Source organism: Palaemon carinicauda, chromosome 35 (assembly GCF_036898095.1).
Source record: "Palaemon carinicauda isolate YSFRI2023 chromosome 35, ASM3689809v2, whole genome shotgun sequence".
In the NCBI taxonomy this organism is placed as follows: domain Eukaryota; kingdom Metazoa; phylum Arthropoda; class Malacostraca; order Decapoda; family Palaemonidae; genus Palaemon; species Palaemon carinicauda.
Genome location: NC_090759.1, coordinates 56,739,704 through 56,854,703, shown reverse-complemented (window position 1 = coordinate 56,854,703; position 115,000 = coordinate 56,739,704). Strand labels below are relative to the sequence as shown.

Below are 115,000 nucleotides of genomic sequence, written 5' to 3'. Positions count from 1 at the left end.
TCACAGGAAAACGTTGTCCTGTTAGACTGGCCTTTAATAACAACGGGGATTAGGAAAACATTACTGTGCTCACCAGGGCTCGAACCTGGGACCTTCTGTGTGTTAGACAGATGTGATGACCACTACACCATGAGCACTTGAAGTGACTAACAGGAAAACGTTGTCCTGTTAGACTAGCCTGTAATAACACTGGTGATTAGGAAAACATTACTGTGCTCACCAGGGCTCGAACCTGGGACCTTCTGTGTGTTAGACAGATGTGATAACCACTACACCATGAGCACTTGAAATGACTAACAGGAAAACGTTGTCCTGTTAGACTAGCCTTTAATAACAACGGGGATTAGGAAAACGTTACTGTGCTCACCAGGGCTCGAACCTGGGACCTTCTGTGTGTTAGACAGATGTGATAACCACTACACCATGAGCACTTGAAAGGACTCACAGGAAAACGTTGTCCTGTTAGACTGGCCTTTAATAACAACGGGGATTAGGAAAACATTACTGTGCTCACCAGGGCTCGAACCTGGGACCTTCTGTGTGTTAGACAGATGTGATAACCACTACACCATGAGCACTTGAAAGGACTAACAGGAAAACGTTGTCCTGTTAGACTGGCCTTTAATAACAACGGGGATTTGGAAAACGTTACTGTGCTCACCAGGGCTCGAACCTGGGACCTTCTGTGTGTTAGACAGATGTGATAACCACTACACCATGAGCACTTGAAGTGACTAACAGGAAAACGTTGTCCTGTTAGACTAGCCTGTAATAACACTGGTGATTAGGAAAACATTACTGTGCTCACCAGGGCTCGAACCTGGGACCTTCTGTGTGTTAGACAGATGTGATAACCACTACACCATGAGCACTTGAAGTGACTAACAGGAAAACGTTGTCCTGTTAGACTAGCCTGTAATAACACTGGTGATTAGGAAAACATTACTGTGCTCACCAGGGCTCGAACCTGGGACCTTCTGTGTGTTAGACAGATGTGATAACCACTACACCATGAGCACTTGAAATGACTCACAGGAAAACGTTGTCCTGTTAGACTGGCCTTTAATAACAACGGGGATTAGGAAAACGTTACTGTGCTCACCAGGGCTCGAACCTGGGACCTTCTGTGTGTTAGACAGATGTGATAACCACTACACCATGAGCACTTGAAAGGACTCACAGGAAAACGTTGTCCTGTCAGACTGGCCTTTAATAACAACGGGGATTAGGAAAACATTACTGTGCTCACCAGGGCTCGAACCTGGGACCTTCTGTGTGTTAGACAGATGTGATAACCACTACACCATGAGCACTTGAAAGGACTAACAGGAAAACGTTGTCCTGTTAGACTGGCCTTTAATAACAACGGGGATTAGGAAAACGTTACTGTGCTCACCAGGGCTCGAACCTGGGACCTTCTGTGTGTTAGACAGATGTGATAACCACTACACCATGAGCACTTGAAAGGACTAACAGGAAAACGTTGTCCTGTTAGACTGGCCTTTAATAACAACGGGGATTAGGAAAACGTTACTGTGCTCACCAGGGCTCGAACCTGGGACCTTCTGTGTGTTAGACAGATGTGATAACCACTACACCATGAGCACTTGAAAGGACTAACAGGAAAACGTTGTCCTGTTAGACTGGCCTGTAATAACAACGGGGATTAGAAAAACGTTACTGTGCTCACCAGGGCTCGAACCTGGGACCTTCTGTGTGTTAGACAGATGTGATAACCACTACACCATGAGCACTTGAAAGGACTAACAGGAAAACGTTGTCCTGTTAGACTGGCCTTTAATAACAACGGGGATTAGGAAAACGTTACTGTGCTCACCAGGGCTCGAACCTGGGACCTTCTGTGTGTTAGACAGATGTGATAACCACCACACCATGAGCACTTGGAAGGACTAACAGGAAAACGTTTTCCTGTCAGACTAGCCTGTAATAACAACGGGGATTAGGAAAACATTACTGTGCTCACCAGGGCTCGAACCTGGGACCTTCTGTGTGTTAGACAGATGTGATAACCACTACACCATGAGCACTTGGAAGGACTAACAGGAAAACGTTTTCCTCTCAGACTAGCCTGTAATAACAACGGGGATTAGGAAAACATTACTGTGCTCACCAGGGCTCGAACCTGGGACCTTCTGTGTGTTAGACAGATGTGATAACCACTACACCATGAGCACTTGAAAGGACTAACAGGAAAACGTTTTCCTGTCAGACTAGCCTGTAATAACAACGGGGATTAGGAAAACATTACTGTGCTCACCAGGGCTCGAACCTGGGACCTTCTGTGTGTTAGACAGATGTGATAACCACTACACCATGAGCACTTGGAAGAACTAACAGGAAAACGTTTTCCTCTCAGACTAGCCTGTAATAACAACGGGGATTAGGAAAACATTACTGTGCTCACCAGGGCTCTAACCTGGGACCTTCTGTGTGTTAGACAGATGTGATAACCACTACACCATGAGCACTTGGAAGGACTAACAGGAAAACGTTTTCCTGTCAGACTAGCCTGTAATAACAACGGGGATTAGGAAAACATTACTGTGCTCACCAGGGCTCGAACCTGGGACCTTCTGTGTGTTAGACAGATGTGATAACCACTACACCATGAGCACTTGGAAGGACTAACAGGAAAACGTTTTCCTGTCAGACTAGCCTGTAATAACAACGGGGATTAGGAAAACATTACTGTGCTCACCAGGGCTCGAACCTGGGACCTTCTGTGTGTTAGACAGATGTGATAACCACTACACCATGAGCACATGAAATGATTGATAGGAAAACATTGTCCTGTTAGACTAGCCTGTAATAACACCTGCGGTTAGGAAAACGTTACTGTGCTCACCAGGGCTCGAACCTGGGACCTTCTGTGTGTTAGACAGATGTGATAACCACTACACCATGAGCACTTGAAATGTCTAATAGGAAAACGTTGTCCTGATAGACTAACTTGTAATAACACTGGTGATTAGGAAAACGTTACTGTGCTCACCAGGGCTCGAACCTGGGACCTTCTGTGTGTTAGACAGATGTGATAACCACTACACCATGAGCACTTGATATGACTAGCAGGAAAACATTGTCCTCTTAGCCTAGCCTGTAATAACACCTGCGGTTAGGAAAACGTTACTGTGCTCACCAGGGCTCGAACCTGGGACCTTCTGTGTTAGACAGATGTGATAACCACTACACCATGAGAACTTGAAATGTCTAATAGGAAAACGTTGTCCTGTTAGACTAGCCTGTAATAACACTGGTGATTAGGAAAACGTTACTGTGCTCACCAGGGCTCGAACCTGGGACCTTCTGTGTGTTAGACAGATGTGATAACCACTACACCATGAGCACTTGAAATGTCTAATAGGAAAACGTTGTCCTGATAGACTAACCTGTAATAACACTGGTGATTAGGAAAACGTTACTGTGCTCACCAGGGCTCGAACCTGGGACCTTCTGTGTGTTAGACAGATGTGATAACCACTACACCATGAGCACTTGAATGGACTAGCAGGAAAACGTTGTCCTGCTAGACTAGCCTGTAATAACAACGGGGATTAGGAAAACGTTACTGTGCTCACCAGGGCTCGAACCTGGGACCTTCTGTGTGTTAGACAGATGTGATAACCACTACACCATGAGCACTTGAATGGACTAACAGGAAAACGTTGTCCTGCTAGACTAGCCTGTAATAACAGTGGGGATTAGGAAAACGTTACTGTGCTCACCAGGGCTCGAACCTGGGACCTTCTGTGTGTTAGACAGATGTGATAACCACTACACCATGAGCACGTGGAATGGCTGACAGGAAAACGTTGTCCTGCTAGACTAGCCTGTAATAACAATGGGGATTAGGAAAACGTTACTGTGCTCACCAGGGCTCGAACCTGGGACCTTCTGTGTGTTAGACAGATGTGATAACCACTACACCATGAGCACTTGAATGGACTAACAGGAAAACGTTGTCCTGCTAGACTAGCCTGTAATAACACTGGTGATTAGGAAAACGTTACTGTGCTCACCAGGGCTCGAACCTGGGACCTTCTGTGTGTTAGACAGATGTGATAACCACTACACCATGAGCACTTGAAATGACTAACAGGAAAACGTTGTCCTGTTAGACTAGCCTGTAATAACACTGGTGAGTAGGAAAACGTTACTGTGCTCACCAGGGCTCGAACCTGGGACCTTCTGTGTGTTAGACAGATGTGATAACCACTACACCATGAGCACTTGAAAGGACTGACAGGAAAACGTTGTCCTGTTAGACTAGCCTGTAATAACACTGGTGAGTAGGAAAACGTTACTGTGCTCACCAGGGCTCGAACCTGGGACCTTCTGTGTGTTAGACAGATGTGATAACCACTACACCATGAGCACTTGAAAGGCCTAATAGGAAAACATTGTCCTGTTAGACTAGCCTGTAATAACACTGGTGATTAGGAAAACGTTACTGTGCTCACCAGGGCTCGAACCTGGGACCTTCTGTGTGTTAGACAGATGTGATAACCACTACACCATGAGCACTTGTAGTGGCTAACAGGAAAACGTTGTCCTGTTAGACTAGCCTGTAATAACAACGGGGATTAGGAAAACATTACTGTGCTCACCAGGGCTCGAACCTGGGACCTTCTGTGTGTTAGACAGATGTGATAACCACTACACCATGAGCACTTGAAAGGACTGACAGGAAAACGTTGTCCTGTTAGACTAGCCTGTAATAACACTGGTGAGTAGGAAAACGTTACTGTGCTCACCAGGGCTCGAACCTGGGACCTTCTGTGTGTTAGACAGATGTGATAACCACTACACCATGAGCACTTGAAGTGGCTAACAGGAAAACGTTGTCCTGTTAGACTAGCCTGTAATAACAACGGGGATTAGGAAAACATTACTGTGCTCACCAGGGCTCGAACCTGGGACCTTCTGTGTGTTAGACAGATGTGATAACCACTACACCATGAGCACTTGAAGTGACTAACAGGAAAACGTTGTCCTGTTAGACTAGCCTGTAATAACAACGGGGATTAGGAAAACATTACTGTGCTCACCAGGGCTCGAACCTGGGACCTTCTGTGTGTTAGACAGATGTGATAACCACTACACCATGAGCACTTGGAGTGACTTCCAGGAAAGCAGTGTCTCGCTTGACTATCTTGTAATAACATTTGTGTACATGAACGCATAAAATGACATAGTGTTCATAGAGTAACCTGTTTCAACACCACTGCACTCAGAAAATTCCTATGCTCACAAAGGCTGGGACTTCAGACCTGGGTCTTTCTGTGTGTTAAATGTAATAATCAAAACACAATGGGCGCATATTGATTATAACAATTTTCATTTAGTTTTACCTCCTTACGACAGCATTATATTTCTAGAAATGTCTTATTATCTGCTGTAATAGCTATGGTATTTTATCAAAAACAAAATTACGTAGTAGTTTAATGATGAAATTTTCTTGTGGTATTTAAAATTGACCTCTGCCACTACTACTATGATTATTACTGCTGTTATTTCAATTTAGTATCATGATTAAGTTTATCATTATTATTGTTAGTGATGATATTGTTGGTATTTGCATCATCAATAATATTAAGACTCAACAAATATGCTGTGGTATATGCCATGAAATTTATCTCACTTCTTCAATATAACACCCATGCACAGTACATGATATTTACGTACACACACACACACACACATATATATATATATATATATATATATATATATATATATATATATATATATATATATATATATATATATATATATGTATATATATATATATATATATATATATACTGTATATATAAACATATATTCTTACAAATGTAATTATCAGGTGGTTAGATGTGAAAAATAAATCATGTAGGGAGTGTTATGTTATAATAATAATAATAATAATAATAATAATAATAATAATAATAATAATAATAATAATAATAATAACTACTACTACTATTATTATTATTATTATTATTATTATTATCATTATTATTATTATTATTATTATTATTATTATTAGCTAAGCTACAATCCCAGTTAAAAAAGCGAGATGCTATAAGCCCCAAGGCTCCAACAGGAAAAATAGCCCAGTGAGGAAAGGAAATAAAGAAACTAGAAGAGAAGTAAAGAATATAGATACAATATTTCTAAAACAGTAACAACATTAGAATAAATATTTTCTATATAAACTATTAAAACTTTAACAAAACAAGAGGAAGAGAGATAAGATAGAATAGTGTCTCCGAGCGTACCCTCAAGCAAGAGAACTCTTACACAAGACAGTGGAAGACCATGGTACAGAGGTTATGGCACTACCCAAGACTAGAGAACAATGGTTTGATTTTGAAGTGTCCTAGAAGAGCTGCTTACCATAGCTAAAGTCTCCTCTACCCTTACCAAGAGGAAAGTGGCCACTGAACAATTACAGTGCTGCAACCCCTTAGGGGAAGAAGAATTGTTTGATAAACTGTGTTGTCAGGTGTATGAGGACAGATGAGAATATGTAAGAATATGCCAGACTATTCGGTATGTGTGTAGGCAAAAGGTAAAAATGAACCGTAACCAGAGAGAAGGATCCAACGTAGTACTATCTGGCTAGTTAAAGAACCCCGTAACTCTCTAGGTTCCTTGGTTTTCATTTTGTGCTTTTGCAAGTTCGTATTTGTGTGTGTCGTTGTTCTCGTTATTCTCAGCATTGTTGATTGGTTAATTTGAAGTTTTTTGGCATCTTAACATCTAAGGTCATTGACGCCGATATGTATTGTTGAGAAACCAATTAAAGTTTGTTATTGATTGTGACTTGTGTTTTCTTTTTTGGCTGTTTTAATCATGAGACATTTGTTTTGAAATTTTGATAAATAGATTAGTTTTATTTCGGAATTTATAACTCACAGATTGCATATATATATATATATATATATATATATATATATATATATATATATATATATATATATATATATATATATATATATATATATATATATATATATATATATATATATATATATATGAGTACAATATATACTACAACAATATACTATGTGATGCTTCCCAAAACATGACCTTTTACTTCTATATCATTATTATTATTATTATTATTATTATTATTATTATTATTATTATTATTATTATTATTATTATTATTATTATTATTATTATTTTTATTATTACTAGCTAATCTACAACCCTAGTTGAAAAAGCAGGATGCCATAAGCCCAAGGGCTCCAACAGGTAAAAAAAAAAATAGCTCAGTGAGGAAATGAAATAAGGAAATAAATAAACTGCAAGAGAAGTAATGAACAATAAAAATAAATTATTTTAAGAACAGTAACATCATTAAAACAGATCTTTCATATATAAACTGTGAAAGATTTATGTCAGCCTTTTCAACATAAAAACATTTACTGCGAGTTTGAACTTTTGAAGTTTTTTAAGGTTTATGAATATATAAGATCTACCGTTGCTAAAATAGCACTCGCATGGGATCAACTTTGAATTCAACATGAACATTGAACATGCATTAATGCCATAATCATTTTCATAATACTGATTGCAATCAACAAAGATTACGAGCTACACAGACTACCGAAGAACCCAGTAGGGCCAAGTATAGTTGCTGCTATTCAATCAATGACGTCACTGTAAAGGCCTGCTATGAAAAAAAAATATTTCGTGTTAAGAGATAAAATTTAAATTTATATAAATTTAGTTTATATGAAATTATACGTTAAGGATATTTATATTATCCTTTTAAATGTATTTTCTACGACAATAATAGATTAGTAGAGATGTTGGTTCTTGTTTCATCTCGCATTTTGTTAGAATATATAAATGAAATTTATAGGAATTTAGTCTATATAAAATTAAATTTATATAATATTTATAATATCTGTTTTTAAAATTTATTTTCGACGAAAATAACAAATTTCAAAAAATGTTGGTTCTTGTTTCCACTCGGCCATTGGCGCAAGTCAGGGTTGCCATTCGTACGATAATTATCGTACATGTACATTATTTTAGGTCCAGGACGATGTACGATACATACCTTAGGTATATACAATGTATGTGTGTGTGTTTGATTAAGCCATTATACTAAAATACCTTGAAATAAGTTATATATGTTACTCCTTAATAATTTTGTTCAAAGTGTGTACGATAATTTAGGTTGACAAAACGATAATTTTAAGGTTCATGTATGATAATCCAGTGGAAATTATCTGGTAACCCTAATTGGCGCAAACTCATTCTACGATCTTTCACGTGGCGGACATCTGTGAGGGTGAACGTCACTCTCTCGTGTTAAGTTTAATTACTCTAGTGAACCATGGTGCAGAAAAAAGTAAGTATACTGAAATGTTTCTCAGCTTTACTACACATAAACCAAATATACAAATGGCCTTAATTTACCATTTATTTGAGTTATTAGAAATGATTTCTGTTATCACCGTCGTGTCATGCTGTACTACCGGGGCAAACATGTTCGAAATCGATGAATTCTCGAATTAATTTAGAAATTTGATGTTTCCTAATTAACGTTTGTTATTAAGGATGTCTTCTAAACGTTTTTAGTCATATAGACTGCATATTGAAATATACATACTTAGAATTATCGAAGCCTATTGTATTGTATATAGGAGCTAGAAGTCACGTGTTTACCGGATATTTAGGTTTTCTTGTTTGTTTAGGGTAATCTTATAATAATCTAGGTTATTATACATAAGATAATTCAGGTTATGGTGAAATGAGGCTTTAACTGTATGGCCAGATACTTTCCGATCGTGTAGTTTCGTGAATATTCACTTGTGCACCGGCAATACTTGGCACGTTCGGTAGTAACCTCATGTCCCTCCCTAGGAGGCTGTTTAGTCCATTAGAACAATGAAAAGGCATGTTTTATACGAACCTTAGGAGCCGTGGTTAAATTGTACTTATGGACGGAACCCCATTATTGGAGGATGTAGATGTATATATATTTCTGAAACTATTAATTTGTGATGAGAACGAGTGTCATTTTCGAAGAGAGCGTAATTTTTTCTATAAGAAACTGTAGTTTTTTTCCTTTGTTACATTATGTGATTCACTACAATGGAACCAAATTTTTCCCTCTAAAAAATGCTTTCACTTAATTTTTACCTTAATTTCAACAGCAAAAAAATGTAGGGGTGTTTGTATGAGTGTTCACCTGTATGTATTGTTTAACTTAAAATAATTCTGTGTAAGGGGGTCGCAAGGTGGCAGTTAGCCCCCCCCCCCCCTTACATGTAATAAGTTAGGTTAGGGAGGAAAGTTTAGCGTAGTTGATGTCCATTTTGATGAACTCGTGAGGAACTGGCCGCTGATATACAAAGGCTTCTAAACCTATAACCTGTTGGAGTATCTAAGAACTGGGATAATTAGAAATCTAGTGGTTTTGTTCTGCCATGTGCTCGCTTCCCTTGAGGTGAATGACGGCAAGCTCCCATGTATGTACTGGCAAGTATATGCTGAGCTTCACACCCTAACCCCATTAATTGTCTCTTGGATAACAGAATTTTAGTAGGTGTGTATAATAGCGGCTACCTATATGTATGATAATGGGTGACTAAGAATATGGTAGTGTAAGGGTGTCCTTACCTACCTAGTAGGTAAGGATGCATGTTGTAGCTCGAGTTAGTGTGTGTCTGTATTGTATTTTATGCTTGCTTGCTGGAGGAACTGGTTGCCGATATACAAAGCCTTCAAAAGTGTTTGTCGTCATATTCGAAGTTTTCTGTAGGAACTTTTTTTAGTAGTAAAGCTTTTTACTTTTTATTTTTCTTAATTGATGATAATATTGGTTGTATTATTGCCCAAAGAGCTCTGCTCCACATGGGCTTGGACTGAGTCTTTGTTAACATTTTGTATGTAAAAATAAAAAAAATTTCCAATAAACATTTAACTAAAACCCTACGTTCATCCCTCCCCTAAAACCAACCTAGGCTGTAACCTCTCCACTTTCCGGAACTAAGCTACCTTAAGACATGCCCCTCACATTAAATTTATTTAAACTGCATGAGAATATACTTAATTATGGACTTATATCAAAACAGTACAATTGAGTGGTTAGAAGAAATGGTTTCATGGTGGTTTGAATGGGTTTGAGGAGCCTTTGTATATCAGCGGCCAGTTCCTCACGTGTTTATTAAAAATGGACATCAACTTGCCTAAACTTCCCCCCCCCCAAACCTAACCTACAAGCCATGTCCTTGCCTACTTTCCCTATTCTAAGTCGAACGTAATAATACACACACGTGGTCGCTATCATACACCCTGGTTTTCAAATTTATTAGTGGTTGAAATCCAAGTCTTACAACTCCTAAAAGGTTCTTGACCGGCAACAAAATTGGTCATCAGTAATGTTTAAATTTTAAAATAGTGTACCTGGTTGTTTGCTTGTTTCTGCCAGTCATTGTATAGTGCCAGTAGTAGTGAAACGCTACAGTATTGGAACCACCAATTGTTTGAATGGTCTTGTGTATACATGAATAAGGATATGGAGTCTGTATGTCAGTGGTCAGTTCCTCCCATGTGGATTGAAGCTGGACATCAGCTGACCTAAACTTTCCTCCTAACCTAACCAATAAGCCGTGACCTTACTTGGTTGGAGGGTCTAGCGACCCCCCTTACACTGCCATATTTCAAGTTAGCCGTTACAGGATTATTAAAATAATAATCCTTTATTGAAAGCAATTAACAGGCTTAGAATATAAATCAGGTCCTTTAATTTTTTTTTAGAAAATAACCAGCGACTGAATCCCCAACTATCATTAATATGTAAAGCAAATGAAAACCTTCATTACTTGATTTGTAATATTTTTTCCCCACAGATGAAAGGAAAGGGGAAGAAAGTAACCCCAAAGGGGAAGAAGATCGCAGCAGCTCCCCTTGTCACTAAGAAGCCTCCCCCACCAAAGAAGGTAGTTAATCCCCTCTTTGAGAAGCGCCCCAGGAACTTCGGCATTGGTGAGCATCCTCAATAATTAACCACATAAATCTCATTTATATGTATGTGTGTATATGTATGCATATGTATATACTTGTGTTTATGTATGTGTACATTTAGTTTATCTATATCAATATTTACTTTTTATAAATTTTTTTAATTGATATTTTATTTGTATTATTGCCCGAAGAGCTCTGCTCCACATGGGCTTGGACCAAGTCTTTTTTTTTTTCTTTTTTTTGTAAATATTTTTTATGTAAATGTTTTTGTCCAATAAACATTATTATTATTATATGAGATTTTGAGCTAGAATCGTAAATACAAAATTTTTTGGAATTCTCTTGATGCTCATTTGCTCTCATTGCAGGCGGTGATATCCAGCCCAAGCGCGATTTGAGCAGGTTCCTGAGATGGCCCAAGTACGTCCGCCTCCAGCGTCAGAAGGCCGTGTTGCAGCAGCGCCTCAAGGTTCCTCCTCCAATTCACCAGTTCAAGCAGGCTCTTCAGCGTCAGCAAGGTATCCCTATTTGAAATCTGGCTCTGCAGAGCTAGTAAAAATTTTCTCAAGCGTAAGTCGCCCATAGACCTCCATCAAGTGGAGGTGGTGCTGGGTGCTGCTATTTGTAAGTCGCCCATAGACCTCTACCAAGTCGAGGTGGTGCTGGGTGCAATTTCATGGAGGTAGCATGAATTTCAGTGTTTTGTCTACAGTTTCAACATATGGAAAATGTTATCCACAATTCAGAATATGTAAGCTATTCAAACTTAAGCTTGCTTAATATAAGTGGATTTCTGCAATTATCTTTGCTATACCATTTGTGGAATTCTTAAATATATCCTTTTTATTCCAGCCACTGAATTGATCAGGCTCATGGACAAGTACCGTCCCGAGAGCAAGGCTGCCAAGAAGATCAGGCTGCACAGGCGTGCCGTTGCCCGCGCAAAGGGAAAGCCTGACAAGCCCACAAAGCGCAGGATCACCGTCCGTATGGGTATCAACTCCATCACCACTTTGGTGGAACAGAAGAAGGCAAAGCTGGTAGCCATTGCCAGTGATGTCGATCCTCTTGAGGTATGTTGGTTTTCCAATACAAACTTCATATTTTATTTTGAATTTATTGCTGATTTAAATTTTTTTTTTTTTTAACTACATGTAGGAACCCATCCAAGTAACATTTATTTTAGTGTGAAATTATTGCTATTTTAGACAATTTTTAGAATCCTGTAGCATTACATGTACTGTATTTTCACATCCAAATGTCATTTATTTTAGTGTAATTCATTGCCATTGTAAAATATTTTATGATCCTATAATATTACATGTAGATTCCCATACAAGCTTAGAAGCAAATTTAGTATTTAAAATAATTTTGTGCTTCCTTTCCAAATTTAATTTGATTTACCTGGGAATTTATTGGTATTTTGAAATTATTTTAGATGTCTAACCCATTAAAATTGTAGCTACCCATCTAAACTTTTGCAAAATATTGGTAAGCAAATTTGGAATTTAAATTGTTTAAATGCCTCCTTTCCTATCTTAATTTGATTTCCCTGTGAATTTTTTGGTATTTTGAAAATATTTTAGATCGCCTAACCCATTACAATTGTAGCTTCCCATCTAGACTTTTGCAAAATATTGGTAATTTAATATTTTTTAAGACCTATACCATTACGTGATGATACCAGAATCTCTTCACCTGATTAGAGCTGAAGTTAACATACATATACTGAGAAAAAAAAATATCCTTTTGCGTACGATCCTGTTATTGTTTCATAATCTAACAAGCCCAATTTCTCCGCAGATTGTACTGTTCCTCCCCGCTCTTTGCCGTAAGATGGGCGTCCCATACTGTATCATCAAGAACAAGGCTAGGCTGGGAAGAGTAGTCAGGAGAAAGACTGCCACAGCACTTGCCATCACTGATGTAAGTTTGGTTATATTTGTTTGAGCAAATTGTCTTGTTCAATTTATACAATGTAAAAACTATACATTTTTGTTTTTTGCATGTATGTGTTCCTAATGGTTTTAATTCATTTTCTTGTGAGAAAAGTCTTAAATTTATATTATGTAGAGGTTTTAATTTTTATTTGAGTGAAAAGTGAATTCATGTAATGAATATTGTATAAAGATTTGTTTTTAATGTATTGCAAGTTTCCATATGATGTATATTTTCCTAATGGTTTTAATGCAATTTCAGGTAGAGTCCCAGGACCGTGGTGCCCTGAACAAGATTATCGAATCTATCAAGACAAATTACAATGACCGCTACGAAGAAATCCGTAAGAACTGGGGTGGCGGTGTCCTAGGATCCAAGTCCTCTGCCAGGATTGCCAAGCTAGAGCGTGCTAAGGCAAGAGAAAGCTCTAAGATTTAAATAAAACCCTATTGAGTACATGATTTTTGTTTTTGCCTTAACATAGGTAAGGTTTAATTTTCTATTGTAGGCATTTAGTGAGTATTCAAGTTTAGAAGGGTGTTTAACCCATCTGGTAGAGTTTGAAAATTCAGTTTTTACCAAACATAAATTTTAAACGTACAACAATTACTGTGCAGATCCAGTTTTAAGGTTGTGTGTGCACTGGCCAATTTTTTGTCAAGTCCTGCGTAATAATGGACTTCCAAGGTGTAAATTTTATTGTCTATGGGCATAAATGCAAAAGTTGAATGGTAGTGCAGTCCTATCAAATGTATTTTCAGTGTACAAGAGTACTCAAGGGAGTGTGTTGTCACATATGTTCATAGTCATGGATTTTGTAAGGCATAGGACAGGTGGGGATGTTCAAGGAATGGATTGGTAACAGGAAATTAGCTTACCTTGAATGCTGCTGATGCTGTCCATATTTGCAAAACATCGCACGACTTTCGAAGCGTGCTTGCCAGTATGCATGAAATATCATGAGGTTAGGTTTGAGGTCAATAGAAGTCTGATGATATGCAATTGAAGATGAAATATTGGAAGGCCAAAGGAGTAATGAGGTTAAATCCTTTGAATATTTAGGAACTATGGTCTCCAATACAGGATATTCAGTGTTACTTCATTGAAAAAAGCAAATCAGACAATGGATAGGTAAAGTAAATTTTCAGAAACCAAATTACTTGTAAAGAGCTTATATATCAGTTTATTGATTGGGGTTTCTGTCTAGACATGAGTCGTGGTGTGACAATGAAACTAACCAACAGATTTTGGAGATTTGAGAGATATTGGGAGTTGAATGGCAGGATACGATTAGAGATGAGATAGCTTGGCCATGCTCTCGCCACTCCCCTAGAGACTGTTTCATCAAACTTTTAACGGAACTCCACAAGGCACTAAAGGAGTTAGAAAACCCAGGCCTACATGGCTAAGAACTATAAAGCGTGAAGTAAATGAATGGACTACTGATTGATTACTGACAAAATCTAGCCGAGCCCCTTTGTTTTATTAAGTGGTGATTAAGTACTACTGTATAAAGGTGCACCACGCTAAGGATTTAAAATATTTTTGGTTGATGCTGCAAGAAGTGTCCATGGTGCCAATAAGAGTCTCTTTCAGCTAATGGTTTACATTCGAAGGTCATGTGGTATGTCATTGATGGTGAAATTAATTTGGCTCAAGATGCCTTCTGACATATCTTCTGCTACATGTTGAATTTGTCACTTAATGGAATTAAAAGTTTGTTAGGCATGTGGAAAATTTTTACCTTTAGATAGTAGTCGTTAACGGAAGTGATTGGGTGTGGCACTGCCTGTCTTGGTTAAGGAGCACTGCTGTCTACGCTGGCACTGGGTTAGGGCAAAGGCAAGACAGTAGTGGCCTGCATAACAAATTGTAGGAGGGAGTTTCTACACGAAATGCCATTGGGCAGTATTGTGACACTTGCACTACCGTAGTTCCTTGTAAAACTTTCACTGGTTATTTCCATGTAGTTGAACTCCATGGCAATCTTGGTTATGATTGGTAGTTCTTCTACTGACGTCTGAGGTGAAGCCGAAATAAAATTCTAACTATATTGCTGGTTACCACAGATCAAAGAAGTAAAGAGTTGTCGGAATCTGTAGTTCCGTTGTTGGTGTAATCAGTCTTCTGTTACCTAAGCCTGTCTATAGTTGACCCCCTAGCAGGGGTTAATTACAGGTTGTACAATGTTAAAAATAAAGCTAGCTGCTCATGTTAGATTTGGAAAATGTTGCTATCGGATTAAATGTTTATTACCCATCCTACAGTTATGACCAAAGGGTTGTGGAGGGATTTAGGTGATGTATATTATCACCTTGACATAATGTTCTGGCTCACCATAGGGAGTGGTTAAGTTCTATCTCTCCTACCGATCGCCATGGCTTAAAAGCTTTAGACTTAGCCTCTGAATCAGACTGTGAGCAAATCATCAAGCTACTCACAGGTCTGGTAGTTGCTTGAACCTCTTATACACTAATTCCCCCTGGCGTTATAACGAGTAAGGTTGGTTCTCCAGTCGGGACATCTGATCATGCCTTGATTTCATTAGTAGTGAAGACTGAGCAGTACTCTTGTAAAATTTATTTGAAATCGCAAGCAGACTGGAATGGGATTTTGCATGATCTTTTGTGCTTGAATTTGTCACAATTATATAGTAGTGTAGATCCTGTTGTCCCTTTGAATTAGAATATAGTCAACATAATTGATAGGCATATCCCTTCTCGTGTGCTAAGGTACCGAGTGAAGGACAAACCGTGGTTCAATGATGATTGTAGACATGCTTATTTGGAGAAGCAGGAGGCGTATCATCTTTGGAAGGGTAACAGATCAGATTTGACCTGGAATAACTACTCGGCTTCGAGCTTTTGCTCGGTGTTTATGCCCCAACTGAAAAGGAGTACAATTTGACCATAAAAGAAACCCTTTCTGGTATAACTCAGGATCATAAATGGTGGTCTACGCTTAAATCTGCACTCTTTGGTGTAGATGCAACAGTTCCTCCTTTACTTAAACCAGATGGCTCAGTCACTCACTGTCCGAAGGAAAAGGCAACCCTTTTGGCTGATGTTTTTGACTAAACAGTAATGGAAAACTTGAACTTCCTCATTCATGTTTTCCTGAGGCTAAACTAACTAGTTTAGCTTTTCAATCGTGAAATCAAAGCTCTGTTGATGGACCTTGATGCTTATGGAGGTGTAGACCCAAATGGTATTTTTCCATTGTTTTTTTTATAAAGACAGCAGATTTCTTAGCTCATAAGTTATGTTATTTTGCGCAAGTTAGCAAGAAGAGGAGCTTTTAGCACTTGGAGTATTGGTAATGTTACTCCATCATGTAAATGTGTTAGTGGTAGCTCAAGTCCCACTGATTACCGCCCAATTTCCATAACTCCCATATTATCTAGTTTTTGAACGTCTTCTGGCAAAACGTCTTAATTGGGTTGCTGAAGGTAGTCATCTATTCCCTAGTTTGCAATTTGGTTTTTGTAAAGGACTTGGAGCATGTGATGCCCTTCTTACAATCTCCAATGTTCTACAGAAATCCCTTGATTGTGGTCAGGAAGTTGGTATGATTGGCCTTGATTTTAGTGCTACCTTTGACAGTGTTAATCATGAGGCCCTTGTTTTCAAACTGAAACAGTTGGCAGTGGGTGGGTCGTTTCTTAGCATTATTATTGGTTTTTTGAGTAATAGATCTCAAAGAGTTGTTGATGGGCACCGTAGTGAGTATAGGAATGTGATGTCCGGTGTTCCACGGTAGTGTTCTTGGGCCATTACTTTTCATACTATATACACTTGACATGTGGTTTGGCCTAGAAAACAAGCTTGTTGCATATGCAGATGATGGTACTCTCTCTGCATCAATTCCATCCCCTGAATGTAGATCTGGGGTTGGTGAATCCCTTAATAGAGGTTTAGCTAAAATTAGTGCGTGGTGCAAATTATGGGGTATGAAGTCAAATCCTAACAAAAGTATGATTGTAAGTAGGTCAAGGACGGTGGCTCTTCAACATCCAGATCTCCGTATTGATAATGTTTCTTTAAATTTGTAAGACTTGAAATTTTAGAGGTGGTTCTCGACAGCAAATTTAGTTTTAAGAAACACAGTAGGTCTGTGTCCTCTTCAATTGCACAAAAAATTGGCTTATTGTGAAAGTCTTACAAGATTTTAGTGATCATCTATTCTGAAGAAGTGTTTTAATTCTTTCATTCTACCTTGTTTTGAATATTGTTCTCCTGTCTGGTCTTCAACTGCTGATTCTCATCTTAATTTGTTGAACAGAAACTTACGGTCTATTAAATTTCTTATTCCTGATCTAGATAATAATCTTTGGCACCGTCGTTCAATTAGTTCATTATGCATGTTGCATAAGATTTTTCATAACTCTGACCATCCTTTACATTCAGATCTCCCTGGACAATTCTATCCTGTTCATAATACTAAGCAGGCAGTTAATTCTAATAGCCAAGCCTTCTCCATCATAAGGCTCAATACTACACAGTACTCTTAGAAGTTTTATTCCAGCTGTGACCAAGTTGTGGAATGATCTTCCTAATCGGGTAGTTGAATCAGTAGAACTTCAAAAGTTCTAAGTTGGAGCAAATGTTTTTATGTTGACCAGGCTGTCATGAGGCTTTTTTTTTTACGTTAATTGTTTATATAGGACATATCTGTTTTGACGCTATTACATGTTTTAGTGATATATTGTTGATTTATTCTCATCATTTATTTATTTCTTTATTTCCTAGTCACTGGGCTATTTTTTCCCTGTTGGAGCCCTTGGGCTTATAGCATCTTGCTTTTCCAACTAGGGTTGTAGCTTGGCTAGTAATAGTAATATTTATGCTGTAAGAAGCGTCCAATGGTGCCAATAAGCGTCGCTTTCAGCTAATGGTTTAAATTCAGTCATATATGGTATGACATTGATAGTGAAATTAATTTGGCTCAAGATGCCTTCTGACATATTTTCCGCTACATGCTGAATTTGTCAATGCAATCTAAAGTTTATTAGGCATGTGGAAAATTTTTACTTTTGATAGTAGTCTGTAACGGAAGTGATTGGGTGTGGCACTGCCTGTCTTGGCTTTCCCAATTCTCTATAATCAAGAGAGCACTGCTGTCTACGCTAGCATTGGATAAGGGCAAAGGCAAGATGTGATTAACCTGCATAACAAATAGTAGCAGGGAGTTTTCTTCACGAAATGCCATTGGGCAGTATTGTGAAACTTGCACTACTGTAGTTCCTTGTAAAACTTTGCACTGGTTATTTCCACCTTGTAGCCAAACTCCATGGCAATCCTTGATTATACTGACGTCCTGAGTTAAAGTCGAAATCAAAATTTTCCTTTATTGCTGGTTATATAGGTTGTAAGTATGCATGCATACCATAGATCAAAGAAGTAATGAGTTGTTGGGATCTATAGTTCCATTGTTGTGTAATCGGTCTTCTGTTACCTAAACTTATTTATAGCTGACCCTAGCAGGGGTTAATTACAGGTTGTACAATGTTAAAAATAAAGCTAGCTGCTCATGCTAGATTTGGAAACATTTTGTGTTGCTATTGGATTAAATGTTTATTACCCATTCTACAGTTATGACCAAAGGGTTGTGAAGGGCATTAGGTGATGTATATTATCACATCATCAGTGGTATTGGTCACCTGGTAGATATTTTGCCTTTGCGGCTTGACCGAGGGCTTTGGAAAGCATTCCCCCTTTTGTGGTAACTAAGTTGGTGTGTGCTAAGTAGTCTACAGTGATGAACCTTCCCTCTTAAGTTGAAGTCAAGCTGTAAATGCTATAAAAACTTTAAATTTCCTACCCGTTATCGTACTCTAGAGCTTCCAAAGGAACCTGTTTCCCGAGAAGCAAGAATTATTCTAAAGCAGTGTTATTTCACTTAAATTTAGCCTGTTGTTGAGGAGGACGGGTACATCCTTGACTTTAATTTGTCAAGTCCCGAAGAAAGTTGTACAGTATTATAATTGCCATGGTTATGGTGTGTAAATGTGACAAGAATTTAACATTGTACTTGGGTCTCAGTGTCCTAATTTTATTTGCTACAGGTAGTCTAGGATTTAAAGTTTATTTCCTCGTCTTTTATAGAATAGTAAACCACCCATCCTCCCCACTTTTGAAGGTGATGGCATTAGCAAGCAAGACCTTGAAACTATAATTAGATTCAGAGGTGAGAAGGTATGAGCTAATGTTATTCTTAATACAGTGTCCTGTATATCCGCTTACTATGTTTGTGTTGATCACTAAATTTGACATTTTCAATATTAAACTTACCCGATAATCATGTAGCTGTCAACTCCGTTGCCCGACAGAATTCTATGGAGGGATACGCCAGCTATCACAATACTAGAAGGGGGTGTATTTACCAGCGCCACCTGTGGCCAGGTACTCAAGTACTTCTTGTTGACACCTCCTCAATTATTCCTCTGTCGTGCTTCCGGCAAGACGTTCTGGGATACGCTTATGTTCTTGGAGTATTTTCACGACTTTGGTGAAGTATTTCTCTTTGATTTCGGCTGTCGCTTTACTGGAAACTTCTATATTAGCTTAGTTAGCTTTTGGAATTAATTTGATTAATTATGGTGACGAGAGAGTATGAACTCTCGTTCACCTTTCAATGGCCGACCCTTCCCTTAGCGGAAGTGTTGGTGTCTAAGAGAGTATAGACTCTCTTTCTTAATTTTGCTTAACAAAAGTTATAGATTTATTTTATATCTCTCCGCCTCTTATAGGCCTCTTCGATTAACTTCCTTTTATTATAAACTCATTAAAATTAATTTTTATATTTGTTTATATTCGACCTTCCTAATAGTAGGCGGTCTTTTACCGAAGTTAATAAACTTTGAGCCCGTCATTTCGGTTTTACCTGTTAACATATTATGCTATTTCCGCCACAGAGTTTGAAAGATTTTCTTTGACAGTCTCGTACTGTTTTCAAAGTTGAACTAACGTTTTGTTTTGTCTCTGCAGTTGTTGACGTTCAGAACGTTCAACTTGCACTCTATCGTTACGATAGAGAAAGAATGTTCACGGTTTCACGTTGCAGTAAGAGTAACCGTGTCTAGCGTTTTGTTCATTCTTTCTTAACTTAATGGTTTTGATCCTAATAAAGGAACTTTTCAGTTTTTTTCCTTTAACAATAATATGTTTTAACGATATATATGATTGGGCTCTTCTCTCAGGTTCTAAGTCAAGAGAGAGAGAGAGAGATAGAGAGAGAGATAGAGACGGAGGGAGAAAGAGGATAAACGTTTCATTCAAGCCTGCCAGGCGTACGAGTAACGTCGTTATCGTTTGCTCTTCTCCCTAGTCTCTTTAGGGGAAGAAACTAAACGTTTCTAGAGTGATCTAGTGTTTAGTCTCTTTCCAACCACTGAATTATCTTTCATTAGATTTTTCTGTTACATTGTAATTCTGTTTTCGCAATTACTAACTTTGAGAAAGGATAGAATTGCGTATTTCAGGTACAAACCACTTAAAGTTTCGAGTTCAGTGAAATAAGTGCAAACAGAAATCAAAGTGATAAGTGATTAGTGCGTGAGGGTACTTTTGTGCGCGCCAGTCGTCCTCCCAGTCCGGGACCTCTTGCAAGCTCCCAAGCCCAGGGGAGAAGCAATGTCGAAGGGCATAAGGGTTCAGCAGGCCTTGATCGGCGCACAGAAGTATTCTCGGTGGTTGTGGGCGTGTCTTACCTAGACCGTCACTCCCACCCGCAGACGATTGAGCCCTTATTTTGCTCGTCTGCAGAAGAGATTAGGGGAGATAATAAAGGCAGAGTAACGCTGGTCTCAGGTCTCAAGACCTCTTTAACGTTAAGTCCAGACCTATGCCAGACGTACGAAGTTAAAGTTCACAACCCGAATGCAGTCATTGGGTTAGCTCTGACTCTCCTCAGTCATCAGTTGATTACACTACGCCTAAGAGGAGTAAGGTTCTGCCACAACAGATCTCTGCTGTTAAGGCTTTACCTCAGCAGAACTTAGTGTCTGCCGACCCCAAGTTAACTCTACTGCAGTCCATACAGTCACAACTTTCGGTCTTGATGCGTGAGTGTCGGGCTGAGAGTGTTGCACCTCCGCCTCCGCCTACACTCCCCCCCCGCCTATGATCGCTCCGCCTGATCACAGTACCACCTGCCAGGCGTACGATGTTGTGAACTCTCCTACAGTCCATGCAAGCACAGCTTTCGGACTTGATGCGTGAGTGTCGGGCTGAGAGTGTTGCTCCTCCGCCTCCGCCTACACTCCCTCCACCTACACTCGCTCCGCCTGATCACAGTACCATCTGCCAGGCGTACGATGTTGTGGACTCTACTACAGTCCATGCAAGCACAGCTTTCGGACTTGATGCGTGAGTGTCGGGCTGAGAGTGTTGCACCTCCTCCTCCGCCTACACTCCCTCCGCCTGTTCTCGCTCCGCCTGTGCTCGCCCAGCCTGCACCTGCTCCGCCTGGTCGCAGCACCATCTGCCAGGCGTACGATGTTGAGCCACTTTCGGAGTTCGCTGTTCCCAGTGTTGTTCAGCCTCAGCCTTCTTTAAGGCAACCCTTGCTTTGGGATCAGGAGAGTTTTTTCCACTCTTCCTCCGCCTCCCCTTGCTGCTCCACCAGTGGTGCAACTCTCGGTTGGGGTACAACAACCTCTCCCCTCCGTGAGTCTGTCTGCTCAACCATCGCTGCAGCGAGCTCAACCCTCCTCAAGGCAAGCTCCTCTACACCCTGGACTTGCGCCTCAGGAGCCTCAGCTTGCGAGAACTTTACCTTGTTCTGCGCAGCCTCTTCCTCATCGCGCTCCGCTCACACCACAGGTACTGGAACTTGCTACTCCGCTTCCACCAACCGCTCAGCAAGCGCAACCCTTGGGTTCAACCACTCATGCTAGGAGTCAGCCTCCTCCACCCATGCGCCTTCCTTCTGCTTGTCTTTTATTCAGCCTTTGCAGACTGAGCCTCAGGTGTTCCCTCATCGGAGTCTTGAAGAAGAAACCACAACTATTGTTGTTCCAGCTCGTTCTGACTCTGCTGTTCAGCATACCTTACCTCCATTTTCATACCATGGTTTAAACCCCATGCAAGCATGCATAAAGCACTCTAGCACTGGTCATGGAATTTCTGAGAAATGTTAAACGCCATGCACACGCTCTGCTTTCCTTACAGCAGGCTCTGCTTACTACATGCTCAGCATTCAGCATGCTCTGCATTCAGCATGCTCTGCATACAACATGCTCTGCATACAGCATGCTCTGCATTCAGCATGCTCTGCATACAACATGCTCTACATACAGCATGCTCTGCATACAGCATACTCTGCATACATCATGCTCTGCATACCTTACCGCATGCTTCTCAACACATCTTGGGTTGTTGCCAACTCACTAGACTGTCAAGCAGTTTCATAACGTTGCCTTCTAGTCTGCTGCTTTTGCACCAGTGAACCCTCACTCAGAGAACTTAGCTTTTCTAGGATAAGGTCCCTGTAGATGAGAAAGTTCTTTTCTCCCTCCTTCTGATATTCCCTTGAGGACTCTGTCATTTGGAGGGAGCCTTTAGCTGCATAACCTCTTATGGACTTTTATTTAAGCATAACATGCTTTCAGGGAAGGTAATGGTTCCACTTCAGCCGCTAATCCCGTCTGTTACCACACCTGCTCCCATAGACCTTGAGCTGTGTTGCATGACATGCAGCCAAGCTTAGTCCTTGTTAGAGGATTTTTTGTTTACGGAGTCAATGTGTCACGGGGAAGACGTTCAACAACCAACAGGGACTTGTTGTGACGCAGTGCGGCAACCTCAGCAACCCGTTAAGGAGTTGTCTGTACGACCCAGACAGTCTAGACAGATTCGGGTTGTCACTGTACTTCCTCGCTTGCCCATGATTGACAGTTTACAGACTGTGCAGCAGTATCATGATCTTGTGTCCGGCTCCGTCAGACGACTGGCTTTTAAGAGCTCCCACAAGTCGTCGCTGTCTGGAGATTTTCAAATGGACTATGGATCTGACCAAGGAACTGGGCCTCCTGGTCAATTTTGAGGAGTCTCAGCTCGTTCCATCCCAGACCATTGTCTCCTTGGGTATGGATCTTCAGAGTCGAGCTTTTCGGACTTGTCCGTCGGCCCCAAGGATCTTCCAAGCCCTAGAATGCATCCAGAGCATGCTGAGAAGGAACCGATGCTTAGTCAGGCAGTGGATGAGTCTAACAGGACACTTTCATCGCTGGCCCTGTTCATCGAGTTAGGGAGACTCCTCCTCCGCCCCCTTCAGTATCATCTAGCTGCTCACTGGATAAAGGACATGACGCTAGAGACGGGCTCAGTTCCTGTTTCCGAAGAGATGAGGTCTTCTCTAACGTGGTGGAAGAACAGCATTCTTCTCAAGGAAGGTCTACCATTGGCTGTTCAGACCCCTGACCACCGTCTCTTCTCGGACGCATCGGACACGGGCTGGGGTGCGACACTGGACGGACAGGAATGCTCGGGAACATGGAATCAGGAGCAAAGGACACTTCACATCTATTGCAAGGAGTTGTTGGCAGTTCATCCGGCCTTGATAAACTTCAAGTCCCTCCAGCTTAACAAGGTGGTGGAGGTGAACTCCGACTACACCACAGCCTTGGCTTACATCTCCAAGCAGGGAGGGACTCATTCGAGGAAGTTGTTCGAGATCGCAAGGGACCTCCTCATTTGGTCAAAAGATCGAAAGCTCACGCTGGTAACGAGGCTCATTCAGGGCGATATGAATGTCATGGCAGATCGCCTCAGCCGGAAGGGTCAGGTCTTCCCCACAGAGTGGACCCTTCACAAGAATGTTTGCAGCAGACTTTGGGCCCTGTGGGGTCAGCCAACCATAGATCTATTCGCTACCTCGATGACCAAGAGGCTCCTCTTGTATTGTTCTCCGATTCCAGACCCAGCAGCAGTTCGCGTGGATGCCTTTCTGCTGGATTGGTCCCATCTCAACCTGTATGCATTCCCGCCGTTCAAGATTGTCAACAGGGTACTTCAGAAGTTCGCCTCTCACAAAGGGACACGGCTGACGTTGGTTGCTCCCCTCTGGCCCGCGAGAGAATGGTTCACCGAGGTACTGCAATGGCTGGTCGACGTTCCCAGGACTCTTCCTCCTAGAGTGGACCTTCTGCGTCAACCTCACATAAAGAAGGTACACCCAAACCTCCACGCTCTTCGTCTGACTGCCTTCAGACTATCGAAAGACTCTCAAGAGCTAGAGGCTTTTCGAAGGAGGCAGCCAGAGCGATTGCCAGAGCAAGGACGACATCCACTCTCAGAGTCTATCAGTCTTAATGGGAAGTCTTCCGAAGCTGGTGCAAGGCCAATGCAGTTTCCTCAACCAGTTCCACTGTAACCCAGATTGCTGACTTCCTGTTACATCTAAGGAACGTAAGATCCCTATCAGCTCCTACGATCAAGGGTTACAGAAGTATGTTGGCAGCGGTTTTCCGCCACAGAGGCTTGGATCTTTCCTCCAACAAAGATCTACAGGACCTCCTTAGGTCTTTTGAGACCTCAAAGGAACGTTGGTTGTCCACTCCAGGCTGGAATCTAGACGTGGTCCTAAGGTTCCTAATGTCATCAGGATTTGAACCGCTCCAATCAGCCTCTTTTAAGGACCTCACATTAAAAACTCTTTTCCTCGTGTGCTTAGCAACAGGTAAAAGAGTAAGTGAGATCCACGCCTTCAGCAGGAACATAGGTTTCACATCTGAAACGGCTACATGTTCCTTGCAGCTCGGTTTTTTGGCTAAAAACGAGCTTCCTTCCCGTCCTTGGCCTAAGTCGTTCGAGATCCCAAGCCTGTCCAACATGGTGGGGAACGAACTGGAGAGAGTACTTTGCCCAGTTAGAGCTCTTAAGTACTATCTAAGAAGGTCAAAACCATTACGAGGACAATCAGAAGCCTTATGGTGTGCTATCAAGAAGCCTTCTCTACCAATGTCTAAGAACTCAGTTTCTTACTACATCAGGCTTCTGATTAGAGAAGCAAATTCTCATCTGAAGGAAGAAGACCTTGCTTTGCTGAAGGTAAGGACACATGAAGTGAGAGCTGTGGCTACTTCAGTGGCCTTCAAACAGAACCGTTCTCTGCAGAGTGTTATGGATGCAACCTATTGGAGAAACAAGTCAGTGTTCGCATCATTCTATCTCAAAGATGTCCAGTCTCTTTACGAGTACTGCTACACCCTGGGTCCATTCGTAGCAACGAATGCAGTAGTAGGCGAGGGCTCAGCCACTACATTCCCATAATCCCATAACTTTTTAACCTTTCTCTTGAATACTTTTTATGGGTTGTACGGTCGGCTAAGAAGCCTTCCACATCCTTGTTGATTTGGCGGGTGGTCAATTCTTTCTTGAGAAGCGCCAAGGTTAAAGGTTGTGATGAGGTCCTTTAGTATGGGTTGCAGCCCTGTATACTTTAGCACCTTTGAGTTGATTCAGCCTCCCAAGAGGAACGCTGCGCTCAGTAAGGAAGACGATCTTATTAAAGGCAGAGTAACGGTTCAAGTCGACTTCCTTACCAGGTGCTTATTATTTCATTGTTATTGTGGATAACTGATTATATGAAATACGGGATACTTAGCTATCCTTTAGTCTTGTACACTGGTTTTTCACCCACCCCCCTGGGTGTGAATCAGCTACATGATTATCGGGTAAGTTTAATATTGAAAAATGTTATTTTTATTAATAAAATAAATTTTTGAATATACTTACCCGATAATCATGATTTAATCGACCCTCCCTTCCTCCCCATAGAGAACCAGTGGACCGAGGAATAATTGAGGAGGTGTCAACAAGAAGTACTTGAGTACCTGGCCACAGGTGGCGCTGGTAAATACACCCCCTTCTAGTATTGTGATAGCTGGCGTATCCCTCCATAGAATTCTGTCGGGCAACGGAGTTGACAGCTACATGATTATCGGGTAAGTATATTCAAAAATTTATTTTATTAATAAAAATAACATATTGTCTCATGGTCAGAACAATGAAGTTCCTTATTGATGTGGTTAATTTCTACAATTCTCCCTTCAACTAGGTCTTGCTGGTGGTGCTAGATTAGGAGTCAACATAATAGTATTTTGATACATTGTACAGCAAGGCTTTTGTTTAAATTTTTTTGTCTAAATGAGCACCGTTTGCTTGTTTTGAACATTCGCTGTCCCATTACGTTCGCCCATCCATTTTGTAGGTAGTGGGTGAAGACTGCATTGGTTGTATCAAGGTGCAAACACTAGTTCTAGTCCATGGCAATGTATGATTGGTGAATTGTAGAAATAAATACCTTATGGTTGGATAAGAAAATCATGTATAACTATGTTAATGATGGGTATTGGTAAGGTGATATATGAAACCTATTGAAGATCAGAGAGTAAGAATGAAAGTACGGTAATGTGTAAAGGGAAGAAAGAGCATGTTAAGAATAAATGGATACTTTCTGGAGTTGAAAACATTTTGCGATGTAAATTACCTGGAAGAATTTTGTAGTGCCAGTTGCAGTTCATTGGTGGCAGTATGAAATGCCAAATATACGTAGATTAGAAAGTCCATAGGTTTTGAAAGAATGCAATTTTAGGTAGGCAATAAAGGACATGATCTTGGCTGGTGGTGTGTCATCAGATATTGAATGTCTTTTAAATGGTGTACCAACTGTCGATTTATGGATCGGAGTTGTGGGGAATGAAAGTGACGGAGAGACAGAAATTGAATGTGTGAGATAAAGTGTGTAAGTAGTATGGCTGTTGTATCTCGAGTAGATAGGGTTAGGAACGAAGTAGCGAGGACGAGAACGGTTGTAAGAAATGAATTAGCATGTGTTGAGGTGGTTTGGTCATGTTGAGAGAATGAATAATGGCTGTTTGCTAAAGAAGGTGATGAATGCAAAAGTTGATGGGAGAAGGGCTAGAGGAAGGCTAAGGTTTGGGTGGATGGATGGAGTGAAGAAAGCTCTGGGTGATAGGACGATAGATGTGAGAGAGTCAAAAGAGCGTGCTAGAAATAGGAATGAATGGCGGGCGATTGTGACGCAGTTCCGGTAGGCCCTGCTGGTACCTCCGGTGCCTTGGATGACTGCGGAGGTAGCAGCAGTAGGGGATTCGGCGCTATGAAGCTTCATCTGTGGTGGATAACGGGGATGAGTGGGCTGTGGCACCCTAGCAGTACCAGCCGAACGTGGTTCGGTCCCTTGTCAGGCTGGGAGGAACGTAGAGAGGAGAGGTCCCCTTTTTTGTTTTATTTGTTTGATGTCGGCAATTCCCCCAAGATTAGGGGAAGTTCCTTAATATATGTATGTATGACCGGAACAGTATTGATTTGGAAAAGGGACCTACTGTATAGGGTTTAGATATCAAAGTAAAACACTAGGTCTGTCGGGTGAAAGCTGTAATGCTGATGGTACTTTGTACACGGGTAATGGTTTACAGATCAGTGGCATTAAAGGTAACAGGATTGAGTTCCTAAGAATTTAGTTTGACCTTGGGGAGCCGTTCTGTTTTTGACGAGTTTTTTCTTAATTTCCAATTTGCACAGATTCTGTTCAAGAAAGGTTGTGTGGTTTGCCTTTGAAATGGGTACTAGCAAATTTGAACTTGAACAAACCCTACCAGTGTTTAGCTGGCTGAAGTCTGATCACAGCGTAATAGACTGTTGTAGAATAATGGTAGGCGAGCAGTGGGAATACATGAGGAAAATTTGTTGAGGAATTCGTTTGAAGGTATGCTTCTAATTCATACCCTCGGGAAAAAACAAAGCAGCTGCACTAACCACGATAGAGAAGGCTTGGTGAGTGCAGCTCTCTAATTTTAAAGAACTTTGTGGTAGTTTGTTGGTGACCCTTTAGTTTATGAACGTAGAATCCAGTAGGAAAACAGATTAAAGTTATGAATAGTTCAACTTCAAAATATCAGTGCAGTTCTTGTAATTGGGTAAGGGTTTACCATACAGTATAAGCTCAAAATTGACATGTAAGAGGTAGGTAGCTGAATGAATTGTTGGAACTAAAGGCTTCTCTGGTCTAGCGTGCTCATCCTCCAAACTCCTCACGCCTCCATTCGACCAGCAGAGGAGGTACTACGAAGTAATGGACAAGCCCGTTCCTGGTTTGCCACTGGATTCATCCGTGGAGGCTCTCTCCAGGGGAGTCACATTTGAGAGGTTTTCTGGGCTCTGTCTCCTTTTGTTGTCTGAGATCGCAAACATGGAGGTCACGAACTACTGTATACTATGCAAGCTACCTCGTGGCTAGGGTCAGTGGGTCACCTTGTTCCAATTGAAAATTGGTCCAAGGATTCTACAAAGGAATTCTATGGAGACCTTTCTCTTGTCTGGCACTCGCACCGTAGAATTCCTTGATATGATAAACATGTGAACTATTGAATTCTTAGGAGACGAGATGCCGTGGTTGAAAGGTTCCCAGGGCTGAGATCATGAAGCTCGGGAACTCCACCCTTGACAGTTCGGCTTTGTTTAAACCGGAAGAGGTCAAAAGAGTGGCTGAGTGATGGAGGAAGTCCAACCAGGACCCCCTTCTCCACAGGGCCTATGGTAGGGCACCACCACCTACCAGGAGTCACCTGCAGACCACTAAACCCTCAAAGAGTAGGACAGCAGTGTCCTCTAAGAAGTTGTCGAAGCAGCCCTTTCCTGCCAATGATCTAAATGGCTTCAAACTTTTCAAAGGTGGTAAGGGAGGGCAATCCTCTCACCTGACCACCTTTGGGGGAGGTTACCTTGAACGCCGTTGGGATAGGTGGCTGCTTTTAGGGGCCAGTCTTTGGATAATCTCCGTGAACCATTTGGAGTATTATATCACGTTTGCTCAATCTCTCCCTCCACTAAATCAGGAGCTGGCCCCCCCAGCTGAAGTCCAGACCATGTTGGAGAAGGGCAGCCTCCAAGAGGTCCTTGGCGCCTCTCTAGGCTTCTTCATTCTACTTTCTCGTGAAAAGGGTGCCTGGAGGCTGGAAACCGCGTTAGATCTCAAAATCGCATTCTCCAGATCCTCGTCCATCCGTCTTCAAGGAAATATATCCATATGCACACAACAGGCAATACCAGTTCAAGGTGCTGTGCTTAGGTCTTCACGAGGGTGTTCGCCCACGTATCATCTTGGACTCACAAGATTACCATTTGTTTCCTAAGGTACCTCAATAATTGGCTGATCCTAGCAAGTTTGGTGGCGGCCCTTTTTCAGCACCGATATGGACTCTTCGAGTTTCGTCAGGATCTGGGGATCGGGATAAAGCTCTAAGTCATCCCTGCTTCCCTTAGAGACTGGTATACCTGGGTATGGTAATAGGCATCAATCTTCAAAAAGTATTTCCATCAGACAACAGAGTACACTTGCTGAGGGAGGTAGCAAGCCCTTCCTCAGATGAGAAGAGCTTCCAGCCCAACAGTGGTTGCGTCTCCTAGGTTACCTAGTATCCCTGGTCTGTTCAGTACCACAGGGTCGCCTCAGGATTCAATCCCTCAAGTGGCAGCTGATATCCAGGTGGAGTCAGCAATCCAGTTCTCCCGATACGTTAGTCCCCATGGGGCTAGAGCAACTACTGGATCTACAGTGGTAGGTACCAGAAGAGAACCTCCACAGAGGGACAGATCTTCTCGTCCCTCTTCCCGAAATTAATGCTCTACACATGCATCAAAAGAATTAGGGGCCCCACATGCTGCACCACATGGCTTCATGGCGATGTCCCGAGTCCGAAAGGTACATACATACATACATATACCAAGGCATTTCCCCCAGTTTTGGGGGATAGCTGACATCAAACAAAAGAAACAAAAGTGCGGGGAGCAGTCACTCTCCCCCATGCTCCATCTCTCTGATGGTACCAGCACATAAATCTCTTGGAGATGAGGGCAGCCTTTCTAATCCTCCCCACCAGTTCCTGGCAGGTCGCTCTGTTGTACTGGCAAGTGACAACAGCACAGTGGTGGCTTGCGTAAAAAGAACAAGGCAGTCCTTTTTCACAGCCCCTATGCCATCTATTAGTAAAGATGTTGAGATGGACAGAAGACAATTTGGTGTCTGATCAGCTTGCTTCATTCCAGGCAAGAGGAATGTGATTGTGGACAATCTGAGCAGAGCGACTCAGATAGTGGGCTCCGAATAGTCTGAATCATTTGATAGCCAACAAAGTCCTAACTTTGAGGGGTTACCCGATTGTGGATCTGTTTGCAACATCCCTAAACTTCAGGTTCTCTGGCAAGATGCATTCCAACATCGATGTGTACGCCTTTCCGCCGTTGTGTCTGATGCGAAGGATGCTCAACAAGACGAGAGCATCCAACAACCTAATCGTAATACTCAAAGCTCCGATATGTCATCATGCAGTGGTTCCCTGGCCTGCAGCTCCTGTACAGCTTCCAAGGGAACTTCTTCCACAAGAAGATCTACTCAGACAACCACATGCAAACATCTACTTCAAGGCAGTAGCTTCTCTTCGTTTTCACACCTGGATACTATCCAGCATCTCCTCTCAGAGAGCCTTTTCACAACAGGTTGCAAATATGATGTCTGGATGCCTACAAAGATCTTCGGCTTCAGTCTGCCAGGTCAAGTGGACTGTCTTCTGTGGTTGGTGTCGTGGAAAGGGTGTCTCCACTCGATGCCACTATTTCAGTAATATTGGAGTTCTTGTATAGATTCGGGAGGAATGGCTCCTTTCGGTCTGGGCAGTGAAAGGCTATCGCTCAGCCTTAACCTTTGCCTTTAAGCTGGCCGTACACGCAGAGGACTTGCCGTATGGTTTGACCTGCTGGACTGGAGCGGTGCTCCTCTCCTGAACATAAATCAATGAAATCCGACTTAAAATAATAGGAAGGAATATAGTAGGCACTCCCTATCGTTATTATAGCATAAAGAAATATACTTACTTCTCTTGAAGTCATGACAGGACTACTTTTTTCTGTTTTATCCCTCTTAATCCGAGAGTTCAAATGTCTCCTGAGAGACGAGTGGTCCTTCATGTTGTTTCCAGTCGGAAAGTTCCTTGTCAGTCAGTTTCAGTGCTAAGTACAGAATGTAGGGGTTGAATTGTTCATACATCTTGTACAATATATTTTTGTGTGCTTCAGGAAAGACTAAGCACTTACCAGCCAACATTCTGAGAGAAAGCTTCGGCATTCTGCCCTTCGTGATGCTTAAAGGAAGTTTGTTCCGACACAATATACTCACCGAGAACTACTTTCCTTAGGAGTCACTTGGTGACCTCTCAATCTCGACCAAGATTTTCCCGCCGTTATCCCCCTATCCCGCTCTATATAGTTTCTACCCCCGCCGCCAGGATGTCCCCTGAGGGCAGGATCAGGGCAGGTCACTGCCTCTCCGGGTCAGCATCGCCATTAAGTTCTTGGTCGTGAGATGTGAAACATCTCACTCTCTCGATCCTTTGGCGCGTTTGTGATTCCACGTGTTTCCAGTGTGGGGACTTGTGTTTTTTCTGCGATAGTGCGTTATTCGCAAGTGTTTCAGTACGTCCCCCTTGCGTATATCCCAGTGTGCTTGTAACTCGATAGTGTTGGCCCCTCGTGTGCGAACGATGGAGCATGTGCGTCGTTGCCCTGGTCCTAGAGCCGGAAAGTCGTGTGGGGCTTTCCTCTCTAAGCCAGAAGTGGACCCTCATTCCCTTTGTTCCACGTGCAGGGGTAAAGTTTGCTCCTCCTCGGACACGTGTCCGGAGTGCGTAAGTTGGGACGGCATACAGTGGGTACGGTACAGTACCAAGAAGAAGAAGTCGTCTAAGCGTTCCCCCAAGAAAGTGAGTGGCGTGTCTTCTTTACCGTCGGTCAGTGATCGGTCCGACGAAGCCTCGGCTTCTCCGTCTCCTTCGCAGAGGAGTGGGCTCCAAGCCCCCAGTGTTGTAGTTAGCCATAGCGTTCTTCCCGGTGAACCCAGTGTGAGGGAAGAACCAAGGGCAGGCCCCTCTGGAGAGAACGGAAGGTCCGGTAGTGCTTCAGGTGAATCGGGCCACGTGGCAGGGGATCACGCGTCCTCGGAAGACCCCGTATGGGGCAGTGTTGTTATATCGGAGTCCCCACCGCCCTCGTGGGCCGGTGACGGGCTCTCCCCCGCCAGAGGACAACCACGCTAGAGTTCGCCGCCCGAGTAGCGATGCTTTCGGGTGGAAGTTGCCGAAAACTCCGGGGAGGTCACCGCTAAGGATGGACGTGTCCCTGGGCCCCTGGCCTCCTAGCAGGGATGGAGTAGACTCAGTGCCCTCGATCTCCACAGCAGTTCCCGAAGACTTCCTCCAACATCCTGTCTCGGACGCCCGACGGCGAAAAGCTTCCCCCGCGCATCACGCGAGCAGCCGTTACGCGAGGAACGTGGCGCCCTCAGACTCTTCAGAGGTGGATTCATCCTCCGGGGGAGAACTCAGGGAGAAACGACACCGGAAGAGAGAGCGGGCCGAAAGCGATCGTTCCCGCTCCAGGTCAAGGTCGCGACACAGCAGGAAGCGCCCCCGCTCTCACTCCCGTAAGTATAGGAGGGATGCCTCTCCCGGCGGCAAATGGGTCTACGTCCCTTCAGGAGAGTCCAGAAGGCTCCACTCTCCAGACTCTCGGTCCAGTGAACGAGCCTCTAGGCTGTCGCTCCCTACGCACAGCCTAGAACCGCTCGACCTGCCACGCAGGAAGGACCTCGCTCTTAAGCATAAGTCCTCGAGGCCTCCGGTTCACCCCGCCCAGCGGGGGGAAACGCGCTTCCGAGAAGGCAGCCTGACCGAACCAGCCCAGCTGGTGCGGTCATCGAGCAGGAAGGACCGGTTCCCGTTGTCGGGTCATCCCACCGGGACCGTGTCCTCCGCTTCCAGAGCCTTGGGGCAGCCGAGGGTCCTCCCTGAGCCGGTGGCACCCGCCTTACGGCGAGATCCACCCTCGTACGGAGCGCCCTACGGTTACGGGTCGACCTCCCTGGAACCAAGAGGAGAACGCCCTGTCTACCGTCCAAGCAACCCGGCTCCCCCACGCCAGGCCGAGGCCTCGGCCGACGGAGGCGAGGCTTCCCCGTCGGAGGACTCCGCTTACAGAAGGGTGGTAGGTCTCATCAGGAGGCTCCATGGGATTGCAGAACCCTCGGCGCCTAAGGTGAATTCCTGGAGGTCGAGCCTCCTGAGATTCACTCACCACGACGCCCTGCCGAAGTCCTCCCTGGCCCTTCCTCTCGCCCCAGACCTAGTACTGGGACAAGAGTACATAGATAACTTGGTGGCCAGCAGTGCGGAGGCCCCCAAGTCCCAGAGTGCCTCCAAACTACTCCAAGGTCTCAAGTCACAGGGCAAGGTGTATATTCCTGAGGGACGGCGCCCAGGTCCCTGTAGGGTGGACCCAGCCTTGGACATCCTGGGACAAGGCGGCTCGGACGAAAGGGCCTCTTCAGCCCCTGTTTCCTTCTCACCCACGGAAGCCGCCATGATGGAGGAGATGTCAAGGGACCTGGTGAACGTCTCCTCATGGCTGGACTGGTGGGCCTCCACGTTGGTGAACGTACGAGCCTCCACAGACCCCGAAGATCCTGAGCAACAGGGTCTCCTGACGGACCTTCTCACCTCCGTGGGGAAAGCCCTCAAGTTTCTGGCTTACCAAGCACTTTCCTTGACGGCCAACTGGGTGCTTAGAAAACGGGACACAGTGCTCTCTAAGTTGTCAAGGAAAATCCCGGACAGGGAGGCCCGAGTTGTGCGTAGCCTACCCCTAGGGGGTGAGTCGCTGTTCCCTCTGAAGGATCTAGAAGTGCTAATGGAGAAGGTGTCCAAGAGGAGAGAGACCAACGTCCCCAGACAAACATCTTCCAGAAGGCCGCCATACAGGAGATCAGTCTCGGATAGTGCCGTGACTCCTCAGGCCGCCCCCAGCTCTTCGAGGAGGGACGCCCCTTCCTCCTCCTGGACAACAACTCCGCAGCCCTCCCGCAGGGGAGCACCAGCTTCTGCCAGCTCCTTCAGGTCGGGTTACTCCTCCTCGAAGAGAGGCAGATCAGGCCGCCCCTCTAGGAGAAGGTAGAGGGAGAGGCCCCCTACTCCCGCCCAAGCCTCGGGTTGGGGGATGCCTCAGACCTCATTGGCAAGCATGGAAAACACAAGGGGCGGATGCTTGGACGGTGTCCGTCCTGAAAGAAGGCTACAGGCTCCCCTTCATAGCAGATCCACCCCCTCTTATTCCAGCTACCCAGACAGAATGGTTGGCGCCCAGGGACCCGTTGAAAAGGACCACCCTTCAAAAAGAAGTTTCCTCCATGTTAGAGAAGGGAGCCATGGAAGAAGTCCTTCTCCCAGGGCCAGGCTTCTACAGCCGCCTGTTCCTGGTGGAGAAAGCAACGGGGGGTTGGAGACCAGTGATAGACCTGTCGGCCCTCAACAAGTTCGTCAAGAAGACGAGCTTCAAGATGGACACCCCGAAATCCGTCCTGATGTCCTTGAGGGAGAAGGATTACATGATGACGGTCGACCTCAAGGACGCGTATTTCCAGATCCCTGTCCACCCGTCGAGTCGGAAGTTCCTCCGGGTGAAATGGGGCTCCCAGATCCTGCAGTTCAGGACCCTTTGCTTCGGCCTGTCGACGGCCCCTCAAGTGTTCATGAGGGTCTTCGCGATGGTCTCAGTATGGGCTCACGAACGGGGTATCCGTCTCATCAGATACCTGGACGACTGGTTGCTCCTTTCCAGCTCAAAGGCCCTCTTGGAAGAGCAAGGGAGGGACCTCCTCCAGTTCTGCAGGAATCTGGGAATCATTATCAACCTGGAAAAATCGAACCTAACTCCATCCAACAGAATGGGGTACTTGGGTATGACGTTGGACACCGTGCAGGGGAAGGCCTTCCCCTCGGAAGACAGGATACGGAACCTCAATCAAATCATTCAGCCGTTCCTGTCGGAGCATTCCAGGAGGACGAAAGACTGGCAGAGACTAATAGGTCACCTGGTCTCATTAGAGAAACTGGTTCCCCAAGGGAAGATGCGGCTCAGACCCGTGCAATGGAACCTCAAGGGCCTATGGTCCCAGACAGGCGCTCAGAAGGCGTTGATTCCGGTCCTTCCGGACACGAGAGCAGCCTTAGAATGGTGGCGCTGCCAGTCGAACTCCCTCAAGGGGATGCCCCTCGGGTCCTGTCCCCCCGAGTTCCTCCTGTTCACAGACGCCTCCAGCCTAGGGTGGGGAGCCCACCTTCGGGAGGAGACAGGAAGCGGTACCTGGTCGGAGACCGAAAGACATCTCCACATCAACGTCCTGGAGCTAAAAGCAGTACAGAAGGCATGTCTGCACTTTGCAAGTCGGTTGAGGGGAAACACCGTGGCCTTAATGTGCGACAACGCCACGGTGGTAGCCTACATAAAGAAGCAAGGCGGCATGAGATCGAAAGAACTGTGCGACCTCACCATAAACATCCTGCATTGGGCGGACGAGCAACAGGTGGTACTGCTAGCGAGATTCATCCCCGGGAAAAGAAACGTGCTAGCCGACGGCCTCAGCAGAATGGGTCAGATAGTAGGGACGGAGTGGTCCCTACACCCAGAAGTAGCCAGACTCATCGTTCAACGCTGGGGCTCCCCGGTGATGGACCTCTTCGCAACAAAGCTCAACGCCAAGCTACCGGTCTATTGCTCCCCGGTGCCAGACCAAAGAGCAGCCCTAGAAGACGCCTTCCAGCACAAGTGGGACAACCTGGACGTATATGCCTTTCCCCCCTTCACGCTGTTAAGGCAGGTGCTCAACAGAGTAAGAGCCTCCCAAAACCTAAGGATGACTTTGGTAGCGCCCTGGTGGCCGGAGAGGGAGTGGTTCGCAGATCTAAAAGACCTGGCAAGCCAACCGCCTTGGCCTCTGCCCCCCAGGTCAGATCTGCTGCGTCAACCTCACTTCCTCAAGTTCCACGACAACCCTCTCTCTCTCCGCCTTCACGCCTGGAGACTATCGAGCGGCTCCTGAAGAAGGAGGGGTACTCCTCCTCCACAGCTAAGAGGATGTCCCTATACCTAAGAAAATCCTCTACCGTGGTATACCAGGCGAAGTGGGCCGCCTTTACGAAGTGGTGCTCGGAGAAACACATAAGACCTCTTAAAGCTTCGGTCCCTGACATAGCTGACTTTCTCGTGTACCTTAGGGATGAAATAGGGATGTCAATCCCAGCTATTAAAGGAGTACGGGCAGCCTTAGGCCAAGTCTTTCTCCTAAAAGGCATCGACCTGGAGACCTCGAGACACATAGCGATGCTGATTAGAAGTTTCGAGCAGTCCTGCCCTCCTCAAGCCAGGAGAGTGCCCAGACGGGACCTGGCCAAGGTCCTGAAAATGCTAAGTCGTCCTCCCTTTGAACCCCTCAAAGATATCGGAGACAAAGACCTCACCCTCAAGACCGTCTTCTTGCTAGCCTTGGCTTCAGCTAAGAGAGTAGGTGAGATCCATGGTCTGTCTTACGACGTTGCACACTCCAAAGGGTGGAGGGAGGTATCCTTCAAGTTCGTACCCTCCTTTGTAGCGAAGACTCAGAACCCAGCAGTCTGGGACCCGAAGTTTGAAGGTTTCTCAATTCCGGCCATTCCCAAGACAGGCAATACGGAAGACCTGAAGTTATGCCCAGTAAGGACGCTCAGGAAGTACCTGGAAAGGACGGCTCATCTCCGACCAGGTGCCAAGAACCTCTTCGTCTCCACAGGTGTTAATAAAAAGCAAGTCTCCAAGAACACTATTTCCTTCTGGCTGAGACAAGTCATCGCTAGAACTTATGAAGAAGACAAGATGGCAGTGCCAGGCACTCCCAGCCCCCATGACATCAGGGGCCTGAGCACTTCCTTGGCCTTTGAGAGAAACCTGGCGGTGGGACAGATCCTACAGGCTGGCACTTGGTCGCACCAGTCGACCTTCACTGCCCACTATCTCAAGGACTATTCAAGAAAGTCTTTGGATGGATTCTCCATTGGGACAGTCATCGCCGCCCTCCAATCTGTGTAGCGGTAGGCTAGAAGACGTCCCCAACGGAGAATAGACTCGTCCCTACTTCATCAGGAGAAAATTCAGTAGAGAAGATGTTAAGAGGTGAGTCTTAAATAATAAGCGTAAGGTTCCGCAGTTACCCTCTATCCGCTCTCTGATAGGCCCCGCATTCCTTAGCCCTCCAGGCACTATGTGCCGGACCAAGTGGCAGAATGGCTCTCCCGCCTCCTAAGGTATAAGTCTCCTAAGGAAAGTAGTTCTCGGTGAGTATATTGTGTCGGAACAAATCAAAAATTTTAAACAATTTTTATTTTTCCTAACATACTCACCGAGAACTACTTTCCGGGTAATGGCCCTCCCGTCCGTCCCCGAGTGCCATCCTTCCATTGCCGAGTTGGGCTAAACGTCGAACTTAATGGCGATGCTGACCCGGAGAGGCAGTGACCTGCCCTGATCCTGCCCTCAGGGCACATCCTGGCGGCGGGGGTAGAAACTATATAGAGCGGGATAGGGGGATAACGGCGGGAAAATCTTGGTCGAGATTGAGAGGTCACCAAGTGACTCCTAAGGAAAGTAGTTCTCGGTGAGTATGTTAGGAAAAATAAAAATTGTTTAAAATTTTTGATTTTGCTTCACAGTACTTGCTAACCTGGGTGGTTGGTATCCATATCTGCATATTCTTTTTAGGACTTCAGCCCTGTCTGATCATTTCTCACATGTATCATTTAAGTGTGTAGCAGCTGGTCACCAATATAGGACCAGTGAAGAACAGAAAATTTTAAATTTTTCAACAGGAAAAGACGAATCGTACAATGCTCCTATTACTGGGAGAGAATTTGATTCTGCACTTGGTACTTGTAATGATATAGCCCCTTGACCCAATGGAATTCCATATGCAATGATTGAACATGTACCTGTTAATACCAAGTTATTTATTTTAAGCATTATTAATAGAATATGGCATGATCATAACTAGCCATTATTTTAGCCTTTTTAAAACCTGTTAAGGTTTAATTTATAGCTACGAACTATCGACCAGTTGCATTGTCATCTGTTTATTTAAGATCATGGAGAAGATGGTCAGTGCAAGACTGATTTGGTACCCCGGAAAAGAACGGTATTTTATCACCTATCCAGTAGGGATTTATGAAAATGCAAACGACAACTGATGTGTCGATACGACTGGAATCCTCTAATTGTGCAGCCTTTGGTTCCAAACAGCACCATGTAAGTCTCTTTTTTTAACCTTGAAAAGGCATATGATACTGCATGGAGAAATGCTGAAAACCATTGATGAATTAATTTGGAGGGTTTTGGGGGAGCCCATAGGTCTATCTGCCGAGTCATCAGCAGCCATTGCCTGGCCCTCTTTGTTCCTACCTTGGGTGAAGAGGGGACTTGGGCCTTATCACATATGTATATGATCAGTCTCTAGGGCATTGTCCAGCTTGATATGGCAATGTCGCTGTCCTTTGCCCCTGCTATTCATGAGCGGCCTTTAAACCTTTAAGAGGAAAATACTCTAACCCCAGTATGGAAACAAAGATAGAAGTAAGGAAGGCCATAAGATCAATGAGGATGAAAACATAAGATTGACTTTATACAGAGATGAGAGTAAATGAAATTCACAGTGGAATATATCTATTTTGTATAAAAACAGGAACTTTTATATTTATTTTTTTCTGGTTACCTTTGCCAAATTCATTGCAAAGGTTATGTTTTGATAGGCATGTGCTTGTGATTCACATAACTCAAAAACTATTTGACTGGATCTCATGAAATTTGGTGGGATGATTGGCAGTGATCTAAAGACATTATTAGATTTTGGGAGTGATTTGGGTCAAAAGTCAAGGCCAAGGTCACAAATAACTATAAACTAATCTTGCAAAACTTGAAAAGTATTTGACCGAATCGCATGTAATTTTTTAGTTGGATGGTTGGCCATGGTCCAAGGATAATTATATTAGATTTTGGGAGTAATTGCTTCAAAGGTCAAGGTCAAACAACTGTAGAAAAGGTCTTTTTGCTTCATCGTCATAAATTTTTTATCTGATTTGCGTGAAACTGCCAAAATATGCATAATTCATTTTCTTATCTTATTATATATGACATGATATAGGCTAAGGTATGCTCTCTACCGAGTGCCCATTCTAGTCAACGTTTCTGCATTTGTTAAAATAATCTTATAGATACCATAATAGAATCTATGCTAACACGATGTCTAATCATTCATTAACATTTCAGAATGTTTGTCATTCTTTAAAGTGAAATCTATTTATTGTTGCACTATTCATTGGAAAAATACAAAGGGATTTCACGCTCCAGAAAGCACCAATGGGCACTTTCACTGCAGCCTCTGGGAATTGGAAACTTAATTTATTCAGACATGATCTGGCAATTTCGTCACAGTCAATAACTTCGTCGCCATGATGAAAAATATATTAGCAAATTTCTCTTTATATATTCCGTGTTTTGGGGAAATTCTTGCCCTAAACGCCAATGAACAGGTTTCAATCTTGACATTTTCATAGATTGTCAACTAATTTAAAAGTGTTGGGTAACTGAATAATGACACGTTTGGTAGAAATTAATTAAACGAAATATCGACGAAATATAAACTATTGTAAAGTTAAAAATTGAAATATAACCATGTGTTATCTTCATACGAGATCTAGTTATAATGTATTTAGAAAATACCAGATTTCAATTGGTATTTCATTGATTGCTTACCTGTGAATAGAAAGTGGTAGTTAAGTAAATAATATGTTTATTAGAAATTATATTAAATAAAATATCAATCATTTTTAAAGATAAGTAAAATTCTAATGATCGTCATACGTGATCTAATTGTATTGTATCGAGAAAAATGCCGGATTTCAATTGGTATTTCATAGATTGCTTACCTGTAAATAGAAAGTGTTCGTTAAATGAATAATGATAAGTTTAATAGAAATTATATTAAAGGAATCGTCGACAAAATATCAACTATTTTTTAGAGAGATAATGAAATTACAACGTTGACGTAATCTAGTTGTAATGTATTGAGAAAAAATTGCCAGATTTCAATTGGTAATTCATAGATTTTTCCCTTGTACTTAGAAAGTCTTAGTTAAATGAACAAATATGTGTTTATTAGAAATTATATTAAAGGAATTATCGAAAATATTAACCATTTTGAAGCTAAAGATTGAAATTTTAACAATGTTCATACGTGATCTAGTTGTATTGAGAAAAAATACCAGACTTCAATTGGTATTTCATAGATTGCTCACCTATAATGAGAAAGTGTTTGTTGAATAAATAATTTGTTTGTTTTAGATTATATAAAAGGAATGATTGACAGAATATCAGCCATATTTTTTGTGAATTTATAATGATTATACGTGATCTAGTTGTAATATATTGAGTAAAAAATACCAGACTTCAATTAGTATTTCATAGATTGCTCACCTGTAAGTAGAAAGTGTTAGTTAAGTGAACAATTATCCTTTTAATAGAAATTATATTAAAGGAATTATTGACAGAATATCAATAATTATCAAAGATAAAAATAAAAATTCTAAATATACGTGATCTAGTTGTAATATATTGAGTCAAAAATACCAGACTTCAACTGGTATTTTATAGATTACTCACCTGTAATTAGAAAGTGTTAGTTAAGTGAACAATTATCCTTTTAATAGAAATTATATTAAAGGAATTATTGACAATATCAACAATTATTAAAGATAAAAATAAAAATTCTAAATATTCGTGATCTAATTGTATTGTATCGAGAAAAATGCCGGATTTCAATTGGTATTTCATAGATTGCTTACCTGTAAATAGAAAGTGTTCGTTAAATGAATAATGATAAGTTTATTAGAAATTATATTAAAGGAATTATCGACAGAATATCAACTATTTCTTAGAGAAATAATGAAATTATAACGACGTAATCTAGTCGTAATGTATTGAGAAAAAATGCCAGATTTCAATTGGTATTTCATAATTTTTCGCTTGTACTTAGAAAGTCTTAGTTAAATGAACAAATATGTGTTTATTAGAAATTACATTAAAGGAATTATGGACAATATTAACCATTTTGAAGCTAAAAATTGAAATTTTAACAATGTTCATACGTGATCTAGATGTATTGAGAAAAAATACCAGACTTCAATTGGTATTTCATAGATTGCTTACCTGTAATTAGAAACTGTTAGTTAAGTGAATAATGATACGTTTATTAGAAATTATATTAAAGATTTTATCGACATAATTTCGCCCATTTTTAAAGATTAAAATTGAAAATATAACGATGTCAAGCGTGATCTAGTTGTAATATATTGAGTAAAAAACACCAGACTTCAACTGGTATTTCATAGAGTACTCACTTGTAAGTAGAAAGTGTTAGTTAAGTGAAAAATTATCCTTTTAATAGAAAGTATATTAAAGGAATTATCGATAGAATATAAACAATTATTAAAAATAAAAATAAAAATTCTAAATATACGTGATCTAGTTGTAATGTATTGAGTCAAAAATAACAGATCAGTGTCGCCTGTCGTCCAGTCAGGGTTGCCATTCGTACGATAATTATCGTACATGTACGATTATTTTGGGTCCGGTACGATGTACGATACATACCTTAGGTATATACATATATGTGTTTGTGTGTGTTTAATTAAACAATTATACTAAATTATATTGAAATAAGTCAATCATATAACACCCTAATAATTATATTGAAACTGTGTACGATAATTTTGGTTGAAAAACGACAATTTTAAGGCTCATGTACGATAATCCAGTCGAAATAATCTGGCAACCCTGAGTCCAGTCCAGTGAGTCCACTTCCCGGCAACAACACGCTGTCGAGCTCTTGACAGATCGGGATTATTTTAGTATATTTTCGTGTCGTCTGCATTTTTGATCAAGTAAGTAATAATTAAGAGAAAATGTGCTGGGGAGTTGATAGAAAACCAATTTATTTAATATTAATTGAATGATTTACCTGTTTTGCTGTACCATCTGTGAAGGAATGTCACCTGCAAAGGCTGATGAAATATCCGTGAGAGATGTCGTACCATATTAAGTTTATTTTATTATTCAAATTACATTATTTGGGCGTAGCTTGACAATTTATGTATTGGGGAAGAGTAAATCTATTGTAAATTCAATACACAAGGCAAAGAAATATACTCAAATATACATATTGTAGTGGGCTTAGGGTAACCCGGTTAAGTTGACGTATTGTGGGCTTGCTTCATTTGCATATGAATACAATAATGTTAACAACGCAAAGAAGGTTAAATCCTGGTGTAATTATTGTTATTTTAAAAATTTCTGATGTTTGCTGGAAATCCATGTTTTTTTTTTTAATTCAAGTTGTTTGCAATACAAGAAATGAACTGAATAAAAAAACATATTTTAAAATGAGTAACAAACTAACCTAACTTAGGATTTATATTCTTACCAACTTGTACGCTGGTAAGGAATTTAATCCTGTGTTGACTTCTTGGTCGTCTTCCTTCTTAAAACTTTTGGTAAAATTATAGTTACGGACAGATCAACCTTTTGGACCGAAAAATGTGAGCCTTTGTATATCAGCGGCCAGTTCCTCACTTTGATTAAAAATGGACGTCAATTAACCTAAACTTTACCCCCTAACCTTTAAGCTGTGTCCTTACCTACTTACCTAGCTGGGGGCTAACCCCCCTTACACTGCCGTATACTAAGATAGACATCATAATACATACAGGTGGCCGCTATCATACGTACACACCTAACCTAACTTTAGATGTCTATTCTCACCTACTTGGGGTCTGTAAAATTCCCGAGGGCTTTGTCGAGGACTGTGGCCTAACCTTACCCCAAAGAATTTGGGAGCCTTTGTACATTAGCGGCCAGTTCTTCCAGCGTGCTTAAAAATTGGACACCGACTAACCTAAACTTGGCCCCCTCCCCCAACCTAACATACAGCCATGTACTTACATTGGGTAAACCCCCCCCCCCCCATCCCCTTACACTTATATTATTAGTCAGCCGTTGTCATACATACAGGTGCCCGCTATCATACATTCACCCGAGAATTTGTATCCGTATTGACTTCTTGGTCTTCTTTCCCAGTAATACATGGTTTTTTATTTATCCTTATAATTGATAAAGCATGCGCGGCCTTTGTAGTTGGTTGGGACAGATCAAGTCGGTATATAATTCAAATGTGGGTAAATATTCCCAATAGTAAGTGATCTTATTCTATTTATAGGTACTTTTAAGTCCTTTTGCATATATTGGAGGAAACCCGTGTTTAAAATTTTAGACATTTTAAAACTCATGAAGTTTTAACTGAAAACCACGTTTTAACTGAAAACCACATTTGAAATAGAAAAACATGCAAGAACACCACCTAACCTAACTTGAGAGCCATATCCTTACCTACAGGGAGGACACCTTCCCTGTGACACCCCCCCCCCCCCCCCGTCCCTTCAGACTGTCGTTGTCCTTAGCTTACCCTAAGACTAACCCCCAAACCTATGTTTGCTTCCCGACCGACTTCGCTCCTGGAGAGGTAAAACTCATATTTCGTAACTCTGAAGACTACCTTCGCAATATAAAATTTCAGATAAAGATGATATTTTTGCCATAAAGAAAATTGGGTACGTGTGACCATCGGGTTACAGTCCTGCTCCTCACATAGAAAACGAGAATCCTTCCTATCGTCGTCACCCATATAATATTGTATCTACGAGTATGTTCGTTAATGAACTAATGCTAATTGTTCACATCTTGTTGTTTGCTCTGCAATGGCTGGCTACCTGCGCAAATTCACATTATTTTATTGCTCCTCTTCTCGGGCAAGTGGTACATGTTGCGCTATGCACGTTAGTGGGCGAGTATTATAGCGGACAGTAAATCGTTAACCCAGCGTTATACACGCTACCCGAAAATCGATTTGACAAGTAATAAAGTTTACACCTGTCCCAACCAACTACGTACACCCCAAGCATGCTCTTCTGGTAGCTATGAGCATTAAATTTTTTCAATATTATTACTATCAGAGCAGTAGTGCTTCATATCTCTTTGGTAATGGATTTTTCGTGATTCCAATAGCAAGATCCCCACTAAACCACTTATCCTTACTGAAATTGCTATGTCTCCTTTATGAATAGCAGCACATTTCAAGGCAAAGTTTGGGTAGTTAGTAGATTGACATGCACCAGCCAACTATAGTCCATTTCTTTTAGCGATGCATATTTGCACCGACTCGCAGCGGTGCCCTTTTAGCTCGGAAAAGTTTCCGGATCGCTGATTGGTTGGACGAGATAATTCCAACCAATCAGCGATCAGGAAACTTTTCCGAGCTAAAAGGGCACCGCTGCGAGTCGGTGCAAATATGACTCGCTAAAAGAAATGGACTATAGTCCTATTAGAGGTGATGGGATGGGGTGTACATTGCGGCATTAGTACCCAGTCAATGACTCGCTTTCATAGGTAGTGTATTTGGTTATCTTAGATGAGGCTCATAGGTTTATGCATGATGCCATCGTGCAGATCTATTGTGTAGTATAATTCAGGTTAATTCTCTATCCTTCCGAACCCCAATCCTCTTGATCACCGGGTTGTGGTGGCCGATGTGGTAACGTTCCTGACTGGTGATCGCCAGACGGGTTCGAGGCCCGCTCAAGCTCATTAGTTCCTTTAGTCGCTGCAACCTCACCATCCTTGTGAGCTAAGGATGGGGGTTTTGGGGGGCTTCTATAGGTCTATCTGCTGAGTCATCAGCAGCCATTGCCTGGCCTTCCTTGGTCCTAGCTTGGGTGGAGAGGGGCTTGGGCACTGATCATATGAATATATGTTAATTCTCTAAGACATTGTCCTGCTTGCTAGGGCAATGTCACTGTCCCTTGCCTGTGCCATTCATGAGTAGCCTTTAAACCTTTAAATGCTAAATGGATCTTAGTAACTTATATAGGCAAGCAAGAATGTACAATCTTCCCGCCCCGCAAATTGACAAAGCAGGTTGCTACACCGAGGAGTGCACGCTGTGGGGCATTCCAGGCAGGAGTAATGTTCTTGCAAATAGGCTCAACTGCTTGGGGCAAGTAAAGAGGATAAAATAGTTCCTATATCTTTGAGTAATGTATAGCTAATCAGACAATGGCTAGATTGAGTAAAATTTGGAAATCAAATCGCCTGAAATTGCATATAAAAATTAGACTATATATCAGTTTAGTCAGATCGGTGTTACTGTATGAACACGAGTCATGGTGTGACAATGAAACATTCTCCAAGAGACTTAGTAGATTTGAGAATAAAGCCCTCAGAAGCATATTGGGAGTTTAGGTGGCAAGACAGGATTAGAAAGGAAACTATGAGAGAGATTACTCGAGTGCCATATGTGGATGAGATCATGGTAAGATGGAGATGGTTTGGGCATGCTCTTCTCACTCCCCAAGGAGAGATTAGTTCACCAAACATTTAGCTGGGGTCCTCAAGGCACTAGAAGAATTGGAAAACCCAAGCCTACATGGCTAAGGACTATGAAGCGTGAAGTAGGAGATGATGAATGGAGAAGTATTGAATTAAAAGCTCAAAAGAGATGACTGGCAAAATGTAAACGAGGCCCTTTGCGTCAATAGGCGTAGGAGGAGATGATGATGGTGATCTTTGAGTAGCAGAAATGATCATTGTGTTATAGAGATTACTGTACCATTGACGATCTGGACATGTATGCATTTTCCCGTTACGCCTGATTTGCCCGTTGATCTATCAAGTGTTAATCTTTTCAAGCTTAAGAGGACCCTGTTTGCCTACTCTGGGTGGCCTCAAGTTTCTTACATCCGGATCTACAGATTCTCCTTTTTAGGTCCTGAGAATGATATCTATGAGGCTTACCTTCGGAGGTACCACCAGGCAGTGTAGTCGCACTTCACTCTGAGCAATGGGCTTTTATTCTTATCATCATCACTAGCTAAGCTACAATGCTAGTTGAAAAAGCACGATACTACAAGCCATATGTCTCCAACAGTGAAAGAAGCCCAGTGAGGAAAGGAAATAAATATATAAAACATTTTAAGATCAGTATCAAGGTTACAATAGGTCTGTTATATAAATAATGAAGACTTATGTCAGCCTGTTAAACAAAAACATTTACAGCAAGTATACAGTAATGAAGTTCCACAGGACTTCAAGGAAAATGTGCATGCCTGCAACAGTTCTCTGCAGCTGTTTACAAAGGAAAGTGGATCATCTGCGATTGGTGTTGTAGATGTCTCTCCGGTTTTGGCCGCTCTCCAGCAGATTATGGACTTCTTTGTCTACTTCTGTTGAGAGATGCTCCTCTCATTCTGACTGTGAACTGCTATTACTCGGCTTCTGAGCTAGGTGTTTAGATATCTGGCACACCTACCTTTGGAGCCCGAGAAGGTCATCTGATAGGAATTTTTCTCTTAACACTGTCTTCCTTCTAGCCTTAACATTGGCGAAGTGAGGAAGCTAGCTTCGAGGTCTGTCTTATCATGTCAGCTACTCTGAGAGTTGGGAGTTCGTATCCTCTGTCCTTGTGACCGATTTTATGGCAGTGAGGAAGAGAAATGATATACAGGCTGGCAAACTGGAGTGCCTTTGTCTCATCACAGGTTAATTAAAAACAAAATCTCTACTTTTCTTGCCTTTTATAGATTTGATTTTAGAATCCTTGAGAGTATCATTGATTAGGCCATGAGTTGGTACTTCTCAGCTTACTGTAGCTCCATTTCGATTAGAATTAGAATAAAAATGTCTAAATTTCAATCGGAAATCATCCAGAGTACAGTGAATGCAGTTACTCAGTCACTGGGTATGAAAAATGGTATCGCTTGAAATGATTATCCTTTTTACTAGTGTATTATTATTATTACTATCCAAGCTACAACCCTAATTGGAAAAGCAAGATGCTAAAAGCCCAGGGGCTCCAACAGGGAAAAATAGCCCAGTGAGGAAAGGAAGTAAGGAAATAAATAAATGAAGAGAACAAATTAAAAATAAATCATTCTAAAATAAGTAACAACGTCAAAACAGACATGTCATATATAAACTATTAACAACATCAAAAACAAATATGTCATAAATAAACTATAAAAAGACTCATGTCCGCCTGGTCAACAAAAAAGCATTTGCTCCAACTTTGAACTTTTGAAGTTCTACTGATTCAACCACCCGATTAGGAAGATCATTCCACAACTTGGTAACAGCTGGAATAAAACTTCTAGAGTACTGTATGTCTAAATAAATTTGAAGCCGTAGATAGTACTGATTTTAAAAGGGATTTGGCATGTTAGTCCTTAGACTGGTGCTGATAGGGGAGAATCATACATACATACATATACCAAGGCACTTCCCCCAATTTTGGGGGTAGCCGACATCAAACAAATGAAAAAAAAAGGGGGACGTCTCCTCTCTATGTTCCTCCCAGCCTGACAAGGGACTCAACCGGGTTTGGCTGGTACTGCTAGGGTGGCACAGCCCACCCTCCCACATTATCCACCACAGATGAAGCTTCATAATGCTGAATCCCCTATTGCTGTTACCTCTGTGGTCATGTGGAAAGTAATTTATTAATTAACATTTTTAAAAAGGGTGGGAAACTTGTTTCTGTATTAATTGTTCATTATTTGAGGGTAAATGGAAATAATAGATTTTATTGTAATTATATTTTGATATCTTCCTAGCCCTTTCTGTATTGTTATTTTGATTCGGGCAGTAAGAACGTGAAGTACTATAATGTATTAAACTTCTCACTTGCCTGGCAGTTTAGGAAGTAAGTCACTGCACTATACTTCTCTAGCCTGCAATTTTTAGAGAAGTATCAAGTTCCTTGCAACAACATAGCTTTTGCAACAAATTAAGACAATGGTGGTTTATATAACATGTTTAGTCCTTCTGTAGGGATTCAACTCGTCTCTTAGAGGTGGGTTTTATATCTCTCTATGTTTGGATCCTCCACTTGAACGTGTGATTGGGTTAATAATTCAATACTTACCTATTGATGCCATTGATTGAGGTTATTGACCAAAGTTGCCTACTGGTGGTGGTCTTATTCTTTATTATGGCCAGTCAATCATATCATGCATATAACTTTGTATTTGATCAATACTTCAATCGAGCGTGCACCTCAAAGCACACTACAGTTTAACCCTTTTACCCCCAAAGGACGTACTGGTACGTTTCACAAAACACATCCCTTTACCCCCATGGATGTACCGGTACGTCCTTGCAAAAAACTGCTATTGACAATTCATTTTTTATTTTTTTGATATTTTTTTGCAAAAATTCAGGCATTTTCCAAGAGAATGAGACCAACCTGACCCTTCTATGACAAAAATTAAGGCTGTTAGAGCAATTCAAAATATATATACTGCAAAATGTGCTTGATTAAAAAATAACTCCTGGGGGTTAAGGGTTGGAAATTTCCAAATAGCCTGGGGGTAAAAGGGTTAATGAATACTGGGTATGTTGAAATAATGAATTTTATTGTGAAAATTTATGGTTTGAATTGTAATTTATTTGCTCTATTAAATTTAAAATAGTACTTAGTAACTAAATAGGTCCATTTGCCTGGCCTTTGGCTAAAATGTTTAATCCCGTTCAATCCAGTATGCAATATCACATCTTGGCACTTTATTACTGTATTTATACAGAGCAATGAAACACAAACGCTTAAGTGAAGGGCATTGACCAGAAAACTAAGCTTCCACAAAACAGTAACCATAATGTTTTCAACAATATTTGTATTACTGAAGATTGAAATGTTTAATTTAACCCTTTTACTCCCAGGCTATTTGGAAATTTCCAACCCTTAACCCCCAACCTCCATGGGGTTATTTTTTTCCCAGCACATTTTGCAGTTTATTTTTTTTTAATTTCTCTAACAGCCTTAATTTTTGTCATAGAGAGGTCAGGTTGGTCACATTCTCTTGAAAAATGCCTGAATTTTCTAAAAAAAATTATCAAAAATATGAAAAAAAAAAAATTATAGCATTTTTTTGCAAGGACATACCGGTACATCCATGGGGGTAAAGGGATGGCTTTTGTGAAACATACCAGTACGTCCTTTGGGGGTAAAAGGGTTAACTTAATGGAAACTACTAAGGAGGTATTATAGAAACATCAAAAGGGCTTGGCTTATGTAATTATAATTGACCATTAGTAAGGTTTTATAAGTCGACTATGAACCTGATATGACATCTTGAGGTTTTTCTTGTATCAACAACAATGTAAGACATTTGCTGGTTGATAACGGTCAGATAATTTTTCAATATTAAACTTAGCCGGTGATCATATAAGCTGTCAGCTCTGCTGCCCGACAGAAAAACCTAAGGACAAAATACGCCAGCGATCGCTATACAGGTAGGGGTGTACATCAACAGCGCCATCTGTCGAGCAGGTACTCAAGTACTCCATGTAAACACAGAACCAATTTTCTCTCTGTCGTGCCACCGGCAAGACCTACTAAATACGCTGTTGCTTACTGGATTGATTTTCACAGATTTTGGTGAAGTACTCATTTCTAGTTATTAGCTTTCGCTTTGCAGAGGTTATCTTCAATACTTCCTTGCATTCTTTGATTGAATTTTGGATTATTTGTTGACGACTTGGATAGATTTTGAATTCCCCTTTGACTAATTCAAGATGGCTGACCCTTCTCAAGTCCCTAAATACAGAAAGTGTAGTGCTAGGGACTGTTCAAGGCGTCTTCCGAAGGCCTCTATCGATCCTCACACCATTTGTTCCAATTGTCGGGGTAATTCCTGTCAATTGGAAGATCGATGTGAGGAATGCGTTGGGCTTTCGGAATTCGATTTTCTCGAATTCCTGAAATATTCACGTAGGCTGTAGAGAGAGATAGAGTCAGGAGAAGTTCATCTCGCTCCGTTGATTTTTCCTCTCCCCATGCCCCACAACCTATTCCTTCCCCAGTAGTGGTTGCTCCTGATCCCCCTTCTAGCACTCAACAACCTTCGATGGCGGATATGATGCGTGCCATCCAGGCTCTGGGTGAGAGAGTCGAGTCATTGGCGAGTGACCGTAATCAACTCATGGCAGACGTCAAGGAGTTGAAGGGTAAGAGTGCAGTGGGTAGTGACAAAGTGAGTGGAAGTGTTGTGGAAAGTGTTAGTGTTGCGCTTGAGGGTGCGTCTGTTCGTGCCTGTCGTCCTCCCAGTCCGGGACCTCTTGCAAGCTCCCAAGCCCAGGGGAGAAGCAATGTCGTACGACCAAAGGGTTCGACAGGCTTTAATCAGCGGACAGACGTTCCCTCCGTGGTTTCGGACGTATCTTACCAAGATCGCCCCACCCACAAGAAGACGAGAGAGCCCATTTATTCCTCGTCTGCGGAAGATGTTTCTCGGAAGAAACAATGGACCAAGGTCTCACGACCTCTCAAACGCAAGGTCCCTTCCGCGCAAGTCCAACGGCCCAGTTGTAGCCACTGGGTCAGTTCGGACTCGCTGCAGTCTTCCGATGACTGCACACCTCCTAAGAGAGGCAAAGCGGTACCGCAACAGGCAGTAGCTCCGTCTGTTGCCGCACCTGCTACTTTAGACCCTAAGTGGGCTTTGCTGCAGACCATGCAGACACAGTTGTTTTGTTTTGACGCGGTGCGTCAACCTCCGCAACCCACTGTGGTTACCCCTACTCGCCCACAGCAGACTAGACAGTCGGGAGTAGACGCTTTGCGCCCCCGCGCAGCTATGGTTGTTGCCAGCTCACAGACTGACCAACAGTTCCATGACGTTGCGTCCAGTGCAGTCACGTATGCACCCGTGCTGCCGGACTCAGCTGACCAGCCAATGCCTACTCCTTTGCCGCTTCCTCCTCAGCATTCAGACGATGGATTCTCTGATGATGACGACGCTGCACACCTTGACGACCCGCACACGGACATCGACGAACCCAAGACCACGCCTCCCTCCTTAGACTTTAGGAAAGTACTTGCACTGTTCAAGGATATGTATCCCGATCAGTTTGTTTCTGCGGCCCCACGCTCACCTCCATCTGAGTTCGCTTTAGGCACGCAGTCATCCGCGCCTGCCTTTACGAAGCTCGTCCTCGCCCGCTCGTCCAAGAGAGCTTTTAGGGTGTTGGGAGATTGGATGCAGTCCAAGAAACACCTGGGGAAGACAGCTTTCTTGTTTCCCCCTGCGAAACTCGCTTCCAGATCGAGCGTCTGGTATGCCACGGGAGAAGTTCTCGGCTTGGGAGTTCCTGCCTCTGCCCAGGGCGACTTCTCAAGTCTTGTAGACTCTCCCCGCAGGCTGGCCATGAGACGCTCCAAGATTTGTTGGACTCCTTCAGATTTAGATCATCTGATGAAAGGAGTGTTCAGAGCGTTCGAAGTGTTTAACTTTTTGGATTGGTGTTTGGGAGCGTTGAGCAGGAAGACCTCCCCTTCTGACAAGGAATCTTCCATGCTCATTATGTCCTGCATGGACAAGGCCATAAGGGACGGTTCCAGTGAGCTTGCGGCTTCGTTCGTTTCCGGGGTCCTCAAGAAACGAGAACACCTTTGCTCCTTCTTGTCAGCTGGAGTTACACAATGTCAGAGGTCGGAGCTTATGTTTGCCCCTCTCTCGAAGTGCCTTTTCCCAGAGGAGTTGATCAAGGAGATTGCTGCCTCCTTGATTCAAAAAGACACGCATGACCTAGTTGCGTCATCTGCACGTAAAGCCACCCCTTTACCTTCCGTGTCTAGACCCAGGATGGATACTCCAGCGTCAAGATTCATTCCGCCCTTTCGTGGCAGAGCCTCCAGCAGAGGAGGTGCTCGTGCCGAAAGGATACGTGGGAGCAAGAAGAAAGGTACCAAGTCCTTTAGAGGCAGAGTCTGACTGCCTCCTTCTTCAGACAGCAGTGGGAGCCAGACTCAAGAACTACTGGCAGTCCTGGGAGAACAGGGGCGCAGACGCTCAATCTGTGAAGTTGCTCAGAGAAGGGTACAGGATCTCATTCTTGCGCAAGCCCCCTCTAGCAACGACTCCCATCGACCTCTCTCCCAGGTACAGAGAGGAGGACAAGAGACTAGCTTTGAAGCAAGAGGTGTCTCTCTTACTAGAAAAGGGAGCGGTAGTCAAAGTCCGGGACCATCAATCCCCGGGCTTCTACAACCGTCTCTTCTTAGTGGTAAAGAAGACAGGAGGGTGGAGACCGGTGCTAGACGTCAGTGCTCTGAATGTCTTTGTCACCAAGCAGACGTTCGCCATGGAGACGACAAAGTCTGTTCTAGCAGCGGTCAGGAAGGAAGACTGGATGGTCTCTTTAGACCTCAAGGACGCTTACTTTCACGTCCCCATCCACCCAGATTCCCAACCTTTTCTAAGGTTCGTTTTCGGGAAGGTTGTCTACCAATTTCAAGCCCTGTGCTTTGGCCTAAGCACGGCGCCTCTTGTCTTTACGAAACTGATGAGGAATATTGCCAAATTCCTGCATTTAGCAGACATCAGAGCCTCCCTCTATTTGGACGACTGGCTTTTAAGAGCTTCGTCCAGTCGTCGCTGTCTGGAGAATCTAAAGTGGACTCTAGATCTGACCAAGGAATTGGGTCTCCTGGTCAATATGGAAAAGTCCCAACTGGTCCCATCCCAAACTATAGTGTACCTAGGGAAGGAGATTCACAGTCTAGCTTTTCGGGCTTTTCCGTCGGCCCCCAGAATAAGTCAAGCCCAAGGATGCATCCAGAACATGCTAATGAAGGACCGATGTTCAGTCAGACATTGGATGAGTCTGATAGGGACGCTTTCATCACTGGACCAGTTCATTGCGTTAGGGAGACTGCACCTCCGTCCCCTTCAATTTCACCTGGCTGTTCACTGGAGAAAGGACAAGACGCTAGAAGCGGTCTCGATCCCTATTTCCGAGAAGATGAAGTCATCACTGACCTGGTGGAAGCACAACATCAACCTCAGAGAGGGTCTTCCCCTGACTGTTCAGACCCCCAACCACATTCTCTTCTCGGACGCATCGGATACGGGCTGGGGTGCGACATTAGACGGTCGGGAATGCTCGGGCACCTGGAACTCGGAGCAAAGAGCGTTACATATCAACTGCAAGGAGCTACTGGCAGTTCATCTGGCCTTGGAAAGCTTCAAGTCCCTCCTTCTAGGCAAGGTGGTGGAGGTGAACTCCGACAACACCACGGCCTTGGCGTACATCTCCAAGCAAGGAGGGACCCATTCTATGAAGTTGTACGAGATCGCAAGGGACCTCCTCACCTGGTCAAGAGATCTAAACCTGTCTCTAGTAACGAGGTTCATTCAAGGCAACATGAATGTCATGGCGGACCGCCTCAGTCGGAAGGGTCAAATCATCCCAACAGAATGGACCCTTCACAAGAATGTATGCAAGAGACTTTGGGCCACATGGGGCCAGCCTACCATAGATCTCTTTGCAACCTCAATGACCAAGAGGCTCCCAAATTATTGCTCACCGATCCCGGACCCAGCAGCAGTTCATATAGATGCCTTTCTACTGGATTGGTCCCATCTAGACCTTTATGCATTCCCCCCGTTCAAGATTGTCAACAAGGTACTGCAGAAGTTCGCCTCTCACGAAGGGACAAGGTTGACGTTGGTTGCTCCCCTCTGGCCCGCGAGAGAATGGTTCACCGAGGTACTGCAATGGCTAGTGGACGTTCCCAGAACTCTTCCACTAAGAGTGGACCTTCTACGTCAGCCACACGTAAAGAAGGTACACCCAAGCCTCCACGCTCTTCGTCTGACTGCCTTCAGACTATCGAAAGACTCTCGAGAGCTAGAGGCTTTTCGAAGGAGGCAGCCAGGGCGATTGCTAGAGCAAGGAGGACATCCACTCTTAGAGTCTACCAGTCGAAGTGGGAAGTCTTCCGAAGCTGGTGCAAGTCGGTATCAGTATCCTCAACCAGTACCTCTGTAACTCAAATAGCTGACTTCCTTTTATACCTGAGGAAGGAAAGATCTCTTTCAGCTCCCACGATCAAGGGTTACAGAAGCATATTGGCAGCAGTCTTCCGTCACAGAGGCTTAGATCTTTCCAACAACAAAGATCTACAGGACCTCCTTAAGTCTTTTGAGACCTCGAAGGAGCGTCGTTTGGCCACACCAGGTTTGAATTTAGACGTGGTACTAAGATTCCTTATGTCAGAAAGGTTCGAGCCACTACAATCAGCCTCCTTTAAAGATCTCACTTTAAAGACTCTTTTCCTCATCTGCTTAGCTACAGCTAAAAGAGTCAGTGAGATACACGCCTTCAGCAAGAACATCGGATTTTCATCTGAAACGGCTACATGTTCTTTGCAGCTTGGTTTTCTAGCCAAAAACGAACTACCTTCTCGTCCTTGGCCGAAATCGTTCGATATTCCAAGCCTTTCTAACTTGGTTGGAAATGAACAAGAAAGAGTCCTGTGCCCTGTTAGAGCTCTTAAGTTCTACTTGAAACGAACTAAACCTTTACGAGGACAGTCAGAAGCTTTATGGTGTGCTATTAAGAAACCTTCTTTACCTACAGTATGTCGAAGAATGCAGTTTCTTATTATATTAGACTGTTGATACGAGAAGCTCATTCCCATCTGAATGAGGAAGACCATGCTTTGCTGAAGGTAAGGACACATGAAGTTAGAGCTGTCGCAACTTCAGTGGCCTTCAAACAAAACAGATCTCTGCAGAGTATAATGGACGCAACCTATTGGAGAAGCAAGTCAGTGTTCGCGTCTTTTTATCTTAAAGATGTCCAGTCTCTTTACGAGAACTGCTACACCCTGGGACCATTCGTAGCAGCGAGTGCAGTAGTGGGTGAGGGCTCAACCACTACATTCCCCTAATTCCATAACCTTTTTTAATCTTTCTCTTGAAATGTTTTTTATTGTTGTTTTTGGGTTGTCCGGAAGGTTAAGAAGCCTTTCGCATCCTGGTTGATTTGGCGGGTGGTCAAATTCTTTTCTTGAGAAGCGCCTAGATTAGAGGTTTTGATGAGGTCCTTTAGTATGGGTTGCAACCCTTGATACTTCAGCACCTAGGAGTCGCTCAGCATCCTATGAGGATCGCGAGGCTCAGTAAGGAAGACGTACTTAAAAAGGCAGAGTAATTATTATTATTATTATTATTAAATGCTAAGCTACAACCCTAGTTGGAAAAGCAGGATGCTATAAGCCCAGGGGCCCCAACAGGGAAAATAGCTCAGTGAGGAAAGGAAACAAGGAAAAATAAAATATTTTAAGAACAGTAACAACATTAAAATAAATATTTCCTATATAAACAATAAAAAATTCAACAAAACAAGAGAAAGAGAAACTAGATAACATAGTGTGCCTGAGTGTACCCTCAAGCAAGAGAACTAACCCAAGACAGTGGAAGGCCATGGTACAGAGGCTATAGCACTACCCAAGACTAGAGAACAATGGTTTGATTTTGGAGTGTCCTTCTCCTAGAAGAGCTGCTTACCATAGCTAAAGAGTCTCTTCTACCCTTACCAAGAGGAAAGTAGGCACTGAACAATTACATTGCCGTAGTTAACCCCTTGGGTGAAGAAGAATTGTTTGGTAATCTCAAGTGTTGTCAGGTGTATGAGGACAGAGGAGAATCTGTAAAGAATAGGCCAGACTATTCGGTGTCTGTGTAGGCAAAGGGAAAGAACCGTAACCAGAGAGAAGGATCCAATATGGTACTGTCTTGCCAGTCAAAGGACCCCCTAACTCTCTAGTGGTAGTATCTCAATGGACGGCTGGTGCCCTGGCCAACCTACTACCTAATTGTTCAAGTCGACTTCCTTACCAGGTACTTTTTTATTTTATGTTTGTTATTTTGAATAACTGCTAAAATGAAATACAAAATACTTAGCTCTTAATAATGTAAACATGTAATGCTGGTCTCTACCCACCCCCCTGGGTGTGAATCAGCTTATATGATCACTGGCTAAGTTTAATATTGAAAAATGTTATTTTCATTAGTAAAATAAATTTTTGAATATACTTACCCGGTGATCATATATTAAAGGACCCTCCCTTCCTCCCCAATAGAGACCCAGTGGGCCGAGGAGAAAATTGGTTCTGTGTTTACATGGAGTACTTGAGTACCTGCTCGACAGATGGCGCTGTTGATGTACACCCCTACCTGTATAGCGATCGCTGGCGTATTTTGTCCTTAGGTTTTTCTGTCGGGCAGCAGAGCTGACAGCTTATATGATCACCGGGTAAGTATATTCAAAAATTTATTTTACTAATGAAAATAACATTTTGATGTGTAACGCAGTTGCAACCTAAAATTGAATAATTTTAATGGCCTTTCATTAAAGTAAGCGTAAGGAGCAATTTAAGGAGATATTTTGCTTATTTGATGTTATACTGTATTCATAATCTGAAGTACTGTAAATGTAATCTTTCAGAATATTTCAAGAGTTGAAATTTTGAATTTGGTAAATGGTGGAACTTCAGAAGTTCAAACATGCAGCAAATGTTTCTATGTTGAACAAGCTGACAAAAGTCTCTTCATAGTTTATATATAACAAATCTGTTATAACATTGTTACTGATCTTATGATAATATTATATTAATTATTCATTACTTCTCATACATAGTTTATTTCCTTTCCACACTGTGCTATTTTTCCCTGTTGGAGCCCTTGGGCTTATAGCATCCTGCTTTTCCAACTAGGGTTGTAGCTTAGCAAGTAATAATAACTTACTTAATTTTCCCTTTTTTTTCCGACAGATGATGAAGGCATCAGAAGTAAGGGAAGTCTTCTTCGACTTCTTCAAAAAGAAGCACGACCACACGTACCAACACAGCTCGCCAACAATTCCCCACGATGATCCTACGCTGCTCTTTGCGAATGCCGGCATGAACCAGTTCAAACCCATCTTTATTGGCACAGTAGATCCTAGTAGTGATATGGCCAACCTGGTCCGGGCAGTTAACTCTCAGAAGTGCATTCGTGCAGGTGGTAAGCATAACGATTTAGACGACGTAGGTAAAGATACTTACCATCACACTTTCTTTGAAATGTTAGGCAATTGGTCTTTTGGTGATTATTTTAAGAAAGAAGTATGTTGTTGGGCCTGGGATCTCCTTGTAAATGTTTATAAGTTGCCGGCGGACCGTATGTACGTCACATATTTTGAAGGCAATCCGGCTATGGGGTTAGACCCTGATCTAGAGTGTAAACAAATTTGGATGGATTTAGGCCTGCCAGAAGATCGTGTATTGCCCGGGGATATGAAGGATAACTTTTGGGAAATGGGTGACACTGGTCCTTGCGGACCTTGCTCAGAGATTCATTTCGATCGAATTGGCGGCCGACACGCTGCTCACCTAGTAAATCAAGACGATCCTGATGTTTTGGAAATCTGGAACCTTGTGTTTATGCAGTTCAATAGGGAAAGTGATGGGTCCCTTAAATCTTTGCCCAAGAAACACATTGACTGCGGCATGGGTTTGGAACGCCTTGTGTCAATACTGCAGAACAAAAGTTCAAATTATGACACCGATCTCTTTACTCCTATTTTTGTTGCCATTCAAAAACTCTCAGGTGCTAGACCATACGCAGGCAAACTGGGAAAAGAAGACCCTGATGGCATTGACATGGCTTACAGAGTCCTCGCTGATCACAGCCGAACCTTGACCATTGCTCTGTCTGATGGGGGCATGCCCGACAATGTTGGAAGAGGCTATGTACTGCGTAGAATTTTGAGAAGGGCCGTTCGCTATGCCACAGAAAAACTGAAAATGAAACCCGGAATGTTTGCTTCTCTTATTGATGTCGTTGTTGAGATACTTCAAGATGCTTTTCCAGAAGTAGGTAAAGATCCAGAATTTATCAAAAGTGTCATTAATGAGGAAGAATTGCAGTTTTTGAAGACCTTGGATCGTGGTCAGAAACTATTAAAACGAACCATCATGAAACTCGATGGCCGAAAGGAAATCCCTGGAGATGTAGCATGGAGACTTTATGATACATACGGCTTCCCTGTAGATCTCACTCTGTTGATGGCAGAAGAGCAGGGCCTGACAGTTGACATGGAAAGTTTTGAAACTAATAAGAAAGAAGCACAGGAAAAGTCCAGAGGGGAAAATAAAGACAAAGATAACTCCTTCAGATTAGATGTTCATGCAATCGAAGACCTAAAAGGGAGAAATGTTTCGTTTACCGACGATTCATTCAAGTACTCGTACAATTCTAATACTGACTGCGACTCCAAATATAGTTTTGAAACTTGCAATGCCAAGATTGTTGCTGTTAGGTACAATAATCAGTTTGTTGAATCTGTATGTTCCGGGAATAGATGTGGTATTATATTAGACAAGACTAATTTCTACGCTGAGAGTGGTGGGCAGATGTATGATGAAGGGTTTATGGTAAAAGTTGGTGATGAAGAGTCAGAATTCAAGATTGAATCAGTTGAAGTGAAAGGTGGTTATGTATGTCACATAGGTGTTGTGGAGGGTTCCTTGAAACTAGGAGATGAGGTGAGTTTGAGTATTGATATGGAGCGTAGAAAGATGTTGATGAACAATCACACTGGCACTCACATACTTAACTTCGCCTTACGTCAAGTTCTCACGTCTGAAGCTGACCAGAAAGGCTCCCTTGTGGCTCCCGACAGGCTGCGTTTTGATTTCTCAAACAAAGGAGCAATGACTGTAGATCAGGTACGGAAAACTGAGGAAATCGCCCGGGAAATGGTGAAGGCAAATAAAGCAGTGTTTGCCAAAACTGCTCCGTTGTCAGTAGCCAAAAGCATTCAGGGTTTGCGTGCAGTATTTGGCGAGGTGTATCCTGACCCAGTAAGAGTTGTATCAGTGGGTATTCCAGTGGAGACCCTAGAGGCTGATCCACAAAGTCCTGCTGGTAGTGTAACCAGTATCGAGTTCTGTGGAGGGACACATCTTCAACACACGGGACATGCAGGAGAGTTTGTTATTGTCAGCGAAGAAGCTATTGCCAAAGGGATTAGACGTATCGTTGCTTTTACTGGTCCTGAAGCTGTGAAAGCTCTAAACAAAGCCTCTCATTTAGAAAATGAGGTTAACAAGTTGAAGAAGAAAATTGAAAGTAATAACCTTCCTTTCAAGAAAATTGTCCAGTTACTCACTGAAATGTTAGGAGACATTAATCATGCACAGATCCAACATTGGAAAAAAGAGGAGTTGCGTAAGTCGGTCGAAAGCTTGAAGAAAATTCAAGGAGATGCCGACCGTGCTCGAAAAAATGCCATATCGAAAGAAGCCATTCAGATAACAAAGAACCTGTTGGCAGCAAATACTAATATTCCTTACCTGGTGTCAGAATTGAATGCATTTGCTCAGAACAAAGTTATTAATGATGCTCTTAAAGAAGTAAAGAATGGACCTCCCACAATGTTCATTAGTGCGGATGAGGACACGAATAAGATTTTGGCAATGGCTTCTGTTCCGGAGGATGCTGTTGCCAAAGGTTTGAAAGCTGATGAATGGGTCAAGAATCTTATAACACTTTTGAACGGTAAAGGTGGTGGCAAACCTGCATCAGCCCAGGTTAGTGGTACCAATGTCAAAGCTGTGAAAGAAGCTTTGAAATTATCCGAAGCTTTTGCACAAGAGAAACTTGGATGTGGCCCTGTAGTTTTAAATCCTGCCTTGCCAGCTAGTGCACCTGCTAAAAGTAAGGGTGATCCTCAGCCTAAAGCAGAAAAGAAAAATAAAAGTAAAGATAGTAAGAGTCCTTCCCCCAAGTCGTCACCTGGTGATATCACACTTCATACGTACCCCAATAATATTTGTGCCTACCCGCTATATATTGCAGCTAAATATTCTGGAAAGAGCGTCACCTTAACCCCAGGATTTGTTGCTGGTACCACAAATGTCAGTCCTAAGTTTGTAGCTAAATTTGGCAGGGGGTCGTTACTAGGCTTAGAAACTCCAGATGGACCTTTGACTGGAGGTGTTGCAGCAGCATGGTATCTAGCTCCGGAGTCATTGAAAGGCAGCAGTCCACAACATCAAGGTCAGGTTTTGAGTTGGATGATGAGCGCCGATTCAGAGTTCTTGCCTGTCGTCTGTTCGGCAATGGGGACCAAGTCAAAATCTAAGAATGATAATGGTGCTTTTAATGCTGCAATGAAAATGTTGCAGAGATTGAACACGTACTTACTAGAGCATACTTATTTAGTAGGGGAAAGACTTTCTCTAGCCGACATAAGCGTATTTACCTCCTTAATGATAGCTTTCCGTGATGGACTTGATGATGCTGCTAGAAAGAAGTTACCGTGTTTGACCCGTTGGTTTAACACGGTCCTTAATCAACCTAATGTATCAGAAATTGTAGGTACTTTTAAAATGAAGTGAGTGTAATATACTATAGTTTACTGTACTCGTCATTTGAGCAAATACCGTATTACATATTGTAATTAGAATTGAAGAGGAATATTATTTATCAGTAAATGTTGAATGGAAGATGTATTTTCTCCTGCACTTGTGCCATGTAGCTGCAGGGATGGTTTGGTACCTAATTATGGTTAAGGTTTTGTAATTATGATGTGTAGTTATTTCGATAATTTACAAAAACGGTATTAGAATTTACTGAAAAGGAAATTCTTTTGTCAGGTATGCTCAAATTAAGTGACTGGCCATTTGTATTTGATATTCTTTTACATGTTATTCGTTGTCTATGAAAAATTACTTTTATGTGGAGATTGAAGTTTATTTTTCTATGCCAAAGAAAGATCTTGTGATGGGAAAAGATGAGCATGTTACCTGGTTTGGCTGTTCCATGCTGCCATGTGGTCACAACTATTAGGGATTTGAAAAGTTTACCCGAAGGCCAATCAGCAGTAATTAATAAGCCTTGTTCTTAATAGTTTCATATTTTTTTTTGCAATCAATACCGAGATGTAAAACTTAACTCTTTTAATATGTATTTATAGTAATCATTAGCAAAACTTACCTATGTCAATGACACCATAAGTTTAATTTCACCGCCTTACGAGTATTGAATAATTGCTTATAGAATTTATTACATTCAAATAAACATTTTGCAAAGTAATCGCTTTGGAAATTTTTATTTTAGGAGTGCCAAAACTATAACTTGATATTTTCCCTTGAAATAAAGCTAAGTATGCATAAACATAGTGAACATAGTCTATCTACATAATTGTTGAATACTCAATTTTTTTTTATTATACCAAATTATTTTTATATAAAGTAAAGGGAACTAAAAATAGCAATGATATTTACAAGCCATCATTTAAATGTTTAAAACATCTGCTTGAGAAAAATATGGAACAGCCAATCTAAAGTAAATAACTAAGCTTGTGAATTTTTCCAATACAAGATCTTCTAATGCAGGGAGTTGAAGAGCATCTTTGAATTGTGATGGGTATTTTATTGATTCAAAGCTTTAGGGAATTTTAATTATCAGGTTTCATTTTTATTTACAGTATTTAAAAGATTTGGTGGTGAATTAACCAACCATTCAAATAGGAATTATATACAGTTGTGATTGAATAACTGAAATTTTGATGTCAGTTAAGACGGCAAGTACACAGTGGTGTGCAGTATTGTATGCCTATCTACTACTATAATTTTAGTATTTGCAAAGCCTTAATAATTGTTTGATACCTCTTGTTACACTTTATAATAAAATGAAAGTATGACTTTTGTCTTAGTTCTCCAAGTGTGCATTTCTTAAATTTTGAGTGTGTGGAGGGCTACTTTTGTCATCATCACACCATAGAAATTGATAACCTATAATGCCCTGTCATATAACTAATTCCAGGATTGACATTACAGCTTTGTAATTTAGCTAAAATTACTAGTTTAGTAACTCCCCCAGGCCATCATATGGAATTTGGAGATCACTACTTACTGCTGAACTGTATACAAACTTATACTGGGAAAAGTATATGTTGGGCAGGTAAGTTAGTAATTAGTAAACCATTATCTTCAAATTTCTTCATCATATAAGGATGGGTCCTGTTAAATATTTACAGAGTTCTTTGTTTTTACAAAACCATAATTGCATTGTAAAATTTTTGTATTTATGTCTACTAAATTACAGTGTAGTCCATATGCTTTACTGAAATCATCCATTACTTGTCATTTGCTGTTTATTGAAATTTGGCTGTTCTAACAAAATTCATGCTAGCAAAAGTTACATGGTACAGTATATGTTTTTAAGTAGATGAGCATTGTTAATTGAGAGATGGCCATAGATCTACTTATAAGTACATTTGATGCTATGTATGACTTCGACCATACTGTGTAGTTAAGATTGAGTTTTTATATTCCATGGCTTTAGATGAATCTTTGGAAAACATTATCCTTTATTTAACAATGTTTGCTTTCTTTTAAATGTGTGCCTTGTTTTTTTGTGGTTTGTATAGTGATACCAGAATCTTCCTAGAGGGACTCAAAGGACAGGAGTTAACTGAGAATTCACCACTGTCAGAAAGGCTAAACAGTCCCATCTATTGTTTTCATCCTTAGCTGACCAAGGGTAATGTATACGTACTCTATGATCTCTCGTGACCAGTCTTACACAGTCCAATGCTGCTCGTTTTTTACAAAGTAATGAAAAGTCGGCCAACGGTTGCATATGATCACCTGCTAAGCCTTCTTGAGAAAGCAAGCTTGCCTATGAGCATTCATCTATTGTTGCATACTGTGTCTCGTGCTTGTAGTTTGTGATGAATAAAATTTCACAAGGTTGGTTTCTGATCACACGCTCAATCTTGTAACTGATCAGTGGTTCATTCCATGCTCTACAGTGATTGTGAAATAGTAAGAGGGGTTACGACCAATCAGTCTTGATGAATAGTGGAACCAGCCTATCTGATACTATACTTTTATCATTCCTTAGCATCTCAAACAAACTCAAGAACCTAATTTTTTTTGGAAATAATTAAGCTCATTTGTGAGGGGAATGCCCTTGGGGAAGCAATCAGGTCTGCTTTTGGGAGTTTGTTTTCTCCACAGAAAGTATCGAGCTGTATCTAGGAGTCCTTTCCTTTATCCCATCTTCCTTTTTCCCCAGCTGGCGTCGTGTGTGTTGGAGTTGGGTTAGTTTTCTGCCTTTTGTCCTAAAATTATCACTTCTAGATGCTCTTTAAAGCTCCCCCCTCTTCCTTTGGACTATAGAATGAATTATACTCGAAAGGATGCAGAAGTTTTGAACTTGGATCTTTTCCATTATTAGATAAAAAATATTAAGTTTTACATATAAATAAGACTTGCCAATTTTCTCTTGACAGGTCTATATTGTGGTACAAAAATTAGCTACATTTTTTTATGATTTGTAAAAATAGGCAAGGTCATTTTTATTATTTTCTAATTTGTTTCATATATTTCTTGGTACCATATTTTGGAAAATTTTAGAGTAGTTCATGTGCTTTCTAACTTGATATAGCCACATATAGCAGTTATTTTTATATCTAGTTGATCCAGTTATTTCGTAAGGAATAGCATTTAATTTTTTCCTGGGTAGTGTACATATTTTTGTGTTGGTTATATTTCTTTTACTGTAGTGGATGATAACCCTAATTAGCCTTACAATTGCATATGCAATACCCCAAGGGGGTTTCTTCAATTCTCTTTACGCTTAGTTGTCAATTATTTATAAGCTTTATTTCTTTAGTAAACTTGTTTTCCTTAGCATACATTCCCTTCCGATGTGAACCTTCCAGGCACGGCATAAGACCAGCGTACGTCGAAGAGAATTCACCTCTGTACATAACCGGTCTGACCAGAGACCCTCCAATGCAATAAGGTCGTGTTTCATGACGAGATCTTCCCAAGTGTCACTATGATTGAGATACGGAACAAATAACAGGATCATATTAGCCAAGTCTGGAAGGTTTTGTAACAGGACAAAATTAAAACCAATCATAGCGCGAGGTCGCTCAGCAGGAAGAATGGCATCCATTGCTTTTTCCGATCAATCCAGAAGTACCAGCGGAGAGACTCTAGTACAAGGGCACTTCATGCTCTGCATCTTAAGATTACTTCCATGGCCAGCCACCAAGCAACAGACTGGATTAGCTACTGGTCAGGGAAATCATGTTTGTTCCAACACGGAGTACTTACCTCGAACTACTTCCTTAGGAGTATCTGGGATCTCCTCACTAACCGACCAAGAATTTTGCGCAGTTCCCCCTATCTCCGTTTTCCCTTGTCGGGTCTCTCCGTGGCGGATGGATACTAGCCCTGAGGGGTCAGCGCGCGAGAGTGCGCTACTAGGGTTGTGTCACCAGTAAGCATCTGGTCATGGTGTAGATAACGTCTCGCCGCTCTCTCTCACATCCCGTCCGACCCACCATTGTGTTCCCTTTGCACTTTCCCATTCATATCCTTTCCTTGTGTTGCTTGTGTATTCACGTATGAAATCCCAATGTCGTTGTCCCGGGCCCAAGGCCGGTAAGTCATGCGGGGCATGGCTCTCCAAGTCGAGCGTCGATCCGCACACGTTGTGCTCCTCGTGTAGAGGCAGTGTGCTCGCCTGCCTCCACGTGTCCGGAGTGTGCTTCCTGGCCGGAGCTGCATTGGACTTTGTATGGAACAAAGAAGAAGGCGTCGAAGTGGTCGCCTAGGAAGCCTTGTATCGGTTCGCCATTGACGTAGCCATCAGCTCCTTCGGAGAGAGGTTCTCCTTCCCCTTCCCCTACCCAGAGTAGGGGACAGACTTACGGGGAAACAGCCCATTGCTGTTCCCCATGAGTCTGATGTCATTGATTCTAATTGCTCTGAAGAAACCTACGGTAGCATCCAGTTCTGTTATCTGCTCCTTCAGGCCCTTCCTCTTCTAAGATGGGAACACTGTACCTTCCTTAAGCCTCCAATGCCAGGAAGTGTGGTAAAGGAAGGAGGGGGATACTAAGATGTCACTCCCCTCCTCCAGCTCTCCCAAGAGGAATGCCTGTCGTGCCGTTGGGGAACTGGTAGTGACACACAACAGAGTTGTGAGGTGTAAGTCCCTCTGGGACAGATACCACCTTCATTTTATCAGCTCTAGCCCTCCCCTCACTTGCTTTCCGATGACGTTCCTGTCTTACTATCCGGAATCACCAGATGTTTTGAGACGCCAATTCCGGTACATGCAGCCAGAAGGAAAGAAGACTTAATGCCTTCTTATGTGGATCTCAACAACACACATTTTCAAATAGCAAGCCATCAGTCCGACAGAAAGTACTTCCGCCTCCTGTTTGAGGGAGTTGCATAGCATTTAAAACCCCTGTGCTTCGGACTGTCTACTACTACCCAGGTATTCACCCTGGAACGGGATTGCCCTTCCGAGGTACAATGTCCTATCATTGGATAGAGTACTTAGGTATGCTGATGGACATGGCACCAGCAATTGTCTCTTTCCATTTGATTACCATAACAACCAACATGGGGAGATAGTGCAACCATCTCTGATTTGCTCAACTGGTTTGTCAGTGGTAACATCTTTTGGGACATCTTTCATCTTTGGATAGAGGTATCACAATGTCAAAGGTCAGTAGATCCTCCCACTTTCCAGTTCCCATAGAAATAAGTGGCTGAATGAAGAAAACCTCACAAGGAGAGTTCCACTCTAATCCCTGCCTCATGAGATGTTCCTGTTCACAGATGTATCCAAGAAGAGGTGGGGAGTGCACCTCAAGAACCAGACTGCCTTGGGATTATGGTCCGCAGAAGAAACTTGTTGGAAATACATGCTGTATTTCTAGCAATGCAAGCTTTTCAATACAGTAATTGATTGGGAACTGTAGTGTTGAGGAATGAGGTGGAACAACAAACAAGGGGAAGATGGATGAAATGCATGCAAACACATTTCTCATAAATGACCCTGCACTTGGACATCATATACTTGATGGATATGCAGTAGGGTCTTCCATGTCCATTCCAGTTCCTGGAGGAGACGGAGTCATGATTTTCTCTTCCTACACAGGACCAGTGCACATATTGCCTGGGTTAGTAAACTGGTCATATTGGTTATAAAGGGTAGGGACTTCTGATCTCCTTCAGATAAGTCTACTATGAAAGGTCAATGGTTTGTATTAAAGTAAGATAAAATCAGACACAGTCCTTCAAGCTACACTGCCTGCCTCAACCACACGCAAGTCCTAGGTTAAGGTCAAAGTAAAGGTCACTCTACCTTCCACCAACCATAATTACCGTTCCGCCTTCCCTGAAATCTTACTCCTATTAAACGACTCAGGTTTGTTGTTAAAAGAAAAATTATTTTAATAACTTGATTTACCATTTCTTTAAATTTGTTGTTCACATAACAATCTTACCTTTTTTATAAAACATAACATATCCTTTTGGGCAAGCTGTGTGAATCCAGAAATTTTACCTCAGTCTAGTCACAAAATTTTAATTAATTCCAATTACTTTTATATATTCAGAATACATTAGCAGGGGCAGGGACATATTCTTCTAAGTGGCAGCTTTTTAAGTCTCGTCCATAAAGTTTGATCGACTGCCATCGAGATGATTAATGGGTAAAAACAAAACAATTATCAATTAGAAAACCATCTATTCTATAGTTTTCACCCTATACCTTGGTAATGACTAAGTAATATATCATTACCCTGGTAGACACAAGTTTTAGTGGTATTCTCAGGTAAGGCAGTTTACCATAGTTATTCTAGATATAAAGTCATTTTTTTTTAACACGACTACAAAAAATTCCTTAAAAGGAAATATATGTACATAAAATATTTTTATCTATAAATGATTCACAGGTATAACATATTCATAGTATACTCTAGCATTACAAGTTCTAAAATATATGATGAAAGCAACATAATTTCAAATATTTAAATACACTAGCAATTTACTAAAGCCTATACATATGAGGTCAGGTCTTAATAGTACATAGCACCATCTTGGTATGAGCTCAAGCAGCACAAATAGAATTTTGTTTCCTTTAGAACAGTGGTTCCCAACCTGTGGTACGCGTACCACTAGTGGTACGCGTACCACTAGTGGTACGCGAGGGCCTTCCAGGTGGTTCGCGAACACTTTCGGGGTCATGAACGATTTTTAGTTATATTTTACTTCACAAAGATGTGTACTGCCTAACACAAGATAATCTGGCCATGATTTCCGATGGGCTGTGAGCAAAAGTCATGCCCCGCATTGACCAGCTGGTGGAGAAGAAGCAGATACAGCCCTCGCATTGAGTTGTTTTCTTAGTTAATTTGCGTGTTCTATTTTTACAATTATAGAAATAAAGTGGTATCGGATCGAATTTAGTTTCTCTGGAACCAGGTGGTACGCGGCGACTGTACGGGACCTCCAAGTGGTACTCGATCACAAAAAGGTTGGGAATCACTGCTTTAGAAATATTTGAAGTCAAAAGTACAAAATATATTAAATTGAACGTACATGTTACAAAGTGATGTAAAAACCGTTTCCATTTTAATAACTGCTTTCACTCTGCCAGGGAACAGATGAAACATCATAGGCAATTTATTTACCAAACATTGATAAATAGGGGACAGGAGTATTTGCACATAAACCCTTTAGCTTTTAACTATTCAATGAACAGTACAATTTGGTTATAAATGTCACAATAAAATGTCAAAGAATTATCATAACGTGGTTTAGCAAGTAGTTCCTAAAGTATCGAGTAAGGTTAATGACAAAATTGAAAATTAACTATCAACAATTACCCAAATCACTTCTTAATACTAAGAAATACTTTTAGAAGTTAAATGTCCTTTCATCTGATTTTACTTTAACAGCAACACAATACTGTGTTCAACTTCAATACATTCGGCTTTGTAGCAATTATAAAGGTACATAAAAGTTTCTTTTTAAATATATGTATATATTTCTTAAACTCTACAATTTAGGGTAGAGTAGTATTTAACCTGTTGGACAATAGTACTGTATATAAAAATGTTATGGGATCATATATATATGAAAAGTTTTCTAAGTAGTTTGACCAAACAACTACATGCTTCAAACATCATTCTCTCATGGGAGCTTGTTTTTCATATTTGAAATTTCAAGTCTTAAAGATTAACAGTCAAACATTTGGTTGTTTTAAATATACAATTTGCAGACCATACACCTGGTAATTTGGTCTACTATGTTAATACTCCACATGCTACATATCCCCAACCACGAAAGTTTGAATAGTACATCACTAGTGTGGCACTAAAACCAAAGAGATGAGTAATGATTAATTATCCAAGAGAAAACAAAGACTAAATAATGTACAGTATTCAACTTTTCTCTGAACTTTTAAGTATGTTAAGTAAATGGATTTTTGCCTTTCCAAAACCAGTTTGAGGTTGATTCTATATGGGGAAAAGACCGAGCCACTTAAGCAAATGGGGGAAGCTACGCATTGCATAATTAAGATTTCACAGAAGTAAATCGTATGCTAAATTAGATTTTTTTTTTTTCAACCACAGTAATATAAAGCTACTTACAAAAACTCTTTCTTACAAAATTTCTGGTTTTGTCTAGGTCTTAATATTTATAAATCCCTAGATTTTGTAATCGATACCTCTTGTACTATTTCGCACGAACATGAATTACCTAACGGGTTAATCACAGAATGCTTTATTTTTTTTTAAAATGCCCATTTCAACATTATAGTTTCTAAAGGTTGGATGCCAGGCCCCATCTTAAGTGATCTATTATCTCTGCATTTGGCAAGCTACTCTTTTTCAGAGTACAGTAATTAGGGCCACTTGGGGAGTAATTTTTTTTTTTTTCATCTCCTTGGATATTCAGGCTAAATTCAATAATTCTTTAATGCCTGTGATTTAACCCCTCTTACTTCTAATTTCACCAATCCTGTCTTCCATTTGCAATTTACCATTACTTTCATTCCATGAAGGATAAAATTTAGGATAATGTATCTTTTATCTTATGCCTGGTGACCCTATAAATTTCTCTTAATACAGTACATACGTTGTCCCCCTTTTCAACATGTATATATATTACAATTCAACCATTTCTTATATTACATCCAATTATTACAATTTATAAAATATATGCTTAAGGAGCAATATATACGTAACTAAAATAGTCAAAACTTATCACATGCCAAATTTTGACAGGCATTGGATACCTCAAAGCCAACAGACTTTCTCTGTTAAATATCAATGACTAAAAATAGTACAAGACATTCCTTGTTAATTGTGTCATTAGGTATTGGAATACATATAAATATATAGATACTGTACACAACAATAATCGTATTTTTATACGTGTGGAAGAGTACACAACTTTGAAATAATTTTGAGACAAAATTCTAGAACAGGCTTTAGAACAAGTCTTGGCTAATATAATGTGCACTTTACTTTTACCCAAAACAGTCATTATTCAGTGAAAATAAATAGGCTCTGTTATTATGTTCTATTAAAATAATCTGTACTCTTCATAAAGGCACAAAACTTCCTCAAATCAATTTTTGTATTTCAAACAAAATAATTGTTTATCAGAATATACATCTTGAGGAAAATTAGACACCAACAAACGTCACAGCAGAAAAGTGGGTAGGGGAGATTACTTTACCAAAAAATGGCAATACTGGACAGACTACAATTGTCACCCTTGAAATAGGAGTAATATTACCATAGTTAAAAAATATCTTTAGTAATCTCACCTTATTTCCTTCCTGCACTTGTATTCTCTTCCACTCACCTTCAGGAACTTTGAGTCTTCTGGTTTCTCAGTGTAACCTGGAAAAGAACAAAAAGCTATTCTCTGTGAACTTGAGGTAACTATTACACAATGAATATCTACCAGTGGAGTAGAAGTAAAGTAACCCCACCACCTTCCTTCCAGATGCATTCAGAAAATAGAAAGTTTGCTAGTCCGACACCATTACCATAAAGCAACTCGCAACTCCGTTGTTTTACATCAGCTGATCCTACTACTGTCAGCTAACTATGCTAAAAGTGTAACAAGAATTCAAGTATTTAGATATTAACCCTTTTACCCCCAAAGGACGTACTGGTACGTTTCACAAAAGCCATCCCTTTACCCCCATGGACGTACCGGTACGTCCATGCAAAAAAATGCTATAAAAATGATTTTTTTCATATTTTTGATAATTTTTTGAGAAAATTCAGGCATTTTCCAAGAGAATGAGACCAACCTGACCTCTCTATGACAAAAATTAAGGCTGTTAGAGCAATCTAAAAAAATATACACCAAAATGTGCTGGGAAAAAAATAACCCCTTGGGGGTTAAGGGTTGGAAATTTCCAAATAGCCTGGGGGTAAAAGGGTTAAGCAACTCGCAACCCCGTTGTTTTCCATCAGCTGATCCTACTACTGCTACCTAACTATGCTATAAGTGTATACCTAACTATGCTATAAGTGTAACAAGAATTCAAGTATTTAGATATTAATTGAATTAGTTGTGTACTATCTACTTACTATTTTTTTTCCACATTTTGCCATCCATCTATTTTAAGTTTGAAATTGCCTGATCTTCATAAATAATGAGTGTCTATGTATACTGAATCACAGCCATAACAAGAATTCCTACAGCTATCTGTGATTAAAATGTAAAATGCCTTTACAAAATGCTATTAACCCTCTGGTGATCCTGGCCATGACAAAAGTGTAAAATTTCTTTTAAAAAAGTTATTAACCCTCTGGTAATCCTGGGTATGACAAAATCCATAAGTTTGACATTTATGTAATGAAGGGTTATTGTATAATAAAGATATGAAGGCTATTTTATAGAATGTGAACAATTAATAATCATTGACTTATAAGTTAGACTGAAAGGTATCCAAAATATAAACAAATTACAATGTGTATTTTTCCTAGTTATGCAAATCTGTGTTCTTTAAGCCAAGAGAATTACTTAGCACACACTGGAATGATTGTCGAAAGGTGTCACATCCAACGAGTAATGCTTCAACCATTTCACCCTCAAGAGAGGGACACAAAGGGAGCAAAAGAGCCGGTCATTATGCCTTCATTCCAGACTTACATCTATACATTACCATAGACAAGATGCTTACTGTCCTGCTTGGGAGCTGGCCCTGCTACATAAACTAATTGAGTAGCCACTATACGACCAAGTGCAAAGGCATCAAGGGAATACTCCTGGAGATTACAGACCGAGAAGGGCTCTGTTGCATACAAACTCCATCTTTCAACACCTAGCTGACTGCAAGATTTCTCTTAAAAACAAGGGTGGGGCCTAACCCCTGACTTTGCAAATACCTCTTTCTGTATTTGAGGCATGTGCATTACACATTGTCTCATACGTCACAACGAGATCATATTCCATTCCCAGACACCTTTCTTGGTTCTGCCAATGCTAAGGACGAGTCGACAACAGTTAGGTCTGCCGTGTTAAGTCTTTTCCTGACAGAACTGCAGAGCCCTACTCTTAATGCCACCAAAATCTTTACGTAGAGAGGAGATCGAGAAGAGCTTGAGTTTTGGCAACAAAACCTGGCACGAACCAAAGCTCTTTCCACCCCTCAGCATGGGAGACCAAAGCAAAGACGGTGTAACTTGCCAATGGTAAGGCTGCAGAGACAGTCTTGAGTGTCAGAACCTTGACTGATGGCCTTATAGGCTCGAACCGGTTAGAGTGAGAGCCTTTCTGAAAAGGGACATGTCCCCTCCAGGGGCTCCAGGTCCCAAGATGAGCAAGACTGTTCACAACTCCTAACAAGTATAGATAACTTTTATGAGAAGAGGACTATCCCCTTCCCTTGAAAGACCATGCTGAAGGCTGGGTAACAGCCTTGACAGCAGCGTCTCAGAGGAGCTTCTCTTGGAAAAGGAACAGTAGGAAATCTGCTATCTGCTTTAGATTGTACGACTGGCATTCTATGACATCAATTGCCGGATGATCCACTTACCCTAGGGAAGTGGGAGCAATAAGTTCCCTCGAGATTTTGATAGGGGAGAATGGGATACCATTCGCCATGAATCCACATGAGAGCCACTAAGGTCGACATGAGTACGAATGCAATCTCCATGCAGTTAATTAGTGGACAGACAGAACAAGGTTGAACAGAGGAAGGGCGTAATCATCCGTGTGATCCAATGGGTGTTGGAAGGCACCTCTGAACACAGCCTATGAGTCTGGACTGGGAAAGAAAACAGGTGGAGCTTCCCATTTAAATGTATGACAAACACATCATCCCTGGAGTACCCCATGAACCAGAAGCCTCTTCGTCATGCAGGGATATAGTGATGAGACTGCCCTTACAACTTTCTCCTGGTTATTGGTTGTGTCTGCTAGGCCATTCCATCTTACCAGAATGTATTTGGCTGACAACTCTACAGTGGGGATTGCTGTTGCACTGTGCATCCACTTTGTCAGCTCACAGAGTGGGTGCAGGAACGTGGCCCCTTGCTAGATGTAAGTCACTATTGGTGATGATACAACACCACCACCGAATGCCTCTTCAACATTCTTGGAAGGCTTGCAGAGCTAGAAAGGATGCTAGCCTTCCAGGATGTCGATGAGTAGATGCTTCTTCTGATTACACCGTGAAGATGTGCAGGCCCCGCCACTCTTTAGACATCTGAACACAGGTACATGAAGAGTGAAGAGGGAAACCCTTGTGAGGTTATCCTCATTCTGCAAATGCTTAGGAATATCCAAAGACTCCTGTCCCATTGGCACTGTAAGGGATGGGAGATCTCTGGAGGCCGACCAGTGATTCTTCAAACATCACTGATGAGATCTCACCTGAGGAATGAGTTTCTCCAGCAAGGGAAGGTGTTTGAGAAGACTGCCAGCGCTAAGCTGGAAATTCTGTCTTTAAAAGAAATGGATGCGGTATCGCCTTGTGCTTGCTGATGTAACTGTCTGAATGACAGACTCACTGTTGCTCTGTTTAAAACAGCATGCCCAAGTGCTTCAACCTCGGCTAGGGTAAAGAGATTTAACTTTTTCTTGATTATCAAACTTATCCTTCTTGGCTACCTGGGTAGCTGGGAAGCGTCAGTTGTTCCTACAGGGCTGGGAGTCACTCTGGTGCTGTCCCCCCCCTTCCCCCCAAAAATATGGGGGGTGTCAAAATGAACCCTTTAATTACAACTAGGGCAATCCCCTTCCTCTCAGAAGTGTCAGAAGTCAAAGACAATGATGAGGAAGATGAGCTAAGAAAGGAAGAAGAATGCACATTGTTCTTACTCTTTTAAACCCTCACCACAGGCTCTGCAAGTAGAAGTGTCACGGTCTAAGCGACCAATGACGATACCCCCCATCCAGGAGAAAAAAAACCAGGAATATGCTGACCTCACCATTCACCACAGGCATCAACAAGAGTAAACTGCGAGAGAGGGGTAGCCTAGCTAGTTGCTCCTTACCAAGTCTTAAAGGACCTACTTTAAAAACCTTAGGAGGCCCAAGTCATTTTTAAAACAAAATCTTTATCAGCGGTAGGCACAAATGGAGAAAAGCCTCCAATCAGGTGTGACAAGCATAGGGGGAACCCTACACGCCACTAAAACCTTTAAACCCAATCATCGTAGCTCCTAAGGTTCCTTGCTACTGATGAATAAACCACTGGGACCAAGCCAGGGGCACAAGTATTAGAGTAGCAGTAGCAGACATACCCAATAGGTGAAAGAACTATCTTGACTTACACAGCGCACGAGATGATTGCTGACAATCGTGTCCCTAGCAAGAAGCAGTGTGGATCAACAGCTGATTTAACAAAAACCAGATGTAAAGTTCACCCTTTCAAGCATTCACTTCTTGGGAAAAAGAAAAGAAAAAAAAGTTTGATTAAGGGAGCAGCACTACTTCTGTACTTGTTGCAGCCGAAAACAAAAGAAGAGCTTTTGAGAGGTGGAGGGGAGGGGTTCTTCACCCTCACTCACCACCTCGTTAATAATTTCAACAGCCATTCTAGCTTGCGCTGAAAACATATTCCATACTTAATGGACGGAAGGTTTGTATACGAGTAGGAACAAACTAGTTTTGACTGAATATATTCACAATTGGACCAGGAACATGAAACTAGTTTCGAGTGAAGGCATCTACACTCGGCTTCAATGAAAGGGGGGGGCTCTTATCTTCAGAAAAAGGAGGTGTGTCAACTATCCTAAATAATTTTCATGATCATTACATCTAGCATCTATATGGTGCCACATATAAAAGTTTTTAAAATGGTCCCAACGGTGAAAGAAATATTTGTGGGTGACAATCTTTATCCTTTTGCAAGGTAGCTTCCTCTCTTATTAAAAATAGCAGAGCTGGAAGGCATACAAGGACAACCCCTTCTGACTAGAAGTATTAAGACTGTATAGCAATTACATAAAATCGATAGGACATATTTCGACAATCTATATACAACCTACCCGAGGAATTTATTCTTGAATGATAACATTTCATAAAAAGGCAGAAGTCAATGCAGTGGGGGTCGAAAGATCTCCACATAGAAACTTTAAAACTGCATAAAGATTGAAATTGAAGTTTCACAGATTCATTTACCAAATCAGGATGATATTTCTCCAGTCTAGTTAAAGCTGGAATTAAACTACAAGAATAGTATAGAAGCATATGATGGAAAAGGAAAGAGGAGAGACTGTTAGAATTAACTGCATACTTGGTGCTACGTGCTAGGTAGAGTCTGAGAAGATCTGAATGCAAAGGATGATTAAAATTATGAAAATTTTATGCAGCATCCACAGAAATAAATGAACTGTGCCAGAGATTAATATCAAGATCATGTGTAAGGAATCTAACAGACCACAAGATTTTGTGGTACTGTACAAAATAAGATGGCTGTCAGTAGCTGGAGACCAGACAGAAGAAGATTCAAAAACAGAATTATAAAATTTCCTCAGGATAGATTGATCACCGAAAATCTCAAGACTCGATACACTATGACAAATCTTTGTGTAATTATAGAACAGACTAGATGTTTCTCAAAAATAGATCTGCAATAAAGCATCATAACTAGAATTCTAAATTACTTTTAAACAGTTAACCCTTTTATCCCCAAAAGGACGTACTGGTACGTTTCACAAAACTCATCCCCTTTACTCCCATGGACGTACCGGTACGTCCTTGCAAAAAAATGCTATAAAATTTTTTTTTTCATATTTGATAATTTTTTGAAAAAATTCAGGCATTTTCCAAGAGAATGAGATCAACCTGACCTCTCTATGACAAAAATTAAAGCTGTTAGAGCAATTTAAAAAAATATATACTGCAAAATGTGCTGGGGAAAAAATAACCCCTTGGGGGTTAAGAGTTGGAAATTTCCAAAGAGCCTGGGGGTAAAAGGGTTAAAGACACATCTATGAAAAGATCTGAATAGCAAGAAGCCACTGCCTTACAATATACTAGCCTGATAGCCGGTGATCCCTGCTCCTCCATATTAGTGGTAATTCCTAAATTCTGCTTAAGTATTTGATTAAAAAATTGCATAGATGTAATGTTAACAAATAGGCTTTCAATGCTACCACATAAACATGATTACTAGTGTGTCACTCATAGTTAGAGCACATAATTTTGAAAGCAGAGTAAATGCAAAGAATACGGTTCCTATAAGACAACAGTATGCCTCTCAAGAAAATAAAAATCATATTCAAATACTACAGAAAACAATGCATTACCTACTAAATAATTGTACACATGAAAAAATATTGAAGTATCAAAATGTCCAAGAACCCAAAACCCTTCCACGATACACACACACACACACACACACACACAAAAAATACAACTGGGTCCCTCAGAACATGCAACAGATACATAATGCTGGCTTGCAGACAGACATTTTTAATTGAAAAATGGAGTGTATGACGTTAGTGAAAAATGTTATTTTCATTAGTAAAATAAATTTTTGAATATACTTACCCGATAATCATGTAGCTGTCAACTCCGTTGCCCGACAGAATTCTACGGGAGGGATACGCCAGCTATCACTATACTAGAAGGGGGTGTACTCACCAGCGCCACCTGTGGCCAGGTACTGCAGTACTTCTTGTTGACACCACCTCACTTTTTCCTCGGTCCACTGGTTCTCTATGGGGAGGAAGGGTGGGTCAATTAAATCATGATTATCGGGTAAGTATATTCAAAAATTTATTTTACTAATGAAAATAACATTTTTCAATATTAAACTTACCCGATAATCATGTAGCTGATTCACACCCAGGGGGGTGGGTGAAAACCAGTGTACATGACTAAAGGATAGCTAAGTATCCCGTATTTCATATAATCAGTTATTTCAGAATAACAATGAAATAATAAGTACCTGGTAAGGAAGTCGACTTGAACCGTTACTCTGCCTTTATTAAGCTCGTCTTCCTTACTGAGCGCAGCGTTCCTCTTAGGAGGCTGAATCAACTCTAAGGTGCTAAAGTATACAGGGCTGCAACCCATACTAAAGGACCTCTACACAACCTCTAACCCAGGCGCTTCTCAAGAATGAATTGACCACCCGCCAAATCAAAAAGGATGCGGAAGGCTTCTTAGCCTACCGTAACAACCCAAAAAACAACAATAAAAGCATTCAAGAGAAAGGTTAAAAAAAAGGTTATGGGATTAAGGGAATGTAGTGGCTGAGCCCTCACCTACTACTGCACTCGCTGCTACGAATGGTCCCAGGGTGTAGCAGTTCTCGTAAAGAGACTGGACATCTTTAAGATAAAATGATGCAAACACTGACTTGCTCCTCCAATAAGTTGCATCCATAATGCTCTGCAGAGAACGGTTCTTATTAAAGGCCATCGAAGTGGCTACGGCTCTCACTTCGTGGGTCCTTACCTTCAGCAAAGCAAGGTCTTCATCCTTCATGTGAGAATGGGCTTCTCTAATCAGAAGCCTTATATAATACGAAACTCCGTTTTTGGACATGGGCATCGAAGGTTTCTTGATTGCACACCATAAGGCTTCTGACTGTCCTCGTATAGGTTTTGACCTATTAAGATAATATTTCAGAGCTCTGACAGGGCAAAGAACTCTTTCTAGCTCGTTACCTACCATGTTGGAAAGGCTAGGAATTTCAAACGATCTAGGCCAAGGACGTGAAGGAAGTTCATTCTTAGCTAAAAATCCGAGCTGTAAAGAACATGTTGCAGATTCGGATGTGAACCCAATGTTCTTGCTGAAGGCATGAACCTCACTGACTCTTTTAGCTGTTGCAAGGCAGATGAGGAAAAGAGTCTTGAGGGTAAGGTCCTTGAAGGAAGCTGACTGGAGAGGTTCGAACCTAGGAGACATAAGGAACCTTAAGACTACGTCTAGATTCCAGCCTGGAGTGGGTAAACGACGTTCTTTAGAAGTCTCAAAAGACTTAAGGATGTCTTGAAGGTCCTTGTTGGAAGAGAGGTCCAAACCTCTGTGGCGGAGAACTGAAGCCAACATACTTCTGTACCCTTTAATCGTAGGAGCCGAAAGGGATCTCTCATTCCTTAGATGTAATAGGAAGTCAGCTATTTGGGTTACAGAGGTATTGGTAGAGGAAACTGCATTGGCTCTACACCAGCTTCGGAAGACTTCCCACTTGGATTGGTAGACTCTACGAGTGGATACCCTCCTTGCTCTGGCAATCGCACTGGCTGCCTCCTTCGAAAAGCCTCTAGCTCTAGCGAATCTTTCGACAGTCTGAAGGCAGTCAGACGAAGAGCGTGGAGGTTTGGGTGCACCTTGTCTACGTGAGGTTGACGTAGAAGGTCCACTCTTAGAGGGAGAGTCCTGGGGACGTCGACCAGCCATTGTAGTACCTCTGTGAACCATTCTCTTGCAGGCCAAAGGGGAGCAACCAGCGTCAGCCGTGTCCCTTCGTGCGAGACGAACTTCTGAATGACTCTGTTGATGATCTTGAACGGTGGGAATGCGTAAAGGTCGAGATGGGACCAATTCAGCAGAAAAGCATCCACATGAACTGCTGCTGGGTCTGGAACTGGGGAACAGTACAAAGGAAGCCTCTTGGTCATGGAGGTGGCAAACAGATCTATCGTAGGCTGACCCCACAAGGTCCAAAGTCTGTTGCACACGCTCTTGTGAAGGGTCCATTCCGTGGGGATGACTTGATCTTTTCTGCTTAGGCGATCTGCTGAGACGTTCATGTTGCCCTGAATGAACCTCGTTACTAGAGTGAGGTTTAGACTTCTTGACCAAATGAGGAGGTCCCTTGCTATCTCGTACAGGCTCCTCGAATGGGTCCCTCCCTGCTTGGAGATGTAAGCCAAGGCTGTGGTGTTGTCGGAGTTCACCTCCACCACCTTGCCTAGCAGGAGGAACTTGAAGTTCATTAGGGCCATATGAACTGCCAGTAGCTCCTTGCAGTTGATGTGGAGCGTTTCCTGTTCCCTGTTCCATGTTCCCGAGCATTCCTGTCCGTTCAAGGTCGCGCCCCAGCCCGAGTCTGATGCATCCGAGAAGAGATGAAGATTGGGGGTCTGAATCGCTAACGATAGGCCCTCCTTGAGAAGGAGGTTGGTCTTCCACCACAAGAGAGTGGTCTTCATCTCTTTGGTGACCGGGATAGAGACTGCTTCGAGCGTCAAATCCTTGTCCCAATGAGCTGCTAGATGGAATTGGAGAGGGCGGAGGTGGAGTCTCCCTAACTCGACGAACAGGGCTAATGATGACAGGGTCCCTGTGAGACTCATCCACTGTCTCACCGAGCAACTGTTCCTCTTCAGCATGCTCAGGATGCAATCTAGGGCTTGGCTTATCCTTGGGGCCGATGGAAAAGCCCGAAAATCCTGACTCCGAATCTCCATTCCCAGGTAAACTATGGATTGGGAGGGAATGAGCTGGGACTTTTCTAAGTTGACTAACAGACCCAGTTCCTTGATCAAGTCTAAAGTCCAGTTGAGACTCTCCAGACAGCGACGACTCGTGGAGGCTCTCAACAGCCAGTCGTCTAAATAAAGGGAGGCTCTGATGTCCGATAGGTGGAGGAATTTTGCAATATTCCTCATCAGATGCGTAAACACCATAGGAGCTGTGCTTAGGCCAAAACACAGGGCTTGGAATTGGTACACAACCTTTCCAAAAACGAATCTCAGGAAAGGTTGGGAGTCTGGATGAATAGGAACGTGAAAGTATGCGTCTTTCAGATCCAACGATACCATCCAGTCCTCCTGCCTGACCGCTGCTAGGACCGACTTCGTCGTCTCCATAGTGAACGTCTGCTTGGTGACATAAGCATTGAGCGCGCTGACGTCCAGCACCGGTCTCCAACCTCCTGTCTTCTTGGCCACCAGAAAGAGACGGTTGTAGAAGCCCGGGGATTGATGGTCCCGGACTATAACCACTGCCTTCTTCTGTAACAGGAGCGACACCTCCTGGTGCAACGCTAGCCTCTTGTCCTTTTCCTTGTAGTTGGGAGAGAGGTTGATGGGAGAAGTGGTCAGAGGGGGTTTGCGGCAGAATGGTATCCTGTAACCCTCCCTTAGCCACCTGACAGACTGGGCGTCTGCACCTCTCCTTTCCCAAGCTTGCCAGAAGGTCTTGAGTCTGGCTCCTACTGCTGTCTGGAGAGGAGGAGAGTCAGTGTTTGCCTTTTGAAGTCTTAGGACCTTTCCTAGACTTGCTCCTGGAAGAGTCTGGACGGGAGCTTCCTCGGCTGGGGGCTCTGCCACGAAAGGGCGGAATAAACCTTGTAGCAGGAGTATCAGCCACTGGGGTGCGGTAAGTCCTGGGAACTGAGGAAGCAACCTTAGTCTTACGAGCTGAAGAGGCCACAAGATCATGAGTGTCCTTCTGAATCAGGGCCGCAGACAAATCCTTGATAAGCTCTTCGGGAAACAAGAACTTAGAAAGCGGAGCAAAAAGGAGTTGAGACCTTTGACAAGGTGTGATGCTGGAAGAAAGAAAGGTGCAAAGTTGCTCCCTTTTCTTAAGAACTCCTGACACAAACATTGAAGCAAGCTCGCCAGACCCATCCCGAATTGCTTTATCCATGCAGGACATTAAAAGCATGGCCGAGTCCTTGTCCGCAGGGGAGGTCTTCTTGCTTAGGGCCCCCAGGCACCAGTCTAGAAAATTGAACATCTCAAAGGCACGAAATACACCCTTTAGGAAGTGGTCTAAATCGGAGAAGGTCCAGCAAACCTTAGAGCGCCTCATTGCTGATCTACGAGGAGAGTCGACCAAACTTGAGAAGTCAGCCTGGGCAGAGGCAGGGACTCCCAAGCCTGGTTCCTCTCCTGTGGCATACCATACGCCTGCCTTAGAAGTGAGCTTAGTAGGTGGGAACATAAAGGAAGTCTTCCCTAGTTGCTGTTTAGACTGCAACCACTCCCCTAATATTCTTAAAGCTCTCTTAGATGACCTAGCAAAGATGAGCTTAGTATAAGTTGACTTAACAGGTTGCATGCCCAGCGAAAACTCAGATGGAGGAGAGCGGGGGGTAGCAGAAACAAAATGGTCCGGGTATACCTCTCTGAAAAGAGCCAGGACCTTACGAAAGTCAATGGGTAGAGGAGAAGACTTGGGTTCTTCCACGTCTGATGAGGGATCCAGGTGCGCAGCTTCCTCCTCAGAAACCTCATCACCAGAGTGTAGCGAAGTGAGAGGTAATGTAACAGTGGTATGCTGAACAGCAGAATCTGAACAAGCGGGTGCATAAACGCTTGTGGTTTCATCCTCAAGTCTCTGTTGTTGAGGTAAAACCTGAGGTTCAGGCTGCAAAGACTGGTCAGGAAGAGTAGAGGAAGGTAGGCGCATGGGTTGAGGTGGCTGACTCCTAGCATGAGTCTCTTGTCTCAAGAGTTGCGCTTGCTGTAAGGGTAGCGGATGCGCAGTAGCAGATTCCTGAGGAACGAGTTGAGGTTCCTGAGGTGTGAGCTGCGAGAGTTGAGGTAGCGGCTGCGCAGAACGCAGTTCTTGTCTCGCGAGTTGAGGTTCCTGAGGTGCTAGCCTAAGGAGTTGAGGCTCTCGCCTTGAGGAGGGTTGAGGTCGCTGCAGCGAGTGCTGAGGTGGCTGCCTCATGGATGGAAGAGGTTGTCGTACCTCAAGAGATTGTTGCCTCGCTGGTGGAACCGCAGGCGGAAGCGGAGGAAGTAAGGCATAAGACTCCTGCTCCCATTGCTGAGGTTGCCTTAAGGAAGGCGGAGGTTGCTGCACACCGCTGGTAACTGGCAACTCAGTACGCGGTAAGGTATCCTGAGGAACCTCAACATCGTACGCCTGGCAGACTGGACTGCGGTGAGGCGGAGCGATCGCAGGAGGAGGTGTAACCTTCTCAGCCTGACACTCACGCATTAAGACCGCAAGCTGTGACTGCATGGACTGCAGCAAAGTCAACTTGGGGTCGACAGACGCTAAGGTCTGCTGAGGCAAAGCCTTAACAGAAGATGAGGTCTGTTGCGGCATCACCTTACCTCTCTTAGGAGGTGTGCAGTCACCTGATGACTGCGGAGAGTCAGAGCTAATCCAATGACTGCAACCAGGTTGTAGAGCTCTTGAGGTCTGGACTTTGCGTTTGAGAGGTCTTGAGACCTGAGTCCAGCGTTTTCTCCCTGACATTTCTTCTGCAGACGAGTAAAAGACGGGCTCAATCGTCTGCGGGTGGGAGTGACGGTCTCTGTAAGACACGCCCGCAACCACCGAGGATACTTCTGTGCGCCGATCAAGGCCTGCCGAACCCTTTTGCCCTTCGACATTGCTTCTCCCCTGGGCTTGGGAGCTTGCAAGAGGTCTCGGACTGGGAGGACGACTGGCACGCACAGAAGTACCCTCACGCACCACACTGACACTGACACTAGCACTTGGCACTGCACTGACACTAGCACTTGGCACCGCACTGGCACTATCACCTCCCACTGCACTTTTGACCTTAAGTTCTTTGACTTCTGCCATAAGAGACTTATGGTCACTAACCACCGATTCCACTTTGTCACCTAAAGCCTGAATGGCACGCAAAACATCGGACATATCAGGTTGAGCACAAATAGAAGGTTCGGGGGTAGCCACTACAGGGGGAGGAAAAGGTTGAGGATCATGTGGTGAGGAAAAAAGTGAAGAGCGAGAAGAACTCCTCCTAACTCTCTCTCTCTCTAACTTGGTTGAATATTTCAGGAATCGAACAAATTCAAGTTCCGAAAGTCCGGCGCATTCCTCACATCGATCTTCCAACTGACAGGGTCTTTCCCTACAGTCAGAACAAGCGGTGTGAGGATCAACCGAGGCCTTCGGAACACGCCTATTACAAGACCTACATCGTCTATGGGGTGGGGCTTGTGAAAGGTCAGACATCTTGAATCAAAGAGTTAGTCAAGGGGGATTCCAAATCAAGCAAAAAGATCGTTAACCATTAATCAAAACTAAATAAAAGCTATCTAAGCTAATTAGAAAAGTTTCCAGTATAGCGACAGCTGAAATCTTAGAGAAATACTTCACCAAAAACCGTGAACAGAACTCCAAAATCATAAGCGTATCCCAGAATGTCTTGCCGGAAGCACGACAGAGGAAAAAGTGAGGTGGTGTCAACAAGAAGTACTGCAGTACCTGGCCACAGGTGGCGCTGGTGAGTACACCCCCTTCTAGTATAGTGATAGCTGGCGTATCCCTCCCGTAGAATTCTGTCGGGCAACGGAGTTGACAGCTACATGATTATCGGGTAAGTTTAATATTGAAAATCATACATACAAGATGTCAAAAAGTAATGGGTTAGTTGTAAAACAAACTACCTTACCTGCTACAAGAATCTAATCTTCAGTGGTGTTTCCTGATGACAGATCTGGGGGAGTTTCACTTGTTGGCTCAGGTTTAATTTCCTTTTCAAACACTGCCTCGGAACATTTGCTTTTACACTTGTGGCACCTATTACTTTGCTGTTTAACCCTCTCTAATTCATTCAAATTAGTTCTTAACTGTATCTTTAAATTTAAGATATCATCTTTAAGCATAGTATTTTCAGACTTATATAAGATGATCTGCTGGCTCAACCTATTAACTTCCTCTCTCGTTTCACTGTTGTCTTTACGAAGGTGTTTGATAATTGACTTGAGGTGTAGCTGAATCTGTGTGCGCTTTGTACGGGAAGTTTGTGCGTAGCTACGGTTCTTTAAAGTCCGTCGCCTCCTTTTTAGGTCATTCTGCAAGGCTTTGGGAAAACGGCAAAGTTTCTTATTCAATTCTCTGACACTGAGTGAAACCAGTTCCTCATCTGTTAGAAATGAGTTACTAGACTCCTCCAAAGATGAACTGTCTGACAGAGGAGACTTGCATGGACTATCAAACCAAGATGATCCTGCTTCTGTATTCTGTAGTAAAGGGGACTTACAAGGACCGTCTAACAAGAGTGCCCCTGAATTTGCACTCTCTTGTAATTTTGCAAGATTAGCCTTAGGAGCAATGGGAATATAACCATTATCGGCATATTTTGATGCTAACCGCAAATCAAGGGGATGAGCCTGATTATTAGCTAGTTTGGACGCTTGTAAAAGAGAAGCACTTTGTGCAAGGTTCCTCAATAATTGAGTTGCCAAATTTTCTCTTGATTCAAGTTCCTCCAGAGTTAAAGCTGAACTATTTGTCAACAGTAAGTGCTGTAGGAGTTGAGGCATAGTAGACTCTTCTGAAGCTGAAGTTCTGTTGAAAAAGAAAGATTGAAATTATATTCTCAATAACATGTAAACAAATAAGTGAGATTTAACTAATCATTTAAGTTAATTTCATTGATTGTCTATTGTCATTAATTCCAAACTAAACAACTTTGATGCTTAACAGTATCACTATATTTCATGTAAAAAATAAAATTGGAGGGACAAAAAAGATTATACTTTAATTATTATTATTATTACTTTTAAGCTACAACCCTAGTTGGAAAAGCAGGATGCTGTAAGGCCCGGGGCTCCAACAGGGACAATAACTCAGTGAGGAAACGAAATAAAGAAAAATAAAATCTTTTAAGAAGAGCAACATTAAAATAAATATCTATATAAACTATAAAAACTTTAACAAAACAAGAGGAATAGAAACAAGATAGAATACTGTGCCTGAGTGTACCCTCAAGCAAAAGAATGCTTTCCATTCCTAATGCAGTACTATATATGATATACAGTATGGAAAATATCTACATACAACCATAAACAATTCACTTAGAAGGCATTCTATACCTACCCAAACATTTTGAGTAAAAATACTCGACTGTAAATTTTCACGATTATGATGTTTATCACTCAAAGCATATATTTCTCTGCTACACTGGTTGTGTGTCGATTACAAGTACTAAATATTCTTTGGAGCAATTCTTTACCTCTCATGTCACTGTCCAGTCAAACATGGATTATTTCCATGCATGATTTCTATCCCTCGTCCTAGAGTGAATTTTAAAGGAAAGTCTAGAATTCCTCTGGTTCGGCTGAACCACAAAATAATAATTCTATCGATAATGATGTTAATTTTTACTGGGCTCATGATTTAACAGATGCCTTAAGAAATTGTACTTTTAATATCCAAAGCATCAAGACTTTGACAGTACCTAAAGAAAATTTAGGCTAATGCTCACTAATTAATATATTAAATTATCTCACTTGTCCATAGCAAAGTAATAGGTGTAGTGAATTTTTTATTTACTGGTTTCTCTCCTCTACAAAACTGCACTGGCTCTAAGTAGCATTACTACATAGCTTCTCTTTTTATGAGCCCAAGATTTGATACAAATTAGGTATCTTACAAATAGTAAATTATCAAAAGCAGCCTACAAATACTCTACAATATTTTGGAGCAATGGCTAAGTAGCTTGCAAAGAGAGAAGCTGCCTACACAGCAGTCTCTCCTATCATACAGTATAAAATCATGTCTATCAAAGACCCAAGAGGATCATTTACTGATGGTGAAAGTAGGAGAAAAGGTATTACCTTGGAAGATAAGGTGAAGATAACTCACCATGATAGAAGTGAAGCTATATTACTATTATTATTTTTACTAGCCACGCTGCAACACTAGTTGGGAAAGCAAAAAGTTACAAACCTAGGGCCCTAATAGGAAAGCATCCCATTGCAGAAAAGAAATGGAAAAGTAACAAATAAACTGAAAGAAAAAAAAAATTAAAAGATATATAACATAAATTATGACACGAGACTTATTTTAACTAGCTCAGAAAAAACATTGACTCCCAGTCTAAACTTTTAAAAGTTCCACTCATTTAGCTCTGACAGGGAAGATCATTCCACAACTTGGTCATAGCCAAGACAAAATCTTATCTATCATACACATAAAACTAATAGAAGAACTGCCAACAATTTATGACGAGAGCCAGACAATTAACCCTTTTACCCCCAGGCTATTTGGAACTTTCCAACCCTTAACCCCCGGGCATTTTTTTTTTCAAGCACATTTTGCAATATATATTTTTTAAATTGCTCTACCATCCTTAATTTTCATCATAGAGAGGTCAGGTTGGTCTCATTCTTTTGGAAAATGCCTGAAATTTCTCAAAGTTATCAAAAATATGCAAAAAAAAATGTAGATAGCAGTTTTTTGCAAGGACGTACCAGTGCGTCCATGGGGGTAAAGGGATGAGTTTTGTGAAACGTACCAGTACGTCCATTGGGGGTAAAAGGGTTAAATTAATTAAACAACTTCCTCAAGATAAATACACAAGTCTCTTCTAGCAAAGCTTTCAAAATCAAACAGTCGTCCAGGTATAAAATCACTCTTTCGCCCAGTTGTGACAATCACTTCGGTAGATACCCAAGGAGCTGTTCTGAGCTCAAAACAAAGGCATTTGAATTGATAAACCTTTGTGCCAACAATAAACTGAAGGCGTTTCCTTAACTGGGGATGTGGAAACAGGCATCTATCAAGTCTATCATAAACATCTAATCTCCTTTCCTTGCAGCCATCAGGACTGTAGAAGCAGTCTAACTTAGTGAGAGCAGTGTAGTACCTTTTTAATATAGATACATATTGAACTGGCATCCAACCCTTGATACCTTAGGCACTAAAAACGGCCTGACGTACAACACCAAAGAGGAAGTAAAGACCTCCTCTACCATTTGTTTCTTCAGACACAATTTCCAATTTCAAAAAGTAGCATTTGACAAGATTGCTGAGGTAACTTGGGAAAGGAATGGAATCTGAAAACAGAGGGGGAGGCTAGAGGGCATAGGAATCCAAAACACCTCTCTCATCACTGAGAGAATAAGAGAATGCCTGGGTCTGAGAGAAGGTTTTACCACACCAGATAAAAGTGGGATTTCTTGGTCAATACCATCATTAAATTCTTTTAAAAAATCGAGTCCTATTGAAAGTCTTTGTGGGCTTCTAGCTAGACTGAAACCCTGAAGGCCTATAATTACCCTGAACATGCTCTCTAGTACAGAAAGAGGAAGAAGGGACAGATCCAAAAGAAGGAACAACAGGCCTGCGTGTGATCGAAGCATCAACTTGTGGCCAGCTAGTCACCTGCTCCACAACACTATAGTCCATTTCTTTTAGTGATGCATATTTGCACCGACTCGCGGCGGTGCTCTTTTAGCTCGGAAAAGTTTCCTGATCACTGATTGGTTAGAATTATCTTGTCCAACCAATCAGCGATCAGGAAACTTTTCCGAGCTAAAAGGGCACCGTCGCGAGACGGTACAATTATGCATCGCGAAAAGAAATGGACTATAGTGATTATACTCAAATCCAAATGGGGCCCAAAACGAGAGGAAAATCAAAAAATGCTTCTGAACACCTGAAACCGCCCCAACTAGAGAGCACAACTGCTCCCTACACTTAAGCGTAAAATTAGTAAACAAACTTTAAGCCTGTCGGGTAATATTCAAAACTGTTCTATCTTAATAGCTTGAGAATTCCAAAATAAGATTATTATCCAATTGACCAGCAAACTTTTCTTCAATCAGAGCTGAAAGAATGCCTACAACAGAATCTGCAATATGGAAAATCTCAACCAAACTTCCCTTGCAATCACCCATAACCAACATCTCTTTAGTCCACTAAAAAAAAAAAAAAAAAAAAAAAAAAAAACATATTTAACAACCATCTCCTGTTGACACTCGCCAGGGACGCAGTGGATGGACAACCATCAGAACCATTACTAGATGGTACACGGACAAGACACAAATGGAATGAGGATCTTTACCAATTTCAAAACCAGTAGAAAACAAACCTGATTAACTTAAAGAACACTTATCACTACTAAATCTAAAATCACTGACTGCCATGAAAGACACTCCGCACACAAACAAATCGATGAGAATATTGAAGTGGGCCCCAACACAATGATAACTGCCATAGAATGCCATATAATCAGTAATACTGTAGTATCCTAGGGGGGTGGAGGCTTTTGGAGTGAGGGAAAATGGGAAGCTTCATTTTTAATGATAGACATTGAAATGTGCGAGCTTCAAAGAAAAAGGCATGTGAATCTAAGATGAGCTTCACCAAAATGAAAGTAGTCTGAAAGGACAAAATCAGTCTAAACCTCAGAGCAATTTGGATAGTAGATATGTTGAGTTAATGGAAAAAAAAAAAAACTTATGATTAATCTTAACCCTTTTACCCCGAAAGGACGTACTGGTACGTTTAAAAAAACACAGCCCTTTACCACCATGGACGTACCGGTACGTCCATGCAAAAAAACTGCTATTTAAATTTTGTTTGCATATTTTTGATAATTTTTTGAGAAACTTCAGGCATTTTCCAAGAGAATGAGACCAACCTGACCTCTCAATGACGAAAATTAAGGCTGTTAGAGCAATTTAAAATACTTATACTGCAAAATGTGCTTGAAAAAAAGATAACCCCTGGGGGTTAAGGGTTGGAAAGTTCCAAATAGCCTTGGGGGTAAAAGGGTTAAATGAAGGGGGTTAATGAGTTGGTGACACCAGAGTTTGTAGTCACCAGGAAACACCAGGGTTATCGTACTTACGAAAAAATATGCTTTAAATTTTTGTAGAGGAGCTAGAGATCAGGCAACTAAAGACAAATGAATTTCAGGTAAGATTCAATGAATTAATAAATAACAATCCTGTACTGTACAAACAGACTTTAAAATGGGATGTTTTACAGATTTCTCAACATACTGTAAACATCTCTTACTTTTTTACAGTACTTTATACAAATGGGTAAAGTTAAAAGACATTGTTTTGAGATTGCTTGACACGAAAGGAAGGCCAAAGGTCAGTGTAATGTCCTCTGCACATACTGTACCAGTACACAGATTAAATTATTTAAATTATGTAATAATCTAATAATATAATGAAAAAAAAAACCTGTCAACAGAGATGAACATACGGTGTATCATCCTCATCAATAATCAGTGCGTCATCATCTTCCTCCTCTTCCTCTTCGTCAAGATCAGCATCTTCCTCATCAGGACCTTTAGGTGAAACCTCACAGGGGAAGAATTCAAATTCATCAATCTCTTCTTCTTTGATCTCAATATCTACCTGTTCAGCTGGAAAATTCACTGGAGGAGGAGATGAAGAAACACTTGTTTCGTCATTTTCATCTACACACACTTCCTCTTTAATTCTAGTGCCTGAAAAAAATTTAATAATCAATACAGTATGTATAAGTCTAGTTCTAAGTAATATACATCAAGCCCCATAACTCTGGATACAGTATGAGACCTCTCATTCAGCTCTACGAGTCTAAAAGTGCCATCATAATATTTGGTTAAAATATCCAAATACAACACTAGCATATTCGCATTCTTGCTATAGTCTAGAAATGCCAAAGTGACATCTTTCGCGGCTCTTCTTTCAATCTTTCAAACGCTTCTATCAAGTAATTATAAAATTAGAGAAGTGACACCTATGGGATATTCAATTTAATAACATAGGAACACATAAGATATGAAAGACAAGAAATGTACTGAAATATGTTTCTTAAATGTTTGTGGACATAAATACTATGCACTTTTACATTTAGAGAAAGTATAAAACAAAATATTTCATACTTTTATAATAAATATCAATACCAAGACTCTATCCATACTACTATTCCTAAACTATGGAGTCGGTTTCTGTGAGACATCTTCTCCAACTATTTCTATTAAAAGTTACCTTCTTACAGTAAAATTTTCTCAAAATATAACTTCACTTAATTACACCATCTAATCCTCTCCCTTTCTTTGAACCTTCCACCCTTAAAAAGTTTCTACATAACCCACATACACTCCATCCTCTTCACCCATGCTTACTACATACCAATACCATCTTAAGACTTATCATATCAATAATATTTACCAACGCTACTAATTTCCTCATTTGTCAGCCTATTATTCTTATCCCATAAATCCACATCGACATCTTCAGCTCTCAGCTTCTGTTGTTGATCTCTTAACACAGTACTCATCTTTCAGAACCATATATCATCATTGGTTAGAAGATAGTCAAATAGATTATGTTCAATTTAATTGCCATTCTTAAGTAGCACACTACCTATGGCACCTCCCTCAAGTACCCTCAAGCTGCTTTCATCCTACTTCCAACATGACGTTTATACCTCAACTCCTCACTAAAGCCCAGTGTACACTATGATTCATGTATCAACCTTGTGGTGCAGTAGTGGTGTTGAAAAAAATGACTAGCAGCCAAACTGTACTGCAACACTGCTCAGTTATTATCGCGCGCTAGCTGACTAGTTGCAGTTCAGCTCTCATTGTTATTTGGGTACTGAAGCTGTGTTGTTAAATATTTATACTTACCTACCTACCTATAATGTGAATATCGGTTTCATTGTTTAAGATATTCTGTTTGTAAAACTAATTCTTTCACTGAATCTTTGCTTAATATTTACAAATTTTCAATGTATTACCAACACTTTCATATACCACTTTGCTTTATCATATAAATATACATTTCCATTTTGTCTTTAGGCTAATAATCATATACATATGTATGTGTATATGTATATGTGTGTATGTATATGTGTATATGTATATATATGTATATGTATATATATGCAAACATGTATGTATGTATGAGTATGTTTTGTATGTATATATACTGTATATCAATTTTTATTTTTTGTTCTTATTAGATGATATTATTTCAGTTGTATTATTGCCCGAAGAGTAAGTGTCTTTGTTGTAAATCTCTTGAATGTAAATATTTTTTTTTCCAATAAACATTACAGTATTATCATTTACTCTCTAAGGAGACTCTACTGTTATCATTATTTGAATTATTAAAATTAATAAAATTATCATTAAAATTTATATTATTTGAATCAAAATTATCATTAAAAGTATTACTATTAAAATTAGCACTAAAATAAAATGAAGTGTTGGTTCTTGTCCACTCAATGGAAGACAGCGAGTTAGCCATTGGCGCTGGAGAGGTAAGTGAATGTCCCTCCACTTTGAATGCTGACACAACACTGAGCGAAGACAGAAATCAGGCCGGCCCATAAACACAATGGTGGTGCGGTTTCGTGTTGAAAAAGTAGTTTTTCAATGCATCCATTCAATACTGAGCGCATCATGAATCCTAGTGTGTACTGGGTTCAAGTAGATCTAGTATTGGAAATACTCTGTTGCAAACCTAAGCCTCTTCTATCGAGAATAAATATCCCTAGTTTTACCAACATTTACCTTTATCAAAACTCATTCCAGTGACTAGCCACTCACTTAACTTTTTCTGCAACTCTTTCTTCTGTCTCTGTAGTAATTACCAAATAATCCATATCTAACAATTCTCATTGTTGATAAGCCAGTTAACACTTATCTGGCATCATAAAAACCATAGTTATAATAAATAATTTAAAGAATTTTACTTAGAATTTTGCGACTAAACTTACCGGGAACTGAAGATACAGACAACTCCTGAGGCCTAGGAGACTTGGGACAACCTTTATCTTTCGTATCTGATCCCAAAGCCAAGTCTTCTTTATTCAATACCTTCTTATCATCATTCTTCATTACCTTTTTATCATTTTTCTCCATTCCATTTTTGACACCACCTCTCTTCTGTAATGAAACAGCAACATTTTATCAACACACTTCAAGCATACAAAATATTTTACACATACAGTATCAACAAAGAAAACTTTTGGTGTAAAAATGCTGTAATCTTTAATAAAGGCTAACATATGCGTCTCACGATGTACTCTAAGGTTTAAAGGTTTAAAGGTCGCTCATGAATGGCAGAGGCAAGGGACAGTGACATTGCCCTAGCAAGCAGGACAGTGCCCTAGAGACTGACCATATATACATGTGATCAGCGCCCAAGCCTCCTCTCCACCCAAGCAAGGACCAGGGAGGGCCAGGCAGTGGCTGCTGATGACTCAACAGATAGACCTATAGGCTCCCCCAAACCCCCCATCCTTAGCTCACAAGAATGGTAAGGTTGCAGACATTAAAGGAACTAACGAGCTTCAGCGGGACTCGAACCCCCGACTGGCAAATACCAGGCAGAGACGTTACCAATCAGGCCATAACAGAATGCTATTAAGTACTGTACCTTGACCAACTACAACTTACATTTCTGGAGAAGAATAAAAAGGAAATAACAAATTGGAAAAAAATACAAAAGAATTATTATTTATATCAGCAATAAAATATAATTCACTCAACCATACTACTGTATTGGGTCTTGAGCATCTTTGAGAACCAAATAACTGCTACCCATTCAAGTCACAAGCATCTGACTTTCATTGCTTGTCACTGCTTCCAGATGATTACAGAATGCAATGTAGTTTAATAAGAGCTAGTTCATATTTCAATACTGACACAGGGCATGCCTATAGCATTATTCTTAAATGGAGTAAAAATTATAAAGAGGTTAAATGTTGAAGTATGAAAAGAGAACAGGAGGAAACTACTATACAAAAGCATTCTGAGAGTGCAGACCTTCGCCACGGCAGCTTATTTCAAGAAACCAGCTTGCCTTTCCAAGAATCAATTTAGACTGTAGACATAATTGAAGTCTTTGTGACAACCATGTGTGAACTTGGGGTTAAGATTAGGGTTAATTTGGTCGACCTTTTGCTCGACTCTGACCTAGTACTTTCAAAATTGAATCACTTCCACGTCTCAGCATAACAATTAATCCCTGAAAGTTTCACTACTCTATGAGTAAAATTGTGGCCAGGAAGTTGTTCACAAACAAACAGATAAACAGGGGTAAAAACATAACCTCCTTGCAACTACGTTGGCGGAAGTAAAAATTCAGCACAAGAAGGAACATTGCTAAGATCCTTAGAGATACTGTAAGTATAACTCAGCACTGTCTACAGTAAACTGTGTAAAGTGTAATATTAAGAAAGTCAAGGAAAGTGTAAAGAATGGTGGGAGGGTGGCTATACAGTCCACATAACAGATCAAGTCCAGTATAATGTAAGCTTTACCTAATGTACCGAGAGTTATAAGGTTCTGTACACATTATGTACCCAGCTGCCTCAAACTTCTAATAATGAAGTTTATTCAAATACCAGGTAGTCATTATGCTTTAATCATCGAAGCCACCAGCTTCCCTGACCTTTAATCGAAAGAGAAAATTTCTCCTCTTGCATCTCCCCCAAACCTGCGACACCTAGTCTTCCAAATACCGGCACTAAGGGAGGAACCTTAACCATACTCCAGGCTATAACCAGTACGTCATATCCTCAGAGTTGTTGTGGACCTGTATTTATCTACTCTCTTGATATTACTAAAAGTGGGGATGGGGGAGAGGGATAGATTAAAACTAGGTAAGTAAAGTATCTAAATAATAAATTCTACCCTCAAAATTCCTCTAATTTAAATCAATCTTACCTGGTGGTAATCACGCTGACTCCCAAACTCTATAAGAGGTAGGCATGTATGGATGGAGGTAAAATATAGCCAATTTAAATATTAAGTACCTCTCAAACCAGCTTGGTAATCTTATGATATAACCATCAGCATTCTATGTTTGGCTTGATTATGGGATGCTTAGTCAATTTCTTAGCTTACCTTCAAAAAGGCTCTATTGAAACTCTCTACCGAACTACCATGTAGTTTTCACAAACAATATGAACAAAAACTGTTTAAGAACCATTTAAAGCTATATCAGGTATAAATTAATTAAAATACAGGAATATCACAAAATATTTAAGTAATTTGTATTTTTCCTAACATACTTACCTAGAACTACCTTCTTAGGAGTTACTGGTTAACTCTACCTAACCGGCCAGCTTTTTGTATAGTTTACCCTCTTCCCGTTTTCTACGGGGTCAACCTCTGGCAGTGTGGTACGTGCCCAGAGGCGAGCCGGGGTCGGGCAGCGTGCTAGCTCAGGTCGAATCGCCAGTAAGTTTCTGGTCGCGACGCGATAAACATCTCGCCGCGCGTTAAAAATAAATTTTGTAGTCCAATAGCCTGTATTCATATCATAGACCACTAAGTACACAGAATGATCACAATTGCTGGACCCAGAGCTAGAAGTTAAGCCTTGCATATGTCTAACTTGTGACCAATTCCTCTATCTTGGATTCCAATTTACAATTATCATATTTAAGTCTTTCAAGATTTCTGATGTTCAATCTATTCTGAAATCAATGTTTCAATTCTTTCATTTTATCTTTTGTTACTAGTATTGTTCTCCTGTCTGGTCTTCAGATGCTGACTCTCATCTTATTTTTCATAATTCTGACCATTTTACATTTGAAATATCTAGTACTCAATTACTTATAACAGTCTTACCTTCTCCATCATTCTAAAAGTTCTATTCCAGCTGTGACCAGAATGTGGAATGATCTTCCTAATCAGGCAGTTGATTTGGTGGAACTTCAGAAGATCAAACTTGCAGCAAATGTTTTTGTTACTGATCCTAATACATTTTCTATTCATTACTTCTCATGTAGTTTATTTCCCTATTTCTTTTTCTCATTAGGCTACTTTTCCCTGTTGGAGCCCTTGTGCTTATTGCATCCTGCTTTTTCAACTAGGGTTATAGCTTGGAAAGTAATAATAATAATAGTAGTAGTAGTAATAATAACAGGAGTAGTAATAATAATAATAATAATAATAATATTATACATGACACATCATTAATTATAGGTCATTAAGGTTGATTCTGCTTGTTTGGCTCATAAACGGTACACAAAGGAACTGCATCCTATATCTCCTGTCCTTACCTCTCTCCTTTACCCGAGATTCCAATTGAATTGTCATGGTCTGAATCCATTATTAGTTTGGACATTATTTATGCCTGTTCAACTTGTAGCCTTTAAAAGCTGACATACATAGTTTCTCATATAATAAAACCAAAGATATTAAACAATATACAGTACCTAAACTGAACTTGGTTACTGAAAACCTCCCCTGAATTGAACTACCTGAAAGAAATATAGCATTCTCTTCAGTCTAGAGTACTGCAAGAAATTCTTTTGATGCTCAAATGGATAACATAGATGACCACGAGAGCTTTTTTTCTCAGAATATTAAGGCTAACTGTCTCCAAGAAGTTACCTTACACACATGCAAGGTTTTATTGTTAATTTTCACCTAACGCTGACTGATAAGGTTTGTGTAAAATTTATCAAAATGAATATTCTCAGCTAAGCTCTCGTTACTGAACCACCATTTAAAGGAACTAGGTAATACATAAGCTGTCCTGACTGGTTTCATCTCAGCTTCCAATTATATTTGACCTGAGCCCGAATTCGATCTCAGTCTTACTATTTTATGAAACTTTACTAATGTAATTAAATCAAATATTCACCATAGAGCTCCATACGCTTTGAGGGCTCGAAACATATTCACTAGTTCTGTTGAAGCCAAGCCAATAGGAGGAATGGCTGAACTTTAATTTCTTCTAATCTCAACGCGTGGCTGATACCCTGGCCAGCCTACTACCTACCTAAAACACATTCACAATTTTGCAAAAGATGTACACTATATGGTAAGTAGATGCTTATACCAAGTCTAGTAAAAGCCTATTATAATGCCTAATTTTCTCTCTCTTCTTAGGCCCCTATCTCATTGTTTATCATTTCAAGCAAAGTTTACATTTGAAAGATCATGTGTAACTTTAAATGGTAAAATTTAATATGCACACAGAACCCTATAAACTTATTTTTAATACAAAGCAATACTTCTAGTTTAAGATACACAAAAGACAAAATGTCACTAATATCTCTCATACTGGTATAGTATGACCTCTGTTTAATTAGGCAAGTATTAACTCCTGCCTTTAATGAAATCCTTCCATTACTTCTACTGTCGGTACATATTAGATCAGCGTGTTTCGTGGATACGGTAAGGTTAGGCAAAGTTCTATCTTATAAGATGACCCACACTGTCGATTGTAATTGAGGCCAAAATAGCAAGCAGGATTATCTTTATTCATTCATTCTATCGAAGCCCATCCCGAACAGATGATGCTATAAAAGTCCATACTCCAAAATAGAACCATTAGCTCATTGCTTTTGGTCTTAAAATATTGCATATCTTTGATTTATAATAGTTTGAGGTGAACCTATTGTCTAAGGCAACATTGCAGAGTAAATATAGTCAGTACTAAACTGATTCATTCTCCTTCCCTTCAAAACACCCAGTGTCTCCCCAGGGTTTGTATCTGCAAAACCTGTGAAGTCCCGAAGACTGTTCCAGTTAGCATAAGCTCCCGCATTTAACACTCAAGAGCTAAAATTCTTTCATAACCTTATTCCCGTTTAAAGAAGCCTCCATAATTATGTGCCTTTACTAACATACTTCATACAATATTTCTTATGGTCTAGTTTACATCAGCAGTAACATGAGTCCACCTGCAGAATTAAAACAAAACCTTTTACTCAACAATTCTGAAAAAGAGTTCAGAACAGAACTTACTTGGGTGTCGGCCATAAAAATTTAATACGAAATATTACATTACCCATAGCAGAAAATGTTTGTCACAGTAATTTGGAAAATATCTGAATTCAAAACTGGATAAAGATATACCTCTTTCCTCCAAATTCAAATTTTCTATTAAATTACCAGTATTTTCAAATACTAAATTAATTCGAGCTAGAGAGACAAGTCCTCAAACAGTGAGTGACATAGATTATTTGAAGCACTGGTTATTATATATATGGTTAATGTTTCTTCAGCAGCACCACCTATCAGGATGACTAGACATCCCAGAGGAGGGTGTGACAGAAGAAAACAAGTTGATTTTTAATTGGAGGTCGGGAAGCAGATGGCTACGATGATTAACACATGATAACCACCGAGTCATACAACCTTAAGCGAGAAATTAAGGCATACATAGAAAAAGACTTTGATTCTGCATATAAATAGTGACATGCTTCCTCCGGTCGCCTTGGATGACCGCGGAGGTAGTAGCAGTAGGGGATTCAGCGTTATGAAGCTTCATCTGTGGTGGATAATGGGGGAGCGTGGACTGTGGCACCCTAGCAGTACCAGCCGAACTCGGTTGAGTCCCTCGGCAGGCTGGGAGGAGCGTAGAGAGGAAAGGTCCCCCTTTTTTTCATTTATTTGATGTTGCCTACCCCCCAAAATTGTGGGAAGTGCCTTGGAATATGTATGTATAATTTAAGCTCTCAGGATATAAATCAAGCCTCGTAAAAATCGAATCTTTCAGCAAAATGGAGTAAAGTAATTCATTATTTTAAAGCCCGTTTCCAGTCTGCACTTACCTTTTTCATTCTTGTGCAATCCAGCAGCTCCATCCTTCGATGCAATTCTTTCTTCACATACATGTGAGCAGACAAGAGCCCCGATTTGTTTTTCGACACCGTTTTATTCTCAGTGCCATTTCTAAGCAGACCTTCCACTATCTTACAGATATCATTCTGTGCCTGAGTAGAGTCAATGAGGACATTATTAAAATGGGAGACAACCATTCAATAACTATTGACATTATCTATTTAAAGCATCTCATAATGTAAGTCTTGAAAATAACAAGTATTAATATAGGTATTATCATTATTATTATTATTACTTGCTAAGCTACAACCCTAGCTGGAAAAGCAGGATGCTATAAGCCCGGGGGCTCCAACAGGGATAATAGCCCGGGGGCTCCAACAGGGATAATAGCCCAGTGAGGAAAGAAAACAGGAAAAATAAAATACTTTAAGAACAGTAACAACATTTAAATAAATATTTCCTATATAAACTATAAAAATTTTAACAAAACAAGTGAAAGAGAAATAAGATAGGCTATTATTATATTTCTATGATGTAACATCAAAATCTTCAGATAAACAGAGTACAAATATAATAAAATAGGATTATGACTATTCAAGTAGATATGAAACCAAAATAAAATTAGAACAAGAAAAAGATCAAGGTAAATTAATCAGGCAATGTAAACAAGACTAATTTCAGAAGTTAGTGACTATACTGTACATCAAAGCAAGCAATTACTAAAAATATGTTACGAAGCTATGAAAACAACACGTCTGAACCTCGCTGGTGCTAGGAAGGAATGAGGGAGGAAGCGTGGGAAAGGCTAGGGGTAGGGGGAGGGTAGTCGTAGTAGAGGGCAGTAGTCGGATGTAGAACGGCACCTCGTAGTATCAGGGGATATTGAGGAAGGAGAGGACTAACTGATGAGGGACCTCTGGTCGTGGTTCTAACACTCCCCAGTTTCTATACCGACACTCAATTAGAGTGAGCGAGCTGGGTATATTCCTGGCATTCCATGCAACTTTTTCTCTGGTATATTTAGCAGTATTTATGCCTTAGAAATGGTGCTATAAGGAGCATTTCACGGAGCGTCACAGGTCGAGCCCAGAAAATATGTTTGGATGATAAAACGGAAACTGGTAATTTTAAAATAAAGGCTACCTAAAAGTGATTCAGATCTCATCTATTTCCTTTAAAATACTTGTATTTTCTTCAAGCCTAATGATGCTGGATGTGTAGTCATCTACATCAGAATTAACATGAAAGTCTAAAAGATATAGTACTTTAAAAGATGTTTACGTGAATTAATCTAGAGTAATGTCTAACTCATAGCAATGAAAAATTCTATGTTACTCACCATCCTAAACCACACAACAGTAACCTCATTACTGGTTAATTTTTTATCAATTCAGGTGTCTCGAAGCATAACTTGTCAGTTCTAAGATGAAATTTGCGTATGGAACATCCAGTGAGTGTTGAAAACCCACTCCTGCTGGAAGAGAAATGAGATGAGCATTTCATATTTTAGGATGGTAAATCTACAATGGTATTGGGATAAAAACAAAATATAAAATGGAAGAGTTCAGAACAAAAAAATTCAATACTAATACTGTAGCTCCAAATGTTTAGTTAGGAAGACAATGTGTGGTCTTCCTTAACTTTCAGATCTTATATAAAATACATAATGTACACTTAGTATACTCACTGACCATAGTTGTTTTGGCTAATTTTTCATGGCCGGATGCCTTTCCTGCCGCCAACCCTCCCCATTTACCCGGGCTTGGGACCAGCACCAAGTTGAGGCTGGCTTGCCCCCCCCCCCTCCCCCCCCTCAGTCGCTGGGTACTATGCATAGCCTACTATTCTTCTGGATATCAATATCATCTCCCCATCCAGAGAGTCCAAATGTAACTTCATTTTTCCTAATATCTCTATCAACAGTTCATGCATGATATGGATTTCTTTAGTTTACACACCACCAAAGACTAAAATGTAATGATGTCAAAATATGAGCTAGTGTATTACTTCATGGATATCTATATTGACAACAGATGCTGGATTTTAAGAGAAGCAGGTAAGGTAATCTACAAAGAATTAAGTTGGAATACTGGGACACATGAAGCAACGAACCCAGACAAAGTTAACTACCAGAAAACCTGCTTGGTCTGATGATGCTATGAGTTGTACCATGGTAAGGCCATGGGAGAGGCTTTATGCGCATTTAGTCATAATGGCAGAGTCAAAAAGAACAATAGGAAAAAAAAAAGGAGGCATGAATGAAAGTTTTGAAGGGGAAGGGGTGGTGGAGATGTGTGACACTAAACCAGCAGTGATGTCTTATGTTAAACTATAAAGATCAGATTACAGACATGAAATGTGATCAGCATCTTGCCACAGGTCATCAGGTTTGGAGATTACCTGAGGGAATGTCTAAGAAATGGCGATTGATTAACTGATTGAGAGTTTTCTGGCATCCTGACATTAAGAAATGGCAATAAAGGTCAGTAAGATAGCAAACAATAAATGCAGGGATAAGAATTAGCAAAGCAAAATAGTTTGGAATGAATTACTGCGAGGCACAAAAAAGCAATAGGTGGAGATGGCAAAGATTGATATGAAGGAGATTGAACTGAAAGATGAAGATGCAATAATAATGTGTTTTTAGCAGCTGTAAGAAATCATTCTGCCTTAGCCTACTGAATTCACCCAACAATCAGACATTCACTGATACCCTTAAATATGAAAAAAAAAAAAAGGTACAGTATATATGAACAATTACTATTCATACTTGCATATTCTTATGTACACAATCTTATTTTCTAAAGGTAACTGCAAGTTTTTTTTTTTTTAATATTAGCTTAGGGTAAAGGGAAAGGCTTCATCTCCCCCTCCAAAATAAATTAAAGGACACAAAAAATTAGATCAGGTTACCAGGCAGTACCTTAGGTTAGCAAATTACATCATTTCCTTAATTTCCTGATAACTGTAACACATTGCTGATCTGTCTCCACACAAAATGGGATTGTAAGCTAAGTGATATCATATCTAAACTTTATACCAAAATTATTCAAAAGGCTATATGGTAAATTTTATATTAGCACAATAATACTAACAAAGCAATTGAGAGGTTTTCCTGGTGTATTCATAGGTAATGTGAGCAATTCTGAACACGATATTTGGCAGAAACTCATATTTTTCAATATATTACATTAAGATGTTTAAACTGCAAGATAATTAGAATGGAAAAACCACATTTCAAAAGGGAAACAAACACAGATATAACCTAACCTAGGGCTGCCACTCAACTTCACCTACGACTCCTGTCCTCACTTTCTGGGAGGCTATGACAACTGCAAACTCACTTCAGAATCCATGTCATTATCTTACCCTATGCTAGACTGCATCCCTGTGCTAGTTTCCCAACTGACTTCCCTGTTTCAATCATCGTTATAACTTGAAAAATGTTATTTTTATAATAAAATAAATTTTTGAATATACTTACCCGGTGATTATATAAGCTGCAGCTCTGCTGCTCGACAGAAAACTCTACGTTAAAAATCCGCCAGCGATCGCTATGCAGGTAGGGGGGTGTACTTCAACAGCGCCATCTGTCGTGCAGGTACTCAGTACTCAATGTAAACAAAGAACTCAATTTTCTCCTCGGTCCACTGCGTCTCTATTGGGGAGGAAGGGAGGGTCCTTTAATATATAATCACCGGGTAAGTATATTCAAAAATTTATTTTATTATAAAAACATTTTTCAATATTTAACTTAGCCGGTGATTATATAAGCTGATTCACACCCAGGGGGGTGGGTAGAGACCAGCAATAAATGTTTACATTATTATGAGCTAAGGATTTTTTATTTCATTTTAGCAGTTATCAAAATAACAAACATAAAATAAATAAGTACCTGGTAAGGAAGTCGACTTGAACAATTACTCTGCCTTTTTAAGTACGTCTTCCTTACGGAGCCTCGCGATCCTATTAGGATGCTGAGCGACCCCTAGGAGCTGAAGTATCAAGGGTTGCAACCCATACTACAGGACCTCATCAAAACCTCTAATCTAGGCGCTTCTCAAGAAAAGAATTTGACCACCCGCCAAATCAACCAGGATGCGAAAGGCTTCTTAGCCTTCCGGACAACCCAAAAACAACAATAAAAACATTTCAAGAGAAAGATTAAAAAGGTTATGGAATTAGGGGAATGTAGTGGTTGAGCCCTCACCCACTACTGCACTCGCTGCTACGAATGGTCCCAGGGTGTAGCAGTTCTCGTAAAGAGACTGGACATCTTTAAGATAAAAAGACGCGAACACTGACTTGCTTCTCCAATAGGTTGCGTCCATTATACTTCGCAGAGATCTATTTTGTTTAAAGGCCACTGAAGTTGCGACAGCTCTAACTTCATGTGTCCTTACCTTCAGCAAAGCTTGGTCTTCCTCACTCAGATGGGAATGAGCTTCTCATATTAACAGTCTGATAAAATAGGATAAGGCATTCTTTGACATAGGCAAAGATGGTTTCTTAACAGAACACCATAAAGCTTCTGACTGTCCTCGTAAAGGTTTAGTTCGTCTTAAATAGAACTTAAGAGCTTTAACAGGGCATAAGACTCTTTCTAGTTCATTTCCAACCATATTTGATAGGCTTGGAATATCGAACGATTTCGGCCAAGGACGAGAAGGTAGCTCGTTTTTGGCTAGAAAACCAAGCTGTAAAGAACATGTAGCCGTTTCAGATGAAAATCCGATGTTCCTGCTGAAGGCGTGAATCTCACTGACTCTTTTAGCTGTGGCTAAGCAAACCAGGAAAAGAGTCTTTAAAGTGAGATCTTTAAAGGAGGCTGATTGTAGTGGCTCGAACCTTTCTGACATAAAGAATCTTAGTACCACGTCTAAATTCCAACCAGGTGTGGCCAAACGACGCTCCTTCGTGGTCTCAAAAGACTTAAGGAGGTCCTGTAGATCTTTGTTGTTGGAAAGATCTAAGCCTCTGTGACGGAAGACTGATGCCAACATGCTTCTGTAACCCTTGATAGTGGGAGCTGAAAGAGATCTTTCTTTCCTCAGGTATAAAAGGAAGTCAGCTATTTGAGTTACAGAGGTACTGGTCGAGGATACTGATACTGACTTGCACCAGTTTCGGAAGACTTCCCACTTCGACTGGTAGACTCTAAGAGTGGATGTCCTCCTTGCTCTAGCAATTGCCCTGGCTGCCTCCTTCGAAAAGCCTCTAGCTCTCGAGCGTCTTTCGATAGTCTGAAGGCAGTCAGACGAAGAGCGTGGAGGCCTTGGTGTACCTTCTTTACGTGTGGCTGACGTAGAAGGTCCACCCTTAGAGGAAGAGTTCTGGGAACGTCCACTAGCCATTGAAGTACCTCGGTGAACCATTCTCTCGCGGGCCAGAGGGGAGCAACTAACGTCAACCTTGTCCCTTCGTGAGAGGCGAACTTCTGCAGTACCTTGTTGACAATCTTGAACGGGGGGAATGCATATAGGTCTAGATGTGACCAATCCAGTAGAAAGGCATCTATATGAACTGCTGCTGGGTCCGGGATTGGTGAGCAATATATTGGGAGCCTCTTGGTCATCGAGGTTGCGAAGAGATCTATGGTAGGCTGGCCCCATGTGGCCCACAGTCTCTTGCACACATCCTTGTGTAGGGTCCATTCTGTTGGAATGATTTGTCCCTTCCGACTGAGGCAATCTGCCATGACATTCAAGTTGCCTTGGATGAACCTCGTTACTAGAGAAAGGTTTAGATCTTTTGACCAGGTGAGGAGGTCCCTTGCGATCTCGTACAACGTCATAGAGTGGGTCCATCCTTGCTTGGAGATGTACGCCAAAGCCGTGGTGTTGTCAGAGTTCACCTCCACCACTTTGCCTTGAAGGAGAGACTTGAAGCTTTTCAAGGCCAGATGAACTGCCAGTAGCTCCTTGCAGTTGATATGCAACGTTCTTTGACTCGAGTTCCAAGTTCCCGAGCATTCCTGACCGTCTAATGTCGCGCCCCAGCCCGTGTCCGATGCGTCCGAGAAGAGAACGTGGTTGGGAGTCTGAACAGCCAGGGGCAGACCCTCTCTGAGGCTGATACTGTCCTTCCACCAAGTCAGGGAAGACTTCATCTTCTCGGAAATGGGGATCGAGACCGCTTCTAGCGTCTTGTCCTTTTTCCAGTAAACAGCTAGGTGATATTGAAGGGGACGGAGGTGTAGTCTTCCTAACGAAAAGAACTGTTCCAGGGATGATTGTGTCCCTATCAGACTCATCCACTGCCTGACTGAACATCGTTCCTTCTTCAGCATGTTCTGGATGCATACCTGGGCTTGACTTGTTCTGGGGGCCGACGGAAAAGCCCGAAAAGCTTGACTGTGAATCTCCATCCCTAAATACACAATAGTTTGGGATGGGACCAGTTGAGACTTTTCCATATTGACCAGGAGACCCAATTCCTTGGTCAGATCTAGAGTCCACTTTAGATCCTTCAGACAGCGACGACTGGAAGAAGCTCTTAGAAGCCAGTCGTCCAAATAGAGGGAGGCTCTGATGTCCGCTAAATGAAGGAATTTGGCTATATTCCTCATCAGCCTCGTAAACACAAGAGGAGCTGTGCTTAGGCCAAAGCACAGGGCTTGAAACTGGTAGACAACCTTTTCGTAAACGAATCTCAGAAAAGGTTGGGAGTCTGGGTGGATGGGGACGTGAAAGTATGCGTCCCTTAGGTCTAAAGAGACCATCCAGTCTTCCTTTCTGACCGCTGCTAGAACGGACTTTGTGGTCTCCATGGCGAACGTCTGCTTTGTGACAAAGACATTCAGCGCACTGACGTCTAGCACCGGCCTCCACCCTCCTGTCTTCTTTACCACTAAGAAGAGACGGTTGTAGAAGCCCTGGGATTGATGGTCCAGGACTTTGACTACCGCTCCCTTTTCTAGCAAGAGAGACACCTCCTGCTTCAATGCTCGTCTCTTGTCTTCCTCTCTGTACCTGGGAGAGAGATCGATGGGAGACGTTGCTAGAGGGGGTTTTCGTACAAACGGGATCTTGTACCCCTCTCTGAGCAACTTCACAGATTGTGCATCTGCGCCTCTCTTCTCCCAGGTCTGCCAGAAGTTCTTGAGTCTGGCTCCCACTGCTGTCTGAAGAAGGTGGCAGTCAGACTCTGCCTTTAAAGGACTTGGTTCCTTTCTTCTTCCCACGTCTCCCTTCGGCACGAGCACCTCCTCTGCTGGAGGCTCTGCCACGAAAGGGCGGAATAAATCTGGACGCTGGAGTGTCCATCCTGGGTCTTGACAAGGTAGGCAAAGGGGTGGCTTTGCGGGCAGAGGACGCAACCAGGTCATGGGTGTCCTTCTGAATCAAAGAAGCAGCAATCTCCTTAATCAAGTGCTCTGGAAAAGGCACTTTGAGAGAGGAGCAAACAGAAGTTCTGATCTTTGACACGGTGTCACTCCAGCTGACAGGAAAGAGCAAAGGTTCTCACGTTTCTTGAGGACCCCGGATACGAACGAAGCCGCAAGCTCACTAGATCCGTCACGTATGGCCTTGTCTATGCAGGACATTAAGAGCAAGGAAGATTCCTTGTCAGAAGGGGAGATCTTCCTGCTCAAAGCTCCCAGACACCAGTCCAAAAAGTTAAAGACCTCGAAGGCTCTAAATACTCCTTTCAACAGATGGTCTAGGTCCGAAGGAGACCAGCATATCTTAGAGCGTCTCATGGCTAGCCTGCGGGGAGAGTCTACAAGACTTGAGAAGTCGCCCTGGGCAGAGGCAGGAACTCCCAAGCCGAGAACTTCTCCCGTGGCATACCAGACGCTCGATCTGGAAGAGAGTTTAGCAGGGGGAAACGTAAAGGCTGTCTTCCCTAGACTCTTTTTGGACTGCATCCAATCTCCTAAAACTCGTAAAGCTCTCTTGGACGAGCGAGCGAGGACGAGTTTCGTAAAGGCAGGCGAGGATGACTGCGTACCTAAAGCAAACTCTGACGGAGGAGAGCGTGGAGCCACAGACACAAACTGGTCCGGATACATCTCTTTGAACAGAGCAAGAACTTTTCTAAAGTCCACAGAGGGTTGCGTGGTCTTGGGTTCGTCAAGGTCCGAATGTGGTTCATCAACGTGTGCCGCATCGTCATCATCAGAGAGTCCATCATCCGAGAATTGAGGAGGAAGCGGCAAAGGAGTAGGAATCGGCTGGTCAGCTGAGTCCGGTCGCACGGGTGCACGCGTGACTGAACCGGACGCAACGTCATGGAACTGTTGCCCAGTCTGTGAGCTGGCAACAACCATAGCAGCGCGGGGACGCACAGCGTCTACTCCAGACTGTCTAGTCTGATGTGGGCGAGCAGAGGCAACCACACTGGGTTGCGGAGGTTGACGCACCGCGTCCAAACAAAACAACTTTGACGGTTGTTGTACCTCGCGAACGTCAACGGAAAGTTCCGTGCGTCGCTGAACGTCAACATGCGGCTGGCAGGGTACACTGGAACGCATGGGTGGCGGGACTCTCTCAGCTGGAGTGCGGAAGAAGGTCGCCTCAGCGTCCACAGGACGCACAACCGTGGTTGGTTGTAGGCAAGAGGTTGGTGCAGCATCAACCTTCTCCGCACGAAAGTCCTGCATCAGAGACGTTAACTGATACTGCATGGTCTGCAGCAAAGACCACTTAGGGTCTACAGGAGCAGGTGCGGCGACAGACGGTGTGACTGCCTGAGGCGGTACCGCTTTGCCTCTCTTAGGAGGTGAGCAGTCATCGGAAGACTGCAGCGAGTCCGAACTGACCCAGTAGCTACAACTGGGCCGTTGGACTTGCGCGGAAGGGACCGACTTGCGCTTAAGAGGCCGCGAGACCTTGGTCCATGGTTTCTTACGAGAAACCTCTTCCGCAGACGAGGAATAAATGGGCTCTCTCGTCTCTGTGTGGGTGGGGCGATCTTGGGTAGATACGCCCGAAACCACGGAGGGAACGTCTGTTCGCTGATTAAAGCCTCTCGAACCCTTTGGTGGTACGACATTGCTTCTCCCCTGGACTTGGGAGCTTGCAAGAGGTCCCGGACTAGGAGGACGACAGGCACGAACAGACGAACCCTCAAGCGCAACACTATCCACAACACTATCACTCACTTTATCACTACCCACTGCACTCTTACACTTCAGCTCCTTGACGTCCGCCATGAGCTGGTTACGGTCACTAGCCAAGGACTCGACTCTCTCACCCAGAGCTTGGATGGCACGCATCATATCTGCCATCGAAGGTTCTTGAGTGCCAGAAGGGGGATTAGGAGCAACCACTACAGGGGAAGGAATAGGTTGTGGGGCATGAGGAGAGGAAATTTCAACAGAACGAGAGGAACTTCTCCTAACTCTATCTCTCTCTAGCCTACGTGTATATTTTTGGAATTCGATAAAATCGAATTCCGAAAGCCCAACGCATTCCTCACATCGATCTTCCAATTGACAGGTTTTATCCCGACAATTGGAACAAACGGTGTGAGGATCGATAGAGGCCTTCGGAAGACGCCTTGAACAGTCCCTAGCATTACACTTCCTGAATTTAGGGACATGAGAAAGGTCAGCCATTTTGAATTGGTCAAAGGGGAATTCAAAAACTATCCAAAGTCATCAACAAATAATCCGATATAAAAAAAAGAATGCAAGGATTTATTGAAGAGAAAGCCTGCAAAGCGAAAGCTCAAAACTAGAAACGTGTACTTCACCAAATAGTTGTGTAAACCAATCCAGTTAGCAACAGCGAATTAGTAGGTCTTGCCGGTGGCACGACAGAGAGAAAATTGAGTTCTTTGTTTACATTGAGTACTGAGTACCTGCACGACAGATGGCGCTGTTGAAGTACACCCCCTACCTGCATAGCGATCGCTGGCGGATTTTTAACGTAGAGTTTTCTGTCGAGCAGCAGAGCTGCAGCTTATATAATCACCGGCTAAGTTAAATATTGAAAAATTCGACTTTCCAACAACTACCATATCAAATCAGTCAAAAACAATTATAAAACACAACAAAAGTGCCTCTTTATTTCCTCCAAAGGCAAATGGCTGTTTATCTGGCATGATTTTAACAGCCACATTCTCACTAACTGAGACACAAGGAAGAACCATGTCAAATTGTCTGAGCAAACATCTCTTTATAAGTAAAGGGCTAAGCAACATAAAAAAAAAAAAGTGACATGAATGTGAAAGAGTCTTTGATTGGCCTTTTTTTATGGTGAATGGAGGTGGCAAGTGAAAAATTACTGTTCGAAGCCCATTAATTATAAATACTTAATAATATTAAGTATTTCTTGTTACTATTATTAATAGCTAAGCTATTACCCTAGTTGGAAAAGCATGATGCTACAAGCCCAAGGACTCCAACACAGAAAGTAGAAAGTGAGGAATGGATATAAGGAAAAGAAAACAAACTATATATGAGAAGTAATCAATAAAAATATAAAATATTTTAAGATAGCAGTAGCATTACAATAGATCTATCATATAAACTATGAAGAGAGACTTATGTCAACCTGTTCAACATAAAAACATTTGCTGAAAGTCTGAACTTCTAAGGTATTTAACACTCTCCACCAACCTATAGGATAAGGGGTTCTAAATAGTGATTGAAAGGATACTTTCAATTGTCAGTTCCAGTTTCCGAAATACTATTGTACGATAATATATTTGCTAGAACTGGCTAGATTACTAGGGATACAATATTCACAACAGACCACAATGCAACCTTAGTTTTGCAAAGTTGTACAATTGAAAAAGATAAAGGGCCATAAATCTAATAATAAAATAACTGTACAACTTAGTCATAAAAAGATATAAAAAAACCAGGGTAAATACTTTCCATTGCACCAATATACTAGTAAAAAGCGCAAATGTCAAGTAATTTGCCCTTTCCCGGAATATGCAAGTTTATTTCCTTTGACAAAAACAAACACCACCTTTCGTAACCTTTCTGACCGTAAAAAAGAAAATCTATCTATGTAGCGGGTGTTGGAGCCCGACATCTCTGGCGTATTGAAGCGGTTCGTCGTTGGTTCTTATTTTGGGCGGCATCGAGTAACTGCCTCCTTCATAATCTTCCGAATTGTCGCAAACTTAGTTGAGCTCCTAACCCAACCTAGAACCCCATTTTACTTTAAGACACGTGTCTTAACCTAAGATAGGCCCCTAAAATTACCTATGTTGGTGTGTCATTACCAAGGTAACTGCCTAAGTTATCTATACAAGAACTAGTTAAGAGGACGCATATAAAACTCTTGGAATTACCAAAGATATCACTGAACGGTGCACGGGTAAAGTTATAACAAAAGCAGTCCTGGAAATAGACGCATTTGGCATAGGGAAATAATTGCTTACATTGTTGTCAGTAGTATCCTGACCTGTATGAATTGTAAATGTAAGCAATTGTATTAAACCAGCTTAAGGAAGTAAATGCAATTTAAAATACAGCCTAATGTCTAGCTACTTCAAATGACCTGACCAAGAACCAGGGAGGGCTAGGCAATAGCTGTTATCTCAGCAGGTAGATCTATGGGCTTCCAAAGCTGGGACCAGGGAGGGCCAGGCAATGGCTGTAAAACTGCCTATTCCACAATCCATTAATGTTTTGACACACCCGAACTTTTTCTCACATTGTCACTAGTTATAAACTATAGATTAAATTAATTTTGTCCCCCATGGCCCAGTTCGGGGGCCCGGGAGCCCATTCAGGGCTATTAAAATGACAGCCTCTGAATAACTTTAAGCATTAGCCTGACAATTTACCTACGTCAATAACCTACGATTCTACAAATGACAGCCTGTATTTGACCTACCCTAACCCTATATTAGGTAAATTAAATCACAAAATTGCCCAATTTATCCAAAATTTCATGAAATCTTCCAATTTAATGATTGTGCAAGACGGAATTAAGGTCTACTCACCGTGATTCTGCTTGTTGCCCGGCGACCTTATAAAGGCAATATCTTGCACAAGCACGAAGTAAACCTATATGTCAAATTAGAACAATTTAATTTAATTTAATTTAACTTAATTTTAGGGTTATTTGGTGAAGTGTCAACACACTTGTCAAGACACAATCGTTCAATGTTTACCTTTGTGGTCTCTCGCAGTGTTGCCAAATGTGTTTGCCAGAAAGTCGCAGTAAATAATGTAAATTTTATGATTATTTTGATTTTTTATTAAATAATATATAAAAGAATAAATTTAATTCTGAAATTCGCTGAAAAAAATCACCATAGGAGGCAAAAAATTCGCTAGAAAAAATCTGCTGTTCGCGATAGTCTTTGAAAAAGTCGCTAAATAAGTCAGAAATTCGCCGAATCTAACTACTTTTTCGCCAAGTTGGCAACACTGGTGGTTCTCGTAACCACACCCACGGTCAAGTCAAAAGCACTCAATCATAATTCAACACTTTATATTGTGTAAAAATATAATTCTAAGAGTTAATTAGAATCAATATTATCAATGTCTCGTCCTGAATTAATTAACTGACTTAAACACGATTGATGACATTGAAGCGTAGAAGATAGAGATGATTCAGATTTAATTCGGAAGTGATCTTACTATGACGTAATAAAAAATATAATTCTTATAGATAATTCGAATCAATATTATAAAAAATAGTTCTGAATTAACTAATTGACTTAATTAAGATTAATGACACTGAAGAAAAAAGCGTAGAAGATGGAGTCTGATTGAATTCCGAAGTGATCTTCTTACTTTGGCATTATGCTTGATAAGCAATAATGCTCGCCGCCTGAAATAAGTTTCTCAGCAACTGGTGGATGATAAATCTGGCTCAGAATTCATTAATATGATATTTTACACATAATAAATACTGTATATAAACATAAATCACTTGGTATATGTATATATAAATACATTAAACTTACCGGATATAAAGTAATGCGGCAATTAGAACGACATACGTTTTCTTTGATACTGATGCGGTCGAGTTGTCAAACTGCCTTGCATCACGTACATCTCAATATGACAGTTTTTAGGGAATTCCAGTGAAAAACAAGACATTTTTTCCATCATCATAAGCATAATATATATAAAATACAGTCATAGAATAGTTAGGTACAAAGCTAATATTTTCCCATGTTTTAATATCTCAAATGCGTGCTATTTTAGCCATTTTATCTTATTTTATTCAATTCTCAGACTAAATTGATCAGAATAATTTATAATTTTAGCCTTGAATTGAGTTAATTACTCTCATATAACTTTTCGAATCCTTAATTTGGAATGATAGTGACCCACATGAACTGAAATATTACTAATATCATTAATAAACAGTTATGCTTAGTCCTACTCAGTATATCTGAAAGCAATAATCTACTATATTCAACAGTAAGTACTTTATATATGTGAAAAAACGAGAAAAATTCTACATTTGAAAAAATAATTTAGTTATGGTTAAAGTTTTCTGATAATTGACTGATCGCTTAACCCTCAGGAATTAAAAAGCACTAGAAGGCTCTATACGGAATGACACGGCAAAGTATGAGTGAGTGAGTTCGTAATTTTGTTGGCTAATGCACGAGACTTCCTTTACTTTGAAGGGCTGTTTTCCTGGTCCTGTCACAAAGGGGAAATCCTACGCATTACAGGACCTACAAGAGTTTATCTAATATAACAATTCTTATGTATTTTGCGCATGTCATAGTACATTACGTGTTTATTATCAAGTCTACATAATCGAAACACTTAGAAAATAAGAGACTTCAGCTTTTTACTTGTTTATCTTCAGTCTTTTGTATGTTTAGTGGGAATTTTTATAGCCTTAATGAGAAATTAACGTCGAAAGATATGTTTTGTTAATTATTGACATAGACAAAGGGAAACATATAGATAACGTATCCCAAATATTGCTCATTACTAACGTTCTACAGTAGGCCGAGGTTTTGCAATAGGCCTATTGAGAGAGAGAGAGAGAGAGAGAGAGAGAGAGAGAGAGAGAGAGAGAGAGAGAGAGAGAGAGAGAGAGAGTCAAAACTGTTGATAGATCGTTTGCCTTTTGAAGAGTAAGAACATTGCTTTCCATCAACGCAGAGCGGAATTTCTTGTTTCATGACTTAGCACGCCTGCAGCCATGGTTACTAATTACGCAAGTCATAGGAGCGCGCGCGCACACACACACACACACACACACACATATATATATATATATATATATATATATATCTTTCTGAATGGGGTACCTCAACGTGGTGAAAAGTTTTGTGTTTCGCCATAATCAACAAGGCTGTACTAGTCAGGGCCACCCATACTAGGCTGGTTTGCTGTGAGCGATCAAAATGAAATCTCCCACCATCACCAGTGTGGTGATGAAAAACTGGCCAAACCCCAGACATGAATGCAATATCCGAGGCCTTTGTAATGCAGTGGACTAATGAGAGATGATATATTATTATCATTATCATTATTATTATTATTATTATTATTATTATTATTATTATTATTATTATTATTATTAGCTAAGCTACAACCCTAGTTGGAAAAGCAAGATGTTATAAGCCCAAGGGCCCCAACAGGGAAAAATAACCCAGTGAGTAAAGGAAATAAGGAAATAAATAACTATATGAGAAATAATTATACACACACACACACACACATATATATATATATATATATATATATATATATATATATATATATATATATATATATATATATATACAGTATATCAATAGATATAGATAGATAGATATATCGATAGACAGATAGATATATAAATAGATAGGTATGGCCAAAACAAAAGAAAATATATTTCAGAATTGAAAAGAATAGTAAAACCTAAACTAGACGAAAAAGACAATAATTTTCAGGCATCATAAAAAGTATCTTCACAACTTAATATTTTTCCTCCATTCATAGTAAGAAAAAGAAATGGACATGGGCAGGACATATAACGAGAATGACAGACAATAGATGGACATTAAGAATAACAGTTTGCAAAAGAAGCAGGGGAAGGAAAGGAAGATGATGGATTGACGAACTAATAAAGTTTGCTGGTGTGGACTGGCACAGAGATACCATAAACAGACGCAAGAGGGAGGACATGTCTGAGGCCTTTGTTCTGCAGAGGGCTACTAACGGCTGACGATGATGATGAATGTTTAGGATAACACTAGTTTTTTTTTTCTTTTTTATTTTGCACTGACTTTATCAGGACAAATGATGAACTACTCAGAATAGTTGGAGAAAACACTAATTGAATAGTTGGAAAAGAGAAAACACTAATTGAATAGTTGGAAAAGAGAAAAGACTACTTGAATAGTTGGAGAAAACACTAATTGAATGATTGGAAAAAAAACACTAATTGCATAGCTGGAGAAGAGAAAACACTAATCAAATAGTTGGAGAAAACACTAATTGAATGATTGGAAAAAAAACACTAATTGCATAGCTGGAGAAGAGAAAACACTAATCAAATAGTTGGAGAAAACACTAATTGAATGATTGGAAAAAAAACACTAATTGCATAGCTGGAGAAGAGAAAACACTAATCAAATAGTTGGAGAAAACACTAATTGAATAATTAGAGAAACACTAATTAAATAGTTAGAGAAGAGAGAACCCTAATTGAATAGTTGGAGAAGAGAAAACACTAATTGTATAATTGGAGAAAACACTAATTGAATAATTGGAGAAAAAACTAATTGAATAGTTGGAGAAAACACTAAATTAATATTTGGAGAAGAGAAAACACTAATTGAATAGTTGGAGAAAACACTAATTGAAAAATAAGAGAAAACACTAATTGAATAATTGGAGAAAAAACTAATTGAATAGTTGGAGAAAACACTAAATTAATATTTGGAGAAGAGAAAACACTAATTGAATAGTTGGAGAAAACACTAATTGAAAAATAAGAGAAAACACTAATTGAATAATTGGAGAAGAGAAAACACTAATTGAATAGTTGGAGAAAACACTAATTGAATAAGAGGAGAAAACACTAATTGAATAGTTGAAGAAGAGAAAACACTAATGAATTGTAGAAGAGAAAACACTAATTGAATAATTGGAGAAAACACTAATTGAATAATTGGAGAAAACACTAATGAAGTAGTTGGAGACGAGAAAACACTAATTTAATAGTTAGAGAAAACACTAATTGAATAGTTGGAGAAAACACTAATTGAATAGTTGGAGAAAACACCAATTGAATAGTTGGAGATGAGAGAACCCTAATCACAACAATAAAGAGAAGACAGAAAAACTGGATAGGACACATTTTCAGGAGATGGGTTCCTGAAGGACATTATAGAACGTAAGTTTGAAGGACAAAGAACCCGAGGAAGGAAAGAGAAGTCAATGTTAGCTGACCTGAAGAGGTTCCCATGAAGACAGAATTATGGAAAACGCCTAATCCATGAAATGACCTGTCTTAGAGCAGAACACTATGCCCTTTTATCTCGGAAAAATTTTCCTGCTATCTGATTGGTTCGAATTATCTTGTCCAACCAATCAGCGATCAGGAAACTTTTCCGAGCTAAAATGGGCAACCCGGTGAGTCGGTGCAAATCTGCCTCGCTAAAAAGAATTGACTGTAGTATTTGGGTTCAGGGTTTTGAAGACTCAAAGATAAAGGATGGAAGGCGTACTATTATTAAAGTAAACAATTAACATATGACAACATATAACAGTTGTTGAAATTAATCTTGATATTTCGAGGTATCCTGAAGATAATGATGTTTTATCAAACTTATCCCATGCCAGCACGGACTCTTGTTCTGACTTTTTTGAGTGATATTATGGTCACCAACCCGTAAAAGATAATAACAAAGTAAGGTAAAATTACGGTCGCCCGTATTTTACTGAAATACGACTGAGAACAGTATATTTTTACGAGGAGTTCCCGATTAAAATTACATGTTTTTCTTCTTAAAACAGTGTAAAGAACCATATATTAGTCTGGTGCAAGCAGTAACGGGTCACAACGAAGCCTGGGAACCAACAGCGTAAGGGTATGCACGAAAATATCAATTGAAATTCTCAAGTAAACAAAGACAGTTGAGCATAACAACCCTTTTCCTCTCCTTACCCGTATTTCCATGCCCCGAGAGAGAGAGAGAGAGAGAGAGAGAGAGAGAGAGAGAGAGAGAGAGACTAGTTCCAGTTCCTGCTCTCTTGAGAGAGAGAGAGAGAGAGAGAGAGAGAGAGAGAGAGAGAGAGAGAGAGAGAGTGAGCTCTAGTTCCAGTTCCTCTGCTCTCTTTGAGAGAGAGAGAGAGAGAGAGAGAGAGAGAGAGAGAGAGAGAGAGAGAGCTCTAGTTCCAGTTCCTGCTCTCTTGAGAGAGAGAGAGAGAGGGAGAGAGAGAGAGCTCTAGTTCCAGTTCCTGCTCTCTTGAGAGAGAGAGAGAGAGAGAGAGAGAGAGAGAGAGAGAGAGCTTCTAGTTCCAGTTCCTGCTCTCTTGAGAGAGAGAGAGAGAGAGAGAGAGAGAGAGAGAGAGAGAGAGAGAGAGAGAGAGAGAGAGAGAGAGAGCTCTAGTTCCAGTTCCTGCTCCCTTGGACCAAGAAGAAGAAGAGGTGCAGTTGAGGGGAGGGTCCGTAACAAAAAAAGGAGGTAGTCCCTTCCGGGCCATATGTAAAGTGACCCCCTTTGCCCGATATCACAGTTCCTCCTTCTGAGTTGCTCTTTTGACTGGACCCTCCTTCACTCCCTCCTCTCCTCTCCTCTCCTCTCACTCTCCCCCATTCTTCCTCTTCCTCCTTATCCCTCTACTTGTATTTGTCCGCTTCCTCTCTTTTTCCCTTGTAGCCCGGAGGGGCTCCCTTATCGAAGAGATCTACATCAGAGGCTAAAGGATTTATGCGTCTCGATATTCTCTCTCTCTCTCTCTCTCTCTCTCTCTCTCTCTCTCTCTCTCTATGGTTGTTTTCTTGCATGTGGAAAAGTTACAATCATTAGAGCATGCTATGGCAATCAATTTGCTCGGCATACCATAGGGAGTGTTGTTTGATGAAGCCTTTAACATCGTTGTTATATATATATATATATATATATATATACATATATATATACATATATATATATATATATATATATTGCGGTCGCATTTGTCGGCATTACTATAACATCCATTCATTTTTTTTATCATCGCAATTTTATAAAACTTTAAAAAGAAAAACGTGAAATTAATTTTCGAAACATATTTTAAAACCTCTTAATGTTATATATTAAATTATAAGGGGTTAGTTCATTTAAGTTAATGTATCAATGACATATTTAGTATATATATATATATATATAATATACATACATATATATATTCACGACCATTTCTAAAAGTAATTATTATTGCCAGTATAACCTAGTAAAATACTTAAAGGATTACATTTTAAAATACACTATATGAATTTTAATACCAAGGAAAATTAAGGTTGAATAATAAATATATTTATAATTTATTTCTTACAAGCAACTAGCAAATTCCCATACCATATTCTCGCAGCCTCCAATATGTTTTTAAAATCATTTAATATTGTTTTTGTTTTAGACTGCTTGGGACAGTCGGTCAAGCACGGGCTCTTGATATATTTAACAGCCCAAGCGAGTAGAGCAAAACCTTGATTTTAGGTGCCTAGTGTGGAACCCAATGCAACCAACCAGTTCATTTTCGAACCCTAAATAAGCCATTTCATATACAAATAACAAAGGAACTATTGTTATTTATTA

At 41.2% G+C, this 115,000-nt stretch overlaps 3 protein-coding genes and 33 non-coding genes across 37 annotated transcripts; 2 read left to right on the top strand and 34 right to left on the bottom strand.

The window, feature by feature from the left end:
• Window positions 1–64: 64 nt before the first annotated feature.
• On the bottom strand, window positions 65–137 carry TRNAV-AAC (transfer RNA valine (anticodon AAC)). Its single transcript has one exon. It is a non-coding gene; the product is annotated as a tRNA-Val (tRNA).
• Window positions 138–211: 74 nt separating this feature from the next.
• Window positions 212–284, bottom strand: TRNAV-AAC (transfer RNA valine (anticodon AAC)). Its single transcript has one exon. It is a non-coding gene; the product is annotated as a tRNA-Val (tRNA).
• A 74-nt stretch (window positions 285–358) lies between these two features.
• Window positions 359–431, bottom strand: TRNAV-AAC (transfer RNA valine (anticodon AAC)). The gene has a single exon. It is a non-coding gene; the product is annotated as a tRNA-Val (tRNA).
• Window positions 432–505: 74 nt separating this feature from the next.
• Window positions 506–578, bottom strand: TRNAV-AAC (transfer RNA valine (anticodon AAC)). Its single transcript has one exon. It is a non-coding gene; the product is annotated as a tRNA-Val (tRNA).
• A 74-nt stretch (window positions 579–652) lies between these two features.
• Window positions 653–725, bottom strand: TRNAV-AAC (transfer RNA valine (anticodon AAC)). Its single transcript has one exon. It is a non-coding gene; the product is annotated as a tRNA-Val (tRNA).
• A 74-nt stretch (window positions 726–799) lies between these two features.
• TRNAV-AAC (transfer RNA valine (anticodon AAC)) lies at window positions 800–872 on the bottom strand. The gene has a single exon. It is a non-coding gene; the product is annotated as a tRNA-Val (tRNA).
• Window positions 873–946: 74 nt separating this feature from the next.
• On the bottom strand, window positions 947–1,019 carry TRNAV-AAC (transfer RNA valine (anticodon AAC)). Its single transcript has one exon. It is a non-coding gene; the product is annotated as a tRNA-Val (tRNA).
• Window positions 1,020–1,093: 74 nt separating this feature from the next.
• On the bottom strand, window positions 1,094–1,166 carry TRNAV-AAC (transfer RNA valine (anticodon AAC)). The gene has a single exon. It is a non-coding gene; the product is annotated as a tRNA-Val (tRNA).
• Window positions 1,167–1,240: 74 nt separating this feature from the next.
• On the bottom strand, window positions 1,241–1,313 carry TRNAV-AAC (transfer RNA valine (anticodon AAC)). Its single transcript has one exon. It is a non-coding gene; the product is annotated as a tRNA-Val (tRNA).
• Window positions 1,314–1,387: 74 nt separating this feature from the next.
• TRNAV-AAC (transfer RNA valine (anticodon AAC)) lies at window positions 1,388–1,460 on the bottom strand. The gene has a single exon. It is a non-coding gene; the product is annotated as a tRNA-Val (tRNA).
• A 74-nt stretch (window positions 1,461–1,534) lies between these two features.
• Window positions 1,535–1,607, bottom strand: TRNAV-AAC (transfer RNA valine (anticodon AAC)). Its single transcript has one exon. It is a non-coding gene; the product is annotated as a tRNA-Val (tRNA).
• A 74-nt stretch (window positions 1,608–1,681) lies between these two features.
• TRNAV-AAC (transfer RNA valine (anticodon AAC)) lies at window positions 1,682–1,754 on the bottom strand. The gene has a single exon. It is a non-coding gene; the product is annotated as a tRNA-Val (tRNA).
• Window positions 1,755–1,975: 221 nt separating this feature from the next.
• TRNAV-AAC (transfer RNA valine (anticodon AAC)) lies at window positions 1,976–2,048 on the bottom strand. Its single transcript has one exon. It is a non-coding gene; the product is annotated as a tRNA-Val (tRNA).
• Window positions 2,049–2,122: 74 nt separating this feature from the next.
• On the bottom strand, window positions 2,123–2,195 carry TRNAV-AAC (transfer RNA valine (anticodon AAC)). The gene has a single exon. It is a non-coding gene; the product is annotated as a tRNA-Val (tRNA).
• A 74-nt stretch (window positions 2,196–2,269) lies between these two features.
• TRNAV-AAC (transfer RNA valine (anticodon AAC)) lies at window positions 2,270–2,342 on the bottom strand. The gene has a single exon. It is a non-coding gene; the product is annotated as a tRNA-Val (tRNA).
• Window positions 2,343–2,563: 221 nt separating this feature from the next.
• TRNAV-AAC (transfer RNA valine (anticodon AAC)) lies at window positions 2,564–2,636 on the bottom strand. Its single transcript has one exon. It is a non-coding gene; the product is annotated as a tRNA-Val (tRNA).
• A 74-nt stretch (window positions 2,637–2,710) lies between these two features.
• Window positions 2,711–2,783, bottom strand: TRNAV-AAC (transfer RNA valine (anticodon AAC)). Its single transcript has one exon. It is a non-coding gene; the product is annotated as a tRNA-Val (tRNA).
• Window positions 2,784–2,857: 74 nt separating this feature from the next.
• On the bottom strand, window positions 2,858–2,930 carry TRNAV-AAC (transfer RNA valine (anticodon AAC)). Its single transcript has one exon. It is a non-coding gene; the product is annotated as a tRNA-Val (tRNA).
• A 74-nt stretch (window positions 2,931–3,004) lies between these two features.
• TRNAV-AAC (transfer RNA valine (anticodon AAC)) lies at window positions 3,005–3,077 on the bottom strand. Its single transcript has one exon. It is a non-coding gene; the product is annotated as a tRNA-Val (tRNA).
• Window positions 3,078–3,151: 74 nt separating this feature from the next.
• TRNAL-UAA (transfer RNA leucine (anticodon UAA)) lies at window positions 3,152–3,222 on the bottom strand. The gene has a single exon. It is a non-coding gene; the product is annotated as a tRNA-Leu (tRNA).
• A 74-nt stretch (window positions 3,223–3,296) lies between these two features.
• On the bottom strand, window positions 3,297–3,369 carry TRNAV-AAC (transfer RNA valine (anticodon AAC)). Its single transcript has one exon. It is a non-coding gene; the product is annotated as a tRNA-Val (tRNA).
• A 74-nt stretch (window positions 3,370–3,443) lies between these two features.
• On the bottom strand, window positions 3,444–3,516 carry TRNAV-AAC (transfer RNA valine (anticodon AAC)). Its single transcript has one exon. It is a non-coding gene; the product is annotated as a tRNA-Val (tRNA).
• A 74-nt stretch (window positions 3,517–3,590) lies between these two features.
• TRNAV-AAC (transfer RNA valine (anticodon AAC)) lies at window positions 3,591–3,663 on the bottom strand. Its single transcript has one exon. It is a non-coding gene; the product is annotated as a tRNA-Val (tRNA).
• Window positions 3,664–3,737: 74 nt separating this feature from the next.
• TRNAV-AAC (transfer RNA valine (anticodon AAC)) lies at window positions 3,738–3,810 on the bottom strand. Its single transcript has one exon. It is a non-coding gene; the product is annotated as a tRNA-Val (tRNA).
• A 74-nt stretch (window positions 3,811–3,884) lies between these two features.
• On the bottom strand, window positions 3,885–3,957 carry TRNAV-AAC (transfer RNA valine (anticodon AAC)). The gene has a single exon. It is a non-coding gene; the product is annotated as a tRNA-Val (tRNA).
• Window positions 3,958–4,031: 74 nt separating this feature from the next.
• Window positions 4,032–4,104, bottom strand: TRNAV-AAC (transfer RNA valine (anticodon AAC)). The gene has a single exon. It is a non-coding gene; the product is annotated as a tRNA-Val (tRNA).
• Window positions 4,105–4,178: 74 nt separating this feature from the next.
• On the bottom strand, window positions 4,179–4,251 carry TRNAV-AAC (transfer RNA valine (anticodon AAC)). Its single transcript has one exon. It is a non-coding gene; the product is annotated as a tRNA-Val (tRNA).
• Window positions 4,252–4,325: 74 nt separating this feature from the next.
• Window positions 4,326–4,398, bottom strand: TRNAV-AAC (transfer RNA valine (anticodon AAC)). The gene has a single exon. It is a non-coding gene; the product is annotated as a tRNA-Val (tRNA).
• A 74-nt stretch (window positions 4,399–4,472) lies between these two features.
• TRNAV-AAC (transfer RNA valine (anticodon AAC)) lies at window positions 4,473–4,545 on the bottom strand. The gene has a single exon. It is a non-coding gene; the product is annotated as a tRNA-Val (tRNA).
• Window positions 4,546–4,619: 74 nt separating this feature from the next.
• TRNAV-AAC (transfer RNA valine (anticodon AAC)) lies at window positions 4,620–4,692 on the bottom strand. The gene has a single exon. It is a non-coding gene; the product is annotated as a tRNA-Val (tRNA).
• Window positions 4,693–4,766: 74 nt separating this feature from the next.
• TRNAV-AAC (transfer RNA valine (anticodon AAC)) lies at window positions 4,767–4,839 on the bottom strand. The gene has a single exon. It is a non-coding gene; the product is annotated as a tRNA-Val (tRNA).
• A 74-nt stretch (window positions 4,840–4,913) lies between these two features.
• TRNAV-AAC (transfer RNA valine (anticodon AAC)) lies at window positions 4,914–4,986 on the bottom strand. The gene has a single exon. It is a non-coding gene; the product is annotated as a tRNA-Val (tRNA).
• A 74-nt stretch (window positions 4,987–5,060) lies between these two features.
• TRNAV-AAC (transfer RNA valine (anticodon AAC)) lies at window positions 5,061–5,133 on the bottom strand. The gene has a single exon. It is a non-coding gene; the product is annotated as a tRNA-Val (tRNA).
• A 3,088-nt stretch (window positions 5,134–8,221) lies between these two features.
• Window positions 8,222–13,386, top strand: RpL7A (ribosomal protein L7A). Its single transcript, XM_068359058.1, has 6 exons — window positions 8,222–8,371; window positions 10,878–11,013; window positions 11,361–11,510; window positions 11,845–12,065; window positions 12,796–12,918; window positions 13,192–13,386. The coding sequence occupies exons 1-6, from the start codon at window positions 8,357–8,359 to the stop codon at window positions 13,366–13,368; spliced, it is 822 nt and encodes a 273-aa protein (XP_068215159.1). The 5' UTR covers window positions 8,222–8,356; the 3' UTR covers window positions 13,369–13,386.
• Window positions 13,387–41,697: 28,311 nt separating this feature from the next.
• Window positions 41,698–61,499, top strand: AlaRS (alanine--tRNA ligase, cytoplasmic). The gene is made up of 2 exons (XM_068359056.1): window positions 41,698–41,800; window positions 56,581–61,499. Exon 2 carries the CDS (start codon window positions 56,581–56,583, stop codon window positions 60,190–60,192), a length of 3,612 nt encoding a protein of 1,203 aa, XP_068215157.1. The 5' UTR covers window positions 41,698–41,800; the 3' UTR covers window positions 60,193–61,499.
• A 7,016-nt stretch (window positions 61,500–68,515) lies between these two features.
• On the bottom strand, window positions 68,516–108,397 carry LOC137627760 (uncharacterized). 2 transcript variants are annotated; one of them, XM_068359055.1, is made up of 7 exons: window positions 108,233–108,397; window positions 97,662–97,796; window positions 96,313–96,474; window positions 90,511–90,679; window positions 88,000–88,246; window positions 82,445–83,343; window positions 68,516–69,530 (listed from the first exon to the last, which is right to left on the bottom strand). In XM_068359055.1, exons 2-6 carry the CDS (start codon window positions 97,662–97,664, stop codon window positions 82,458–82,460), a joined length of 1,467 nt encoding a protein of 488 aa, XP_068215156.1. In that variant the 5' UTR covers window positions 97,665–97,796; window positions 108,233–108,397; the 3' UTR covers window positions 68,516–69,530; window positions 82,445–82,457. The 2 variants fall into 2 exon arrangements, with proteins under 2 accessions (XP_068215156.1, XP_068215155.1); XM_068359054.1 differs by having other exon boundaries at window positions 97,662–97,793.
• Window positions 108,398–115,000: the final 6,603 nt, after the last annotated feature.

What these genes read in the sequence shown, in the direction of transcription:
- LOC137627760 (XM_068359055.1), bottom strand. An exon ending in ATTGCACAAGAATGAAAAAG is followed by an intron (nt 90,680 to 96,312) that starts GTAAGTGCAGAC and finishes GTTTCATTACAG; the next exon opens with AAGAGAGGTGGTGTCAAAAA. An exon ending in GTCTGTATCTTCAGTTCCCG is followed by an intron (nt 88,247 to 90,510) that starts GTAAGTTTAGTC and finishes AATTTTTTTCAG; the next exon opens with GCACTAGAATTAAAGAGGAA.
- AlaRS (XM_068359056.1), top strand. Translation starts at nt 56,581, where the DNA reads ATGATGAAGGCATCAGAAGTAAGGGAAGTCTTCTTCGACTTCTTCAAA.
- RpL7A (XM_068359058.1), top strand. An exon ending in CCCCAGGAACTTCGGCATTG is followed by an intron (nt 11,014 to 11,360) that starts GTGAGCATCCTC and finishes CTCTCATTGCAG; the next exon opens with GCGGTGATATCCAGCCCAAG. An exon ending in CAGCACTTGCCATCACTGAT is followed by an intron (nt 12,919 to 13,191) that starts GTAAGTTTGGTT and finishes ATGCAATTTCAG; the next exon opens with GTAGAGTCCCAGGACCGTGG.